The sequence below is a fragment of the Bufo bufo genome, chromosome 1 (genome assembly GCF_905171765.1).
Source record: "Bufo bufo chromosome 1, aBufBuf1.1, whole genome shotgun sequence".
NCBI lineage: Eukaryota > Metazoa > Chordata > Amphibia > Anura > Bufonidae > Bufo > Bufo bufo.
Genome location: NC_053389.1, coordinates 591,773,884 through 591,918,062, shown reverse-complemented (window position 1 = coordinate 591,918,062; position 144,179 = coordinate 591,773,884). Strand labels below are relative to the sequence as shown.

The window sequence follows — 144,179 nt, the reverse complement described above, 5'->3', positions numbered from 1 at the left end:
GGATCAATAGGCGTCTGTGCTGTTTCTGGTATGGCCACACGTAGGGTGGCCAGAGGTCTGGTTTTCTGGTTCCCTGTCCTCTGTCCAGCGCAGGGCCTGGACGGAAACAGGGATTTCCACCATTTCAGTAGCTCTCGTTCAGACAGCAGCACTGCAGCAACTGACTGAGGCTTCGCTCACCCCCAATCAGTCACTAGAGCTGCAGACATGGCTCCCTGTGGCTGACTGAGGGAGAGAGAAGCACACCGGCTGCCCCAGCTCATCTTCCATTCAGTAAGTTCATTCCTCACCTCCCCCTGTTTTTTCCCCGGCCAGCGATGTGGGCATGGCTTCACGAAGGCGGGGGCGTAGCTTCACAGAGATGGACGTGGTCAGTGAGGTCTGGTTTTCTGGGGTGAAGCCAGTGGCCACCCTAGCCACACCCCTTGCCTCAGGTGTTGCTAATATGGTCATTTAACCTTCCTTATTTATAGTTGCTTCTCCCACAATGCTGAGCGGTTTTTAGCTTCAGTTTCAGTTGTGGATTGCTGGTGTGTGGATCTCGGCGGAGTTCCAGGTGCTTCCATAGCCCCTTTGAAGTTAAGTCTTTCCTTTCCCTTCTTGTATTTATTTGGGTTCTGTGTGTTACATTTCCCTATAGTTTGTATTGGCCTGAAGAAGACTCCTGTTCGTCCTTCCTTTTGGAGGAACAGGTAGTCTCGTCCCTGCCATTAGTACCAGGGTCCAATAGAGCTAGATAGGACTCTCGGTATTCCTGCGTATGAACACACCTACCTCTGGGGTCTGTTCATACTGGTAGTCAGTCAGGATTTTGGTTAGCATTTTACTAGGAGGTGTCCATCTTCCTTTCCTTGTTCTCAGGCCTGATTCCCTGTTCCCCTCTTCCCTCTTGCTCGGTGTGGTGTTTCCTTCCCACACCGAAGCATGACACATGTGATCCGTTAGTTTTACAAGGTCTCAGGTGTGAATGGGGAGCAGGTGTGTTAAATTTGTTGTTATCGCTATCACAGTCTCTCACACTGGTCACTGGAAGTTCAACATAGCACCTCATGACAAAGAACTCTCTGAGGATCTGAAAAAAAGAATTGTTGCTCTACATAAAGATGGCCTAGGCTATAAGATGATTGCCAACACCCTGAAACTGAGTTGCAGCATGGTGGCCAAGACCATACAGCAGTTTAACAAGACAGGTTCCTCTCAGAACAGGCCTCGCCATGGTGTCTTTTCAAAATAGATGTATAAGTGCTGCCAGCATTGCTCCAGGGGTTAAAGGAGTGGGGGGTCAGCCTGTCAGTGCTCAGACCATATGCTGCAAACTGCATCAAATTGGTCTGCATGGCTTTCGTCCCAGAAGGAAGCCTTTTCTAAAGATGATGCACAAGAAAAAGCCGCAAACTGTTTGCTGAAGACAAGCAGACTAAGGACAAGTTTTACTGGAACCATGTTCTGTGGTCTGATGAGACCAAGATAAACTTATTTGGTTCAGATGGTGTCAAGTGTGTGTGGCAGCTACCAGGTGAGGAGTACAAAGACAAGTGTGTCTTGCCTATAGTCATGCATGGTGGTGGGAGTGTCACGGTTTGGGGCTGCATCAGTGCTGCTGGCTGTGGGGAGCTACAGTTCATTGAGGGACCATGAATGCCAGCATGTACTGTGACATACATAACTGGGCCGCAGGGCAGTAGTCCAACATGATAACGACCCCAAACACACCTCCAAGACAACCACTGCCTTGCTAAAGAAACTGAGGATAAAGCTGCTGGACTGGCCAAGCATGTCTCCAGACCTAAACCCTATTGAACATCTGTGGGGCATCCTCAAACGGAAGGTGGAGGAGCGCAAGGTCTCTAACATCCACCAGTTCCGTGATGTCGTCATGGAGGAGTGGAAGAGGATACCAGTGGCAACCTGTGAAGCTCAAGAGAGTTAAGGCAGTGCTGGGCATGGAGCTTTACTAATGTGTCTGTGGTGGACCAAAAATCTGTCTAAAAAGTTAATTAGTACAGTAGTACCTCTGGCCATTTGTCAATAATTTCTTTGTTTCACTCAATTTTCACAATTCTGTTGCAGTTGCATGCCTTCACTAAAATTTAATTCTGTACTATGTACTATGTTATCAGTGCATCTGACCAGATGCAAATGTTTTTTTTCTTAGAAGTTGTTTAAAATTTTCTTGACAAAAAATAATGCAAATTGATAAAAATTGTCTTGTCTCCCCCAAAATCTGTTCTCTCCAGAGTGCCTGCATCCCCCCCACAAAAAAAATTAAATGTTCTTGTCTTCCATTATTTCTCAAAAAAAGTTATCTGTGTTTTGTACTCTCATGTAGTGGAAAACATGGGCTGCTCCGTGGAATTGTCGCTGTGAGTCATGGTGCAAACCACTACTGACATGTGGAGCAGCTGTTATGGCCAGGGAAAGTACTTGTCTTTCAGGGCCTACTGGGTCAATATTTTGTGCAGCAGTGGCGACGCAGCACCACAGCAATGGTCCTATTGACACCTCCATGTTTGGGCCACTCTGGTTTCACACCAGTGTCTTATCCAAATCTGCCCTCGACATCCATCTCAATGGGCTTCATCCTGTCCCCAACAGAAACAGGGAGAAGTGTTGCTTCCATTACCGCTCCTTCTTTCATATGTGTAAACTGACGTGTTGCCCTGCCATCTTAGAACTGATAAGCCTGGACAAAGGAAGACACAGGAAGTGGATCCCAGCAAATTTACTACAACTGGGTAAGGTTGTCAGCGACAATGGCATTTGGGAGACATACAATAACACAGGTTGATAGACGACAACACCACAGCAGTGAGCAAGTGCCATTTTAAGCTCAGGCAGTATGGCAGCTCATCAGGGAAGCATTTTGTGTACTCAGACCCTTTAACCCCTTAGGGACACAGCCTTATTTCACCTTAAGGACCAGGCCATTTTTTGCAAATCTGACCAGTGTCACTTTAAGTACTGATAACTTTAAAACGCTTTTACTTACACAGGCCGTTCTGAGATTGTTTTTTCGTCACATATTGTACTTCATGACACTGATAAAAGTGGGTCAAAAAATATAATTTTGTTGCATAAAAAATACCAAATTTACCAAAAATTTGGAAAAATTAGCAAATTTATAAGTTTCAGTTTCTCTACTTCTGTAATACATAGTAATACCCCCAAAAATTGTGATGACTTTACATTCCCCATATGTCTACTTCATGGTTGGATAATTTTGGGAATGATATTTTATTTTTTGGGGATGTTACAAGGCTTAGAAGTTTAGAAGCAAATCTTGAAATTTTTCAGAAATTTTCAAAAACCCAATTTTTAGGGACCAGTACAGGTCTGGAGTCACTTTGCGAGGCTTACATAATAGAAACCACCCACAAATGACCCCATTACAGAAACTACACCCCTCAAGGTATTCTAAACTGATTTTACAAACTTCGTTAACCCTTTAGGTGTTGCACAAGAGTTATTGGCAAATGGGGATGAAATTTGAGAATTTCATTTTTTTGCCAAATTTTCAATTTTAACCCATTTTTTCCACTAACAAAGCAAGGGTTAACAGTCAAACAAGACTGTATCTTTATTGCCCTGACTCTGCCGTTTACAGAAACACCCCATATGTGGTCGTAAACTACTGTACGGCCACACAGTAGGGCGTAGAGGGAAAGGAGCGCCATATGGTTTGTGGAAGGCAGATTTTGCTGGACTGGATTATTTACACCATGTCCCATTTGAAGCCCCCCTGAAATGTTCTGCATGTATTTGAAGTTACCCTAGTGATCTCTACCAGTGATGTTGCCTATTCTTTCCCTACACTGTTGTTTTTAAATTCCATTCCTTTCTCTGCATTTCTAATAAAATGATTGATTAAATATAAGTGCGGTCTGGCAATGTTTATAGGTTTATTTGATTTTTCTGTTTTCTCATAGGCATTCTCTCACTTCAGATACATGGTTATATTTACAGTGTAAGGCCTCATGCACACGGCCGTGAGCGGTCCGTGGTATCCCGGCCTGGCATCCTGCTGAGAGCAGGAGCGCACGGGATCATTGGTTGCTATGACGCCATTCGCTTCCTGCTGCCGCCGCAGTACAGTAATAGACTGGTATCAGTGCCATCTTAAGAGCATTATAGGCCCCCGGGCAATACAGTGCACTGGGGCCCTGTCTACACAATCACGCACTAGAATAAAAATGCAAATTATCAATAAGGCGATATTTATTGGTACTTTCAACAAAATCAGTGTTTAATATAGGAATAATATATAGGGGGGGCACAAAGATACCACAGTCAAAAATGGGGGGGCAAAAACAAAATAAGTATATATAAATAAGATTACAAAATATGAGAGAATTGCGGTATGCAGGGATACATTTATAATAAAACTATTTACTTACAAAAGAAGCTGTTCAATCGTCTGCTGTGCCGTCCTCTGCTTGCTTCCGCGGATTCTTTCCCCTTCTTTCTGTCTCTCGTCAGTGCGCAGGCGCACTGTTATGGTGGATCTGTGGAAGACACACTGTTATGGGGGCATCTGTGGATGACAGTGTTATTATGCCTCTCATTAGCCCCCATATGCTGCCTCTCATCATTAGCCCCCATATGCTGCCTCTCATCATTAGCCCCCATATGCTGCCTCTCATCATTAGCCCCCATATGCCTCATCATTAGCCCCCATATGCCTCATCATTAGCCCCCATATGCCTCTCCATTAGCCCCCATATGCCTCTCCATTAGCCCCCATATGCCTCTCCATTAGCCCCCATATGCCTCTCCATTAGCCCCCATATGCCTCTCCATTAGCCCCCATATGCCTCTCCATTAGCCCCCATATGCCTCTCCATTAGCCCCCATATGCCTCTCCATTAGCCCCCATATGCCTCATTAGCCCCGATATGCCTCATTAGCCCCCATATGCCTCTCCATTAGCCCCCATATGCCTCTCCATTAGCCCCCATATGCCTCATTAGCCCCCATATGCCTCATTAGCCCCCATATGCCTCTCCATTAGCCCCCATATGCCTCTCCATTAGCCCCCATATGCCTCATTAGCCCCCATATGCCTCATTAGCCCCCATATGCCTCTCCATTAGCCCCCATATGCCTCTCCATTAGCCCCCATATGCCTCATTAGCCCCCATATGCCTCATTAGCCCCCATATGCCTCTCCATTAGCCCCCATATGCCTCTCCATTAGCCCCCATATGCCTCTCCATTAGCCCCCATATGCCTCATTAGCCCCCATATGCCTCTCCATTAGCCCCCATATGCCTCTCCATTAGCCCCCCATATGCCTCTCCATTAGCCCCCATATGCCTCTCCATTAGCCCCCATATGCCTCTCCATTAGCCCCCATATGCCTCTCCATTAGCCCCCATATGCCTCTCCATTAGCCCCCATATGCCTCTCCATTAGCCCCCATATGCCTCTCCATTAGCCCCCCATATGCCTCTCTCCATTAGCCCCCCATATGCCTCTCTCCATTAGCCCCCCATATGCCTCTCTCCATTAGCCCCCCATATGCCTCTCTCCATTAGCCCCCCATATGCCTCTCTCCATTAGCCCCCCATATGCCTCTCCATTAGCCCCCTTATGCCCCCAGCAGCCACATTTTCTTATAAAATAAAAAATCACTTACCTCTCCTGCTCCTGGACGCCGCCTGCCTCTCCTCAGTCGACTCTGTGCTCTGAACTGGCGCGCACAGCGTGAGGTCACAGAGCGCCCTCACGCTGTGCGCAGCCCTGCACAGCCGACAGCCGAGGACCAGGAAGTGGTGAGTACAGAGCGTTCACCACTTCCTGGTCTCTCGGTTCTAATGAGCGCTTCCATAATGGAAGCGCTCACTAGTATTCAACTGGGGGATGACGGTTGGGAAGTTGGCTGGTGGGTTCACTGGGCAGGCGGGCCCCCAGGCAAGTGGGGCCCCCGGGCAACTGCCCAGCGTGCCCATTCGGAAAGACGGCCCTGACTGGTATAGATCATACGAGTGAGTGTATTACTGTAGTGTAGCGGCGGCATGAAGCGCACGGCGTCATAGCAACAAATGACGCCGTGCGCTCCTGCTCTCAGCAGGATGCCAGGCCGGGATACCACGGACCGCTCACGGCCGTGTGCATGAGGCCTAACATTGTAAAGCTGCTTGGGTTCAAGTCTGGGGAATTAGGGGGCCAATTTACTTGGAAGTCTTGGTCATGCTCTTTCAACCAATGTCGGAGATTTCTAGCCATGTGACATGTCACATTGTCTTGACTGAAGATTTCATCCACCCCAAGGAAGACACATGATCTGCAAGGATGGATTCATACCCAAACTGGTTGAGAATGTCTTCCACATGGATGATTGGGCCCAGAGAATGCCATGAAAATATTCCCAGACCATAACACTGCCACCACTAGCTTGTGTTCTTCCAGAAATGGTTGCAGGGTGTGTTTTTTTTCTGCTTCATCCGTTTGATGAAGCAGAAAACTTGACTCATCAGAGAAGACAACTATTTACCTATCAGTGGAGGTCCAATTCTGATACTGCCGAGAAAAGACCGTAATTAGACTTACCGGTAATTCTGTTTCCTTGAGTCCACCATGACGGCTCTACTATGAGATTGACCCTTGACCTCTGTAGGGGCAGGAACACACAGAGTTTAAAAGGCCACCACCCACACTCACCCTCAGTGCTTTCCAAATTACCAAGTGGGCGTAGCCTTAACCTAGGCAATATATGAATATATACATATTATTTTTTTTTTATATATATATATATATATATATATTTTTTTTTTTTTTTTTGGAGTATTAATTCATACTTAACCCCTCCTTAAATCTCAGGGGGGGAAATCTGGGCCGTCATGGTGGACTCAAGGAAACAGAATTACCGGTAAGTCTAATTACGGTCTTTCCATTTCGTCCACCATGACGGCTCTACCATGAGAACTACCAGATTATTAAACAGGGTGGGTAACTGCTTGTAGAACCTTCTGACCGAAGGTTAAATCCGCAGAAGCTGACACATTAATCCGGTAATGTTTGATAAAAGTACTTATATTCGACCAGGTGGCTGCTTTACAAATCCTGTCAAGGGAGACACCTCCTCTTTCTGCCCATGAAGACGCCATAGCTCTTGTAGAGTGAGCTTTTATATTCGTGGGGCTATCTAGACCCGACTTCTGGTAGCAGCAAATAATAGTAGATCTGATCCATCTTCCGATCGTGGCTTTGGATGCCTTCTTCCCCCGGTTTGGACCCGCATACTGAACGAAAAGGTTATCATCTTTCCTAAATTCTTTTGTTGACTCTAGGTATTGCATGATAGGGTCCCGGACGTCCAGGAGCTGGAACTGATCTTGTGATGGGTCGTCCTTGGGAAAGGATGGAAGGATGATCTCTTGGTCTCTGTGAAAGTCTGACACCACTTTTGGGAGAAAACCTGGATCTAAACGTAAAACTATTCTGTCCGGGAAGATCGTGAGGTATGGTTCCCTACAGGACAGCGCCTGGATCTCACCCAGACGTCTGACTGAAGTGATAGCCACTAGGAAGGCTGCTTTTAAAGATAGGTGTTTGAGAGATATATCCTGCGTAGGAGAAAAAGGCGGATTCGTAAGATTTTTTAGGACCAAGTTTAGATCCCATTGAGGCGTCCTCGGGTTTAGGGAAGGTCTCAATCTTGAGGCAGCTTTTATGAACCTCCTTATCCACCTGTGACTGGCCAGGTCTGTATCATAACAAGCCCCCAAAGCCGAGATCTGTACTTTGAGAGTACTTGGTCTAAGGCCCAGATCTAACCCTCGTTGGAGGAAGTCTAGCACTTTTTTAATATTGGGAGAAGAGTTTACGGGAGGAGTTTGGCCTAGCCAACTACAATATTTTTTCCATATCTTAAGATATATTGCAGAAGTAACTTCTTTCCTGCTGGACTTAAGGGTGTTTATGACTTTCTCTGATAGCCCTCCGCTTTTTAGGATTTCGCGTTCAGGATCCAGACTGATAGTCTGAAAAGACCTGGATTCTGGTGAAGAATTGGACCCTGAGAAATAATGTCCTCCTGTGGGGGGATTATCCAGGGTTCTTCCAGAGCTAGTTCTTTTAACACTGGGAACCAATTCCTTTTTGTCCAGTACGGGACAACCAGTATTACTGTTACTGGGTCTGATCTTATTTTCTGCAGCACCCTGGGTATTAATGGCCAAGGGGGGAAGGCATAGGCTAGATCCCAAGACCACCTGACTGAAAATGCGTCTGTCGCCCAAGGGTTGTCTCTTGGGTTTAGGGAGCAAAAGGGATGGACCTTTGCGTTCTTTCTTGATGCAAACAGGTCTATCTTGGGGGTCCCCCACCTCCTGGTAATCTGATCGAATACAATTGAGTTTAGGGCCCATTCCCCCGGATCTATGGTTACTCTGCTGAGAAAATCCGCCTGTATGTTTTCTGTACCCTTTAGATGGATAGCAGTGATGGATAGAACGTTCTTTTCCGCCCAGGAAAATATTTTTTCTGCCAATTCCTTTAAGCTTGATGATCGTGTGCCGCCCTGATGTTTCAGGTATGCCACGGCTGTTACGTTGTCCGAGAGGATTTTTAGGTGTTTTCCGGAGACCTTGTCCTGTGATACCTTCAGCACCTCCCAGATTGCCCTCAGGTCTCTGTGGTTTGAGGAACATTTTCTCATGGCGTCCGACCAAGTGCCCTGGTAATTTAGCGAGCCTATTTTTGCTCCCCATTCCGTACCACTTGCATCCGTGTTTATTTGAATCTCCGGATCTTTTACCCAGGGTACACCCTTTTGCAGGTTTTCTTCTTTCGTCCACCATTTTAAATCTGATTTTACCTGATTCGGGATGGGGATTTTTTTCTCTAGAGAGCACTGTCTCTTGTCCCAAATTCTCAGGATCCAAGATTGGAGAATCCTGGTGTGTGCCTGAGACCAAGACACCGCTGTTATGCAGGAGGTCATTGTGCCTAGGAGGCTCATGGCATTGCGAATGGAGCACTGGGATGGACTTCGGAATTTTTGTGTTTTTTCCATAAACGACGTAACTTTTTCCCGAGGGAGGGATGTCACCTGGGAGACTCAGTCCAGTATTACCCCCAGAAATTTCATTTTGGTTGAGGGGACTAAACTTGATTTTTTTCAGGTTTATTACCCACCCCAGGTCTGAAAATCTGTGCATCAGGTCTCTGGTAATGCTGGTTGTCTCCTGCTCCGAGGGTCCTAGGACCAGAAAGTCGTCCAAGTATGGGAAAATTTTTATCCCTTCTGCTCCCAGGGGGGATATCATTTCTACTACTAGTTTTGTGAATACCCTTGGAGCAGATGAGATTCCAAAGGGTAACACAGTGAACTGGAAGTGTCTTACAACTCCTGAGCTGTCCACTAGGGCAAACATGAGGAATTTTTGCGATGATCTGTTTATGGGGACGTGATAGTACGCGTCTTTTAAGTCTATGGACGTCATGAAGTCTTCTGTTCTGATCAGGGGAATGATGGATGTTACGGATTCCATCCTGAATTTCCTGTATGCGACTGCTTTGTTTAATCCTTTTAGATTTATAATAGTGCGGAAGGTACCATCTGGTTTTTGTACCAGAAATAGACTGCAATAATAACCCCTTCCTCTTTCTGTACTTGGGACTTCTGTCACAACGCCTGAGTCTATAAGTTGCAGGATACCCTGCCAGATTTTTTCTATAATTTTTGGGCTGTGAGAGGTTATTTTGAACCTCTTTGGAGGGGCTGAGGAAAATTCTATCCGGTAACCATCCCGAATTATATTTAGGGCCCATGGATTTTTTGTAATGGACTCCCACTGGGACAGAAAATTCCGCAATCTTCCCCCTACTCTGGCGTCATTGTTTATCTGCTTGTTTATTTTGGGGGTTAAGAAGGAAACCTCTGCCTTTTCCCCCCTTCTGGTAACTCCACCTACCCCCCTTTCCTTTGCCCCTATAGGGTCTCGTTTGGGAGTTGGAGGAACGAAAGGGTCTCTTCCGGGAATCCCTTTTTTTTGTCTGCAGCCTTTTCCAGGATAGAGTCTAATACGGGTCCAAAAACGTATTCCCCAGAAAACGCTATGGAGCATAGTTTGGCTTTTGATGCTCTATCCCCTCCCCAGGCTTTCATCCACAAAGCTCTCCTTGCGGAATTGGTGAGGGCCGCATCCTTAGCGGCGAACCTCACCGATTCCACCGAGGCATCCGCCAAGAAGGCCGTGGCTGATCTGAGGAGTGGGATAGAGCTCAATATTTCCTCTCTAGGAGTCTTGTTTTTGATATGTTCTTCTAGTTCGTTAAGCCAAAAACACATAGATCTTGCGACCGATGTTGCGGCTATGTTGGTTTTGACCCCAAACATCGCTGCCTCCCAGGATTTTTTTAGGAGAGAGTCGGCTTTCCTTTCCATTGGGTCCTGTAGTTGTGAAGAGTCCCCAAATGGGAGGGAAGTCTTCTTAACTACTTTCGCCACTTGGATGTCAATTTTGGGGGTTTCGTTAAATAATTTGACGTCCGCTGGATCAAACAACAACCTGTTTCTGAATTCACGAGATACCCCCAGTCTCCTCTCGGGGTCAGTCCACTCGTCTAAGATCATGTCCTTTAAATTTTCATTCATTGGGAAAACTTTTTACTTTTTAGCTCTGAGTCCCCCGAACATCTCGTCTAAGACGGACCTTGGTTTTTTCACCTCCTCAATCCCCATGGTTGTTCTGACAGCTCCCAATAGCTCCTCCATATCCTCGGAAGAAAATAAATATTTTTTACTATCTTCCCTTATCTCCCCCTCTGATAGAACGTCAAGGTCCACATTCTGTCCAGAGGTGGAGGCCTCCTCGTCCATAATCTCCGAAACAGAGGAGGATGGGGCGGATAATCTAGGTTTTTTTGCAGCAGGAGGTGTAGACGGGACTGATCTGAGGGAGGCCAAGGAGGACTTAATTTCGTTCTGAATAAGTGTTTTGACCTCGGACAAAATTGACGGTTGCTCCTCTTTTATAAGATCTTTTATGCAACCTTGGCAGAGCTTCTTTTTATAATTCTCAGGAAGCTTTTTACTACAAGTTGCACATCTTTGAACTTTAGACCTTGTTCTGGGCTCTTTAACTCCCTATAAGAGAGGAGCAGCCAGGTATCAATAGACAAAACAGGCAAGTAAGTCAAAAAAGGATACATTATTTTGTCTTTCCCCACAGGAGAACTCACTGTTGGAGTAGCCGAGGGAGTTTCAGAGTCCATCTGGGCTGCAGGGGCGTCCGGGGCTTCAGGAGCAGACATTAGTGCTGTATGCGCCAGGAGGAAGATCGGTGCCACTGCCTGTTTGAATCTACCGCCACAAGTAGTCAGTCCGGCGTCTGACGTCACCACCGTGCGCCCGATCCAAGCTTCGCCCCTTCCGCCCCAGCCGCCGGGAGCAGAGAGTAATGCTGAGGCTTCTCTGACGTCACCGCCCCAGAGTCGGCGTTCAGCATGCTGCTTCCCTGCGGTCAGCTTCCTCAACATATGGAAGGGGGACCGCACTGTGGGGAGGGATACAGGCTCCTGAAGCAGAAGCGAGATCGGCTCCATATGGATCCCCTGCCCAGCTTTGGACCAGACCGCAGGAGGGCAGGGGACGAGGACAGAATCCTCAGGTATTTATAAAATAATAAACTTTCTTCACCTCCACCAGGAGGGCTCTCTGTGTGGTTGACCCCGTAGGGACAGGAAACACTGAGGGTGAGTGTGGGTGGTGGCCATTTAAACTCTGTGTGTTCCTGCCCCTACAGAGGTCAAGGGTCAATCTCATAGTAGAGCCGTCATGGTGGACGAAATGGAAATTGAAGCTTTTATTGCAGATAAACAACTTCGCTAGTAGAGGTGCATCGTCTGCTTCGGAGCCCCATATGTAGTAGGGTTCACTAAACTGTTGTTTTAGACACACATCTGGTAGCCCCCTGTTTCATTTTGGATGCAAGCTGCTCCTCTGTAGTGTGTCAGTCCACCCACAAGCGCCTTCATAGCCGATGTTCACCCGTCACATCAATGATACGTGGCGCTCCGTGCTTTCGCATTGGTGCCATTTGTCCACTCACAATACACTTTCACCACAACATCACATGAACAGTTGCCAAACTTCACAGCTTCAGAAATACTGTCACCCTTGGCACGAAAGCCAATAATCATTCCTTTTTTTTTAACTTTGATAAATCGCCACACCTTATATACCCAGCGAGCCAGCTCACCACACCTTATATACCCACCGAGCCAGCTCACCACACCTTATATACCCACCGAGCCAGCTCACCACACCTTATATACACACCGAGCCAGCTCATGGCACATGACTTAAAGGGGTTTTACGAGATTTTGATGCTGATGACTTATGCTCAGGATAGGTCATCAGTATCTGATCGGTGGAGGTGTGACATCCGATCAGCTGCTTTGAGAAGGCACCGGTGCTGGTGCCTTCTTTCTGCTTACCAAGCATAGCGCCGTACATTGTATAGCGACTGCTTGGTAAAGCGCTCAGCTCCATAGAAGTGAATAAGGCTGAGCAGGATACAAAGCACAGCCGCTATACAATGTACAGAGCTGTGTTTAGTAAGCTGCGAGAAGGCCGCGGGGCTCACAGGAGGTGCCTTCTCAAAACAGCTGGTCAGCAGGGGTCCCGGGTGTCGGACCTCCACCAGTCCGATACTGATGACCTATCCTGATAGGTCATCAGTATCCAAATTTTGGAAAACCCTTTTAACTGTTCTAACTTCATGAGCTACACACTGCCGACATCAGAAGTAAGGGTGGGTTCACACTAGCATTAGGGATTCCGTTATGGCTTTCCGTTATAACATGGCTATAACGGAAAATAACGGAATGCCCAGACAGAATGCAAAACAGAAGCCTTTAAAAGGCATTCCGTTTGCTTTCCGTCCTAATAGAAGTCTATGGGAAAGCATAACGGATCTGTCTGGGTCCTGTCGACAGGACTTTGTTTTCCGTCTTGCATAACGGGACCCAGACGAGTCCGTTTTGATTCCCATAGACTTATATTAGGACAGAGAGCAAACGGAATGCCTTTTAAAGGCTTCCGTTTTGCATTCCGTCATAATACAAGTCTATGGGCAGAAGAACAAATCCGTCCTTCCGTCTTATGGATTCCGTTATTTTCCGTTATAACCATGTTATAACGGAAAGCCATAACAGAATCCCTAATGCTAGTGTGAACCCACCCTAAGTGGTCATAATGATGCGACTCGACAGTGTATATCAACTCCTGTTCTGTATGATTTTTGTTTAGGTTAAAGAGGTTGTCCAAAAAAAGAAAAATATGTTTTAGTGTGTATGACATCATTGAATTTAATAACGTACGTGTTCAAATTTACAGCAATGCCCCGGTTATACCCATTAGAATTTACTCTTTCATCTTTTCATTTCAGCAACAGACATTATATTCAAGCAATATTACTGATACAGACAATGCTACAGTAGTGCCAGGTAGTAATTGTTAGGACAAGGGCACCATCTAGTGGTTTGTGTGATGTGTTGCACCTGGCTGGTGAATTAAAGTGGGCTGATTATTGCAATACACACAGACCTAGATTTACTAAATCTATAGATGGCATGAATTTGAACAGGCCTTTTAAAGGCTTCCATTTTGCATTCCGTCATAATACAAGTCTATGGGCAGAAGAACAAATCCGTCCTTCCGTCTTATGGATTCCGTTATTTTCCGTTATAACCATGTTATAACGGAAAGCCATAACAGAATCCCTAATGCTAGTGTGAACCCACCCTAAGTGGTCATAATGATGCGACTCGACAGTGTATATCAACTCCTGTTCTGTATGATTTTTGTTTAGGTTAAAGAGGTTGTCCAAAAAAAGAAAAATATGTTTTAGTGTGTATGACATCATTGAATTTAATAACGTACGTGTTCAAATTTACAGCAATGCCCCGGTTATACCCATTAGAATTTACTCTTTCATCTTTTCATTTCAGCAACAGACATTACATTCAAGCAATATTACTGATACAGACAATGCTACAGTAGTGCCAGGTAGTAATTGTTAGGACAAGGGCACCATCTAGTGGTTTGTGTGATGTGTTGCACCTGGCTGGTGAATTAAAGTGGGCTGATTATTGCAATACACACAGACCTAGATTTACTAAATCTATAGATGGCATGAATTTGAACAGGCTGTCTAGAACTGCACAGATTTATCACAGTGGTTCTGGCTGGATAAAAAATGTGGTTCAGGGACAGACACTTTTGTCTAACTTTATACCAACTACTGGTTGGCTTACTTTGAGACAGAATTTTATGCCAGAATTGTGGTGCAAAATGTGGCATCTCAGGCCATGGCCCTTTCCAGTGAGGCCCCACTCCCTTTGGAGCAGGACAGAAAAAGTATAGAAAATGTATTGCGTCAAACTGCACCACTTTTTAGACACAATCTAGGCGCAAACACATTAGTAAATCTGGGCCACAGTGCTTTGAAATGTTTTCAGTGGCATTTTATTCTTTCTTTGGTTTTCACATATTTTTGGCCAAAAACACTGCAGCCAGATGTCAGTTTAAAGTCTATAGCAAAATACAAACATAGACGCACACTAAAGGGGTTGTCCCACCAAAAATATTCTAGTTTTCAAACCAGCACCTGGATTTGAATACTTTTGTAATTGCATGTAATTAAAAATTTTGTATAGCTACTGGGTTATTCAATGCAATGTTTCTGTATAGCGCCACCTGCTGTTTGTTCTTTGTTATTTCTCTGTCCTGCTCACTGAGATGGCCGCACATGCTCAGTTTCATCCTTCAACTGCCTCCTAAGCTGTGATAGGGAGAGCTGAGACACGCCTCCTGAGCTGTGATAGGGAGAGCTGAGACACGCCTCCTGAGCTGCAGCAGAAAAGACACTCCCCTTGAGCTCTCAGCTTGATTTAAATCCAGCAGAGCAATGAATGAGCAGATCTCTGGATCCATGTGAGGTACAGGGCTGGTTCTAGCTGTGTTAAATGAAGATTGTCATGTACTATATGATGTCTGATATTCAATTTCTATGTTAAGCATGGGATAACCCCCTTAATCTACGTATTTGTGGCTGTTTTTGGTTCATTTTCCTGCATAATTATGCTCTATCTGCCGTGCGACATTTATTAATTACCTTCTTTTTTTTTCATTGTGTAATTTCAAGAGCAATTTTTTGTCAATAACTGTATGAGGGCTTTTTTTTTGTGGGATTAAGTTGTAGTTTTCATGTCACTGTTTTGTAGCACACAGTGATTAATTTTATTAACCCTTTCTGAGGAGGAATGGGAAAAAAACAGCGATACTGCCATTTCCTTTTTATGCTGTAAATATTGCAACATTTACTTTGCAGTATAAATAACATGATAACTTTATTCTCTGGGTCAGTACTATTACAACGATACCAAATATATATATATATATGTATATATATACTTATCTATCCATTGCCTCCTCCCAAGAAGCATAACTTTTTTATTTCTGTCGAGCTGTGTGAGGACTGGCTTTTGCGGGACAAATTTAGTTTTCATTGGTATGATTTTGGGCTACATAAGACTTTTTGATCTCTTTTTTTTTTTCAGTCGATTAACTTGGGGCAGACAAGAAAAAAACAGCAATTCTGCCTTTGTTTTTTTGTTTTACGGCGTATACTGTATAGGATAAAATACATGATAATTATATAGCTCAGGTCATTACAGATACAGCAATACTAAATATGTATAGGGGATTTTTTCAGTTTTTTTTCCATCCAAGGTGTGTGTGTGTGTGTGTTTTTAACTTGGGGATTTTTTATTATTATAAAACTTTATTTAATTCTTAAATTTAAAACGTGTTAGTCCCTATGACATGCAACCCTGTGATATCTCACATAGTACTCAACACTACTTATTTAGTATAATGTAATATGCTGTCAGTAGAAACTGACATGCATTCTATTAGGCTACACCTCTGGCCTTCATTGGACTGTGAAGACATCAGTACCCCGCAATCTCATTCGCGGAGGTGCTGATTGGTGACAGATGGAACCTGCTCCGTCTGAAACCACTTAGATGTCGCACTCAATAGGGACCACAGCACCTCTCTGGGCCTTTAGAGCAGGAGCCGGATGCAGCGCTTAGACTAGGTCACCGTAAAAATGAGGAAGCCTAGCCTATGGCCCCTTAGTGACCACTGTAAAAAGACGTATTGATAAGTCACTAAGGGGCCCAAAATTTGAAGGCATTTGTGACATGGACTTCAGTTTGTAAACACAGTGCATTTATATTGCACTCAGACCCCAGCATAGATAAAGTGCTATCATTTTAGCCAGTGTGAATGAGACATATTCAGCAAGGACCATACAGTCATAAATATGTGGAAACATTTGTCAATAAATGAGTCTAGTTTTTAGTTTTTATTTAGACTCAACATTACTGTTGATAAATGCAGGACAAAGCTCTGGTGTTCTAGTAGCACTTTTCGCATCAGTGGCATCTTTATCAAAACATGATATCAGTATGGTGTTTTTGGCAGTTTTTCCCATAAGCTTCTCTATATAATTGGAAAAGTACCAGGAAAGCATAAAAAAGTCACTAAATAGAAAACATCATCAAAAACGCATTTCACCCCTTAAAGTCTCAGAACGTACTATTACATCATGAGTGGGCGGGAGTAACACAAAATGCCATACTATTATAGCATCACAATGCCGTAGGTGTCGACTGCAACATACAGTCGAACCCTGCTGCAACGGCCTGAATCCATCACCCATTTAACCCCTTAAAGGGGTATTCCCATCAAATACAATGGGAGCATATTGCTAGGATATGCCCCATTGTCTGATAGGCGAGTGTCCCACCTCTGGGACCCGCACCTACAAGAAGAACGGAGCGGGGAGAGCTGTGGCTGGAGGACCCCGGGTTTCCCGGGGTCCGTACACCACCAAGCGCTGCTCCCCGCTGCTTCCATACAAGTGAATGGGAGCGCACCGCACATGCGCAGCCCCTGCTCCTATTCATTTCTATGGGGCAGACAGAAATAGCCGAGCCAGCACTCGGCGGCCCCATTGAAATGAATGGAGGGCGGCTGCGCATGCGCAGTGCGCCCTCCAATAATTTCCCCACTCTGTTCTTGTTGTAGGTGCGGGTCCCTATCAGACAATGGGGCCATATCCTAGGGATATGCCCCCATTATATGTGATGGTAAAACCCCTTTAAATACCATGGTCAGTAGTGACCACAGCATTTAAGGAGTTTGACAGAAGCCCTATCCCTCAATCTGCACCATACTAATTAAGGCCCTTACATTAACCATTTTTATACACCCATAGGGTCTCATAGTATACTGTAGTACTGCAGTGTATTATACTAGTGACTAAGCCCCCCAGTGTTCAAGACCCATAGCGGAACGCTTAAAACTCAGTTCTCCGTACACTGCTGTTAGCTCATCGGTGTACGACGTACGGTTTGTAGACACTTTATGAATGGGGCTGCAGCAGCAGTAAGTACAGGCAGGAGCGCATATTGCTGCTCCTGCCTGTGCCCCCCGGAGGTTTACTAACTCCTGGTATAGCACATGGATACCCTGTACCCATGTACTATGCCAGGATTAGGGTACTTTTACACTTGCGTTGTGAGGATCCAGCAGGCAGTTTCGTCACCAGAACTGCCTGCCGGATCCGGAAATCCGTATGCTAACGGATATCATTTGTAGACGGATCTGGATCCGTCTGACAAATGCATTGAAATACCGGATCTGTCTCACCGGTGTCATCCGGAAAAACGGATCCGGTATTTATTATTTTCACATTTTTAAAGGTCTGCGCATTTTTAAAGGTCTATGGATCCATCAATGCGGCAATTTTAATGTACTAATACATTTAAATGGAAATGAATGCTGGATCCGGCATTCCAGCAAGTGTTTCGGAATTTTGGACAGAGAAAATACTGCAGCATGCTGCGGTATTTTCTCCGGCCAAATACCGTAAGAGGTACTGAACTGATGCATCCTAAAGCATACTGAACAGAATGCTCTCCATTCAGAATGCATTACGATTAAACTGATCAGTTTTTTTCCGGTATTGAGCCCCTAGGACGGAAATCAATACCGGAAAAGAATAACGCTAGTGTGAAAGTACCCTTAGCTGAGCGGATCGGGCTCCTGCTTCTGCCTGTTCTGCTAAGGTAAGAGTCCTGCATGTCCGCTCTTAGCTTAGCGGAGCTGTCAGCGGTGTACAGAGAAGTGAGTTTAAAGTGCACAGTGAAAGGTGCGCTTTAGGTAGGAGAAACACTAAGGCCTCTTTCAGACGGCCGTTGCGGCAAAATGTGCGGGTGCGTTGCGGGAACACGCGCGATTTTTCCACGCGAGTGCAAAACATTGTAATGCATTTTGCACTCGCGTGAGAAAAATCGCGCATGTTTGGTACCCAAACCCGAACTTCTTCACAGAAGTTCGGGCTTGGGATCGGTGTTCTGTAGATTGTATTATTTTCCCTTATAACATGGTTATAAGGGAAAATAATAGCATTCTGAATACAGAATGCATAGTACAATAGCGCTGGAGGGGTTAAAAAATAAATAAAAATAATTTAACTCACCTTAGTCCACTTGATCGCGCTGCCGATGGATCATGTGATGACCGGAGTGACGGAGTGATGGATCATGTGATGACCAGTCATGTGATGGATCATGTGATGACCGGAGTGACGTCACCACAGGTCCTGTTCCTACAATCAGCAAAGAAGGAGACAGAAGGAGATGCCGGCAGCACGATCAAGTGGACTAAGGTGAGTTAAATTATTTTTAGTTATTTTTTAACCCCTCCAGCGCTATTTTACTATGCATTCTGTATTCAGAATGCTATTATTTTCCCTTATAACCATGTTATAAGGGGAAATAATAATGATCGGGACTCCATCCCGATCGTCTCCTAGCAACCGTGCGTGAAAATCGCACCGCATCCGCACTTGCTTGCGGATGCTTGCGATTTTCACGCAACCCCATTCCCTTCTATGGGGCCTGCGTTGCGTGAAAAACGCAGAATATAGAGCATGCTGCGATTTTCACACAACGCACAAGTGATGCGTGAAAATCACCGCTCATGTGAATAGCCCCATAGAAATGAATGGGTCGGGATTCAGTGCGGGTGCAATGCGTTCAACTCACGCATCGCATCCACGCGGAATACTCGCCCGTGTGAAAGGGGCCTAAGAAAAATACAAAATTAGTAAAAAAAAGTATATTGGAAAAAGTTTTTTAGGGCATTAGGGATAATATATTAAAATTTCATTCAAAGGTTTATTTACTCTTTAAGAAAACCGACAAGGAGCACAATTTTCCCAATTAAATTAATAATTATGTATGGGGGAAAAAAAAAAAAACACTATAATAGTCGAGACGCTTCACCTATATACATGTGACTTTGCATACTTACATTTGCACTGCGTCCTTCTTGTTCTACTTCATCACTGCGGCATAGTGTCTGAGGAAGGCCTGCGTTCCAAAACGTCACTTGAATACTGCCTTATGTCAAATAAAAATCTCTACTAACAAGATCAAAATCCTGATGCTGTAGTTGTATTTATTACTATTAACGGGGTTGAAACCCTACATACAGCAAATTCTACAGAGTGCGACAAAGAGTTAGTACAAATAATTATTTTATGACAGTAACACCTGCTAAGGGGTGGGATATGGCAGCCTGCAAGTGAACAGCCAGTTCTTCGAGTTGATGTGTTAGAAGCAGTAAAAATGGATAAGCGTAGCAATCATTCTGACACTTAATGATGAGTCTGGCTCTGCATTATTAGAGTTACATCTTAAAGTTTCACCATCTGTAATTAACAGATTAAAACTCAACTATACATTATTCCTCAGACATATCTCACCCCAGTGCTCATGTTTGGGAAGCGTAGATTCAGCAGATTGTAAAGGAGTCACAACCCTGACACATAATTTGGACCAGTTCAACAATTGCAAGATTTTGGGCAGTGGTGATGGATTTTCTATCCACCCTTGTTAGACTAACAATGAAGTCGAAGTCGTGGAATATGTCTTCTTAACCTACTGTCAGAGGAAAAGTTGACATGTCACATGAGACTCTTCCTTCGAGAATCTCTCTTTCTGGCATGCAAGTGCGTGAGGTACAGCACTCCAATACTGCGTATGTAGAATCTAAAAGTTTATCAAATTTTTCTCTTTTAGATAATCCAAGAGATTTCAATGAATATTAAAGGGGTTTTCAGAGACTTTTATACTGATGACCTACCCTCTGGATAGGTCATCAGTATTCGATCGGTGGTGGTCCAACACTCAGGACCCCAGCTGACAGGGGCGGACTGGGAATTTAAAGTGGCCCTGAAAAGAATACTAAAAGTGGCTCCGTTTTGTAGTCGGGTCCAAATTGATGGAAGGCAGAGCCAGCAATAGCATATTGTCAGGGCCGGTTCTAGGTGAAATGGGGCCCTGGGGCGAAAAACAATAAGGGGCCCCCCCATGACACTTGATGACTTTTACAGAAGAAACTGTATATTTTAGGGCACAGTGTAGCGGTATACTGTATATTGTGTGGCACAGTGTAGAGGTATACTGTACATTGTGTGGCACAGTGTAGCGGTATACTGTATATTGTGGGGCACAGTGTAGGCTATATGTGTATAACAAACATAATTCATATGAAAACTTACAGTTACTTGGCTTGGCCCTTGGGGATCTCGGACGCCACTTCCACACTTTGGCCGGGGGCTCGGCGGAGCTGATGTTGCGTTTTATCCTAATGAGAAAGATTTCATAATAAGAATTTGGAGAAGGGGCAGAGCAGAGAGAGGCTGGTGCTGCTACTAGGGGGTCATACCATGTGGGAGTAATAAAGCCCACCATAATGCCCCCCCAGTAGAAATAATTCTCCTTATAATGTGACAAAAAATACCCCCTTGTAATGCCCCCAGTTGAGCTAATGTCCCCATAGTGCTCCCATAATGTGCCAGTATAAAATACCCCTATATAGTGACCCCAGTAAATGCCCCCATAGTGCTCCTCTCCCCCCTAGTGCCCCCCATAATGTACCAGTATAAAATGCCCGATATATAGTGCGCCAGTAGATGCCCTCAGTGTCCCTCATAATTTGTAAGCATAAAATACCCCTTCTCAGTGCCCCCATAGATGACCCCATAGTAGTTCTCTCCCCCCTTCCCCATAGTACCCATCACAATGTGTCCCAGTATAAAATGCCCCTATACAGAGCCCCCATATAAAATAACCGTTCTTTGTGGCCTCAGTAGATGCCCCTATAGTGCCACCAATAATGTGCCAGTAAGAAGTGCCCCCATAGATGTCCCCCAATAATGTGCCAGTAAAATGTGCCCTCATAGATGCCCCCCAATCATGTGCCAGTAGCCTGAGCCCCCCATCAACATGTGCCAGTAGCCATAGGCGCCCCCCTATCATGTGCCAGTAGCCATAGGGCCCCCCTTTCATGTGCCAGTAGCCTGAGCCCCCCATCAACATGTGCCAGTAGCCATAGGCGGCCCCCCCTATCATGTGCCAGTAGCCATAGGTGGCCCCCCTATCATGTGCCACTAGCCATAGGGCCCCCCCTATCATGTGCCACTAGCCATAGGGCCCCCCCATCATGTGCCACTAGCCATAGGGTCCCCCCTATCATGTGCCACTAGCCATAGGGCCCCCCCTATCATTTGCCAGTAGCCACCAGTATTGTACAGAAAAAAAAAAAGAAAAAAAAAGAAAAAAAACACTTATACTTACCTCCTTGGCAGCGATGCGGGCCTTTTCCAGCCTGTGTCCCGCGCTGTGTACGACTCAGGTGGCGCGATGACGTCATCGCGCTGCCTGCCGGCCTCTGATAGGCTTCCGGTCTAGTGCCTGCAGCCTATCAGAGGAAGGGAAAGGGACACACCTCTCCCTCCCCTGCCGCACAGCCATCTGTATAGCTGTCCTGAGGACGGCAATACAGATGACTGGAGATGAGCGCTTCCATAATGGAAGCGCTCATCTCCGTGTGACTGTCCTGCCTAAAGTAGAAATAGTAAGTTGTCCAGCTCACCCGATTTCATCCTGTGACTCTGTGCACGGAGCAGACCCAAGCCAGTCCAGACATCATGAAGTGTAGAAAAATAGAGGCTCCAGCACTCGTGGTAAAGTTTTGTAGGTCCCGATCTTTATTACACCAAAATTGTGTAATCATATACAGTGGGACCCCTCTTCACTCCCCCAGATTTACGCGTTTCGAACTATACAGTTCTTAGTCATAAGAACTGTATAGTTCGAAACGCGTAAATCTGGGGGAGTGAAGAGGGGTGCCACTGTATATGATTATACAATTTTGGTGTAATAAAGATCGGGACCTACAAAACTTTACCACGAGTGCTGGAGCCTCTATTTTTCTACACTTCATGATGTCCTGCCTAAAGTTAGTTGCGGGCCGGCGCGGGGGGGCCCCCTAAGGACTCGGGGGCCCGGGGGCAATTGCCCCCCCTTGCCTCTATGGAAGCGCCGGCCCTGCATATTGTGGCACATTATACCACTTCAACAGAACCAAATACCACAGTCCAGCACAAAATACTGCCAGGAGAACAAAATACATCCCCAAAAACTTCCACTGGTCGGCCATGAGGAGGGCTGAGGCGGTCCCCTGGGCATCAGCACACCGGGACATTTCCCTTTAAGATCTATGGCCAATCCGCTGCTGCCAGCAGATCAGCTATTTGGGAAGGCACTGATGCTCGCCAGTGGCGTAGCTAGAAATTACTGGGCCCCACAGCAAATTTTTGAATGGGGCCCCCCTCCCCCAATTTTTTCACAACTCCTTCCTTTCATGCCGCCCCCATTCCTGTGGCTAGTAAAGATCGCTCTCTCAGACCAGGCCCGGCAGCCGTTCCATCCGTTTTCTACACTGTCTATACTGTCACTGTATATAATTTCCTTGTGGAATACTGTTAAAGGGGCCCTGACAAAATCTTTTAGTCTTCCTCCTCTTGGTTGGGCCCCTTCTGGGTCAGGGCCCCAAAGCAGCGCTTCCCCTGCTTCCCCTATAGCTACGCCCCTGATGCTCTTCTCGCAGCTCACCAAGCACAGTGCCGTACATTGTATAGTGGCTGTGCTTGGTATCGCAGCTCAGCCCAATTCACTTCAATGGGGCTGAGCTGCACCAAGGCCATGTGACCAATAAACATGAGTTCACATGGCCTAGGGGATGTGGGTCTGTGAGAAGACCGCTGTGCTACTGTGATACCCAATGCCTTCTCAAACAGCTGATCGGTGGGGGTCCCGGGTGTCAGACCTCCACTGATCAGATACTGAGGATAGGTCATCAGTATAAAAGTCTCTGAAAACCAAGTAGTAAGTAATTACTTCACTTATACTACTTCCTAGAAAATTACTAGATGCAATTACCTGGCACATATTCCTTCTGTTTGGCACTATGGATAGGTTAAGTACACGGCCTACCTCGCTAGCCTCAATAATGTGCCGTCTCTGCCAGTGTTCCATTTACACCCAGTAAATTTGTTATGATTGTACCTTTGTGTATTTTTACAAATAACCAAGTTAAAGGGGTTTTGCAACTATTTTATACTGATGATCTATCCTCATTATAGGTCATAAATTTCTGATCGTGGCGTTCTGACACCCAGAAACCGATCAGCTGTTTGAGGAGGCCATGGAGCTCCAGTGAGCACCACGGCTTTCTAGCAGCTTACCCTAGGTCACGTGGTCTAGGCACAGCTCAGTGAGCTGTGATACTAAGCACATCTGATATACAATGTATGGCGCTGTGCTTGGACAGAATAAGTCATCAGTATAAAATAGTTGGAAAATCCCATAAAAATGTAAAATGGACAAGCATAAGTGAATCTGACGAGGGCCAAGTTGTTATGGTTAAATGACTGGATCAGAGCATCTCCAAAAAGTCAGGTCTTGTGGGGTATTCCTGGTATTCAGTAGTTAGTACCAAAAGTGGTGCAAGGGAGAGCGACTGATGACAGGATCAGGGGCACCAAAGGCTCATTGCTGCATGTGAGGAGAGAAGGCAATCTTTTAGAAGAGCTACTGTAGCACAAACTGCTGGGAAAGTAACTGCTGGTTATGAAAGGTATCACAGTGCATGTTGCATCATAGCTTGTTGAGTGTGGGACTGTGTAACTGCAAACCAGTCAGGGGACCCATGCTGACCCCTGCCCACTGCCAAAAGCACCTATAATGCTCATGTGAATAACAGAACTAAACAATAGAGCAATCGAAGAAGGTTACCTGGTCTGATGATTAATGTATTATTTTTCATCATGTGGACATCTAGGTGCATATGCATCGCTTACCTGGGGAAAAGACAGCACCAGGATGCACTATAGGAAGAGGGCAAACAAGTGGATGCAATGTGATGCTTTGGGCAATGTCTTCCTGGGAAACCTTAGGTAGTACAAAAATGCCAGGACCCATCTAAACATTGTTGTATATTATGTTCACCCCTTCATGGCAACAGTATTCACTTATGGCACTTACCTTTTTCAGCAGGAAAATGTGTTCTGCCACACTGCAAAAAGATCAAGGTGTTGACTTGGCCTCTGATTTCTCCAGATCTCAATTTACTTAGGCATCATGCGCTGAAAAAAACTATTCTGACCCACGGAGTACTGAATAAAAAAAATCTGCTGCAAACATCTTCAGAGGTCTTGTAGAATTGATGCACAATATGTAGGTAGGTTCTGGCTCTTTCACACCTGCGTTCTTTTCTTCCGGCATAGAGTTCCGTCGTCGGGGCTCTATGCCGGAAGAATCCTGATCAGTTTTATCCTAATGCATTCTGAATGGAGAGAAATCCGTTCAGGATGCATCAGGATGTCTTCAGTTCCGGAACGGAACGTTTTTTTGGCCGGAGAAAATACCGCAGCATGCTACGCTTTTTGCTCCGGCCAAAAATCCTGAAGACTTGCCGCAAGGCCGGATCCGGAATTAATGCCCATTGAAAGGCATTGATCCGGATCCGGCCTTAAGCTAAACGTTGTTTCGGCGCATTTTCTGAATGGTTACCATGGCTGCCAAGACGCTAAAGTCCTGTTTGCCATGGTAAAGTGTAGCGGGGAGCGGGGGAGCAGCATACTTACCACCCGTGCAGCTCCCGGGGCGCTCCAGAGTGACGTCAGGGCGCCCCAAGCGCATGGATCACGTGATCGCATGGCACGTCATCCATGCACATGGGGCGCTCTGACGTCATTCTGGAGCGCCCCGGGGAGCCGCACGGACTGTAAGTATACCGCTCCCCCGCTCCCCGCTCCTACTATGGCAACCAGGACTTTAATAGCGTCCTGGGTGCCATAGTAACACTGAAAGCATTTTGAAGACGGATCCGTCTTCAAATGCTTTCAGTACACTTGCGTTTTTCCGGATCCGGGGTGTAATTCCGGCAAGTGGAGTACACGCCGGATCCGGACAACGCAAGTGTGAAAGAGGCCTTATGATATTATGGCTGAGTGGTGTACATAAATGCTTTAAATTGCAAGATAGGGTCTCCATGGATTGGATATGTTTTTCCAACACAGTCCACAGATAATCAGATCGAGAATTTAGCAATTTGGAGGCCAAGTCAACACCTTGTCATGTTCCTCAAACTATTCCTGAATAATTTTTGCAAGGTGGCAGGTCACATCAGTCTGCTGAAATAGGTTACTGCATCAGGGAAATTGTTGCCATGAAAGACTGTACTTGGTCTGCAAGAATGTTTAGGTTTATAGTAATAACCACATGAACTGCTGATCTTGTTAGCATGAGCCTGGATCTCTATGGATTGTCTCCATCACATTTTTCCATGCTAATAAGAATAAGTGAAAAGGTGGGGCCCTGCCCAGTACTAGAAATTTAACAAAGGGTCACACACATTTTCAGCCCCTGTTAAATATAAGATTTTTATTGGTGGAAGTTATTGTTGTTTAGCCTTTGCTTTAAGGGCTGTTTCACACGAGCAGATGACGTGCGTGACATCCACTGCGTGAATGACAGCCAAGACCCACTGAGGACAGCAAAAGCACGATGACATGATTGATAATGCTCTTTGCCTCTCTCTGATCTTTTTACTACAAAATCACAGTGATAACTTTATCTCACTGTGATTTTGTAGTAAAAAGGTCACAGAGAGGCACGGAGCATTATCAATCATGTTAATGCTCCGTGCTTCTTCTGTCCGCAGCAGGTCTTGGCTCTCATTCATGCAGCCGATGTCACGCACGGCATCCGCTCATGTGAAACAGCCTTAAGACATGTATAACACTTGATGTCTTTAGCATGACAAAAAATATACCGTACCTCTCAGTGGATTCCTTTCCACTGAAGTTAGGACTAGTAAGAGTTAACATATCACATAACCATAGGTGGAAATGAGGCCATGGCTTGTTTTACACTTGAAGCAGTAACAGTAAAGTGGCCTTACAGTGGAAAAAATGGCATTGCTGGAAGAGCGAGCACACAATGTCCTCACGTTGCTGTTCTCCGGAGCTGTATTTATATTTCTGAAAGCAGTGTATCCTAGACACCAGCAATATGAGCCGTGTCGGCATGCCCGGGGGTCAGGGAGAAGAAGTGCTCCTGGGAAGCTGATGTATCCCTGAGAATTAACACAACGGAGACAAGAGATTATTTCCATAATATGTTATTTGGCTGCATACTAAAGCATATCAATTTTAAATTGTGACAGAGAAAAAGAAATGGATTTAAATGGGTATTGATGTTGTGACAATCATCTCATCATGCTGGAAATAAAGTAATATCTGGGCACCAGGGGCAGAATGGGAACTAAGTGGCCCCATGTTGTAGGTAACATAGTAACATAAGGCTGAAAAAAGACATCTGTCCATCCGGTTCGGCCTGTTATCCTGAAAGTTGATCCAGAGGAAGGCAAAAAAACAACAACTGTGAGGTAGAAGCCAATTTTCCTCACTTAAGGGGGAAAAAATTCCTTCCCGACTCCAATCAGGCAATCAGACTAACTCCCTGGATCAACGACCCCTCTCTAGTAGCTATATCCTGTAATATTATTACACTCCAGAAATACATCCAGGCCCCTCTTGAACTCTTTTAGTGAACTCACCATCACCACCTCCTCAGGCAGAGAGTTCCATAGTCTCACTGCTCTTACCGTAAAGAATCCTTTTCTATGTTTGTGTACAAACCTTCTTTCCTCCAGACGCAGAGGATGTCCCCTCGTCACAGTCACAGTCCTGGGGATAAATAGATGATGGGAGAGATCTCTGTACCGACCCCTGATATATTTATACATAGTTATTAGATGGCCCCTAGGTCAACACAAGTAGGCAGGGACAACATATGTAGGTGGGGCCAGCAATACCAAAGAGCAGAACAAAATACCACAGTGCACCACAAAAAATACTGCTGTCCACACTAAAGTATTCAACTGTATTGGCCACTCTATGCATCACGCCACCTGGAACTTTCCCTGCAGGGTCTATGGTCAATCCGTCTCTGCTGAGCACAAAGATTACTAATCTATGTGCTGGATTAAAGGAAGAACACAGTGTTGTATTGGATGCTGGCATAAATTCCTTTAACATATTTACAGTAGGACACCATAAACATCAGGCTATTATCATACTTTTATTGCGTGGTAAGCCTTGTGATTGAAGGGTCATGTCCATTGACTGCAACATATACAAGCTTCTGACCTTACTGGGTGTGCCATTTAGCCTGTATAAAAAAAAGATGTGGCTGGATAACCTTGTGAGCACTACAATAGTTCAGATACATTTATCATAAAATAAATGTTTGTCCTATACCAATCCCAATTCGATCCATCCAAATTCAACAGCATACTGTTCCCATATTATGGCAACTTAATACATGCATCATGGTGCCAACTGGGAGCTACTGAAATTGCTCCCTCCTTCTGTGCAGGAAATGCCACCCAGCTGTTGCAGGTCACCACTGTGACAAGCAATTGGTAAAGCAGTCATTTCCTCCGCATCAAGGAAGCAGAGAGCAGTGAGGGATGGGTAGAGGATCACCTTATTATTTTACACTGTTCAAAGCCTGCTTTAGAAAGTTTTCATTGGCCTGACAACCCTTTTAATAACATACCATAACAGCAATATATGTGCCAACAACAGCGTTGCTTTTATCTTCTCCATAGTCAATGAATGTCCTTAGTGGTGATGTATGTGTAGATGGCACATCACATTTCTGGTCCAGCTGGGAGAAGGGAGCTCGGTGCTGGACCTGGAGCACCGGAGGCAGGTGAGTTTGCACCAATGGCCGGCCCTAACCAAACTTGCACCTTGCCTGGCCACCATACCTTGGAGAACTCTCTTAAGGGGGTTGTCCAGAGTGGAAAGTGTATCCCTGATGGGATACACCCAAAGCTATTAAAAGAGCTCAGCGGTCAACTAGCAAAACCATTAACAGATTTATTTAACCGATGACTGGCAACAGGAGTCGTCCCAGAAGATTGGAAATTAGCAAATGTTGTGCCCATTCACAAGAAAGGTAGTAGGGAGGAATCGGGCAACTATAGAACAGTAAGCCTGACATCAATAGTGGGGAAATTAATGGAAACCATACTTAAGGAGAGGATTGTGGAACATCTAAAATCCCATGGATTGAAAGATGAAAAACAGCATGGGTTTACTTCAGGGAGATCATGTCAAACTAATCTTATTGATTTTTTTGATTGGGTGACTAAAATAATAGATGGAGGAGGTGCAGTAGACATCGATTATCTAGACTTTAGTAAGGCTTTTGATACTGTCCCACATAGAAGGCTTATCAATAAATTGCAGTCTTTGGGCTTGGACTCCCATATTGTTGAATGGATTAGGCAGTGGATGAGGAACAGGCAACAGAGGGTTGTAGTCAATGGAGTATATTCAGACCAAGGTCTTGTTACCAGTGGGGTACCTCAGGGATCTGTTCTGGGACCCATATTGTTTAATATCTTTATCAGCGAAATTGCAGGAGGCCTCGATGGTAAGGTGTGTCTTTTTGCTGATGACACAAAGATTTGTAACAGGGTTGACGTTCCTGGAGGGATACACCAAATGGAAAAGGACTTAGGAAAACTAGAGGAATGGTTAAAAATATGGCAACTAAAATTTAATGTTGATAAGTGCAAGATAATGCACCTGGGACGTAAAAACCCAAGAGCAGAATATAAAATCAGTGATACAGTCCTAACCTCAGTATCTGAGGAAAGGGATTTAGGGGTCATTATTTCAGAAGACGTAAAGGTAGGCAGACAATGTCATAGAGCAGCAGGAAATGCTAGCACAATGCTTGGGTGTATAGGGAGAGGCATTACCAGTAGAAAGAGGGAGGTGCTCATGCCGCTCTACAGAGCACTAGTGAGACCTCATTTGGAGTATTGTGCTCAGTACTGGAGACCATATCTCCAGAAGGATATTGATACTTTGGAGAGAGTTCAGAGAAGAGCTACTAAACTGGTACATGGATTGCAGGATAAAACTTACCAGGAAAGATTAAAGGACCTTAACATGTATAGCTTGGAAGAAAGACGAGACAGAGGGGATATGATAGAAACTTTTAAATACATAAATGGAATCAACAAGGTAAAAGAGGAGAGAATATTTAAAAGAAGAAAAACTGCTACAAGAGGACATAGTATTAAATTAGAGGGGCAAAGGTTTAAAAGTAATATCAGGAAGTATTACTTTACTGAGAGAGTAGTGGATGCATGGAATAGCCTTCCTGCAGAAGTGGTAGCTGCAAATACAGTGGATGGGATAGGCATAAGGCCATCCTTCATATAAGATAGGGCCAGGGGCTATTCATAGTATTCAGTATATTGGGCAGATTAGATGGGCCAAATTGTTCTTATCTGCCGACACATTCTATGTTTCTATTTCCATGGTGCCAGGCAAAACAATAAATAAAAATTACCTGTTCAACGTGTTCCAGGTCCAAGCAGCCATCTCTGGTCTAGCAGAAGTGTGATCTTGCATCAACATGAGCATCACTGTTGCAGAATTGATGCACCAGGAATGGTATGTGAACGCTGAGGCCATTGATTGGCCAGCACAGACTGGAGCTCACTTTGTACAGGTTCATTATATATTTTTTAAATCTTATACTGTGCCCGACACCAATGAAATTACTTTCCACTCTTAGACAACCCTAATGACTTACATGTAAACTGCTAACCAACAGCCATATAAATGTAGCTGTCTCATCGTGTGCCTACATCTACAGTAAAAAGATCACAGGGCATTACAGATCATGTGCTAATTCTGGGAAATTGCCAAGAATCTAGCTCTGGTCTGCATCATAGAGTACTGGACAACTGAAAAGGGATTGCATAGGAGCTACAGGGCCCAAGAGCTGCATGTGTCTATCATTGCATGGCATGTCTAACTCTCCTAAGACTACACTGTTGTTTTTCTTCGTCCATCCAAAGAATGGAACAATTTGATGATACACTAAGGCCACATGCACATGGTACGGAAAATCGACAGCGTAATACAGTACCAGCTAAATAGATGGGATTTTCAAAATCTCATCTATACGGTGTGAAAACTTTCTGCGTGGAAATTGACCTGTGGTGTGGATTTTGAAATCTGCAGCATGTCAATTGTTTGTGCGGACTTATCAGTGCAGATTTCACCCTTTGCAATGCAAGGAGTGAGATCTGGGGCAAACATGCAGCAAAATCCACATGTACTATGCGTGCAGAAACATGGAGAAAACTGCATACAAATCTGCAAAAACTACACTGCCATATGCATGCACCCTTTAATCCACCTCCAACCAAAAATAAAATCTTGCAGCTTTACATGAAGTAACTGTGTGAACTCTTTCGCTTGTAAGCTCAGCTGATTGCCATTCAGACTGTCTACAGTGTCTGACATAATCCACTTCCTTTCAGATATATTAGCATCCATTGGGCTCCCAAACAAAAGTCTAAATTTTTATGTCATTTTTTTTCTCCCCCGGTAGCTAATCACTAGGTAGAGTCCTGGCTGACTTCATCTAGTCTACCGGTGATCGCCCAGGTAAGGACACTATATAATAAACAATACCTGTAGGCTACACTACTAGATCTTTAGAATTCCATCAGAATGCTATATTTGCTATTTTCTAATGATTTTCATAAGTGTCAATATTATTAAGTATTTGCATATCTGACAATTGATATAAGAACGACGACTAGGAAGTGAAAAAGTACTAAAATGTCTGGTGAATTTTAACTGATAAGATTTATTTTTATCATAATCCCCTGTCTGGGGTACCTTTTAAACAGCTCTATCAAGTTGCAATCACATTTGTTGGCTTCAGCATGCCATCCTGTGGTTGGTATACTGCAAGAGTATTTGTAAGCCTAACACTTGGAATAAATAGTTATAAGATTAGGTGCACTACTGTGGTGGATGCAAACAGTAACATCTGGCTAACCCTCACACTGATGTTAAAAATGAGACATTAGCCAGTATATCCTTATATTAAGAACATATCTGAGCCCGCACACCACGCCAGGGTTTCTCAAGTGGCATGGGACCTAACGCAGGGCCGATCCTACACGGGGTGCAGTGGGTGCCCCGCACCCCAGCGCTGTCACCCGAAAGGCGCCGAGCGCAGGGCCACACTGGCCTGCTGGGATAGCGGGAAATTTCCCGGTGGGCCGGCAAGCCTGAGTGCCGCAAGGCCACGGCCCGGGTGACAAGTGGGGGCGGCCGCGGCCGGCGGCAGGGCAAAGCAGGAGATGAGCGCCTCCATTGCGGAAGCGCTCATCTCCATAGTCATCTGTATTGCCGTCCTCAGGACGGCAATACAGATGCCTGTGCTGCGGCAGAGGAGGGAGAGGTGTGTCCCCTCCTGTTCCTCTGATAGGCTGCCGGCTTAGTGCTGGCAGCCTATCAGAGGCCGGTGCAGGCGGCGCGATGACGTCATCGCGTCGCCTGAGCCGTATAGCGAGGGACACAGACGGAAGAGGCGGCCTGCATCGCATCGCATTGCTGGAGGTAAGTATAAGTGTATTATTTTTTTTAATTTTTTTATATAGGTACAATACTGGGCTGGCACATGATAAGGGGGGCTACTGGGCTGGCACATAAGGGGGGCTACTGGGCTGGCACATAAGGGGGGACTACTGGGCTGGGCTGGCACATGATAAGGGGGGACTACTGGGCTGGCACATGATAAGGGGGGACTACTGGGCTGGCACATGATAAGGGGGGACTACTGGGCTGGCACATGATAAGGGGGGACTACTGGGCTGGCACATGATAAGGGGGGCTACTGGGCTGGCACATGATAAGGGGGGACTACTGGGCTGGCACATGATAAGGGGGGACTACTGGGCTGGCACATGATAAGGGGGGACTACTGGGCTGGCACATGATAAGGGGGGACTACTGGGCTGGCACATGATATGGGGGGCTACTGGCACATGATATGGGGGCACTCTGGCTACTGGCACATGATATGGGGGCACTCTGGCTACTGGCACATGATAATGGGGGGGATCTGGCTACTGGCACATGATATGGGGGGGGGGGCTCTGGCTACTGGCACATGATAAGGGGGGGGGCTCTGGCTACTGGCACATGATATGGGGGGCTACTGGCACATGATAAGGGGGGCTACTGGCACATGATATGGGGGGGGGGGCTCTGGCTACTGGCACATGATAAGGGGGGGGCTCTGGCTACTGGCACATGATATGGGGGGCTACTGGCACATGATAAGGGGGGCTACTGGCACATGATAAGGGGGGCTACTGGCACATGATAAGGGGGCTACTGGCACATGATAAGGGGGTCTACTGGCACATAAGGGGGGCTACTGGCACATAGGGGGGCTACTGGCACATAAGGGGGGCTACTGGCACATGATATGGGGGGCTCTGGCTACTGGCACATGATATGGGGGGGCTCTGGCTACTGGCACATGACATTTATTTTGACTTGTCAAAGCCGTTGACTAAGTTATTGTCAAAGCAAATTGGTGGGGCTGAAGTTGGGGGCTGAAGTTGTTGCCATAGAAACATTGTAAAGGGGAGGAGTTAGTAAGATAACCACGCCCATGTGGGGGCGCCAGAAATATTTCTGCACCCAGGCGCCTGTGACCCTAGGATCGGCCCTGACCTAACGCTAAATCTACCTGTACCATATGGGTAGTACCAGGAGCCAGTAGGCAAATTACAGCAGCGTAAGGTCCGAATCACAGAACAGCTCCCAGTTCCCTCTAGTGTGACTAACCACACATACAATGGGAGGAGGGAGGAGGCTTAGAGTCCCACCCATGGCTGGCTGATATGTTGCAGGCCTCACAGGTGCACCTAAATGCTGCCTATGGATGGTAATCAAGGCGCATTTAAATTGGAGTTTATACACCTCCAAATGTAAATATACAATTTAAATGACAAAAATACGTGGTCTCAAAAGGCAGGAAATGCTCGAACCCAAATGCAGTTGTGTATTTATGCTCGGGGGAGCAGATACTGTGCACATTTTCAATTATACAGAAAGGAAGAAAAGGGAAAAACATGAAATGGTACGATATAGCTTATACAGAGTCATTTGGCAGACCATCAAAATGGGAACATACACAATGAACATCGCGTGTAGTAGTACAGGTCCAATAATTATATCTAAAGATGTAGCACGTAAAACTCAGGACTAGAGATAAGACAACTGACAAGACACAAAAGGAAAGGAACAGGAAAGGGAGGAGTAAGAGTGAGGATGGTAGGGTGAGAGGGGAGACCATTAGGGGGATGCCAGGTATGTATCCCAGGGTAGCCATATTGTTTGGAATTGTTCCACAGTGTTGTTAAGGGACGCTGTGAGACATTCCATGGACCTGAAGTCACGGACCCTGGCTATAAGCATGGACTTAGTGGGAGGGGTAGTCTGCTTCCAGAATTTATCGATCAAGGATTTGGCTGCAGTACATAGTGAGAGAAACAGCCTGGAGGAGTGCTTGTTCAACCCCAGAGGTGGCAGGTTAAGTAAGTAGACCTTTGGGTCGTCTAGCGGTACAGGGGATCCAAAAAGGGAAGAAGCCACGTCCCTCACCTCCTGCCAAAATGGGACGATACTGGGGCACGTCCAGAAAATATGATACAAAGAACCCACGTCGCTTGTACTGCGTCTCCTTATGCATGGTGCAAATAGATGACTGGGCTGCCCTATTCCATACAGTCTGCCAGGCACTGCGAGAAAGAGGCGATCCGAGTGTGGTAGCCCATTTTTCCATGTAAGCATGATGTGGGCTTTCGCCCTCCGCAATTGTGGCCAGAAGAGAGATTAGACCTCTTGTCCCTGTGCCCAATCGGCACAAGTGCTCAAATGGGGTAGGGAGTGACACCTTAAGCGAACCAAACGTGGTGCTCACGTTTGACAAACCTGGAGGTAGTGGAGTCCCTCCTTCGCCGGTAATTTCGATTGGTCCTGAAGTTGAGTAAACGACCTCAATTTCAGAGTAGAGGCGTCTACAATGTCCGCCAGATGAAAGAGACCCAACGACGAACAGACCCGGACCATGGGAATAGCTGGGTTGTAGAGAAAGGAGATCATAGAGGAGTTCTGAGAAGCTAAGGCAAACCATCAGTGGAAGGTGTCCCATATGTGTTTGGTAAAGGCCATAGGCCCCAGGAGGGGAGTGTGGGGAGCTACAGGGGCCTGCTGCCATAGCAGGGTGTTTGGATGAACTGGGGCAATCCAGAGTTTTTCTATTTCTACCCATTTGGTGTATGCCTGTTGGGACGCACAAAAAGGAACGACACGCAAATGAGAAGCCTGGTAATAGTGCATGATATTATGGACTGATAGGCCGCCTCTATCTGTGGCCGCAAACATAACCTTACGGTGGATTCGGTGATGTTTATCTTGCCATATAAAGTCGAGAATGGCCTGTTGGAGGAAGCGTAGTTCTGACACAGGGATTCGTACTGGGAGCGTCTCAAAGTAATAAAGCAATTTTGGGAGGAGGGACATCTTCACTGCTGCTATGCGGCCTAGCAATGATATGTATAGGGAATTCCATTTTGTGAGGAGGGACTTAATTTCACGGAAGAGGGGAGGGAAGTTACTGGAGTACAATGAGGCATACGTATGAGTAATATGAACACCTAGGTACTTCAGCGTGGTGTCCGACCATCGATAAGAGAAATTGCTCTGGAGCAATATTAGATCACGGGCGGGTATAAGGATAGGTAGGGCTTCTGACTTAGAAGCATTGAACTTGTATCCCGAAAGGTCGTCGTAGTGAGTTAAGGCTTTTTGGAGGTTTGGTAGTGTAATGTGGGGATTGGTCAGGGTGAGGAGGACATCGTCCGCATAAAGGGAGATCTTAAATTCCCTGTCCCGTACTTTAAGTCCCTGAATGTCGGGGTTCAGTCGTATGTGTGCTGCCAGGGGGTTCTATACACAATGAAAAAATAAGCGGTGAGAGCGAGCAGCCCTGACATGTACTATTAGAAATATTGAACGGAATAGAGAAGCTGAAGGGCAACTTGACAAGCGCCAAAGGGGCAGAGGCTGAGAATGGCTTGCAGAAAGGGTCCTGAAATACCGAAGGTTCGGAGGGTTTCGAATAAGAAGGACCAATCAAGTCAGTCGAAGGCCTTTTCTGTGTCAAGACTCAAAATAACTGTGGGGGTTGAGGTACGCGTCGCCACATCAATCAGGTCAACAACCCGGCGAGCGCAGTCCTGAGGGTCTTTACCCGTCTTGTGGATGACTACAATATGGGATGACAGCATAGACGGTGGGATTGGAGAACCCAGTAGAAATGAGTTGAGTAAGGCCAGGAGATGGGGGGAGAGTTCTGATTCAAACGTTTTGTAGTACAGGTCTGTGAACCCGTCAGGTCCCGGATATATGCCTAGGGGGAGAGTTTTAATCACATCCCTGAGTTCCTCGGCTAATATGGGGCTGTTCAGAGAGGCGACTGCCTACGGAGAGAGCTTGGGCAATTTACAAGAGGCTAAGTAATTCCGTATGCGGGGTAGGGGTGGGTGGGTGCGAGTGTTTGTCGGCAAGATTATACAATTTAGAGTAATAACCACAAAAGCATCGAGCAATCGCGCCAGGGTGGTATTGGGGACAGCCAATACCACCCTGGCGCGATTGCTCCAGGGTGGTATTGGGGACAGCCAGCTGTGTCTTTAAACCCTTGGGGAGCATGTTTGGAGGCAGCATCCCGTCAATAGACGGCCCAAGATTGGGTGGGCTTTATTTCCTTTTTCGTAATATCGCTGCTTGGAGTAAAGCAACATGCGTTTCACAGTATGCATGCAGGCATCTTCTCCCGGAGAAGCGAAAGACTCGGCCTATGGCTTAGTTGGGTTTGTAGCGAAGTAATTTGTGCCATTAGTTACCGAACCCGGAGTGTTCTGTTTTTTTTAAGTCGCAAGGCCAGTGCAATACATTGGCCCCGAACTGCCACCTTATGGGCTTCCCAGAGCACAGCCGGGACGAAACCGAGCAAGTGTTTTCGCTAAAGAATGTGTGGATATATCCCCCAACGTCCGCACGGGTGAGCGGTGATTTCAGTAGGGAATCGTTTAGGCGCCAATGACAAGTGTGTTGTGGTACAGGTTGAGAAAAGAGGGTGAGGGTAACAGAGGGTGGTCTGACCATGAGATAAATCCAATGGTAACATTGCGCATCATCTTCAGAGTCAGAGCATTGCCAAAAAGTAATCTATCCGGGTGTGCAATTTATGACGGGAGGGGGGGTGGGGGATAGAAGGTAAGCATTCTACCCAAGGGGTTATCCAACCTCCATAGGGCGTAGAAGGCAAAATGCCTGATCATGCTACGAAGGTTCCTAGCCAGGCGGCACTGGGACGAGGACAGGGGGGGGTGGGGTTGAGAGAAGGGACAACCAGTCCGCATTCTCAGAAAAAAAGCATATTAAAATCCCCACCCAGGATCAACGCAGCTGGAGGCAGACTCTGGTCAAAGTGGGTCTCCTGAAGAAAGGCCACATCTGCCCGTAGGTTGTCGAGCTCCCGGAGCCAATAACCAGCAAGGTGGATTGTCTGGGGACCGAACCAGTCTCTGGCTTTCATCATGATCACCTCTTTCCGGGGGAAGTCGTAAAAGCAGCAAATAATGTCCCTGGGTTGGGGGGTGGATCCTTTGGGTTGGAGGGCCCTGTCCAGTTTAGTGGTATGAGAGGGGGTCCCCCATAATTTAGTTGAACAGTGCGTCCAGGATTCCCTGTATGTCCTCCTCCCCTGGGGGCTCTGGGAGACCATGGATTCTGATATTATTCCTCCTCTCACGATTGTCTAAGTCCTCTGACGCTGCAACTCGCGGAGCCCTGCGACTTGTGAGGACACTGAGGTATGGAGTTGAGAGACACAGGACCGTGTAACTTCATGATCTCTAGGGTATCCACTCGGGTGGCAATAGAGTGTAGGTCATGCCGAACTGCAGATATTTCAGAGCGGCATGTTGCGGTGACCTCTGTAACCAGAGTCTGGACGTCGCCTTTAGTAGGCAGCTGGGAGAGCATAGAAGCCCAGTCCATGGGGGGGGGGGGGGGGTCAGAGTATGCCGTGGTCAGAGTATGGGGAGTGTGCAGGGGTGGGGGCAGCATACCGCTGCATGGAGGCGGTAGCCCCTATGTCATCCTCAAGTTCCAGAGGAGATGGGGGGCAGAGGACACTGCCACAACATTGGGCACATCTGGGGGTCCCCTTCTGCAGGGAGAGAGAGCCGGGGGGGGGGGGGGAGGATGACTGAGGGGGGTCAGAGGAACACCACTGGGCAATGACCTGAGAGGGGGGCTCCCCCGCTATCTGTAGTTCAGCACATGCAAACACCATCTTGGGATCGAGGGCTTCCTGCTGGGTCCACGTCGGCGGTGGAGAGGCTGGTGGCTGGCAGGTCTCTGTGGTCACGTTAGCCGATGCTGGGGGCTCCTGTGCAGCCGGAGTGCCTGGTGTCTCGCGGTCCCGTCCTTCCCTGCAGCGCTGAGGGAGCGCTTCTGCAGGGGCAGCCAGGTCGGGCGGGAAATATGGCGGCGCGATCTGTCCTGAGCGCAGGACAAAGTCCTGAAGCGTGCCTCAGTAGGGGTGGTCCAGAGGAGGTATGACCCCTTGTGGAGGCTTCTTGGGCAGCTTTTTGCCCATATTGGGGTCTGTGCTGAAGACTCAAGGCCCCTAATGTTACAGCTTGGTTGCGCAGCTCGGCGCTCACGCGTCCTGCTCTATGCACTGCTTGGCCACGCCCTACATCCACACATTTTACCATCTGGTGTAGGACGTCACTTGTGTTCTGCTGCTGGCATCCTCCATTGTATGCATTTCTTGCTGGGGATCGCCCTTAGCAACAGATCACAAGCACAGTATCTGCTCCCCCGAGCATAAATGCACAACTGCATTTGGGGTTGAGCATTTCCTGCCGTTTGAGACCACGTATTTTTGTCATTTAAATTGTATATTTGCATTTGGAGGTGTATAAACTTCAATTTAAATGCGCCTTGATTACCATCCATAGGCAGCATTTAGGTGCACCTGTGAGGCCTGCAACTATTTAGTCTATATATTATTCTACATCCACACATTTTACCATCTGGTGTAGGATGTCTCAGTGGCACTTGTGGTCTGCTGCTGGCAACCTCCATTGTATGCATTTTTTGCGGGGGATCGCCCTTAGCAACAGATCACAAGCACAGTATCTGCTCCCCCGAGCATAAATGCACAACTGCATTTGGGGTTGAGCATTTCCTGCCTTTTGAGACCACGTATTTTTGTCATTTAAAAAGCCTAACATTTGCCATGCAGTTTGGGCACATGGTACACTATTCCTTGGTGTCAGGCACGACAATAATAATCTCAGATCTTCGGCAACATAGCTCAGGCACTAGATGGCAGGTCTCGGCTCTTGCTCAGTTTGAATCTGCACTGCTTGGAGCTCAGCAGGAGAAACACAGTACACGCTGCAAGACCAGATCAGAAGATACAGTTCAGGCAGCAAAATATAGGTCTCAGCGTTTGGAGAGCAGCAGGCACTAGAAGACTAACCCGGTCAATCCAGGGACAGATGGAAGCTGAAGGGGGTGTAACAAACTAGTGCTCCGAGGGCTCTGGCCAGCCCCTCGTTGCTCCAGTTAGGTCATTTTATAAATAAAAAGATGAAAATTACTGTTAACGGTAATTGGATTTTTCATTAGCCTCCACTCCTTAGGGACAGGAAACAACCTGGAGATCAGTGCTTAATAGCCCCCTCTCCTTTACCTGCTCTAGTTAATAACCCAGGACCCAAAGATAGATATGATTAATTCAACAAAAATACTAACAAAATGACCATACAACAAAACAAAGTCGGGAATCCCTAATGCCACTGTGGAGGCTAATGGAAAATCAAATTACGGATAAGAGTAATTTTCATCTTTTCCACATGCCTCCACAATGGCATCACCTGGAGGACTAGAACTATTTCTAGGGTGGGACAGCAGCAGACAAAACTTTATGTCCGAATGCTAAATCTGTATTTGACAAAAACATCTAACTTCTAATGTTTAAAGAAGGTTGAAGGATTCTACCAGGTGGCTGCCCAGCAAATATGTTCTAGGGAAGCTGAGGCCCCCTCTGCCCAGGAAGTAAATATGGCCTTAGTAGAGCAAGCCTTCAAACCCCTCAAGGAAGAAAAGTTATTTTACGTATAGCAGACAATAATGTACAGTCTGATCAAATGTGCAATTGTCATCTTGCTTGCCACATTCAGTGGCCCAAGTACTGAACCACTAATTGGTCAGTTTTTCTGAAGTCTTTAGTTATCTGTAGATATTTGAGGACACATCTCCGCTCATGCTCCAAGCTTGACTGAGAACAAAGAGAGGGAAGAGACACTTCTTGTTGACAATGGAACCTACCTTAGGTAAAAACCTTGGGGAATGTTTTAAGACAATTCTATCATCAATATAGTTAGATATGGTGATATACAGGAGAATGCCTAAATTTTCCCTACTCTTCTTGCTGTTGTTATAGCCAGAAGAAAGGCTGTTTTAAATGATAAAAGCCTAAGTGGAATCTCATTGGTTCAAAGGGAGCTCTCATAAGGATCGAAAGGACCAGAATTAAGTTCCATGTGGGAACAGTGGATCTAAATGAAGGACGAATTCTATTTGCTCCCTTTAAAAAAAATCTCTTAATTAAATCTAGATCTGCCAATTTTATCCCCATGAAGGCACTTAAAGAGTAACTAAAAATGTTTTACAATTTTCAATTAAACTGTGTTCTAAAAAGCCCAAAAATCATTTTAGTAATATGCTTTTTTATTAATCATGTTGTTTTCCTTCTTAAAAAAAGGACCTAAAGTCCTGGATTTGACCAATTCTTAAAATCATCATTGTGGCACAGCACTGGCTTGTCAGCGCTGTACTGGTGTATGGATTTAACTGGCTGCTGTGGAGAACGCTGCACAGGACGGAGCACAGATCGCTCATCTTAAGGCTCTCTATAGCACATCGGTACAAGAGCCTTGAGCTGAGAGGAGCAGGCTTAGGCAGGAGCTCGCTTCGCTCAGCTAAATCCTGGCAGATCACATTGTACAGGGGACAGGGTACCAATGTGCTGTGCCAGAATAAAGCCAAGCTTGTGGGGAGCACAGGCTGGAGCATCGATCTGTGCAGCGTTCTCCATGGCAGCCAGTTAAATCCGTACACCAGTGACAAACCAGCGCTGTACCAAAATGATGAAGAATTGGTCAAATCCAGGAAGGTCCTTTTTTGAGATGGAAAACAGCATAATTAATTGAGTATGTTACAAAAAAGATTTTTGGGCTATTTCGAACACTTTAAAAGAAAATTGTAAAATGGTCTAGTTATTGTTTAATACTGCAATCTGTACTTTTAGTGTACTCACTCTGAGCCCTTTGTCCAGACCTGCCTGCAAGAAATCAAGTATCAACTTTATATTTGGAGGCAGATGGATCCCAGGCAACTGAAACAGATAACATTTAAGTTTCTCAGGATCCGAGGTAGGTTTTTGATGTCACTGGTTTTCTGCTCTGCATCAAAGTATTTATTACAGTATCAGATGGGCCTTTTTCCTTTAAGATGGTTTATTCAACCTCCAGGCCGTCAGGTGAAGCCGAGATACATCTGGGTGTAGCACTGGACCCTGTGAGAGAAGATTTCAAACTAGAGAAAGATTCCAGAAATTTTTCTTCGCCGGTGACATAGAGAGAGGAAAGTAAGTCAGAAGGGCACTATTAGGATCAGTTCCGGTTTTCCTCCATAGCTTTTGGCCTCAGGCACACGACAGTTGTTTTTTGTGTCCGCAAATTGTGCGTCCGTCAAAAAAACTGATGCGGCATCCGTGGGGCAGCAGATCGCGGACCCATTCACTTTAATGTGTTCACGATCCGCCCGTTCCGCAAAAAGATAGCAAATGTATCTTTTTGCGGAATGGAAGTATGGAACGAAACCCCACGGAAGCACTTCGTAGTGGTTCCGTTCTGTGCTTCCATTCCGCATCTCCGGATTTGCGGACCCATTGAAGTCAATGGGTCTGCATCCATGATGCGGAATGCCCATGGAACGGTGCCCGTGTATTGCGGATCCGTAAATGCGCTCCACAATATGGCCACAGAGCGCACACGTTTGTGTGAAAGAGGCCTTACTCAAATAAGTCTATCACTGGGATCCTCCATCTCCTACAAATTTGGTTGAACACTCTCTGATTTAAACTCCAATCTCCTTCTCTTAAGGTCTCTCTGCTGAGGTTGTCAGCTAGGTGATTCTCCTTATCTTTTACATGGACTGCTGATGAAATGTGACTGCTGTGAAGTTAGGAACTTTACTGCTACTTCTCGTTCCCCCTTGTGAAGATTTTTTCAGACAAACATGTCTTGATTGGACTATCCGAGGAAAAAAAAAAACAACTTTAGGGCCTGAAATACTGCTGACAGTTCTCTCATGTTTGATGATGCCTGGCGAAGATCTTCTTTCCATTTTCCAAGTGCGCTCCCCAACCCTGTTTGCTCGCATCCGTTGTTATCACTACTTGTTTGAACCTGCATAATGGCGTTTCAATAAGAAAATCATCCAGATATGGGATTAGGAGAATATTTGACTGATGAAGGAATCCTGATAATTCCACCATTATCTTAATAAAGATTCTCAGGGCTAAGCAGAGCCCGAATGGAAGAACCTGAAAAACTGACAAACTTTTCCTTCCAGAAAAATTGCAATTCTCAGGAATTTCTGATGTTCTATGTGGATCAGCACATGATAATATGCATCTGTCAGATCTACTGTTACCATAAAATAATTTCTGGCTCTGAGGAGGTGGAGTATCCTCCAAGTGATGCCATTGTGGAGGCATGTGACATTCTCCACATGCCTCCACAATGGCATCACATGGGGCCACAGTCATAATAAGGGTATTGTTTTCAGGGCGGCGCCACCCATAAGCAAGGTAGGCCACCGCGTAGAGCGCACTCTTGCTGGGGGCGCCACTCTGGCCGCAATAGAAGTCACAGAGCTCTCCGCTCTGACTCTCCTGCACTACTCTACATCGGCCACGCCGCTCACAGGAGTATACATTTATAAACTGTAATCCGTATCCTGCAGTAACTTGAACTTTAAATCAGCACTCATCTATTTACTACCTTACATTTAGCTCCGGTAACAGGCAGTGCGGGCAGCGCTCACTCACTGATGTCACGCGCCTGCTCCTCCCACTAGGCGGTGCAGGCACGTGACGGCAGTGAGTGAGCGCTGCCGCCCACACTGCCTGTTACTGGAGCTCAGTGTAAGGTAGTAAAGAGATGAATGCTGATTTAAAGTTAAAGTTACTGCAGGATACGGATTACAGTTTATAAATGTATACCCCTGTGAGCGGCAGGGAGCAGTATCTGTGGATGGCACTGTTATGGGGAGGGGGACCTATGGATGACACATATAGCATAAGATGCTATATATGGTATGTGTCATCCTCAGATCCCCCATAACGGTGCCATCCACAAATCCCCCATAACAGTGACTGGAGCTGAAATAAACCTAGGCCACCACCAGGCAAGGTAAAAACTTACAGTTGTCAATAATGTAATGTAGTGTAGGGGGTCATGTAATGTTTTGAGGCCAAAATGGCACAGATGACCACCAAGAATATCTAAAATTAGCTGGTCAAGTAAAATATTGCATGCAACAATCATTAAATAGGTGGCCAACAAAAAAGTAGTCAATGGGCTGAGTCAAGGGGGGCGGAAAAATTAGCTTTCCCCTAGGGTGGCAAAAATCCTTGCACCAGTCCTGATTGTTTTTATCAGCATCATGAACCTTACCAGGCTGTATGCCTGGTTTAATATGGTTGATCATGTTAAAAGATGCTCTTTAAGGCATCTTGCACACAAACGTATTTTCATTCCGTGTCCGTTCTGTTTTTTGCGAACCGTATACGGAACCATTCATTTCAATGGGTCTGCAAAAAAATAAATGGAAGGTAATCCGTGTGCATTCCGTTTCCGTTCCACTAAAATTAGAACATGTCCTATTATTGCCCGCATTACGGACAAGGATAGTACTGTTCTATGAAGGGGCAGGTGTTCCGTTCTACAAAATACGGAATGCACACTGATGTCATCCGTATTTTTTGCAGATCCGTTGTTTTGCGGACCGCTAGAGGCCTAAGAAAAAATTTATTTTTGGTGTGTTTAGCTAACATTTTTGCAAAGCTTTTTGTAACACATTTTTATTTTGTTTTATAATTTACCCAAATTATGTTTGGTTTGGTGAAGGATCTGATATTGATGATGTAAGGATAGGTAAAAATACCTTGGACAACCCCTTTAAGTACAGAAACACTGGGGCAGATTTACTAAGATTTAGATAGTGTAAACTTAGACTAGACAGTTTAAAAATGTGTCGCATTTATTACAGTGGTTGGATGCTGGCTGATAAATTTGGATTATAAATCTTTAGACTGTCTAAGGGTACTTTCACACTTGCGTTGTAAAGATCCGGCAGGCAGTTCCGTCGCCGGAACTGCCTGCCGGATCCGGAAATCCGGGTGCAAATGGATAGCATTTGTAGACGGATGCGGATCTGTCTAACAAATGCATTGAAACATCGGATCAGTCTCTCCAGTGTCATCTGGAAAAACGTATGTGGTATTTATTATTTTTTTTTGCATTTTTAAAAAAGGTCCGGATCCGTTTTGCCGTAACACTTGGTGTTAAGGCATTTCAATGGAAAATAGTGTTCCAGAAAACATGCTGCAGTATTTTCTCTGGCCAAATACCGTAAGAGTAACTGAACTGAAGACATCCTGATACACATTGAACGGATTGCTCTCCATTCAGAATGCATTAGGATAAAACTGATCAGTTTTTTTCCGGTATTGAGAAGTGTGAAAGTACCCTAATCTGGTTATACCACCTTTTAGTTAGTTTACTGTGTACCAGAAATTTACACTAAAATTCTGGTATAAATATCGTGTCTGGCACATTTTCATTAGTTAATAGCTCTTTGCCACAAGATTGGAAGCACACAAGTCTATTAGGCCTCAAGATAGTCATTTCTCTTTCACCAAATGTTACAGTACACATCTGAGCACAAAGCATTTTCCTAGCAACAAGAGTAAATAAATAAACACACCAACTGTTACTAATCCTAAATCCAAGGATGGCATGAGCCAACATCTAGTTATCTCACCATCTGTTTTGCCATGCCAATCTTAACATGACTAATCTTTGGAAGGAAAAACCTCTATACGTTTGTCAACACTGAATTAGGTTAAAAAAAAAAATTAAAAAAAAAGTGTCATAAAAAGACCAATATGGATATTGTTTGAACAACAACCCTGCTTATCTCATACAGGGCGTCTGTCTGCCTAGGGCGACTCACTATCCATGATGGGGGTATAATCATGGCTGCATTTGTGGCAGTTCAGCTTTGGCGCAGGAGCTAGGATGTCATGTGGACTGCCTGTGTCAGAACACGGCAACACAGGCCACACATTAGAAGTACTGTGGTCTGCAGCGCAGATGGCGGCGGGGGAACGGGAGTGAGGTGTGTTATTTTTTTTTTTTAAACTAAGTAGTGGTGTACTGGGGGCACAAAGGACAATTATATACTGGCACTACAGGGGGAGATGGAGGAGCATTACATACTGGTACAAATGGGTGGACAATAGTATATAATGGGGAACGAAGGAGCATTATATACACTGGAACTATCTTGGGAGCAATATGAGAATTATATTATATTATATATATATATATACACACACATACATACATACATACATACATACACACACACACATATACACACACACACACACACAGTCGTGGCCAAAAGTTTTGAGAATTACATAAATATTGGAAATTGGAAAAGTTGCTGCTTAAGTTTTTATAATAGCAATTTGCATATACGCCAGAATGTTATGAAGAGTGATCAGATGAATTGCATAGTCCTTCTTTGCCATGAAAATTAACTTAATCCCAAAAAAAAACTTTCCACTGCATTTCATTGCTGTCATTAAAAGGACCTGCTGAGATCATTTCAGTAATCGTCTTGTTAACTCAGGTGAGAATGTTGACAAGCACAAGGCTGGAGATCATTATGTCAGGCTGATTGGGTTAAAATGGCAGACTTGACATGTTAAAAAGGAGGGTGATGCTTGATATCATTGTTCTTCCATTGTTAACCATGGTGACCTGCAAAGAAACGCGTGCAGCCATCATTGCGTTGCATAAAAATGGCTTCACAGGCAAGGATATTGTGGCTACTAAGATTGCACCTCAATCAACAATTTATAGGATCATCAAGAACTTCAAGGAAAGAGGTTCAATTCTTGTTAAGGAGGCTTCAGGGCATCCAAGAAAGTCCAGCAAGCGCCAGGATCTTCTCCTAATGAGGATTCAGCTGCGGGATCGGAGTGCCACCAGTGCAGAGCTTGCTCAGGAATGGCAGCAGGCAGGTGTGAGCGCATCTGCACGCACAGTGAGGCGAAGACTTTTGGAAGATGGCCTGGTGTCTAGAAGGGCAGCAAAGAAGCCACTTCTCTCCAAAAAAACCCATCAGGGACAGATTGATCTTCTGCAGAAAGTTTGGTGAATGGACTGCTGAGGACTGGGGCAAAGTCATATTCTCCAATGAAGCCTCTTTCCGATTGTTTGGGGCATCTGGAAAAAGGTTTGTCCGAAGAAGAAAAGGTGAGCGCTACCATCAGTCCTGTGTCATACCAACAGTAAAGCATCCTGAGACCATTCATGTGTGGGGTTGCTTCTCATCCAAGGGAGTGGGCTCACTCACAATTTTGCCCAAAAACACAGCCATGAATAAAGAATGGTACCAAAACACCCTCCAACAGCAACTTCTTCCAACAATCCAACAACAGTTTGGTGAAGAACAATGCATTTTCCAGCACGATGGAGCACCGTGCCATAAGGTAAAAGTGATAACTAAGTGGCTCGGGGACCAAAACGTTGACATTTTGGGTCCATGGCCTGGAAACTCCCCAAATCTTAATCCCATTGAGAACTTGTGGTCAATCCTCAAGAGGCGGGTGGACAAACAAAAACCTACTAATTCTGACAAACTCCAAGAAGTGATTATGAAAGAATGGGTTGCTATCAGTCAGGAATTGGCCCAGAAGTTGATTCAGAGCATGCCCAGTCGAATTGCAGAGGTCCTGAAAAAGAAGGGCCAACACTGCAAATACTGACTCTTTGCATAAATGTCATGTAATTGTCGATAAAAGCCTTTGAAACGTATGAAATGCATGTAATTATATTTCACTACATCACAGAAAAAACTGAAACAAAGATCTAAAAGCAGTTTAGCAGCAAACTTTGTGAAAACTAATATTTGTGTCATTCTCAAAACTTTTGGCCACGACTGTACATACATATACACACACACACTACTCAAAACGTTAGAGATATTTGGCTTGTGGGTGAAATTTCAGGATGAACCTAACATGCACTCTGACCTTCACAGGTGAACTTAATGTGACCTTCTCTAAACTTTTGTATGCACATGTCCAACTATTCAGCGTTTCAGTACTTTTTGCACAACTTGCTGTTCTGTTCTTCAACATGGAGCTTAATGGCAAAATTCACAACAGGTGTTTGATCCATGAATTGCCCAAATTTCCTGGTTCAATTAGAATTGGTATTTAAAAAATCCTCATCATGCTGTTCACATTTTGACATCATGAGACCAAGTCGACACCGAACAATTGATCAACAGTACCTCGCCATTGCAAGGCTTCAAGCAGGATGTTCTCAGACTGAAGTGGCCCCTGAGCTTAGAGAGTCATCAGCAGGTTGTATCAGAGATACAGAGAGACCGGAAGAGTCACAGAAAGGCATAGAAGTGGTCGTCCTTTGGCCACATTCTACACTGATGACTGCTTCATTGTGAACAATGCCCTGCGAAACCGGATGATGAATGCCACACAACTCCAGGCATTTTAATGGAGGTGAGAAGCACCCATGTGTCACGTCAGACCATTCAAAACCATTTACTTCAGCGTGGCCTGCGTGCTAGACGACCTGCAAGGGTACCTGACCACAGGCATCTTGCATGGGCCAGGGAGCATCTACATTGGATGAGGGACCAGTGAGCCTCAGTGCTGTTCACTGATGACAGTTGATTCACACAGAGTAGAAATTATGGCCACCAATTATGTTGGAGACGTCAAGGAGAGCGCTATGCATCAGCCACTGTTGTCACAAGACAAGCCTTTGGTGGTGGTGTTACAGAGTGGGCAGGCAGGTCTAGTCAATACAGAACGCCCTACACTGTGAATGGTACAGTGGCAAGCCCATACTACTTGAATAACATCAGTAATCCAGTCATTGTGCCTCTGCATGAACACAGGCCTAATTTCATCTTCATGGACAACAATGTGCCAGCTCATCGTGGTCGCATCACTAGGGAACGGCTGCTGGAGAATGGGGTACCTCAAATGGAGTGGCCTGCACTTTCTCCAGACTTGAATCCCATTGAAGACCTAAGGGATCAGCTGAGTCGCCGTTTGGAGGCTCGTACCTCAATGATCTAAGGGCTGCCTGTCAAGAAGAGTGGGATGCCATGCCTCCGCAGACAATAAGTCGACTTGTGAACAGCAGATGGCGTTGTCAAGCTGTAATTGATGCTCAAGGCCACATGACAAGTTATTGAGACACTGACATTTTTGTGGGGGTATACCCACCACTGGTGTGGACTTTTGTTTCAATAAAATGTTTGAGATGAGGAAATCACTATTGCTGCTTCTACTTACATGTCCTACTTTCATGATAAAATATCACTGTACCGTGAACTTTTTAAATTTTCCATAAATTGCACCCAAAAGTCAAATATCCCTAACTTTTTGCTACATAGTGTGTATAATTATATATATTTATTTTACATACACACACACACACACACACACTACAAGGGAGTTATAAGTGGGGCATTCAAGCTACAAGGGGCACTGCAGGAGGGCATTATGGTTATATTAAAACTACTTAGGGGTAACTGTAGGGGCAGTATTGGGCACAATATGTAGGAATTGCTACTAATGGGGGCACTCTTGGGGAGTTTTATCACTATTGGGGGCACTATTACGATTGAGGGCAGTCTGGGAGCACTCTTAAATGCAGGTACTATCTGGCTCTGTTATTTCTGAGAGTATAGTGTTTGTGGGGATGGGGGCGCACACTAGGTACAGTATTGTGAGGAGCAGCAGGATGACAGTGGTCTGTATAAATTTGGGGGCTGATTTTCAGAATCTTTAACAGTCCTCATCTACCATGTGTCGTATAGTAACACTGGTGTCTTCTTACAGTCAAGTCCATAAATATTGGGACATCGACAATTCTAACATTTTTGGCTCTATACACCACCACAATGGATTTGAAATGAAAATAACAAGATGTGCTTTAACTGCAGACACAGCTTTAATTTGAGGGTATTTACATCCAAATCAGGTGATGGGTGTACGAATTACAACAGTTTGCATATGTCCCACTTGTTAAGGGACCAAAAGTAATGGGACAGAATAATCATCAATCAAACTTTCACTTTTTAATACTTGGTTGCAAATCCTTTGCAGTCAATTACAGCCTGAAGTCTGGAATGCATAGACATCACCAGACGCTGGGTTTCATCCCTGGTGATGCTCTGCCAGGCCTCTACTGCAACTGTCTTCAGTTCCTGCTTGTTCTTGGGGCATTTTCCCTTCAGTTTTGTCTTCAGCAAGTGAAATGCATGCTCAAATCGGATTCAGGTCAGGTGATTGACTTGGCCATTGCATAACATTTCCCTTCTTTCCCTTAAAAAACTCTTTGGTTGCTTTTGCAGTATGCTTTGGGTCATTGTCCATCTGCACTGTGAAGCGCCATCCAATGAGTTCTGAAGCATTTGGCTGAATAGGAGCTGCTAATATTGCCCGAAACACTTCAGAATTCATCCTGCTGCTTTTGTCAGCAGTCACATCATCAATAAATACAAGAGAACGAGTTCCATTGGCAGCCATACATGCCCACGCCATGACACTACCTCCACCATGCTTCACCGATGAGGTGGTATGCTTAGGATCATGAGCAGTTCCTTTCCTTCTCCATACTCTTCTCTTCCCATCACTCTGGTACAAGTTGATCTTGGTCTCATCTGTCCATAGGATGTTGTTCCAGAACTGTGAAGGCTTTTTTTAGATGTCGTTTGGCAAACTCTAATCCTCTAATTCCTGTTTTTGAGGCTCAACAATGCTTTACATCTTGTGGTGAAGTATTCTCTTGATTGTTGACTGACACACATACACCTACCTCCTGGAGAGTGTTCTAGATCTGGCGAATTGTTGTGAAGGGTGTTTTCTTCACCAGGAAAATAATTCTTCAGTCAACCACCACAGTTGCTTTCCGTGGTCTTCCGAATCTTTTGGTGTTGCTGAACGCACCGGTGCGTTCCTTCTTTTTAATAATGTTCCAAACAGTTGTTTTGGCCACACCTAATGTTTTTGCTATGTCTCTCATGGGTTTGTTTTGTTTTTTCAGCCCAATGATGGCTTGCTTCACTGATGGGGACAGCTCTTTGGCTGAGTTCACACGGGCGAGATTTCCACGCGGGTGCAATGCAGGCGGTGAACGCATTGCACCCGCACTGAATCTGGACCCATTCATTTCTATGGGGCTGTGCACATGAGCTGTGATTTTCACACATCACTTATGCGTTGCGTGAAAATCGCAGCATGCTCTATATTGTGTTTATCACGCAACGCAGGCCCCATAGAAGTGAATGAAGCTGAGTGAAAATCGCATGCATCCGCAAGTGCGGATGCAGTGCGATTTTCACGCATGGTTGCTAAGATGACAGTCTATTCACTGTATTATTTTTCCCTTATAACATGGTTATAAGGGAAAAGAATAGCATTCTTTAATACAAAATGCTTAGTAGGTGGTCAATTGAGGGTTAAAAAATAATTAACTCACCTTCTCTTGATCGCATAGCTGCCCATCTCTTCTTACTTCTTTAATCATGAGCTGCCGGCTAAAGGACCTGTGGTGACGTCATATCACATGGTCCAATCACGTGATCCATACACAACCTTGACCCAAACCTGAACTTTAGTGAAGAAGTTCGGGTCTGGGTACCACAGTCAATTTTTTATCACGCGCGTGCAAAACGCATTGCACCCGCGCGATAAAAACGGAACGCAATCGCAGTCAAAACTGACTGCAATTGGGTACCTACTCGCACGGGTTTGCCGCAACGCATCCGGACACGCTCGTGTGAACTCAGCCTCTGGATCTCATCTTGAGAGTTGACAGCAACAGATTCCAAATGCAAATAGCACACTTGAAATGAACTCTGGACCTTTTATCTGCTCATTGTAATTAGAATAATGAGGGAACAACACACACCTGGCCATGGAACAGTTGAGAAGCCAATTGTCCCATTACTTTTGGTCCCTTAACAAGTGGGAGGCACATATGCAAACTGTTGTAATTCCTACACCGTTCAACTGATTTGAATGTAAATACCCTCAAATTAAAGCTGACTGTCTGCAGTTAAAGCACATCTTGTTTGTTTAATTTTAAATTCATTGTGGTGATGTATAGAGCCAAAAATGTTAGAATTGTGTCGATGTCCCAATATTTATGGACTTGACTGTAAGAAGACACCAGTGTTACTATACGGCACATGGTAGATGAGGACTGTTACAGATTCTGAAAATCAGCCCCCAACAGACCTGCTTTTTATTAGAAAATCAATGGCAACATGATAGACATCCTGGCGTCTTTGGCTTTAAGAAAATATACTTTTTTTTTATATTGAAGTAAGCCTGGAAAAAAAACCAAAAAAAAAACAGCCAAGTACCACTGAACATCCACCCCAAACCTAGGGCCAGAACAGTACAAGAACTGGGTCACCAACCACACTTTTAAATATTCTCACATGCAGACAATAGAAAAATTAAACCCCTTCTACCTCGTCAGGTATACAATATCGGTACCATGCATTATTATATTTCTTCCCTTAAGCTCACAACATGTAACAATTTTCATATGAAATGAACAATGCAAATTTCTTCAGATAACTTAATGTAGAAAGCAAAACAAGTATTTATAAAACACAAACAATTCTGTTTTCACCACAAAGTCAGAATCAACAACTAGACTGTTCCATGTGCCTGACAGCAAGATATGATTAAAGAGGTTGTCTGAGAATTAAAAGTCTTGAGCATGTCCCCAAATGGTGTAAAAGGTAGACCACTGGAGGACACAGATTGGCTGCCGCATTTTGTATACGGGCACTGTATAATAAACAAGCAGCAACTTGAGAAACAGGAGCAATAGAAAGTATACCATAATTATTTTACACCATGCGAGGGCCGAGGCATTGCAAGATTTTTAGTATTCTCAGACAATGCCTTTAAAGTACATGCCATATTTGTAGTAATTAGTGAATGCAAGTCATATATTTATTCCACTGGAAGCAATGTTCTCCATTACATTCAGTTTGATAGAACCTCAAAGAAAGCAGGCCGATTATACAAGACCAGTCCTTTTGCTCTGTAGCTTGTGGCACCTGTGTCCTGCCGCTGACAATATGCACACATCCGTAAACGTTTTTTTGCGGTCCGCAAATTTCAGATCCAGAAAACACGGATACCGCCTGTTTGCGTTCCGCATCTTGCGGAATGGGTCTGGTCCATAATAAACCAGTCCTATTCTTGTACGTAATACAGACTAGAATAGGACGGCATCCGATCCGATGTGGACTGAAAATAGTGTTGTGCGCATGAGGCCTAAGCATTACAAACTGAGCCTCTGTGAAATGGCAGAACAAAAATATTCAAATTTTTTTATTTTAATAGAATTTCTTGAGGTATATGAGAAAACCTTGTGTTAGAAGGGAGGCTATTGCCAGCACAAATTCCATGCCTGCATCCTGATACAAATCAGTCACTGCATGAGAACAGGGCTTTCACATGCTCTAGAAAAATCCTTATGAAATAATAAGCGTGCCACAGATTCTACACTCCACAGCATGTTCATCATTCCCACGGATTCCACGTTGCAAATCTGGGGAATGGCATACTGATCGGATGCTATGGGCAACTTGATACAGCTTCATGTTTCAGCTGGCTGTATTAGCTACAAAACACTTGACAGTCCAGCAGCCTTAACCACAGATCACATAATTCTACAGTGATCTACAGGTAGATTTCACTTAGAACTGTGTTACAGCTCTCTACAACAGGCTTTAGGCCTCAGACATCCATAATGTGAGCACATTTTAGAGTCCGTATTACAAATGCCAACCCCAATCACACCACAGGCATCCTGAGTATCTGCTGTAAGTTAATGTTGAATGCATATCACCACTCTTCCCAATGTTGGAAGGACACAAGTATACACAATACCGTTGTATAGGATTTCCCTTCACTGGGCTAAGGCCATACACAGACGAGAGAGTTCAGGGCAAGGTCAGAACGGGACCTCACACTGACACACGCTGCAAGTTGCTCGCACTGAATTGCTGGTCCGAGTCTGGCCTAAAAGCTCCAAACCCATAATTTCGCTTTTACCAACAATCCAGCTGACAACACACTTTCGAGCAAGACACATTTTCCTAGCATCCAAGTTTATACGCAGACAGAAGTTTGGAGAAGATACACCACTACAAACGCCTCCAGCATTCCTGACACAAATTGAAAGTGTGCTTAAAGGGGTTATCAGAGCCCAGAAACCAATTTTCATATGACCATGCAGGATTCAGGGATTAACAAGAAACACGCACCTGACACTGGCACTCCGGTTCAAAGACCAAGCTTCCTTCTCCTCTTCTGGTCCCCGCTAGACTGGAAGAGGGATACGACAGCTACATGGACATGACTGCTGCCTGCCAGTCTGTGGTCTCGGCAGGGATGTGTGAGGGCATGGCATGTAACTGCTGAGGAAATAAACTGGCTGGTAGCAGGGATGTGCATATAGACAGTAGGTCACACTACTGGTCCAGTGGGGACCGGAACTGGAGGAGAACCGTAGAGCCAGCGACAGGCAATACCAATTACCAGTAACATCTTATCAGCTCCCTTCTGTGTCACTGGAATCATCAGCTCAGGAATACTGAGTAAGAAATATTGACCAAAAAAAATAATAATAATAATAATAAGAACAGAAGTTACCCTCTTTCAGCACTAAGGGGTACCATTTTGTGGCCAACAACTTTGAGGTCAATCTGGTTGCTTCAGGATGCTTTTAGGTTTACAATCTTATCGCTTACAGTTGCCACAGGGAAGTGACAAGCTCTTCAGTATGACCCATGCTATTGCTAATGTTTTTCAATGAAGATAGAGTGACAGCATGCCTCATTTTCTGCCTCGGTTGATAAAGGTATTACAGTTTCTGCAATCAAAAATTATTCTTTGTATAATGGAAAGTTATACAATTTTCTAATGTACCTTCTGTATCAATTCCTCAGTTATCAAGATCTCTGCTTGCTTCACCGTGATGGGCACTCAGGTGCTTAGCTTACTCAGCGACACAGGGGACATACATACCCTGTAAAAAGCCACATACTTGTGTGTCCCTTAGATCTTGATACTAGGAGGAACTTTTTTCCTCCACTGTTTTTAACGTTTTCTGTGTCGAGGCCCCCAATGCAGATATGAACAAAGTCTTCAGCTGTTAATGAGCAGGACCCTGAATCTGCCCATGCCATGAACAGGCCAAGATTTTAGCTATAATTTGAGCCCAGTCTGCACCACGAATCTCTTGCCAAACACCCACCCAGTTAAAGAAGCAAAAGGATTAAAAAATAAAAATAAATAATTATTGCATTAATCCGAGGATTATTTTTTTTCAATGCCCCAACTGTGGTGCAAATGTAATCAGGCTAGGGCTACATGATGAAAGTTGTTGCACAAGTCAATGGTGTCGCTCTGCATCATGCGGCAAAACAGTTGCACAAAAATCCATCCAAGTTGTATTTTTGTGCGACTATTGCATCGCAGTATATTGCAGCGCGACACCATTGACTATCATTACCAAAATGTTACGTGACATTTCACATGTCAGTGTAGTTTTACCCTATTGTTGTGCAACAAATGTCATCATATAGACATACCCTAAATGTCTCCCAAAGTGTTCAACTGCACCTCTTCAGAATTTCAAGTCATGTGTGGAGATTGTTGGTGAAAGTCTATTAAGGCTGGGGCTACACAGAATCCTTTAGTAGCACTGCTGAATTACTTTGGCGTAGCATAGATCACTCAATATCACTTAAAGGGCATCTATCAGCAGATTTGTACCTATGAGACTGGCTGACCTGTTACATGTGCACTTGACAGCTGAAGGCATCTGTGTTGGTCCCATGTACATATGTGTCCCCTTTGCTGAGAAAAATGAAGTTTTAATACATGCAAATGATCCTCTAGGAGCAATGGTAACAAAAGCTTACAAAGTGACCAGGACTGAGCTACATCTCCAGGAGACATCTGCAGCAAAAAAATGGTATGCGAGTTTTAAGAGCACTTTGTACTTTCACAGGAGACAGGACTGGTTTCTTCCTAGTGACAGCGATGGAGAACAGACAGCTGTAAAGCAGCCCATGTAGAAAATCCTAGTTGAAAGTCTACTATAGTTGGAAAAATGTCATGTATTTAGGTATTTTAGCATACATTTCTTAATTAAGGGCTTAACTGAATGATAGACCTTAAAATTGAACCCTTCTGAATAATGAGTAGATCTTAAAAGGACACGACTGTAAAAAATCCTGTTGTGATACCAACACCCCCGTGAGCTGAAAAACCGGGAATAATATCACACATATTTGAAGTTGTCTCTATATTTGAAAGTAAATTAGGTCATACAATTCACCACCCTCTTTTCTCTAAAGGGAAACAACAGCAATGGGTCACTTCACCACTGGTTCCGCACACCCCCAACACCATCTCCAAATGAATCAACTCCTACAAGATGGAACACATCACCATATTATCAAATGAAACATTGTCATACTCTCAGCCCTCTTGGCTTTAAAGAAGGGTGATAAATCAACATTAAAAATGAAAAAACTGTAATTAAAAACGGACAACAGGCATGTATGAAACCCATTCATAGGGGCCATTTTAAGTCTTTTTTTTTTTTTTAACTAAATTTGTATTAAAACAAAAAAAGGGGCTGGGAAGGGACAAGAGCAACACCAACTAGTGCCCCAAAAAGCACACATTCCATGGAAGTTTGTTTTCCTCGTGCACAATTTGCCTCAATGTACACCATATGGGTTTAGAGAACGTACTACTCCAGCAGAGTCCGAGGCATGATCCACTTGGCAGGGTGTTGGTAAAGAGGACAATACTACTTGAAAACTATGTATCACAGCAGTCAGAATTGTTATTTGTGGTCTTTTTCCTCAGTTCAAGTAGCGTACAACGTTGGACTGCTGAACTCATGCACACAGCTACCAAAATGGAATGTGGGGGGGGGGGGCGGGCAAGGGGCATACGCTATGAACATTGGGTTGCAAAATGATCAGGAAAATCAAGACCTAAAGGGTGATGATATATCAATGCTATTATTCATAAAAACCTTGTTTAGTAATAAAAAAATTGCTTTGTTTAAATATGAATATTATAGTCTGCTTTTCTGGGTTAGGAAATAAGTCTTTGTATTTGTTTTTCGCTTCCGAAAAGCAGATTGTATCTACTACAACTCCATGTCCTGGGCTTCATCTTCCGAGAAGTCAGACATTGAGCTTTCAGATGAGCTATCTCCTGTGCGCTCTTCTTGTTCTTTAAGCGCCTCTTCTGTTGCATATTTCTGGATGTACTCTAGACAAGGAAAAAAAAAAAGGAAAAAAAAAAAAAGGACAGATTAAATCTGGAGCTCGCTTGCATTATAAAAAAAAAAAAGTTTATAATTTTTTAATTTCAATAAAAACACATCAAAAGGGTAAGGAAGGAACTTGTCACAAATTATGTGAATCCCAAATAGAATACTAGAGGAATGCAGTGCAAAGAAACCCCCCACGAGCAACTTCTACTTAAATCCCAGAACAAAGTGGCGTGGTCATTTCAGTATCCCCAATAAGGAGATAACAAAAATAGTTCAGTGCCACAAAATGCGACAAAAACTAAGCTTTTATGTTCACAACCATAAGCTCTATATTTGGAGAGAAATGAAGGCATGTAGGTAGATCTCTGCTGCTTGGGAGAGCCAAAATTGATGGCAGGATAAAGTCAACATTTTACCAGAAAATAATGAAGGAGAATTTGCATTCATTAGCCAGGACAATGTGCATGGGCCATACTTGGACTTTCCAACATGACAAATGATCCAACAAACACAAGTCTAAGTAGACTAGACCGTGGCCGTAGCAGAAGTAAAGGTTGTACACTGGCCCTGACCCCAGCCTCGTTGAGCCACTCTGGAGAGAACTCAAACATGCAGTTCATGCTATCAAACAATGTCCAGTATTTAAAGGTTTTCTCCCAAAAGGAATGGACAGCTTGAGCATATGAGAAAATAAGTTTAATTATTTTAAATAGCAGACACCCATGGGTAATGTATGCAGTCAACAAAAATGTTGATCACACATTTTTAACCCCTCAAACCGGAAGTGCGTGCTCCCAGCCATGCACCGGTATCCCCTAGCGAGGATCAAGGGAGCAAAAGGGCGAGTGTGGAGCACCCAGCCCCCCCCCCCCCCGCTTCCCACTACACTTTATGCAACCATAAAGGGAGCCATTAGAAAGATGGGAAGGCAGTGAGTAAAGAATGAAAATGCAAAAATGGAAAAAAGCCTGGTCCTAAAAGGGTTAAGAACTAAGGGTATGGGGAGAATTTATCAATCCGAACACTTCTGGCTTCAATTATAGGGTACTGTGACTTTTTGGGCCTAATTGTGCAAAAAATGTTGCTACAATTACAAATTTTACACCACTCACTCCAGTTTTGAGAAGAGTGTGGGCAAGTGGGCTTGTTCAACCTGTCAAGCTGATTAACCCCTTAAGGACCCTGGGATTTTCCATTTTTGCTTTTGTTTTTCACTCCCCACCTTCGCATAGTCCAAACGTTTTAATATTTTTCCATTCACATAGCCTTATGAGGGCTTATTTTTTGCGGGACAAGTTGTACTTTCTAATGGCACCATTTACGTTTCATACCATGTAGTAGGAAGCAGGAAAAAAAAAATCCAAATGGGGTAGAATTTGGAAAAAATGCAATTCTGATAAAGGTTTATTTTTTTTTACACTGTACACTATGCGGTAAAATTGACCTGTTATCTTCATTCTCCAGGTCAGTACAGTTACAACGATACCATACTTGTATAATTTTTCTCTCTTGCGTTTTAATACTGAAAAAAAAAAAAACTAAACCTTTGGAGGGAAAAATTATTATTTTTATAACCATATTCTGACCCCTATAACTTTTTTGTAGTTATGTCTACGGGGCTGTGTGAGGGCTCATTTTTTGCGAGACAATCTGTTCTTTTCAGTGATACCAATTTGAAGTGTGTGCGACTTTTTGATCACTTTTTATAAAATTATTGGGTAGTTGAAGTGACAAAAAAAAAAATTCAAATTGTCTGTTTTTATTTTTTTCCCGTTACGTCATTTGCCATTAATATTGTTATATTTTAATAGTATGGGCATTTTCGCATGCGGCGATGCTCATGATGTTTATTTTTTTTATTGTTTAAGTATTTTTATTTTAAGGAAAGGGGGGTGATTTGAACTTTTATTTTGCAAAACCTTTTTTTTTTTTACTCTTTACCTTGGGTGACAATTGGCAATCATTAGATTGCCTATTGTGTTCATTGATGTCTATATAGACACCATTGAACACCATTTGCACTATACACATACAATGCTGCCACCTAGTGGCCTGTATTGGTATAGTCATATAATAGAAAGTTGTTTCAAATCATATATCGTTCTAGTAGACTGGATGTCTGACAGTAGTAAGCCTAAATGCCATTCTTATCTATATTTATAACATGATCCTAGATTTAGGTCAGAGGTTATCTTTTACAAAATTAGAAGAAAATTTAAGATTTGATTTGTAATTACACCAACTCTTACATAGAACGCTAGTGCCCTCTGGTGGTGGTAATGAGTAAGAAACAGTATTGAAAAAAAATACAGATAATATCAATGGTCACATGAAAATTCAGGTCAAGCCCCCTTCTAGGGGGGGGGATAAATGTAGAAGCCAGAAAAGGGGAACATCACATGAGATCGCATCATCACATCAGATCGATCCATCCATCAGATCAATCCAGGAAAGCCACAAACTTGAACTTGAACATTGATGCCGATTTCTTCCAGACAGATTCTCTGGCATAGTATACATTTTTGACTGTATATTAGGCAACTGATTGCCATATACCCATATATATATTTAAATAGACCATATTGTTCGCTGTAGGATCTAGATTGATTAGAGATAATTGTACCTGCAGCATCAATGGTGTCTTTTCAATCTAGGGAGATTAATCTATATAATTGATATATATACAATTGTGTGATCTCCAGAGAACTGATTGTAGTTCTAGTCAGATGGTCTAATTGAATTGATATATATTATATAACATAGTGAAAGCCTAACTTTCAAACCGGAAAATCTGTTCGCTGTGAGAAATCAAGTGTCAATCTCAAGTTTTCTTTTGTGTTAGTTATTACCAAGATACCAGATTGATTATATCTATACCCTATAGGTTATTTTGTCTTCTTGATTGCATATTATTGATTATTCTTTAATTGCCACCAATTTTATCTCGAATATAAATATATATTTTTTTATTTTTTATTTTACTGAAATATTAATACATATATTTTGCATACAACTGTCTTCCTTTTGTCATCAACTTAGCACAAATCACAAGCTCTTGTTATCTTTTTATTTGTGGAAAACAAGTTGGAATCTCCCCCATTATAGATCCTAACTTGTTTACATAAATAAATTAAACTGCTTATCAGAGCAGTATAAATATTCTGACATGCTTTCCGCATCAGTGTCTGTTCTGCAAAAAATATGTTATATACTTGTCTGCAAAATGTGGACCACGGACCACAATCAACAGCTCCGCAAAAAATACAGATACAACATGAATAGTATCCATATTTTGAAACAAGGTTTGGGCGTCACTCAATATCAGGCAGTGCACCTATTCCACTAGTAATCAGTGAGAGAGCCACCAAACTTGGATATACAGTATCCATATTTTGTGGATCTGCAATTCGCATGGTCATGTGCCTAGAGGCCTAAATGGGTTTTCCGGTAATAGTGATTTTTAACCACCTCCGGACCGCCTAACGCAGGATTGCGTTCCGGAGGTGGCAGCGCTGCGCAGAGTCACGCATATACGCGTCATCTCGCGAGACGCGAGATTTCGCTCCAAGCCAGCCCGCGCATGCGCATCGCGGGCCGGCAAAATTCAAAGAACAAGTTCGTCACCAGCCTGCCAGCAACGATCATTGGCTGGCAGGCTGGCGATTTTCAAAAAATCCAATCCAAAGTCATATAACAGATCATATTAGTAAATATGATCTGTTATATGGCTTGTCTGCTCCTGTGCTGGTCCTTTTCGTCGGTTGGATCCAGCACAGGAGCAGACTGAACTGTGAGTACACCAACACTACACCTTAGCCCCAGATCACCCACCTGCACCCCAATTAACCCTTTGATCACCCCTTTGATCGCCCCTGTCAATCACTAGTGAAAGGAAAAAAAGTGATCAGTGTAAACTGTCACTTTTTTTTTTTCACTGGTATTGGCTGTTAGGTTTTAGGGATAGTTTAGGCCCCTTGGTTAGGTAGTTAGCGTCAGTTAGCGCCCACCCCACCGCAGTCACTTTTATTCGCTGTTTAGCGTATCGCTAATCAGCATTTGTACTTTTATAGTATCTGTAAGTGATCAAAACTGATCACGGTCAGATCTATAATAGTATTAGTGTCACCTTAGCTCGCCCTCCACCCAAAACGCAGTGTTTGCCCGATCAGGCCTGATCGGTCGCCCACACGTGCGTTCACCCACGCCCGCCCCACCGCAGTGACAAAAAATTATTATTTTTTGATCACTGCACATTCATTTTACACGCACTGCGGCGATAAAAAAATCAGTTTTGATATTTTTTATCAACCGCAGCAGCCTCCGGTACTTCGCTAGCCTCCCCTTTGTAAGACAGGTTTGCTTTTTTTCTTGGGTAGTCTCAGGGAATACCCCTAAATTTAGTAGTCCAAAATGTCAAACAGGGGGTATTCTTCTGAAGAGGCCTACAGGATTCTGACCCAGTCGGATGAGGAGTGGGAACCCTCATCTGACGAATCTAGCGGGTCAGAATATGAACCTGTGGAAAGCAGTGGCTCTCTGACCCAAAGTTCGGACGAGGAGGTGGAGGTCCCTGGCAGCACCAGGCGTACCCGGCCCCATGTCGCTAGACCACAGGTTACGCAGGATCCGCTTCAAGAGCAGCAGAGTGGGGCTGTCGCTGCCGGATCACGTGGTGAGGCATACACCAGCAGCGCAGCCCTTCCTGGACCTAGTACCAGCACTGCCGTACAACCTGGTGAAGTAGCGAGCACCAGAAGGGCAGTTGAAGCTGGTACGGTGGCACGTGCAATAGTTACCCCGTCGCAGCCACCGCAAAGACGGGCCCGTAGAGCCCCTAGAGTCCCTGAGGTGCTGGCAAATCCTGATTGGCAGTCACCAACTTCAGCCGCACCAGTAGTTCCCCCTTTCACCGCCCAGTCTGGAGTTCGGGTTGAGACGGCTCAAATCGGTTCGGCCCTGGGATTTTTTGAGCTGTTCTTGACTGCGGAGCTCTTGGACTTAGTCGTGGCAGAGACCAACCAGTATGCCACACAATTTATAACCGCTAACCCGGGAAGCTATTATGCCCAGCCTTTCCGGTGGAAACCAGTCCAAGTTTCCGAGCTTAAAATTTTTTTGGGCCTTCTCCTCAACATGGGCCTGACAAAAAAGCATGAATTGCGGTCATATTGGTCAACGCACCCAATTCATCACATGCCCATGTTCTCTGCTGCTATGTCCAGGACACGATTTGAGACCATCCTACGTTTTCTGCATTTTAGCGACAATACCACCTCCCGTCCCAGAGGCCACCCTGCTTTTGACCGGCTCCACAAAATTCGGCCCCTCATAGACCATTTCAACCTGAAATTTGCAGATTTGTATACCCCTGAGCAAAACATCTGCGTAGACGAGTCCCTAATACATTTTACCGGGCGCCTTGGCTTCAAACAATACATCCCAAGCAAGCGTGCCCGGTATGGGGTCAAATTGTATAAGCTCTGTGAAAGGGCCACAGGCTATACCCACAAATTTCGGATCTATGAGGGAAAAGATCAGACCCTGGAGCCGGTCGGTTGCCCTGACTACCTGGGGAGCAGTGGGAAGACAGTCTGGGACTTGGTGTCACCCTTATTCGGCAAGGGGTACCATCTTTATGTGGACAATTTCTACACAAGTGTGGCCCTCTTTAGGCATTTGTTTCTAGAACGGATTTGCGCCTGTGGCACCATGCGAACTAGTCGCGTGGGCTTCCCCCAACGGCTTGTAACCACCCGTCTTGCAAGGGGGCAGAGGGCTGCCTTGTGTAACGAAGAACTGCTCGCGGTGAAATGGAGAGACAAGCGTGACGTTTACATGCTCTCCTCCATTCACGCAGACACGACAATCCAAATTGAGCGAGCAACCCGTGTCATTGAAAAGCCCCTCTGTGTCCACGACTATAATGCGCTCATGGGAGGGGTGGACTTCAATGACCAGATGTTGTCTCCGTATTTAGTTTCCCGCAGAACCAGACGCTGGTATAAGAAGGTGTCTGTATATTTAATTCAATTGGCGCTCTACAATAGTTTTGTTCTCTACAGTAAGGCTGGGAGAACAGGATCCTTCCTCAAATTCCAGGAAGAGATCATCGAGAACCTCCTTTACCCAGGAGGTTCCGTGGCCCCATCCACCAGTGTAGTTAGCCGTCTACACGAGCGACATTTCCCCAGTGTCGTTCCTGGTACCTCAACCCAACCGTCACCCCGAAAAAGATGTCGTGTCTGTAGCAGGAGTGGAATAAGGCGTGACACCCGCTATTTCTGTCCTGACTGTGCTGACCACCCTGCCCTATGCTATGGAGAGTGTTTCCGGAAGTACCACACACAGGTACACTTAGCATAGGGATCACATCTCACCAGGACAGGCACACAGGGCTATTAGGGCCCATTCACTCACAGCTGCTGCAAACCTCTCCTTTCACCTGGGATAAAGTGCATAATGTACTTCGCCGCATCTTTGGGCGATTTGCGCTTTGCACATTGTCCCATGGGGAAGGAGAGGTTTGTTCTATAAAAGGTAAAAAAAACTAAACAAAAAAAAAAATACCGGTAAGTAAAAAAGTTAAATGTTCAGTTAAAAAAGTTTAAAAAAAGTTTCTATGTTCTGTTCAACAGTTAATAAAGTTATTGCTTTGCGGCCTGGTTTTTTCTTTTTTGTTTTGTTTTTTTTACCTTTCAGGTGGACCAACCGATCGACTAGCTGCAGCACTGATGTGCATTCGGACAGAAGCATTGCGCTGCTGTCAGATTACACGCAAGTCGGTGTATGCGGCGCTGCAAGACGAGATTTCTCCTCTGCAGTAAAAGATACGTTTGCCGAGGCATATGAGCTGAGGAGGTGGCGGTGTTCATATACTTTGGCAAACACTTTGTATATATAAAAAAAAAAATCCCGGCAATGATTTATTCATCCACATCGATTGATGTGAATGGAGAAATCTGGTTTGCCAGGGCATACGAGCTGAAGTGGGTATGGATGTTGGGCGGAGCTCCTATGTCCTGGCAGACGCCTTTCCCCTCCTTTTTCTTTTTTTGGCAGAGATTTTTTCATCCACATTGATCGATGCGAATGAAGAAATCTGTGCCGTTCATTTTTTTCTTTCAGCCCAGAGGCTGAACGGAAAAAAAAAATCTCATTACCCGTATGCTCAATATAAGGAGAATAGCAGAAACTCCTAATGCTGGGCATACATGTAATGATTGCGGAGACCCTCAAATGCCAGGGCAGTACAAACACCCCACAAATAACACCATTTTGGAAAGAAGACACCCCAAGGTATTCGCTGAGGGGCATATTGAGTCCATGAAAGATTGAAATTTTTGTCCCAAGTTAGCGGAAAGGGAGACTTTGTGAGAACAAAATCAAAAAAAATCAATTTTTTATTTTTTGTCACAAGTTAGTGGAATATGAGACTTTGTATGAAAAAAAAAAAAAAAAAAAAAAATCATAATTTTCCACTAACTTGTGACAAAAAATAAAAAATTCTAGGAACTCGCCATGCCCCTCACGGAATACCTTGGGGTGTCTTCTTTCCAAAATGGGGTCACTTGTGGGGTAGTTATACTGCCCTGTCATTCTAGGGGCCCAAATGTGTGGTAAGGAGTTTGAAATCAAATTCTGAAAAAAATGACCTGTCAAATCCGAAAGGTGCTCTTTGGAATGTGGGCCCCTTTGCCCACCTAGGCTGCAAAAAAGTGTCACACATCTGGTATCTCCGTACTCAGGAGAAGGTGGGGAATGTGTTTTGGGGTGTCATTTTATATATACCCATGCTGGGTGAGATAAATATCTTGGTCAAATGCCAACTTTGTATAAAAAAATGGGAAAAGTTGTCTTTTGCCAAGATATTTCTCTCACCCAGCATGGGTATATATAAAATGACACCCCAAAACACATTCCCCACCTTCTCCTGAGTACGGAGATACCAGATGTGTGACACTTTTTTGCAGCCTAGGTGGGCAAAGGGGCCCATATTCCAAAGAGCACCTTTCGGATTTGACAGGTCATTTTTTTCAGAATTTGATTTCAAACTCCTTACCACACATTTGGGCCCCTAGAATGCCAGGGCAGTATAACTACCCCACAAGTGACCCCATTTTGGAAAGAAGAGACCCCAAGGTATTTCGTTATGGGCATAGTGAGTTCATAGACGTTTTTATTTTTTGTCACAAGTTAGTGGAATATGAGACTTTGTAAGAAAAAAAAAAAAAAAAAAAAAAAAAATCATCATTTTCCGCTAACTTGTGACAAAAAATAAAAAGTTCTATGAACTCACTATGCCCATCAGCGAATACCTTAGGGTGTGTACTTTCCGAAATGGGGTCATTTGTGGGGTGTTTGTACTGTCTGGCCATTGTAGATCCTCAGGAAACATGACAGGTGCTCAGAAAGTCAGAGCTGCTTCAAAAAGCGGAAATTCACATTTTTGTACCATAGTTTGTAAACGCTATAACTTTTACCCAAACCATTTTTTTTTTACCCAAACATTTTTTTTTTATCAAAGACATGTAGAACTATAAATTTAGAGCAAAATTTCTATATGGATCTCGTTTTTTTTGCAAAATTTTACAACTGAAAGTGAAAAATGTCATTTTTTTGCAAAAAAATCGTTAAATTTCGATTAATAACAAAAAAAGTAAAAATGTCAGCAGCAATGAAATACCACCAAATGAAAGCTCTATTAGTGAGAAGAAAAGGAGGTAAAATTGATTTGGGTGGTAAGTTGCATGACCGAGCAATAAACGGTGAAAGTAGTGTAGGTCAGAAGTGTAAAAAGTGGCCTGGTCTTTCAGGGTGTTTAAGCACTGGGGGCTGAGGTGGTTAAAGGGAACCTGTCCCCGGGATTGTGTATAGAGCTGAGGACATGGGTTGCTAGATGGCCGCTAGCACATCCGCAATAGCTCTGTGTGCTTTTATTGTGTAAAAAAAACGATTTAATACATATGCAAATTAACCTGAGATGAGTCAGGGACAGGACCCCTGCACCAAGCCTTACCAGACCATTATATCAGGGCTCTGCGACTGTGCGGGGACTTAGAATGTGGCTGGGGCGCCTCTCTCAGTGCGCCTGCGTGTGTACTTAAAGGGAAAAAAAAGTACACACGCAGGCGCACTATGAGAGAGGCGCCCCAGCCACATTCTAAGTCCCGCGCAGTCGCAGAGCCCTGATATAATGGTCTGGTAAGGTAAGGCTTGGTGCAGGGGGCGAAAAATACAGCACATGTGGCATCATTGCAATCATACTGACCCAGAGAATGAAGGGAACAGGTTAGTTTTATCACATAGGGAACGCTGTAGAGACAGAACCTGCAAAACTGTGGCAAAATTGCATTTTTCTCCCAGTTCCAGCCCATTTGGATCCCCCCCCCCCCCTATATCATGTGCAATATTAAGTGGTACTATTAGAACGTAAAACTTGTCCCACAAAAGATAATCCCTCTTACGGCTATGTGAATAGAAAGAAAAAATAAAGTTATGGCTCTGAGAAGGCAGGGAGGAAAAATGAAATCGCAAAAACAAAAAATTCTCTGGGACTCTAAGGTTATACAAATGTTTGAATAGAAGCATTTTATTATTTTCTTTATTGCTACGGTTTGTTTAATGATCATGCCATTCAGTGTATACAGCTCCCATACAGAATTGCATGCACTAGGTTAATACAACTGCAGCCACATATTAACAGACTACAAACCAACCTGTGTGTGATATGATACTTCTTACTTCCCTACATCTGAGCACTGTGGTCACTGCAGGTTAGTGCTAGTGAGGGTGCTGCCACACAGAGTTCTGTGTTTTTAGGAGTTTGTGGCCAAACAGCATGAGTTTCTTAATTATTCTCTCCCCCCCCAAGCCCTGTGTTTTTTTTTATAAAGGAAATGATGTACCCCCCTCCTGTAGAGCAGTATGAAAAAAAAAAATACATTGGTTAAAAAAACTCCATACAAAAATGCAACACACGTCTACTATAGGTCAAAATGCCAGAAAACAAGGGGGGAAAAATGTCAAAACATGCTACAATTTTTAAAAAAAGCATAAAAAAAACCTGCATTTAAAGGTTCGCTGTTTTCAGAAAGCCTTAATATGTTAAATGACATGAATTTTTTTTATTTTTTAACAGCAGAGGTCATACTCCCACTGATCTATACAACGTGTGGAGAGAAATGCACGCTAGGCTCGTTCTCTCCCCTTGCTGCCGGATACGAGATGGACTTAATAGAAAGTTTATGAGCCCGTTGTGCTTTCGTCTGGTGCTCTAAGCATTGCATGTCAAAGCACCGAGAGAAGGGAGGGAAGGGAGGGAAAGAGCAGGCATGCTATATAAGGGCCAAGCTCTGAACATGCTGCTGCATAAGCATGCACGTCAAATAAGAGGCTTTGAAGATATAAGCCGCCACCAACATGAGGCTAAAATGTGGATACCGGCCATGTGCATCCTGCACTGTCCGTGGGCCTCAGTCAAAATGTCTAGCCTTGTCTGCAAAATGGACAAGAGGACAAGTTCTATCATTTGCGGCACAGCCACACAGATGCTGTCAGCACATGGATGATATCCATGTGATGTCAGCATTTTTTTGAGCCCCCTAGAAATGAATGAGTCTGCGAGTTCTCTGCAAAAAAAATAAAATAAAATGCAGAGCAGATGTGGACTGAAAATACAGTTGTGTGAATGAGGCCTAAAGTGAACCTCCCAAAGTGCATAGATGAAGGTTTTTTTTTGGGCAAATTGGATATAGATACTTGGGTAAGGGTGGGTTCGCATCACGTTTTATGCCTCCGTTTAACGTTAGAAAACCACGTTCTTGTTTCCTGCAGAGTCCGGTAAAAAAAAAAAAAAAATTTAGGCTGGGTTCACATCACGTTTTTTCCTATCCGTTTAACATACACAAGCCTCAGACTGATCATCCGTTCATCATAAAGTTCCATTGTAAAAAAAGAAAACAAAAACACTTTTTACTGGAAGTGGCGACCACCATACCAATCCATCAGCAACCAAGATGATTGCACGCATTAGGTTAACTGCTTAAACTGTCCAACCAGTTTAACCATTTTGATGCCAGTTACAATTTACCACAGAGGTTCTAACAGGGTTAAACGGCCAGGATCAAAACAGTGCAGCAGTTGAAGTGGAAGCCAAGCTGTATATTTCAGCTGGTTCTCAATAAAGATGACAGCACTTTGGCTAAACCACCCTTCCTATTGGGTTGTCACGATACCATAAAAAAAGTATTCCAATACTCGATAACATGCGAAAAAAATTAAATACCAAAAAAGCTGCGTGCATTCATAGGTTCCGTCCAGCCCATAATCAAATAGTCCTATCCTATCCTTTTTGTAGGAACAAGGTGACAAAAAAAAAAAAAAAAAAGGGAATCATGCAGTTTTATATATATTTTTTTTCTGTTACACCGTTCGCTGCATAGGATTTTTTTATATTTAATAGTTTTTGGACTTTTCAGACGTGGCGATATGTAATATGTTTATTTATATATCTTATATGTAAAATTGGGAAAGGGGGTGTTTTATACTTAATATTTTTTATTTATTTTTTTACTTTTTATTAACTTTTATTTAATAAATTTCCCCCCTTAGGAGTTAGAGCCTGGGATCTTTTAATCCCTTGACCTATTCACCCTAATAGAGCTCTATTAGGGTGAATAGGACTTTGCACAGGGCAGCAGGGACCGTGTATAGTACACACAGCAGCCGGGAGCTTACCATGGGAACAGATCGGAGCCCAGTGACTTCACTGCTGGGGTTCCAATCACAACTGCCACTACACCACCAATGAAGAGGGCGGAGGGGACCCTGTGGCCGCTGCCACCAATGATTATAATATTGGGGGAGTTGGGCAGGTAGCACTGCACCACCAATGTTTTTAATACTGGAGGGGGGGGGGGGGGGGCACACCAGTGAAGATAATTAACGTTTAATACAGATATACAGATACAGGAGGCGGGTGCCGGCAGCAGAATCACATAGCCGACACCCGACCTCTATGACAGGGAGCTGTGATTGGCAGCAGTTAACCCCTCAGTTGTGGCATCTGTGGGGTTAACTGCCGCTGATTGCAGCTCCCTGTCAGAGGTCGGGTGCCAGCTATGTGATTCTGCCACCAGTACGAAAGTATCGAGTGGGTATCGATAATTCGATACGCGATGCAACCCTACTTCCTACTACGCTATAAAATCACACAGGATTGGATGGTGTTATAAAGATGAAATGAGCTTGTCCCACCTAACATATGTGAAGAACAGAAGATTTCTAGGTCAAATACAGAAAGATGTAGGATCACTGGCCCTAGTGTATAAATTACCCAAGTAAGGGCTCATATGTTCCCAAATTCTGAGAACCATAATGTTTTTATTTTTGGTACAGTACAACTTCAAGTTGCACAAAGCTGTAATATGCCTCCCATAGAACTCTTTGGGGCTCTACGGTATCTCCATGTATCTGAATCCATCAAAAAAAAAAAAAAAGTTACTAACTCGCCATATGCTTAATTACAGGGGTTCTCCCCAAACAGTATTACAGATCCCATACTCAAACCAGAACTTCATTTACCAACTGTTTCTCGATTCTGGGTAGCGTCATTTACAGCTTCGCTGGCCATCATTTTGGGCCTTGACGCTTCTCAGCAGGCTGGTTACTACTGACTGTGGTGAGAGATGCAATGTGGGTGGCAAATATCTCTCCCGAGACCCCTATAGCAATGCTGCTGCATATAGAAAACTACCGTATTTTTCGCTTTATAAGACGTACCTGATAAGACGCACCTAGGTTTTTGTGGAGGAAATTAAGAAAATAAAATATTTTGAACCAAATGGTGTGCTTTTCGTGGGTTTTGAACTAATGGGAGGTCTGTGGATGGCGGACTGTTATGGGGGATCTGTGGGCAGTGTTAGAGGGATTTGTGGAGGACACTTATTGGGGGATCTGTAGATGACTGTTATGGGGGGGGGGGATTTGACCCCATTACATTGGGCCCCAGTTATAGTAGTCCAGCCATCACAAATAAAGTGTATGCAGCAGTCCCTAGCAGTGCTGCTTTGCTAAACTAGCAGTAATCGCTTATCTGCAGTACTCACTATGCATATAATATGTCATATTAAAATAGGATACCATGATGAAATAGAGATTGACTGGGGATGGGAAATCTATAATAAGAAATATATAGGCCCTTAGTTCGAGGTGTAGGATCGAGTTTGTGCAGTCGTAAACCTCCGAGCAGACGCTACACTTTAGCCCTGCGATTGCGAACCTCTTATCAGACACTACACTTTAGCTCTGGGAGGTTCCCATGGAGATGGGGAAGCCTGTCAGAGGAGAGTGTGATCTGGGTGTATGTAGGCGGCTCGGTGAGACTGGAGCGAGCCCTGGGAGGATTGTAACTGCAGATGTCCCGGGGCTAGGAGCAGACACACGGCACAGCAGCCGGGGGGCAGAGACAGAAGCAAGCCGCCGTCCAGGCATCGTAAGCGGCACAGACCCGCGGACAAACAGGAGAGGTGGACGGGTAGGGTGGAGAGCGCGGCACAGCCCTGTTCACGTTATGCCGCCACACTCGCCTATTAGGTCTATTCGCTTTATAAGACGCACGGCTACTTTCCCCCACTTTTTTTTTGGGGGGGGGGGGGGAAGAGTACGTCTTATAAAGCGAGAAAAACTGTCTTTTTTACCCTTCTCCATATGGATTAGAGATGGACCGTTGAGCGTTATGTTGGCAATACTTTTTGCTTCTGAATGATACTTCCATTACTTCTAAATGGAAACTCACCTTTAATTTTTTGTTTGTACTCCTCTGGTCGATGTAAGTACATAGCTGCAGCATCTCCATTAAGTGGATCTATTGGATTTGGGTAGGCCAACAGCTGGGGCAAAAAGGACTCAAATATATTGGTAAGATCTGCAATAAGATAAAGAAGTTTTCCAAAGTTAAATTTAGCTAAAACCAATCATTTGTAAAAATCAACAATTTCAACAGTGATTTGCATCAGTCGTTGCTTTGGAGATTTTTCCTGGCAGTCTTTTGAAGGACAATTTGAAGTCGCCTTTAAAAGGAACAACACACTATAAAAAGGTACTGAACAATGTATACACACACTTGTTTTATAGTGCATGGGGCTAGCCAGTGTTTGGCAGCCCACCCCCTTCTTCGGACCAGGACATCATGTGTATGGGGTAGTCGGTGATTATACTGTTATTTTTAATTATTATACCAACTTAAAGTTTTTGTCCAACTTACTTCAAAAACATCCCCCAGACCGCAATTGTGATATAAAGAATGTAAACTTTCCCATTTCATCCTCTGTTGCTCCAGCTGTGAATACATTTTAATGACTGCAGAAATTACTTGCCCATATACACCAGACCCACAGCGCTATATGCCGCATGACCACTGAGGCCAGTGACTGGCAGCAGCATTCATGTGGAGTATATAGGCAAGTCATCTCTGCTGCAGGCAAACAAACCACCCAACTGGTAGAAGTGGAGTGCCAGAGCTGGGAGGGAGGGGTGAAAATGGGTAAGCATACATTCTAATTATTACTAATTATCTATAACTGTTAGCATTTCCTATTTTTTATAGAAGTGTGAGCGGGCTGAAAACATACTGTATAACGCACAAAATGTTGCTTTAGCTTACACAATGGGTTACACAAAGAAACTCACCATACAGAGCTGTCCAGGTTTGATTGATGACATCTAGACACACTGTACCTGATCTGTGGAGAGACAAGGATTTATGACCAAATACATTCTTGTGCATGTTATGTAGTATTCTACACCTACTGAAATGTGTATAAACATACAGCGCTTTACTACAGAACCAGTAGCTTGGATAGCCCTCTGCTATCGCTAAGGGTACTTTCACACTAGCGGCAGAGGAGTCCGGCAGGCTGTTCGGGCGGGTGAACAGCCTGTCGGATCCGTCCTGCCACTGGTTCACGTGTGCCCCCGGACTGCCGCTCCATCCCCATTGACTATAATGGGGGCGGAGTTCCGGCGGCAGCACAAGGCGAGAGGCAGCCGGACTAAAACTATGACATGCAGTACTTTTAGTCCGGCTGCCTCTCGCCGTTCTGCCGCCGGAACTCTGCCCCCGCCCCCGGTATAGTCAATGGGGACGTAGCGGCAGTCCGGGGGCACACGTTAACTAGCGGCAGGACGGATCCGACAGGCTGTTCACCTGCCGAAACAGCCTGCCTGAGTCCCCTGCCGCTAGTGTGAAACTAGCCTAAAAGCCACACCACAAAAACAGATTAACATGTGCAATTCTTTCAACTACAACTATATAGTAGGGGAAGGAATAAGGCGACCACAAAATAGCAAGTCCGTTAATACGGTTGAAAAAAAAAACAAAAAAAAAAAAAACACAACACACATAAGAACAAAACAACCAAGCTCAAGTTTACGTATTTGGATTTTTTCCTATCACGCTGTACACAGCACAGGAATTTTTTTAAAATATTTTAATAGCTGAGATTTTTCAGATGTGGGGATACCCGTTAGGTCTATTTTTTTTATAGTTTGTATTTTTATACATAAAATTGGGGAAGGGGGGTGATTTAATCTTTTGATCCCTTAACATAGAAACATAGAATGTGTTGGCAGATAAGAACCATTTGGCCCATCTAGTCTGCCCAATATACTGAATACTATGGATAGCCCCTGGCCCTATCTTATATGAAGGATGGCCTTATGCCTATCCCATGCATGCTTAAACCCCTTCACTGTATTTGCAGCTACCACTTCTGCAGGAAGGCTATTCCATGCATCCACTACTCTCTCAGTAAAGTAATACTTCCTGATATTACTTTTAAACCTTTGCCCCTCTAATTTAAAACTGTGTCCTCTTGTAGCAGTTTTTCTTCTTTTAAATATTCTCTCCTCTTTTACCTTGTTGATTCCCTTTATGTATTTAAAAGTTTCTATCATATCCCCTCTGTCTCGTCTTTCTTCCAAGCTATACATGTTAAGGTCCTTTAATCTTTCCTGGTAAGTTTTATCCTGCAATCCATGTACCAGTTTAGTAGCTCTTCTCTGAACTCTCTCCAAAGTATCAATATCCTTCTGGAGATGGTCTCCAGTACTGCGCACAATACTCCAAATGAGGTCTCACTAGTGCTCTGTAGAGCGGCATGAGCGGTCTTGTCCCACTCACCCCAATAAAAATCTATTAGGGTGAATGGCATTCCTTGTGCACAGCTTGGCAGGAAGCTTACCATGACAGGACTGGGGGGCTCCAATTGAAAGGCATAGGGAGCAGCTTCCCTCTGCCTAAACCTCACTGGTCTAGGAAAAGCTGCGAGAAGGCTGCAGCGCTCACAGGAGCGCCAGTGCCTTCTCATACAGCCGATTGGTGGGGGGCCCTGGTGTTGGACCCCCACTGATTAGATGCTGATTACCTATTCAAAGGATAGGTCAGTTTTAAAATCTCAGAAAACCCCCTTTAAGTCACATACAAACCCAGTTAAAAAGTGCCAGAATATGTGTTACACTGCAAAAAGCTTTTCATATAAACTACCGTACATTTTTTATTTTTTTTGCAAATATTGTGTCAGAATGTATTTAAAAAAATATATAAAATAAAAACTTTTCCAAAGGTAACTTACGCTTCATCGATGTTTGGGTGAAATATTTTGTTCATAAATCCTGAAAAGAAAGGTGAAATGTTCAAGCTTAGATTTGGTAAAAATAGGTATATAACACTTTCACTGCTAGGAACATAATACAGTATGACTTTCTATTCTGAAGGGTTACAGTTTAGTATTGAGCACCAACTCTGTACATTTTTTTGTTTTATAGTCCCCCCCCCAAGTGTGAAAGGCTAAAAGGTGTCATCTATGAACACTAAAGGCTGCTTATCCTTAGGATAAGTAATAAGTAATGTGCAGAATCACAGGCATAGCAGTTCATGCATTTGAACCCCCACCAAACATCCGTGGCCTATCCTAGGTCAGAAATGTTACCGCCCAGGACACCCCCTTTAATCGATTATTAGCACTTATTTTCCTATAGGGCCAGTTTGATAGTACGTGTTATATCACAGGAGACTGTCCAGGCACTAGTCAATCTAGTACCGTATTTATAAAGCAAAGCATAAGTCTGGTAAATGACTCAATTGTACATAAGCTCTTGCAGAGTGCTGCCACATCTTTGTACCTTATTCTTCACAATGTGCCTGCAATATCTGTCCGATGTTTCCGTCAGGAGGATTTCCTGACTGAAACACAGATGTATGCATTTAACAGATGCCAGTGAGTGGCATCCATCCCATGTGTTAAGGAGCACAATATACTTTTATTACTGGATGCCTCTGTATGGAACTGTACAGGCTGTTGCACTTCACACAAAAAAATTAATAAATAAGGCAACCATAGTGTACACGTTTAAAAATATTAATGGCAATTAAATATACATAGGAAACTGTCTGACCTGTTACATGTGCACTTGGCAGCTGAAGACATCTATGTTGGTCCCATGTACATATGTGCCCGCATTGCTGAGAAAAATGAGGTTTTACTATATGCAAATGATCCTCTAGGAGCAATGGGGGCGTTACTGTTACACCTAGATGCCCCGCTTTCTCTGCACTTTGACAGGGCCAGACAGAGGATCATTTGCACATATTAAAAATCATTTTTCTCAGCAATGAGGGCACATAGGAATATGGGACCAACACAGATGTCTTCAGCTGCCAAGTGCACATGGAACAAAAAAAATAAAAAAATTAAAATCTGTACATGGATGATGATGAGTGGGGTCAAAAGCTTGTGTATGGCGTGAGAGAAACATGCAAAGGTAAGATGGAGTCCTTGTTTGTGGCACTATATCAATGTCATTTTGCAATGAGCTCATATGTGGCTTCTTTATAAATGGGAGAACTAGGATACATTTGGGGGTAAAATATTATTCATTTTACAACTACCATAAAACAATCTAAATCTGACGATTAATAATGGCAAATATATATTACTAAATTAATATCAGCTTCAATTTTAAATAAAGTTCAGTTTTTACAACCAAAAAATGGGGGTAGAAAAATAAATAAATATAATAATAATCACTTAGGCCTCATGCACAAGGCTGTTGCCCATATTGCGGTCCACAATATGCGGGCACCGGCCGTGTGCTCACCGCATCACGGACAAGGACCCATTCACTTGAATGTGTCCGCAATCCGGAAGGTGCGGTGCAGAACAGAGGCACTGAACCCCACGGAAGCACTAGGGAGCTCTTCCATGGGGTTCCTCTCTGTGCCTCCGCACCACAAAAAAATGTTTTTTGCAGTGCGGATAGATCACAGGCCCATTCAAGTTAGGTTACTTTCACACTGCCGTTTCTGGGTCCGCCTGTGAGATCCGTTTCAAGGCTCTCACAAGCGGCCCCAAACGGATCAGTTTAGCCCCAATGCATTTTGAATGTATAAGGATCTGTTCAGAAGGCATCAGTTTGGCTCCATTCCGCTCTGCACCAAAACGCTGCTTGACCTACACTTAGATTTTTTATTTTTTTACTAAGTGATGCAGACGGATTCGTACTGAACAGATATCATAGTTTGCATTTATAGGTGCGGATCAGTCTGTGCAGATACCAGACGGATCCACACCCAACGCAAGTGTGAAAGTAACTTTAAATGGGTCTGGATCCATCGCAGCAGCCACACGGTCAGTGCCTGTGCATCGGGGACCGCAAATTCCCAATGCACGGAACAGAGGTGTGCAAGAGGCCTTAGAATGCATCATTCTTAAAAGGTGAAAACCTGCTCTCGGAATGAATCTCCAAAACATGTGTTCATGAAAGAGTTAAAAAAAAAATTTCAATTAAAGCAGTACCTACCTATAGAAGGAGACTTGAAAGGATATTTATCAGGAAGGTCAACTCTAACTTTCCACACTCCACCTTCATATGGTGCTGCCATAAAAATAGAGTACATGACTAAAGCTTCCCATACCCATCATAAAGCAGCAAAGGAAATGATGTGGCGCATGAGCAAGTTAATACACAGTCTGTATATGAGGTCAGATAAAGAACAGTCAAAAGTATATCCAACATTTCCAAGCTCATTCAGCAGGGATACTATGAGCAAACAGTTCTCAGGAACTGGAACTACAGAGCTCCATTCATGTATACTCGATGGAGTACTGCTGCTCCCATTCACTTCAATTGTGCTGAAGATCCTCAACACTGATTTTTGCAAAACAATTGGGTCAGTTCAAAAAAGTGATTCATGCTTTTGATCAGGGTCTCTTGTCACTACTTAGGGCTACAAAAAATAAATAAAAAATAGTGACAGATTCTCGAGAGATTATATATATATATATATATATATATTTTTTTTTTTTTATTTAAAAAAAAAAAAGTTAAGCAAGGTCTTATACATATTTTTTATGCATAGAAGGCATATTAAAAAGCATACTGAAGATTCAAAAATTCAGCAAAAATTTACTGTACAATACATGTATATAGAGTGTTCATAATTTCATCTACGTGCAGCGGAACCATTTCAGGGCATGCTGAGGATTTTCATACCAGTACTAGGTCAATTGTTTCAGGTTGTCTTTGTGGATTTCACCTTTTGTAATGGGTGAATCCAGACTAAAAAGTAATAACGAAAAATATGTATAAAAGAAAACAAAAAACAAACTTTAACCATTGTTCTTGGTTGGAAATACTCAATAAGGGCTCATTCTCACGACTGTAAGCCGTCCATGCCCGTATTGTGGACTGCAAACAGCGATTCTGGTACATACGGACACCATGTGAATTCCATATCACAGATGTGGACCCATTGACTTGACTCGGTCCGCAATCTGCAAGACACGTAGCGCATTCGGAAACACTTCTGTGGGCTTTTGGGCCCCGTGCCTCTGCAACGCAAAAGACATGACATGTTCTATCTTTTGCCGTATATTGCAATACGGTATTTACATGGCCGGTGTCCTACATTGTGGACTGCTATTTGCGGTCTGCAGCACGGGCGGTTTACGGTCATGTGAATGAATGTCCACAGACTGAAACACAGGCATCATGTAAGCTGTTAATAAATAAATAAACAAACAAATGAAAATCAACACTTCATAAATGTAAATCTGTGTATTGCAAAATGTATTCTAAAAAAAACTTAAATTTTACATTTTTAGTAATGACCAAGAAACCTTTTAGTGTGGCAGGTTTTTCCAAGCTTACTTTACAGAAATCCAGTCCCACTGGCAATCCATTAAAGCTACCACCACATAGTAACTGCAAAACTGATCAATACAGACAATTGTGTGTTTTGACCCCAGAAAACTTTTTTGGACTTTAGAATCCAGATCGCAGAAATCTTCTGTTTTTCTACCTTAGTAGTGACTCAGTAGTCACATGAAACATTCATTGTAAACATAAAGACGACCGGTCATCGGGGTTTGTGCTACACATTAGCTTTCTGTAAGTACTGACCACTGGTAAATATCTGCAGACCGTACTGGAGTCTATGGCCATGGAATAGAAAAGGACACTTCAATAGCTGCAGGTAACCATAAATACAAAGATATGGCGTGTATGTAACCTCCATGGACTGCTGAGCATGTGCAGTGACTGACTACAACACCACAGGACTAATATTAAAGGATTATACTATTTTTGACATGGGGGAAGTGCAATTAAACAATAGTGTTAATAGCATGTTTGGAGCCATTCTCTTAAGCCTGTATTTAGAGTGCCCGATTTTTAGGCAGATAAAGCACTAACAAGCATTGGAATGAATGCTTGTTTACAATCATCTGCCGCCGATTGCCCGATGGAGCAAAAACATTTTTTTTAAAAAGGTTAAAAAGTTATCATTTGCAGGCGGCAGATTGTAGCGTCTAATAACGATCTGCTGCCAGCAAACCACTATACAACAAAGGGGTGAGCAATGGCATGGTGATCACTACTCCCCCATGCTGCTGAGGAGATCGCTGTATGTAACAGCATCGGTCTCCTCCGCTAATGAGCAGGGGATTGCTAGGAAGGAGCACTTCCCTCCAAACAATCGCCTGCCACATTGGACTGAGTAATACAGGCTTTGCTTGCAGACACAATATTGTGCCAGAAAGGGGCACATCTATAATACATTTAGTATGTTATGACTTGTTAAAAGGGTTTCTCCAAGACCAGGAACTCATTTTTCACATAGGTAAGCAGGGTGTGGGAGTTTTGGGGAGAATTTTTTTTTTTTTTATAAAAAAACCCTCAGTCTCTGGAGCTCTGGTTCTAGTGCAAAGCTCCATCCCTCTTCTACTTCCGAACCCTGCTAGAACGGAAGTGTGAAATGCTGTCTACATGCAAGTCTCCGCTGCTGGCCAATCAGTGTCTCAGCGATGGCAGCAGTCATGTGCCATGCCCGCACAAGTCACCGCTGAGGACACCAAAGCACAGTGAAACTGAAGCGCTAATGACAGGCAAGTTTTTTTTTTGCTTAAACATTGAATGCCCATATCAAGAGGTTCCCGATCTCTGAGAACCCCTTTAACAGAAAACGGTCAAGATAGGTTTAAAAGTATCTAAAAGCACATATTTGGCAGACACACACACTGTGTACACTCCAGATTTTGATTTGAGCATTAAAAGCAACAAGTGATCATGGTGGCCAGTTGCCGCTGTGGCTTCATTACAAACAAGACATCTATTATCATTTTGATGGACTTTTCCCCAATTCAGATCGTACCTCCATATATAAAAAAAAAAACAAAACCAAAAAAAAAAAAAAACACACACACCATGGGAACATGGCCTAGGGCTGGGATCAGTTGGTTTTCCAGAACCAGTTGTTAATAACCAGTTTGCAGAAACAGGGAGATGCATGAAGCAGACCCAGTTACATCCTGCGTTAATTGTACGCAACTACCCGTCATTGTGTGGTGTGGATGACGCAATAATACAGTAGCGACAGCACCACAACCAAATCTTACTCTTAGTCTGTTGTTCGGCCGTGCCCGTATTGCGGCCTGCAATGGGTCCACAATCCAGAAGGAGCAGTGCCTCCGCACCGCAAAAGAATAGAACATGAGGTGCGGATGGATCATGGACCCATTCAAGTTGAATGGGTCTAGATCAGTGGCGGAAGCTGCACAGATTGTGCTTGTGCATTGGGGACCGCAAATTGCAGCCCCCAATGCATGGAATGGCCGAACAACAGCCATGTGAATGAGCCCTTAGCGTCACAGTTTTTGGTGCATTTTTATATTTTTTCTGCCAAAGCTAATAAATGGCATGAAAAGAATACTTCTACCTGCTACTGGTGGCACAAATACTTTCATGGGCACTATGTGGTGTACGATTATTTTCAGCACAGATATTTGCAGAGGGCACTATGGTGTTCATATTATTCCATATTAATATACATTGTGAATTTAGAATATTTCCAATATTGTGTTTTCTTTAAAGAAGAAATCATTTCTGTGGTGTTACACTGCGAGATCTTTGCCAAATCTTCTAAAACTTTAATCCCACATGTGCTTTGTTGTATCATGAAATGGCATCACATCACTAACCGACATCAGCATGAAGTCACAAGCCAAGATGACATCTGGAAGGCAGGTGTTAATCCCAATAGTAATACTTACTTCCTTGTGGTCCATAAAATTTCACTATAAATTCATTTAGGCCTCCTAGGATAGTAACTTCATGTTTGCTTTCGATACTACAGTAGAAAGTTAAGGCACCCAACACTTAAGTGAATGATCGCATCCTACAGTCACAGTGGTACACAAAGACACTACACTAAAACGAAAATTGCAGCTTTGATCGCAGAAGGTTTCTTTTTGCCTAGGCTATTATGCAGAACAATCTAGAGGCTCTTGAGTATGCCTTAGTTATACCCGTTGTAGATGAAATGCCATTTATAGGCCGTCTGCCATCTTGGATTCTTCTTCCACTTGGCTATGGTTTCCTTAATCCGGGTTTGTAGAGATGGAGGGTGGAGCCTCCTCAAACTGCACTCGCTCGGAGTCTTATCTAAAGGAGCCAGTGATGGGTCAGTGCCGAATTTCTGCACCCAAAGGCCAGTTTCCGACAAGCATGTTCAATGCATGAAACGCGCTCTGTGTGGGAACAGGAATTCCTGGAGTGAACTCTGCTCCTTTTTACCGGTCCGCATGGCATTATAATGATTCCTAATGCTGTGTGTCACTGCCGAGACACACAGAATTATAAATCATTACAATGCTCAGTGAATGAGGGATAGCACACAGAACCATTTTAATCAGCTGCTTGAAAACGCAGAGGCGCTGGCAGTAGCACTGCGGCCTTCTCGTTTCTTGCAGGCCCAGTGACGTCACGACTAGCATCACTGGCCTGGGCGCGGCTAAGCCCCGTTCACTTCAATGGGGCTAATGAGTTCTCTAGGTCCAGAGGATGGACAGTCATGTGGATGGTTTTATCTCAGGGTAGAGGTTTCTCTATTACAAGTGGCAGGATGGTTCTCTATGAGCTGTCACCAGCATAATAAGGCCTTATTCACATGACCGTCACACGGCTGTTTTCAGAACAATGACATGTTTTTTTTCTTCTTTAACGGATCCTAAATACCAGCTATCAAAAAATAGGACACGTTCTGTTTTCTCATGGCCCGACAGCCCTCTGATTCATATAGCATTACCCTTGTTATAACCGTAAACTGTCCCAAAAGTTTACTCCAACATACATGAATCAGAAAGCCAGGCACATTCGGACCCTCTCTGTTCCACGAATCTGCACTGCTGGCATTACACGACAGCCTGTATTCTCTGCTAGAAGACCTACAACATCAGCTAAAAATACAGCGACATGACAGAGCATTAACCCCATACACCGCAGTCATATGCCCATATATACCAAGTCATCAGCCTCATATATAAGACAGGTTATAGAATCAGACCTCCCTGTCCAGTTCATTTGTGGAAGAATCAGAGCATTAAAAGCTGCAATCTTCAGATATACAATAGAATTAAGATAACATTCTGAATGAGCTTTGTGGAACTTCGAAGAAAGCAGCCATTTTTAGCTAGCATTGTACTTGTGTGTGTTACACCCATCTCTTAGGTGACTGCATCAGCGAACCCAGTGAATGAACGCTTGTTCATCAGCAGCGCCTTTACACACCCTCCTTCCTGATATCTGCCCCCATTACTGGGGTCTTTGACACGAGCGTTATGACTAGGGCAGATTTTCACCCTCTAAATACACACTAGACTGAAACACTGCAGATTATCTGCGGAAGAAAACCTGCAGCATTTCTGCTGGAAATTCACAGCATTTTTTTTGTTATGGTGAAATCCTCAATGAAAATCCACAGCATAAACAGACGCTGCACCACAGGTCCATTTCCACTGTGGATTTTTACAAAGTGTGCGGATGAGAATTGCAAATCCTGCTTTTCTGGTACTGTATAATGCTGCAGTGACAAATCCACAGCATTTCAGCCACGTGTGGACGTACCCTACAAGTATACAGCAAAGCTCCCATTCCTTGGTTACAAGCAAAAGAGCCTGAAAACAGAATATCCCAACAGGGTATATACACAGGCATTTTGACTAGGTTCACATCTGGGACTTTTCTGGTTTTGTATACGAACAAAAATAAATAAAATAACTAAGAGCTTGGCTCATTTATTAAAGGGCTCATGCATATGGCGGTAGTCGTTTTTGCGGTCTGCAAAACATGGATTCCAGCCGCATGCATCCGCATTTTGCAGAATGGAATGCCCGGCCCATAATAGAACAGTCCTACATTTGTCCGCAATACGGACAAAAATAGGACATGTTCTATTTTTTTTTTTGGATCCAATCCTACATTTGACTGTGAGAAGAGAAGTTGTGAATCTAGTCTTCAAGAAGACGGGCAGACATTCTGTCACAAGGACATACTGCACCCCGTGTATTCATGAAATTGGAACCTTACGATTATAAGCTCTGCATGCCTGCACATAAAAGGCAATGTAATGAGGCGTTTCAGTATACTGTAGACTGCATGCACCTGCGGGTAATGCAATCCTGAAAAAGCCTGCAGATTTAAGATTATGCCACATTGTATACATATAATCAATCTCTCTTTTTCATATTTAATATCCATCCACACACATGGGAGGAGCGTGGGCCAATTTTTCACTTTTGAAAATGGAAAATAGATTACCTCATGTATGCAATGTATAAGGTCAGCAAAACCAACAGTGAACTGCGACGTTCAGCATAAGGGTCTTCTGTAGGTCAGTGCTGACAACCAAGAGCCTGAAAGCTTTGACAAGTAAATAGAGAACAGATGAGAGCTGCCCTCAGAGGTTTCTAAACCTACAACATTACAAGAATAGCAGTGGTAACAAAACGTATGCCTAGAATGAGCGCAATGCCAACGCAACAATTAGGTGCCAAGATTTAAAGCGTAAATTTTGTTGGACAAAAATGCAGTAATGGGATGAAAAGAAAAATTAAAAAGGGTTTTCAGATACCCTCAAAAATTTGTTTAAGGCTACTTTTACACTAGCGTTTATTTTCCGGTATTGAGATCCATCATAGACCATTATCAGACCTGCACTGAGGCTGTACAGCGCAGTATTATGCTGTACAGCCTCTCTGGGGGGTGGATTGCCCCTGCAACTGGGGCTACTATGTCAGCCCCAGTTACAGAAATCAATAGTTTAAAAAAATTTAATAAAATTATGTTAAATGTCCCGCAGAGGTCTTATATGACCTTATGAGGGACAAAAAGTGTAAAAGAAAAAAATAAAGTGTTTTGAAAAAAAAATAAAGTTTCACATAAAATAAAATAATTTCCCCCCAAATCTGTTATTTAAAAAAAAAAGAAAAAAAGAAAAGAGACCTATTTGGTATCACCGCGTCCGCAACGACTGGCTCTATAATATCATATGAACTACCCCAGGGATGCTCAACCTGTGGCCCCCACAACTCCCATCATGCCTGGCTGTAGGACGATAGCTGTAGTCTGTCCGGGAATACTAGGAGTTGTAGTTTTGCAACATCTGGAGGGCCGCAGGTTGGGCATCCCTGATCTACCCCCATCAGGGGAACGCCGTAAAAAAATAAAATAAACATTGCGCTAAAACAGATATTTTTTTTTAGTTAGCTCACCTCCCAAAAAACAATGTTAATTAATCAAAAAGTCGTATGTACCCCATAATGGTAGCAATAAAAACTTCACCTCATACCACAAAAAAATGAGCCCCCACACAAGACCATAGCCAGAAAATTGCAACATAAAAAACAAGATTGTTTTTCTAAAATCCTCTTATTGTGTAAAATGTAAAAAAAAACAAAAAAAAAACAATAGACATATTTGGTATCGCCGCATCCGTAACGATTGGTTCTACAAAAATAATCACATGATCTACCCCATCAAGTGAACGGTGTAAAAAAAAAAAAAAAAAAAAAAAAAAAAAAAAAAGCTTTTTTTAGTCACCTCACAAAAAACTAATATCAAAAAAGTCAAATGTACCCCAAAATGGTAGCAATATAAAAGTCACCTCGTCCAGCAAAAAAACAAGCCCTCACACAAGACTATAGCCAGAAAAATGAAAAAAATATGGCTAAGAAAATGTCCACACAAAAACACGATTTTTCTTTTCTAAAAATGTTTATTGCGCAAAACGTTAAAAAAAAAATTCCTTGGGTGGTGTCGTTTACAAAATGTGGTCACTTTTTGGGGGTTTTCACCTCTATTTTGCTTTAAAGGGGATATCCCAACTTAGACAATGAGGGCATATTGCTAGGATATGCCCCCATTGTCTGATAGGTGCGGGTCCCACCTCTGGGATCCGCACCTACAAAGAGAACAGAGCGGAGAAAGTTGAGGACAGTGCACCGCGCATGCGCAGCCGCCCTCCATTCATTTCTGAAGTCACTTTGTGAGGCTTACATAATGGAAACCACCCAAAAATGGGCCCATTTTAGAAACTACTCCCCTCAAGGCATTCAAAACTGATTTTACTAACTTTCTTAACCCTTTAGGTGTTCCACAAGAATTAAAGGAAAATGTAGATGAAATTTCAGAATTTCACGTTTTTGGCAGATTTTCCATTTTAATCAATTTTTTCCAGTAACTAAGCAAGGGTTAACAGCCAAACAAAACTCAATATTTATTACTTGATTCTGTAGTTTACAGAAACACCCCATATGTGGTCGTAAACTGCTGTATGGCCACACGGCAGAGCGCAGAAGGAAAGGAACGCCATATGGTTTTTGGATGGCAGATTTCACTGGGATAATTTTAAATTGCCATGTCACATTTGAAGACCCCTTGATGCACCCCTAGAGTAAACTCCCCCCAACAAAATTACCCAATTTTGGAAACTACGGTATAAGGTGGCAGTTTTGTTGGTACTATTATAGGGTACATATGATTTTTGGTTGCTCTATATTACACTTTTTGTGAGGCAAGGTAACAAAAAAAAAAGCGCCGTTTTGGCACAGTTTTTATTTTTTATTTACAATGTTCATCTGACAGGTTAGGTCATGTGGTATTTTTATAGAGCAGGTGGTTACGGACGCGACAATACCAAATATGAATACTTTTTTTGGTTGTTTGTTTCAGTTTTACATAAAGCATTTTTGAAAAGAATTTTTTTTTTTTACTGTCTCCATATTCTGAAAACCATATTTTTTTTTGGCGACTGTTTTATGTAGGGGATTTTTTTCGGTATGAGATGACTGATTTGTACTATTTTGGGGTGCATATAATTTTTTGATCACTTGGTATTACACTCTGATGTAAGGTGACAAAAAAATAGCTTTTTTGACAGTTTTTATTTAATCTTTTTTTACGGTGCTCACCTAAAGGGGTTAAGTCATGTGGTATTTTTATAGAGCAGGTTGTTACGGACCTGGCGATACCTAATATTTCTACTTTTTTTTCACATTTAACACAAAAGCCTTTTTTAAAAAACAAAACAAAAAAAAAAAAAAACATGTTTTAGTGACTCCATAGTTTATTTTTTGGGCGATGGTCTTAGGTAGGGGCAAATTTTTTTGCGGGATGAGGGAACGGTTAGATTAGTTCTATTTTGGGGGGCATACGTCTTTTTGATAGCTTGGTGTTGCACTTTTAGTGATGTAAGGTGACAGTTTTTATTTTTTATTGTGTTCATCTGAGGGGTTAGGTCATGTGATATTTTTCTAGAGCCAGTCGATACGGACGCGGCAATACCGAATGTCTACTTTTCTTTTTTTCCCTATTTTTTTTTACAATTTTTTTGGGAAAAGGATTTTTTTTTTTTTTACTTCAAACTTTTTGGTAAAATTTTATTGTAACTTTATTTTTCACTTTATTTTTTGTCCCACTCTGGGAATTCTACTTTTGGGGGTCTGATCCCCTTTACTTCTGTATTGTAATGCATTGGCTGTAAGTGTATTACACACTGTAATACACTTTAGTCTGCTTGCCTGTGAGATCCAGGGGGCTGGATCTCACAGGCTGTCACGGAAGGCATCAGGCTGCCTTCCCTGCCATCGGGTGCCAGTCACAGCAGTGCGGGGACCCGATGGCCACCCAGCATGATCCCGCACACTGACCGTGGCAGTGCGAAGGTTAATGCACCGGCATCCATGTGTTCACCGATGCCAGCGCATACAGCAGGGGTCTGGATATCAGTGACTGCCAGACCGCTGCCGCTGATCGGGTGGGCGCAGCTCCTGCACCCGCCCGATCAGCCAGCCGTACATGGCGCTGGTCCTTATCGGGTTAAAGAGGACTTGTCACTGTCCGCTACTCTATGTTGTTCTGCTATTCCTGCTAGAAGTTTATGGAGATAGGTACAGATGGCTGTTACCAGTTGGGGGATCTCCCTGCACAGTTTGACACTATCCAAGCATTGCTGCAGGGTCAGAACAATGAATAATGATGAGAATAATAAAAAACCTATTCACTGTTACTATTATCATTCACTATGCCCAGACCTCATCCCCACTGAACTTATTTGGGTTCATTTGGAACGCGGACTGCAAATCTTCTTATCAGTTATTGATCTCACAAATGCTCTTTCAGCTCAAAAGGACACAAATTCCTACAAACACCCATCAAAATCCTGTGAAAAGACTTTCCAGAAGAGCAAAATCGGCTATAGCTGCAAAAGGGTTTCCAACACATTAAGGCCTCTTTCACACTACTGTATGGCTATTTCAGTGTTTTGCGGTCCGTTTTTCACGGATCTGTTGTTCCATTTTTTGTTTCAGTTTCATTTTTCCATATGGCATATACAGTATACAGTAATTACATAGAACAAATTGGGCTGGGCATAACATTTTCAATAGATGCTTCCGCAAAAAACGGAATGGATACATTTCCGTATGCATGCCTTTTTCTGCGGACCCATTGACTTTAATGGAGCCACGGAACGTGATTTGCGGCCAAATATAGGACATGTTCTATCTTTGCACGGAACGGAGATACGGAAACGGAATGCATACGGAGTACATTCCTTTTTTTTGCGGACCCATTGAAATGAATGGTTCCGTATACGGAAAAAAAAACTGCCCTCAAAACGGAAAAAAAAACGGTAGTGTGAAAGAGGCCTAATGGTCATGGCTATAGAATGGGATGCCCAACAAACTTATATAGGTGTGATGGTCAGGTGTCCACACACTCAACACAGGCCCAGATTTACTAATCTAGTGGACGGCAAACGCTTACACAGGCTTAGGGTTTATACACACGGCCGTGTGCACCCATTCACTTGAATAGGTCCGCAATCCTGAAGCTCGGTGCAGACAGATCACTGAATTATTCAAGTTGAATGGGTCGGATCCGCTGAGGCAGACTTTTGGTGCAGATAAATTAGTTAACCTGGGCCATAGTGTGCCATATGGTGTAACCAACAGCAACGTATTATGGAGATATATCCCCCAAGAAACAATGCTTCTAAGGAACAATATATGGGTAATAAAGTATCAAATGAAACGCAGTTTTTTCTGATAAAAATAAAAACTTGCATAGTAAATATGGTGGTGTCCAAAAATCTTACTAAGGCTACTTTCAAAACTGGCGTTTTGGCTTTCCGTGTGCGAGATCAGTCATGGGCTCTCACAAGCGGTCCAAAACGGATCAGTTTTGCCCTAATGCATTCTGAATAAAAAATTCTGCTCAGAATGCATCAGTTTACCTCTGTTCAGTCACCATTACGCTCTGGAGGCGGACACCAAAATGCTGCCTGCCGCGTTTTGCTGTCCGCCTGACAAAGCTGAGCCAAACTGAAGCGTCCTGGCACAATAGAAAACAGATAGTCTCCCATTGACTTTTAATGGTGTTCAAGATGGATCAGTCATGGCTATAGAAGGCATAATACAACCGGATCCGTTCATGACTGATGCATGTAGTTGTATTATTGTAACGGAAGAGTTTTTGTAGATCCATGACTGATCCGCAAAAAACGCTAGTGTGAAAGTAGCCTAAGGCCTCATGCCCACAGCCGTATTTTGTATCTGTGTCAGATCTGCATTTTTTGCAGATTGCACACGGACTCATTCATTTCTATAGATCCGCCAAAAAGAATCGTAACATGTCCTATTCTTGGCCGCAAAACCCGGACACATTGAAATCAATGGGTCCGCCAAAAAACGAAACAAATGCAATGCGGACATCATCTGTGTTTTGCGGGCTGGTCGTGTACATAACGCCTAAGGTTTAAATCTGTGGCCAGATTCCGGTAGAATTGCCGTCACCAGACGGATCCCATTCACTGTAATTAGGTCTGCCATAGATGTGAGCCTAGCCTTATAAAAATACTACACGGAAAATATTGCTCTAAAAATGTGTTTTTTTGTTTTTTAAGGGTGAATGGTAACTCCGATCTGGCTACAGCTGTATACTATTAAGGCCTCATGCACACGACCGTTGTTGTGTTCCATTCCGCAAAATGGGGTTCCGTTGTTCCGTGATCCGTTTCCGTGTGTCTTCCTTTATTTTTGAAGGATCACCAGACATGAAGGAAAGTAAAAAAAAAGTCTAAGTCAAGTTTGCCATGCAAATGATAGGAAAAAAAACGGACGCAGACGACAATCTTGTGTGCCTCCGCGTTTTTTCACGGTCCCATTGACTTGAATGGGTCCGCGAACCGTTTTCCGTGAAAAAAATAGGACAGGTTATATTTTTTTGATGGACTGGAACCACGGATGACAAACGGTGCATTAGCTGAGTTTTCAGCGGACCCATTGAAAGTCAATGGGTCCGCAGAAAATCACGGAAAACGGAACAACGGATACAGAATAAAAACAACGCTCGTGTGCATGAGGCCTAAGCCTCATTCAAACGTCAGTGATTTCCATCAGTAATTGTGAGCCAAAACCAGGTACAGCTCTAAACCTAGAACAGGGGCAGATCTTTCCCTTATACCTCATGTCTGTGGAGGCTCCAATTCTGGTTTTGGCTCACAATCACTGATTGAAATTACTGACCAAAACACTGACGTGTGAATGAGGCTTTAAACGGTGGACCTGCTGCGCCAGCACCTATATTTGGAAGCATTACTCCCCTGATATCTGTAAAGCATAAATCAAGGCAACTGGACGTACTGTAGATTTCTTGAAAACATTTTCACTCGTTCTTCCAACGAGCTCTCAATTCTGAGTGGCTGTAGAAGAAATCTACAGTACGTCCAGTTGCCTTGATTTATTCTTTACAGACATACCATGACCTGGATAAATGAGAACCTTCACAGAGATTACTCCCCTGAGTCCTAGCCTTATTGGCCCAGGGAACAGGTTTGTTCTCATTTTGTACACATTGGTGCGTGGACCATTGGAGAGGAACACATTTGACCTGGGCAAGTTCAGGGGGCAAATGACTGACAAACAGGTGTCTGAGTTCCTGAACTAACCCCTGGCAAATTTCAGAGTAAGCCCTCGAAAGAGATAGTAGTAAAGATATAAATGGTATGAATTTTGTGGATAAAAAAAAAAAAAAAAAAAAAAAAAAAAAAAAAAACACACAAACATTTAGTCAATGGTTTTCCAGGAGTCTGACATGACAGCACCACTGGAGGATGTCCTACTGATCTCTGTAGGGACAGGAAGAGAGATTAAAAGGCTCCTCCCCGCCCCCACTCTCCAGTGTTTTCCAAATTACTACACCAGATAGAATCCAACTTATTTATTTGAACTCACAATATTTAACATCACATTGATCCATAAAGTCAGAACAAAAAAAAAACAACGGGGAAATACCAGGTGCTGTCATGTCGGACTCCTGGAAAACCATCTAGCGGTAAAATCTTAGTTTCCAGGACATCCCTCCATGACAGCACCACTGGAGAACTATCAAGTTAGACAGAACTAAGGGGGGGGGGGGGGGGGGGGGGGGGGGGGGGGGGGGGACCACTGCGTGGAGGACTTTCCATCCAAAGGTCAGGTCTTGGTTGGCTAGTACATCTAGCCTATAATGTTTAGCGAATGCAAGAAAACTAGACCAAGTAGCTGCCTTGCAAATTTGGTCAACAGAGGCCTCGGCTTTCTCTTCCCACGAGGCGGCCATGGCCCTGGTCGAATGGGCTCTCACAGTCAAAAGGCAGGATACAACGTGAAGTCTGTAGGATTCCATGATTGTCCCTTTTATTCATCTAGCCAAGGTCTGTTTTAAGGCCTTGCTGCTTCTGTTCCTTCCACCAAAGGGAATGAAAAGATTAGCCGATTTTCTCCAGGATTCTGTTCTCTGAAGATATGCCAGGATTGTCGTCTAGACAATGGAAACGCTCCTCCTGCACCTTTTTGGGGAGGCACAAAAAGGAAGAATTATTTCCTGTTCTCTAGGAAAAGGAGAGACCACCTTTTCCGCCAATGGAGTATACAGAAAACAGGCTAATGCCAAAATCTGAACTTTTAGGGTACTAGGTTTTAGCCCCATATCGAATCCCATCTGAAGAAAATCCAGAATGTTACCTATTGAGAGGAAAGCATTATCTGGATGATTAAGAGACAACCATGATTTAAACTTCTTCCATATCTTGTAGTATATGGCCGAAGTTATTGGTTTTTAACTGTTCTGTAAAGTCGATATTACCTTGTCTGAGATGCCTGCCTCTCAGGATCCAGGCTGTCAGATTCAGCTTATCGAAGTCTGGGTGTTTTAAAAAGGACCTTGTCTCTTTGAAAGGGATATTGGATCTGCAATAGACATGTCCTTCAGAATTGGGAACCAACACCTCTTGGGCCAAGCTGGAGCTATCAAAATTAGAGTTGTTGAACCTGCTCTTAATTTCCTCAATACCGCAGGGATTAGTGGTAAAGGTGGGAACGCATATCCCAGTGGTAGTGGTAGATTCTTTTGATTACGATTGCAAATCTCAGGTATTGTTGGTGCGGTTAATGAATGGGGATGTGATAGTTGTCATCCTTTAAGTCTATGGTGAACAAGAATGCTCCCGGAGTTATAAGTGGAGTTGTAGATCTTATTGACTCCATCTTGAATTTGTGGTATATAATCCATTTGTTCAGGAGCTTAACATTTATTATCGTCTGGCTTTTTTTAATTTTTATAAAGAACAGTTTTGAATAATGTCCCTTGAATTCCTGTGGATAAGGCACCAGGATTATTGCTCCTAGACTGGCAAGTTTCTGTATGTCTGCTAGAAGCTGCTCCTGTAGAGACGTGGTTGGAAATTCCATAATTTGTAAATCATGGGGAGGAGGACAACTGAATTCTAGTCTGAACCCCTCACGGACAGAATCTAGAATCCAATGGTTGTGCGCAATTCGCAGCCACCTCTGCAAGAAGTAACAAAGCCTTCCCCCCACTGGCCTGGCATCATTGTTTTCCTGGATTATTGGAATTTGGATTGAGGAGAAATCCTCTTCCTCCTTTAGGATAGCTCCATCTTCCCGTCTTGCCTTTACCTCTAGGTGTTGTATTTTGAAACGATCTAGAGGGTTTCCGAAATGGCTGCAGTTTCCTTGATTTCTCCTCCAGAAAGCCTTTCTTCTTATCCGCTGCTCTTTCTAGAATAGTATCCAGGACTGGTCCAAACAGATAAGACCCGGAGAAGGTGATTGTACATAATTTATTCTTGGAAGCCATGTCCCCTGACCATGACTTAAGCCAAAGAGCCCACCTTGCCATATTTGTTAATGTCTCATTCCGAGCTGAAAAACGAATAGACTCAGCTGAAGCATCTGCCATGAAAGCTGTAGCCATCTTCAACAGTGGTAGAGATTCCAATATCTCCTCTCTAGAGGTTTTTAATTGGAGATGGTTTTCAAGCTGATCTAGCCAAATATTCATTGCTCTGCTACTGACATGGCAGCAATATTTGTGTTGATAGACACAGCCGAAGTTTCCCACACTCTTTAATAATACATCATCTGAGATGAGTCTTCAAAAGGGAATCTTAGTTTTCTTTGCCACCTTTGCTACTTGAATTTCGACTTTTAGGGATTTCTTCCCATAATTTTGTCTCTTCTGGATTGAATAGAAGTCTGCATTTAAATTCAAGAGGTAAAGCCGGAATTAGACTTAACGGTAATTCATTTTCCACTAATCCACCATGACGGCCCAGAGAGATTGACCCCTGACCTCCGTAGGGGCAGGAACAGAGATAGGTTAAAAGGACCCCTCCCACCACCATTCACCAGTGAGTTCCAGATTATAGTGCCACAACCACCGGTTAAGAAGTGAAACAACTCAAAAGTAGTTTTTTTTGGGGGTATTAACTCATACCAAGTCATTATAATAATTTCTAGGGTGGGATATCATGCAGTCATGGTGGATTCGTGGAAAATGAATTACCGGTAAGTCTAATTCCGGCTTTCCACTTCACCACCACGACGGCCCAGAGAGACATAACAGATCATATACGTCTTAGGGTGGGGCAACGGCCTGTAGGACCTTGTGACCGAAGGCCAGGTCGGAAGACCTGGATAAGTCGAGTCTATAATGTTTAATGAAAGAGTTTACACTGGACCAGGTTGCGGCCTGGCATATTTGATCTAGGGAAGCTCCTGCTTTTTCAGTAAATGAGGCAGATATGGCTCTCGTGGAGTGAGCCCGAATGACGTCTGGACAACTGATGCCTTCGATCTTGTAGCAGTCTGTAATAGCCTGTTTTACCCATCGGGCAATGGTAGATTGGAAAGCTGCCTTCCCTTTATTTTTACCACAGAAGAGTACTAGTAAATTGTCCACCTTTCTTAGGTCCCTAGTGACCTCTAGGTATTTTAGTACTGTTAGTTTGATGTCCAGGGTATGGAATCGTTCCTCCTCAGAATTTTTAGGATTCTCACAAAAAGAGGGAAGAACGATCTCCTGGTTTCTATGGAAGTCTGTTACTACTTTTGGTAAAAACGCCGGGTCTAGCCTCAAGGTAATTCGATCTTCCTTGATTGTGAGGTATGGTTGTTTTATTGACAATGCCTGGTTATCACACAGTCTTTTTGCTGATTTTATAGCTACAAGAAAGGCCACCTTCTGAGAAAGATGCTTTAGGGAACCAGAGTCCAAGGGTTCGTAAGGCGGACCTGTGAGTCCCCTAAGGACAATGTTTAAGTCCCTGGTAGGCCCCCCTTATTTGAGAGATGGTCTTAGTCTGGCTGCAGACCTCAGGAATCTTTGGATCCATCTATGGCTGGCTAATTCAGAATCGAAAAAGGCGCTAAGCGCTGAGACCTTGACTCTAAGGGTAGAAGGACTAAATCCTGACTCTAGTCCTTTTTGCAGGAAGTCCAGAATCCTCTATAAATTTGGTTTAGTTTGGTCTGGGGCTTCTTCACCTGACCAGGTGCAGAATCTTCTCCAGATTTTTTAATAGATGGAGTTAGTCACCTTCTTTCTGCTGGCCTTCAAGGTAGATATCACACCCTCTGAGAGACCTCTGCGTCTCAGAAGATCGGACTCAGGATCCAAGCTGAAAAGGTTGAAGATTTCCAGATGTGGATGGAGAACCGGCCCCTGGATCAGGATATATCTTTCCTCCTTGGGAGAATTAATCCTTCCTGTGGGGAGAGGTTGGTTAGGATCGAGAACCAGCTCCTCTTGGGCAAGTACGGGGTGACCAGGATTATTCTGGCCTTGTCCCTGATGATTTTTTGGAGAATTCTTGGGATTAACGGGAACGGAGGGAAGGCATATGCAAGATCCCAGTTCCAGTGCAGGGAGAATGCGTCGATCGCTAGAGGCCTGTCCCTCGGGTTTAGGGAGCAAAAGGTTGATACCTTTGCGTTCTTCCTTGAAGCGAATAGATCTACCAGAGGGAGGCCCCATCTCTGGACATATAGATTGAAGATGTCGATGCTTAGAGACCATTCCCCCTGGTCTATAGTGGTCCTGCTGAGGAAGTCTGCAGAGCTGTTTAGGCTTCCTTTTAAATGAATTGCAGATATAGATTTTACATTTTTTCCCCCCAAAAGGAAGATTCTTCTGGACAGACTTTCTAGTTTTTGAGACCGTGTGCCCCCCGGATGTTTGAGGCAAGACACAGTCGTTACATTGTCTGAATAGATTTTTATATGTTGGTTCTTTAGTTTTGGAGCAGCTGCTCGTATTGTCTCCCAAACTGCCCTGAGCTCCCTGTAATTTGAGGACTGAGCTGCAATTTTCGGACACCAGTCTCCCTGGTAGGAGGTCGGAGTATATTTTTGCGCCCCATCCTTTTACGCTGGCATCTGTCTGAACATGCACTGCTGGGGTCTTGAGCCAGACCATGCCCTTTTTTAGATTTTTTGTTTGAAGCCACCACCGGACTGAAGATTTTATGTGGGCCGGGATCAGGATCTTCTTGTCCAGAGAGGACAGATGTTTGTCCCATCTTAGAAGCCAGGACTGAATGGCCCTGTAATGGACCTGGCAACAAGGGACTGCTACCATACAGGCTGTCATTTGACCTAAAAGGCTCATCGTTTCTCTGAAAGAGAAGGAGCGACGTCCTAGGAAGGCCCTGATTGATGTCTGAAGGTTCTGAATTCTTTCTGCTGGAAGAAAGGTTGTCTGTTTTACCGAATGCAGCAATACCCCTAGGAATTTTACCCTGTTATCCGGAACTAGGGATGACTTTTTTAGGTTTATCACCCAACCTAGAGCTGTCAGAAGAGTACAGAAGGTCTTTCGATCCGCTATAGCCTGATCCACCCTGTCTGAAATCAGCAAAAAGTCTAGGTAAGGAACGACAGACCTCAGGGAGGCGACCATCTCTACCACCAGTTTTGTGAAAATCCTTGGGGCTGAGGCCAGCCCGAAGGGGAGAGCCACGAACTGGAAATGGTGAACAGAGCCCCTGTGATCCTTCAATGCAAAACGCAGGAGCCTCTGAGACTGGATGTGAATAGGAACATGATATGTGTCCTTCAGATCGACTGTACAAAGGAACGCGTCTTTTTGAATTAAAGGAATGGTAGAGTTTAGGGATTCCATCTTGAACCTTTTGTAAACTACGAATTTTTTTTAACCTTTTGAGATTTATAATCATGCGGAAGGAACCCCCTGGCTTTTTTACTAAGAAAAGGTTGGAGTAGAATCCCTGCCCCCGTTGAAGCTCGGGAACAGGAACCACTACTCCTAAGTCCAGAAGATTGTGGACCTCCTTCCAAATTTGGTTCTGCTGAAATGGGGAAGAGTGGTGAGATATCAGAAATACATTCGGAGGGGGGGGGGGGGGGGACTATCCTGTAGCCGTTCTTGATAAGTTTTTGCGCCCAGGGGTTGGGAGAAGTCTGCTGCCACTGGGCAAAATATTGGGATAGTCTTCCCCCTATCCTGGCGTCACTGTTTCTCATCGCCCTTGTTCTGGGGATTAAGGAGGTACCCTCTACCTTTCCCCCCCTCTTGGGTAACTCCAACGACCGGATTTACCTTTTCAACGAAAGGAGCTATTTTGGGAGTATTGATTACGAAAGGAGGGTTTCTTTTTAGGGGTTTTCTCTTCAGGGAACCCTTTCTTTTTATCAGTAGCCTTCTCGAAGATCTTGTCCAATACAGGACCGAACACGTATTCGCCCGAGAAGGCTATAGAGCACAGCTTCATTTTGGAAGAGATGTCGCCTGACCAAGATTTCATCCAAAGTGCCCTCCTGGCAGCATTGGACAAAGCCGCGTCCTTGGCCGAGAATCTAATGGTCTCGGCGGAGGCATCCGCTAGGAACCCAGTGGCGGATTTTAAGGGAATAGAGTCTAGAATTTGTTCCCTGGACGTCTTGGTAATTAGATGATTTTCTAACTCATTGAGCCACAGGTACATAGACCTGGCGACTGAAGTAGCGGCTATGTTTGTCTGAACACTAAACATAGCTGCCTCCCAGGATTTTTTTTAATAGACTGTCTGCCTTCCTTTCCATGGTGTCCTTTAACTGACAGGAGCCCTCGAATAGTAGCAAGGTTTTTTTTATTAACTTTGGCCACCTGAACGTCAATTCTGGGAACCTCGTCAAAGATCTTAGGCGGTTCCTGAATTCTTTGGAAATCCCTAGTTTCTTTTCTGGATGGGCCCATTCGTCCATCACCATCTCTTTAATGTTTTCATTTATGGGGAATACACGGGAGCGTCTGAGCTTCAATCCCCCAAACATCTCTTCCTGAACTGTATGGGGTCGCTGGATGTCCTCCACCCCCATTGTATCCCTGACCGCCTTTAGAAGGTCACTCCTCTCGCTAGGAGTGAAGAAGAATTTTTTTTTGAGTCCTCGACGATCTCGCCCTCTGATAGGGGGTACTCGTCGTCCTCCTTTTTGGAGGATGAGGCCTCGCCCTGCAAATCCTCAGAGTCTGAGGAGGAGATGTCCACCATTCTGGGCCGTTTGGGTGGGCGAGCCCCCAGGGTATCCTCACGATGCGGTCACCCAGGTACAGAAAAATAATAAAAAGAGGTCCTTAACCACTTCACCTCCCTGAAAGCCAGAGAGGACTTCTCTGTCCTGGCCACTATAGGGGAAGGAACACACTGGTGAATGGCGGTGGGAGGGGTCCTTTTAACCCATGTCTGTTCCTGCCCCTACAGAAGTCAGGGGTCAATCTCTCTGGGCCGTCATGGTGGTGAAGTGGAAATACAGTTTCTTTTCCGCATCTTCCCACTCCTTTATTAATTCTTTCAAATTTGAGTTTACTGGAAAGAGTTTTTTCTTTTTCGCTCTAAGGTCCCCGAACATCTCATCCTGAATAGTTCGGGCCTATTCCTCATCTTCTACGGCCATAGTTTGTCCTACTGTGGTTAGAAGGGGGATGTAGATTCTCGCAGGAAAAGAGGTACCTCATCGATTCTTCTGAAAAGAAGGAAGGGAACGCTGATCATCTTCCTCCAATTCTCCCTCTGAATAATATAAGCCATCGTCTTCAGAGTCAGAACCCATTTAACCCTGGGTCTCAGACTGTGGCAGAGAGGGGACTGGGGATGGAACCAGGTTAGACACAGACGCCTGAACTTCCTTTTATCAAAACTCTCAAGTCCGACAAAAGAAGGCTGCTCCTCTTTTTTGTAAGGCAGAAGTCTTTTAGAACAGGTCGCACACTTTCTAGCCTTTTTTGTTTCTATATGGGTCTTCTGTCCTATCTATTTCTCAACCTAAAGGGGAGGGAGAGGGAGACAGAGAGACAGAGACAGAGAGACAGATTCCTCTAGTCCATACATTATGCTGGACAAACAGGACAGGGAAAGTAACTTGCATAACCCCGGGGCAGAGGAATCTGTACTAGGTTCCTGCTTTCCAGATACCTGGACCTCCATGAAGCACAGACTCAACCCGTCAGCTGCCACCATATTAATGGACTTGCCCAATTAGGTCCACCCGCCGCCGCACCGCTCCCCCTCCTCCTCCTCCTCTTCCTGGGGGACTCATTCCATGGAAGAGTCAACCCACATGCGAGGCCTCCAGCATGCAACGACGGGCGCCATCTTCTCCAGCGCACGTGCCCGCACTTCTGGCCACGTGACCTGATCGCCAATCGCGCGCACAGACGCACGCCCAGGAACCGCAGCCAAGCCCAGAGCTCCCACAGGAGAAGCGGCATCGGCTTTCCCCAATACCGCTGCTTCCTCCACAGAGATGATGCAGGAGTTTTGGATCGGACCCTTCACCAAGCTCCCTACAGGCATCAGGGAAGAGCTAGGGGACCCATTCCCAGAGGGGTGCTAGCTTAGGCTACCGGAGACTGAGGAGAGGCATAAACCCCTCGACCCAGCCTTGGCCTTCTTTTCCTCTTCATCCCTAAGCAGGGACTCCTTCTCTGCTTCCCTATCCCTGTAGGGACAGGAAGAACACTTGAGAGTGGGGGCGGGAAGGGGCCTCATCTCTCTCACTACCTGTCCCTACAGAGATCAATAGGACATCCTCCAGTGGTGCTGTCATGGAGGGACGTCTTGGAAAAAACATGCATATAACTGCATCTGCAGAATGTGTACAGTTCGTTTCACTTCATGTCAGCCAGGGTAATACATATACTTCTTTCCATACACTATACATCTCTCCCCTCAATCATTTCACTCCCTTCGCTACCAGCAAAACATTTCACTCCCACTTGCAAGAAGCAGACCTCTTATCAAGCCTATTCATTTCAATAGTATTTTACATTTCCAATGAAGGTTGCATTAATACTTTTAATATGCATTTTTGCTCTACTGAAAGAGTTTATTCTCAGCCAGCAATGGATACATAAGGCTATTGTTTGGAGCCAAGCTGACGCAGGCCGACCTTGGGATCTGTAAGCGAAGTTACTAAATGGTCTTCACATCTGAAAAGCCTTAGGCCTTTTTCACACGTCAACATTTGGTAAGGCCTTATTCCCCAGTCACTGATTTACAGACGTGTGCGGTCCGTGTTCCCCAGACCGTACACGCACCCCTTCATTTTAATGTGTGTATTCACACATCCATGTAGTAGCATGGTCCGTGGGTCCATGGTTTTAGCACAGAAGCATGCCCTATTTTTGCCACGTTTACTGATACTTCGCCCATTATAGTCTATGGGTCCATGAAAACATATATTTATAGGAGATGCTCAGAAAATTGTTAGCTGTGCAAGGTCAACGAAACTCGGATGACACACGGAGAGCAAAAAATGATCACATAAAACTAACATTGCTTGTTCATGGAAATTTTCACTGATTAATCACTGACCATCTTGTCACAGATTTCATTACCGACATGGACGTGTGAATAAGTGATTTCAAAATTAGGTTTATGCTCTGCTCCAAGGTATGGCTACACAGCGGCAAGTGTCACAAAAATATGTGCAACCTGCTGGCGCACAACTATTTTAGAGCTGGGATTTAGCTGTGAAAACACAGTTGGGTTGCGTGTTATGTGCCACTTACATTTAAGCCTATGGGTGAGAAGTTGTATGTGACTTGGGGCACAAAATCCAGCTTGTATATTTTGCAACTGTTGCATCGCAGTATGTGGTGTGTCATATAGTGACACCATAGACACAAATTATATCAAATGTCACACAACTTTCTAGTCGTGGGTAGCCATACCCTAACTCAAGCAACACTGACCATGTAAATAAGTCCTCAGGCCTCTTTCACACATCAGTGGTTCCCCTGGTTCCATGGTGTCTGTGGTGACACCATGGGAGTACCCACTATTTTTGTCTCTGATCCCTCCCGCACATTATTGTCTATGGGTCAGTGAAAACAACTAACACAATACGGATATCATCCATGTTTGGTCCGTGGTTTTCATAGATCATTGCTGGGAGATTGAAACCAATGTTCAGCCTAACAGTGCATGTGAAATACAAAGGACACATGAAGGGCAAAAAAAAAGGGACACATGGACCAAACTTGGATTCTTCACGTACATCTTCAAGGATGAACCACTTCATGAGGGACACAGACGTGTGAAAGTGGCCTTACTCCTCAAAAGATTTTAACCCCATTTACAATACAAAACTTCCAAAAGGACTAGTTTATGCAGCATCCGATTTGGGAGATCCAGGTTTTAACAGCTGATCGGCAGGGGTGCCGAGTGCCAGGACTAGAGTTGAGCGAACCTGTAGCAGGTTCGAGTTTGGATTTTAAGTGAATTACATGATGGAGAGATCCGTTCTGCTGGCCATACACTTGTATTATGACGGCATGCAAAACGGAACGCCTCTAAAGTAACTCCATTTAGCATGCTGGCATTGAGAACGGAATCCATTATGAAATTCACTTACAACACGAACCTGCCAAAAGGAAGAATTCGCTCAACTCTAGTCAGGTCCTACATCAATCTTAGGCCTCATGTACACGAAGGTATGTATTTTGCGGTCCGCTAAAAACGGATCCGCAAAAAATATGGATGACGTCCGTGTGCATTCTGTATTTCGTGGAACGGAAAAGCTGGCCCTTAATAGTACTATCCTTGTCCTTCATTCGGACAATAATAGGACATTCTATTTTTTTGCAGAACGGACATACGGAAACGGAATCCACACGGAGAAACTTCAGTTTTTTTTGCAAACCTATTTAAATGAATGGTTCCACATACAGTCCGCAAAAATACCCCAATGGACAATGAAAAAAAAAAGACATTTGTGTGCATGAGCCCCAACACTGATGGCCGGTCCTAAAGACCTGGATAATCCCTTTAAAGGGATTGCCGAGCTTTTTTAAATGATGGCCTGTTCTCAGGATAGGTTATCACTAGCTAATTGGTGGGGGGCCAACAACCTGCCCCCCCATGATCAGCTATTCAGGTGTGGCTGCCTCGCCAGGAGTCAGCTCCGGAACTGCACACAACTGTCAACATTGCAGTGGACAGTGCTAGTCACTGCAGCGCTGCTCCCACTGACGCCAACAGTAACATCACATTTTTAGTAACATGGAAATGAATCCCAAATTAAAGTTCTCGCTTAGGCCAGTTTCAGACAAGTGTGTTCATTGCATACATGTTACATATGGGAGCGTGAATTCCCATAATAAACACGCTCATCTGAAACAGAGTTTAGTGAAGCAGATTTCAACTTTTGTGCAACATAAGGCTAAAAATCTATTTTCGTGCAAGTCTTCATCCTCCTCTTTTTTTAGCCAAAGGCCCGGCCTCTTATCAGCTAAGGGACCGCAACAGGAACAATTGAGAGACAAACTACAGGTAATCAACCTTTCTGACCATAGTCTGACTCCTGCCGAGACGACCCTCCTACAGAAGGGATTATCATTTGTGCCCACGACAAGGCATGATACTTTTACGTGGGTGAAGGATCTTAATCTTTTTGGGAGAAAGCTTAAAGCGAACCTGTCACCATGATTTTACGCAGAGAGCTGGGGACATGGGCTGCTAGATGGCCACTAGCACATCTGCAGTACCCAGGTCCCACAGCTCTCTGTGCTTTTATTATGTTAAAAAACCGTTTTGAGTGATATGCAAATTACCTGATATGAGTCCTGTAGCCGGAGATGAGTCAAGCTTCAAGGAGCCCAGCACCGCCCCGCGTCCTCCGAATCTCCTCCTTGCCGGCTGACGTCACAGAGCTGGAGCGCCGAAATCTCGCGATGCGCGAGCTAGCGCATGCGCAGTGTCTGCATCATGTTCATTCCCTGTGCTGGCATCAGCACAGGGAACGAACTACGCATGCGCTAGCTCGCGCATCGCGAGATTTCGGCGCTCCAGCTCTGTGACGTCAGCCGGCAAGGAGGAGATTCGGAGGACGCGGGGCGGTGCTGGGCTCCTTGAAGCTTGACTCATCTCCGGCTACAGGACTCATATCAGGTAATTTGCATATCACTCAAAACGGTTTTTTAACACAATAAAAGCGCAGAGAGCTATGGGACCTGGGTATTGCAGATGTGCTAGTGGCCATCTAGCAGCCCATGTCCCCAGCTCTATGCGCAAAATCATGGTGACAGGTTTCCTTTAAGTGGCACAAATTTTTCCAGAGTTGTAATAAAAAAACGTGTCTGGGCCTGGGAATTAATCCTGAGGACTTCCCCGATTTCCAAAATCTCATGGAACTCTGGGAAGAGGGCACTAGAACACCTGGAAAAGGTCCCTTTACGGAACTACGATCTCGGAGTACCAGATTGCCACCATCAGTGCTCCAGACTAAAAAAAATACCTAGTAGCCATTGGCTCCTGAACTGAAAAATTTAGGAGCCAAATCAAATTTTTAGTCGCCAAATCGAAACTGAATCAAAATTTTGCTATCGTGACAACGGTACGCTGATTAGATCGGCGTAGGGTTGTTTTGAAACCAAAATTTTGATTCGCTTTCGTCACCATAAAAAAGTATTTTGATACTCAATACCGCGCCAAAAAAAAAAAAAAAAAAAAAAAGCTGCGTGCATTTAGCATTTTATGAAACGTTCGGCCCATAATAGAACAGTCCTATGCTATTTTTTGGGGTGACAAGGTGACTAAAAAATGGCGAATGCTCACCGCATAGGAGATATTTTTTAATAATTTAATAGTTTGGACTTTTCGGACGCAGCGCTATGTAATAGGTTTATTTATTTATTGTTTATATATTTTATATGTAAAATTGGGAAAGGGGGGGGATTTAAACTTAATATTTTAGGGTACTTTCACACTAGCGTTTTTCTTTTCCGGCACTGAGTTCCGTCACAGGGGCTCTATACCGGAAAAGAACTGATCGGGCATATCCCCATGCATTCTGAATGGAGAGTAATCCGTTCAGGATGCATCAGGACGTCTTCAGTTCAGTCATTTTGACTGATCAGGCAAAAGATAAAACCACAGCATGCTACGGTTTTATCTCCGGCGAAAAAAACTGAAGACTTGCCTGAAAGCCGGATCCAGCATTTTTCCCCATAGGAATGTATTAGTGCCGGATCCGGCATTCAGAATACCGGAATGCACCCGCACTAAATCCGGACCCATTCACTTCTATGGGGCTGTGCACATAAGCGGTGATTTTCACACATCACTTGTGCTTTGCGTGAGAATCGCAGCATGCTCTATATTCTGCGTTTTTCACGCAACGCAGGCCCCATAGAAGTTAATGGGGCTGCGTGAAAATCGCAAGCAAGTGCGGATGCGGTGCGATTTTCACGCACGGTTGCTAGGTGACAATCGGGATGGAGACCCGATGATTATTATTTTCCCTTATAACATGGTTATAAGGGGAAATAATAGCATTCTGAATACAGACTGCATAGTAGAAGGTCAATATAATAAACATTGGTGGCGCAGTGCGCCCCCCCCATCACGCCAATATAATAAACATTGGCGCAGTGCGCCCCCCCATATAATAAACATTGGTGGCGCAGTGCGCCCCCCCCATCACCCCAATATAATAAACATTGGCGCAGTGCGCCCCCCCCATATAATAAACATTGGTGGCGCAGTGTGCCCCCCATCAACCCAATATAATAAACATTGGTGGCGCAGTGCGCCCCCCCTCAATATAATAAACATTGGTGGCGCAGTGCGCCCCCCCATATAATAAACATTGGTGGCGCAGTGCGCCCCCCTCAATATAATAAACATTGGTGGCGCAGTGCGCCCCCCCATATAATAAACATTGGTGGCGCAGTGCGCCCCCCCATCACCCCAATATAATAAACATTGGCGCAGTGCGCCCCCCCATATAATAAACATTGGTGGCGCAGTGTGCCCCCCCCATCACCCCAATATAATAAACATTGGTGGTGCAGTGTGCCCCCCCATCACCCCAATATAATAAACATTGGTGGCTCAGTGGGAAGTGCCAATGAGGGTTAAAAATAATAAAAGAAAATTTACTCACCTCCTCCAGTTGATCCGTAGCTGCCGGTCTCCTGTACTTACTTCTTTCTTCAGGACCTGTGGTGACATCACTGTGCTCATCACATGATCCATCACCATGGCAATGGGCCATGTGATGAGCTCAGTGACGTCACCACAGGTCCTGAAGAAAGAAGTACAGGAGACCGGCAGCTACGGATCAACTGGAGGAGGTGAGTAAATTTTCTTTTATTATTTTTAACCCTCATTGGCACTTCCCACTGAGCCACCAATGTTTATTATATTGGGGGGGGGGGGCACTGTGCCACCAACGTTTCTTATACTGGGGAAGGGGGGGGGGGGCGCACTGTGCCACCAACGTTTCTTATACAAATACAGGAGGCGGGTGCCGGTATCAAATAGCCGGCACCCGACCTTTGTGACAGGGGGCTGCGATCAGCTACAATTAACCCCTCAGGTACCGCACCTGAAGGGTTAACTCAACTGCAGCTGATCGCAGCTCCCTGTCATAGAGGTCGGGTGTCGGCTATTTGATTCCGGCACCCGCCTCCTGCATTTGTATTACAGGTCAGTTTTCTTCATTGGTGGCGCAGTGGCCACAGCCCCTCCCCTCCTCCTCCCGTCTCTTCTTATTGGTGGAGGCGGCGGCAGCAGCAGCACAGGGGAGAGGGAGAGACTCCTCCTGCGCTGCTGAGAACGATCATCAGCTCCTGTGCCGCCGCTGTATTGAGCAGAGCTGCGGCGGCGGGTCTAGTCGCAAATGGCGACAAGACTAAAAAGTCTTGTCGCCATTTGTAAATTCTAAGTCGCATTGGCGACCATTTTGGTCGCCATCTGGAGCCCTGACCATTGGTCAACACTGAGCATATCGACATCTTTCTGCGCCTGGTGACTTCTGAGATTGAACAGTTACCAACTAATGATCTCCATTACTCTAAATTTATCTGGGCCAGAGTTCAAGGCACTAAGAAACTTGGAGAACAATAAAAACTTGATCATTAAACAATCTGACAAGGGTGGAAAATCTGGTACTGCTCGATCATGACAAGTATCAAAAAATGTGCCTCACATTACTAAATGATAAAAAAAGCTATGAAAAAATCCCTTCAGACCCCACTGAGATTTTTCTGTATCTTGGTCCAGGGTTTGCAACAAGGTATTGTGAACAAAACCGAATTCGATTTCTTACTTCCTAAAGCCCCCCCAAACAGCAACATTTTATTGCCTACCAAAAATACATAAGAGGGTACACCCCTTTAGGGGACGGCCTATTGTATCAGGTATTGATTCCCTAACACATCACACTGGAATCTACCTTGACAAGGTACTCCGTGACTTTGTACTGACCTTACCATCGTTTACTAGGGATTCAATGGATTTTCTCCGTAAAATCAAAACGCTAACTGTCAATCCTAATCGTATTCTGGCAAGTATAGACGTGGAATCGCTTTACACGTCTATTCCACACGACCAAGGAATTGGGGCTGTTACCTATTTCCTCAACACCAGAGGGACCCAGTTTAGCCAACATAATGATTTCGTTCTACGGCTCTTGGAATACACCTTAACCCATAATTTTTTCTTGTTTAATGGTTCCTTTTACCACCAACTCAGGGGGATGGCAATGGGGAATTCCTGTGCCCCGACATATGCCAACCTCCTCCTGGGTTGGTGGGAGGACCAATATGTCTTCCCAGATCAGCACCGTTGGTGGAGAGAGAATATCACCTTTTGGACACGCTACATCGATGATGTGTTTCTGATCTGGGAGGGTAGCATGCCCGCATTCCACAAGTTCATCAATACTCTAAACCAAAACGATATTGGTTTGAGCTTTACCTACGAGACCCAGTTGGAGCAGATTATGTTCCTCGATATAGTAGTGAAAAAAACTGAGGGGACCCTTAGTACATCGGTTTATCGAAAACCGACGGCAACCAATAGCATCTTTCACTGGGATAGCCACCACCCACCTGCTGTGAAGAGGGGGATCCCTAGGGGACAGTACCTGCGGGTTCGCAGGAACTGTTCCTCAGGAAGAAATTTATACTGTGAATCACAAAAATTAAAAAACAGACTACTACAGAGAGGTTATCCTTTGCCCCTTTTAAGAGAGTCCTTCCAATATGCAGAGTCGAAGAGAAGGGAGGACCTATTGATGCCAAAGCATAAAGATAGTTTGGACGAGGGTCTGATTCGCCTTATTTCCACCTTCGACTCTGGTAATAAAGAAATAATCTCCATATTGAGAAAACATTGGCCAATACCAACAATGGATCCAGACCTAACGCAGGTGATCAGGGATTATCCCCAAGTGACCTATCGGAAAGGAAGGAGTCTGCGGGACAGTGACATGTTCCGTTACACAACTCTCCTATGCCATCCGGGACTTCGCTAATTTCAGGACCAAAGGCGTTGTATACATTTGCCAATGTAATTGTCCTATGGACTACATTGGCAAGACCAAGAGAGAATTCAGAAGAAGGAATTGCGAGCATATAAACGACATAAAAAAACTGAAAGACACACCCGTGGCCAACCATTATAATAACTGCCATAGGGGCGATGTGGCCTCTGCTCGTTTCTCTGTACTCGAGGTACTCCCCTTACCTGAGAGAAAAGGTGACTGGGACAAAAGGATCCTTAGAAAAGAGGCCTCTTGGATAGATCGTTTCCAGTCCCAGTCCCCATTAGGTCTGACCAAAGACTAAATTTTACATGTTTCATCTAAAATCCCCTGTTCGTCTAATATGTACTTCTCTTCAGGAATAACTTGTTTATATTTTGGTATGTTGCCCTTTAACTAGACTAATCGATGCGAAAAGCATCCTGCTGCCTAGGTGATGTTAGTATCAGATCACCTCATCTTTACTAAGCTTTGTGTCCTTCCCCCTTTTTTTCTCCATTATTTGGGGGTCGACATAAGCGACTACTATCCCCTTCTTTTGATTAACTTATACTTTATTATTAAGAAAAACTTTTATGTTTGTACAAGGTCCCCTCTGTTTTTGTCCTTGGCTGGCTGGTTATGGGCAGTTACAGACTAGGAATATTCTTAACAAAGATCTAATCAGACGATCCCATGTATTGGGGCTCTTATTCCTGGTCTTAAAACGTATGGAACCATCGTGGGAATACCTTGCCCAACGATGCGTCCCACTGTTGCGTTCCACTATACGCCAGGAACTGACGTCCTAGCACTTCCGGTTTCCGCATTAAGCCTTATGCGGTTCACCATGCGTGCCACGATACCGGAAGTGACATTGATAGGATGATCTGCGCTCCAGAATGCGGTCCGAACGTCGGAAGGCGTTTTCTGGCGTCCGGAAATTGCATCTGGACAAGCGCAGGTTTAAATAGGTGGCGCCACCACGGCCAGGGTTAGCTCTGGGCCCTAACAACTTGGCGTTTTTTGTGGGGAATCCACCATCCTCCCGCTTGTAAGTAGGAACAGGCTATTGTCTTTTATGTTTAATTTGTTTGCTCAGACTGAGTTGTTCATCCTGTATGTAAAGCCTGTGGGCCTCCTACTGATATGCCTCTATGTATATACTTGTTTCTAGGCATCTTTAGCGGGATAGAGTTTTCTCTCTTCTTTCCTTTGGTGACCTACAAAAATACCCTGTGGTTTGACATCTGGCTGCAAAGCTAAGTATCGTAATTGCATCATACTATATGTGTCTATCCTGATGAACCTGACAAATGTTAGGCGAAACGCGTCAGGGCTGTGTGTGTTTTCTTTTGGTCTAGAGCAGCGGTTCTCAACCTAGGGGTCGCGACCCCTTTGGGGGTCAATCGGCCCTTTCCAGGGGGTCGCCTGAAGCTTCCTATTGTGGGTCGCCCGCACAATGGCAGCGGCCCCTTATCCTCGTCCTATCACTGCCTGTGCTTGAAGGAGCCTGACGTCTGGACGGGTAAGTCGGGCCGCCTGTCTGCTGAGGTCCGAGTTTTTTCGTTAATGACACCGCCGCTGAGCACCACTGCCACCAATGATTTAATTGAGCCTGGCTGAGCCTGGCTAATTTTATTTTAATTATTTGGCTGAGCAAGGCTTCATTTATTTGGGGGGACATGAAGCACCGCTGATTTATTTATTTGGGGGGGGGGGGGGGGAGACCTGAAGCCCCACTGATTTATTTATTTGGGGGACCCTGAGCAACATTGATTTATTTATTTGGGGGAAACCTGATGCACCACCGATTTATTTATTTGGGGGTACCCTGAGCACCGCTGATTTATTTATTTGGGGGAGACCTGAAGCCCTGCTGATTTATTTATTTGGGGGACCCTGAGCACCACTGATTAATTTTTTTTTTTTTTGGGGGGGGGGGGGGGGTACTGTGAGCACCACTGAGTTATTTATTTGAGGGGTACTGTGCGCACCACTGATTTATTTTTTAGGGGGTATTTGTTGTTTATTATTTATTTTAAAGTTATTTATTTGGTTTACAAATATTTTGTATTTATGCTAAAGTTCTGTGGTTATGAATGAATACTTGTGTATTTGAATTAACATTTGGTGTATTGGTGTCTGTGCGTGTTTTTGGTGGGTCATCATAACAGTAGCAAAATTAGTTATGACGTAGCAAGGAAAAAAATTTAATGGTTGGGGGTCACCACAACATGAGGAACTGTATTAAGGGGTCACGGCTTTAGAAAGGTTGAGAACCACTGGTCTAGAGAGTGGTGGTGATGTCCATCCAATAGGACAACCAGCCACTCGCTACCACATTATTGTTAATATCTTCCCTGTTGAGGGTTTTCTAGGGACCGGGTAGCATTAGGTTCGGGGACAGGGAACCTCCACCATCAGGGGGTCACCCTGGGCTCAGCAGTCTTCTAGGGCCTCTAGGGTAAGGTTTTGTCGGCCCTGCCATCTTTTTGGGCTAGACTTACATCCCTCCACCCGAACCCGACCGTGAATGTTTTTCTTTTTGGGGGCCACTACTCCCCTACTTAGAAATCTTGTTAACTGTAGTACACCACTGTTGGTATATACATACCTATACCCGCTTGAATATTAAATAAAGGTATTTTTAAAAGTCAAATTTTTTCATATATGCTATTTACTTCTAAAAACTGTTGTGACAAAGCATCATCTCAAAACTTTAATGCTGACAAGAATTTTTTCAAGTCGCATGTAAGTGTTACAAATGTGACTCAACTCATTCAACAGGTGTCACACAGCTGAACACACTATGCAGTCGCAGACTAAAACCGTCAGCGGGCCCTGCATGTCGGAGCTGGTAACAAAGCTTGTAATGCTTACAGCAGCAACAGCATATTGGGACTTGTGGACTTTATGCTCATTTTCTACCCACAAAACAAGCTTTAGATTAATTGTCACTGGGGGTTATTTCTCAAAAAACTGTGTTTTTCCTGTGCAGCCTTGTCAAAAATTAGGGGCATCCTCAGGCGGTCTGTGCATCTTACTGGAGTAGATTTCTACGCCTGGAAAAAGGGTAAATGTGAAGTGGCAGGGCCGATAGCCTGGTCACCGCCAATCCCAAGTTGATGGCATAAAAATGCCTGTGCTACAAAATTTTGATGCATGGGAGAATAAAGTCACAAAACAGGGTCTTGCAACTTTTTCACGGCAAAAACTGACACAAACCGTCTTGATAAATGACCCCCACTGAGTTTCAATTAAATTTAAAAAAAGAACGAACGTTCTCCTACTACTGAAGTAGAGCAAAGTAATATATACAAATATCACATAGGTGAGAAATGCTATTTTATTGCAACGTGCAAAATCCCAATTATTATTTTTTTAACTAAAAGCTTACAATTCTATAAAATCTAGTGAGTAAGGCTAGGGCTACACAGCAACACGTGTCATATAGGGTACAATTACAAGGCAACATGTGTCACAGTAATGTCACGTGACATTTTATAATGCTAGTCTATATGGTGCCGCACTGCGTTCTTGGATGGTTTTTGTGACTGTCGTGTCGCATGTTGCAGTGCGACACCATAGACTAGTATTATAAAATATGTTGCGCAACATTTGTCGTTGTGTAGTCCTAGCCTAATACTCACCTTACCAATCCCCTGCCATTCTACTTGCCAGGTTCCCCACTTGTCATCTGGCCTCCAGTGATGACAGGTGACCTGTCCATATCAAAACATCATTGCTGGAGGCCACAATACAGAGACAGGGGCGACCGAGGATACAGTGGCAGAGCTGGTTTTTGTCCGTCCCCCCTCACACTGCCAGAGGATTTCCCTTACTTATGACAAGGCATGTCTTTTGCGCCATTGTTGTACGGGCCTTTAAAAAGTTATGAAAAAATGAATACATAGAGGTAAGTAACCCAAGGGGGAAGAGGGGGGGGGGGGGTTTGGATCGCAACTCAATCTATTGTATTCTTTGCGTGGGATAAAAAGCCCCCTAATGGGTACTGCCGCAAAAATGTTCGTAAAGGCCCACCAATGGGTATGTGAGCAGTCTGTGCGCAGCACATGTCCATTATTCACCGATGTGTGAACTAGGCCTAAATTAGAATAAAACATGCTGTGTCGCTGTTTGTCTCCTTCCCCCCCCCCCCAGTCAAATATAAATGCCGAACCCCCCCGTGCATCTTATGAAGAGGTTGGGAATCATAACTGGACTATACAATCACAAGACCCTAGCATCACCATATGATCACAGACTAGTCCTATAAAGAAAAGCACCCCAACCCTCAATTTAAATCTCATACAATATGGTCGTGGAAATACATGGCTTCAGTACAATCAGAAAACGTGCATGCGAGCGTGTAATCGCAGCAAGTAATGCCATGCAATCTGTCTCTCGCAGCCGATATGTCTCCACACTGTACGGCAAGTGTTAACTTCAGGTCATCGCTTGGCAGGTATGTCCACACATCCTGCAGACACCGAGGAGCTTCCTTTGTCAGGCGATCAGCTGTTTGCTTGGCTCGTCCTCTCTCCCTGCTTCCGGGTAGTAACAGAGCAGCCAATAATATGACAGCGAGCTGACAAAACAAGGCGCTCAGCACTGCTCTAGGAATATGCAACAGTTTCACAAGCAAGTTACAGAAGGGGGTAGGGGGCCGCCTCCAGGATACCCTACATGGGGCCGAGCCACCCAGGCTGCACTTGGAGACACTTTGCTCAGTTACTACAAGTCCTCTTTCCTGCCAACTAAATCACAACATAAAACAAAGGAGTCCAAAGTATAAAACAAACATATGGACAAAGTATCAAACACAATGCCACATCTATGGGGAGAAGAAGTCCAGAAGTAGCAGGGCCAGCCGCAGGGAGGGGGGCGAACACCTCCCCATGACTCAGAACTTCTACAGGCTAGTTGTCATTACCAAGCCCTAAACATTTCCACCTTAGAGCCACTGCTCAAAAGAAACAATGGAAGGTAGCCACACATTAACCCTCTCCTGGGACACCTGAAAACCCCACTTCCCATAATACAACAGTGACTGAATGTAGGCCAGAGTTAAAATCCGATGGCTTGAGGAGACTCAAGGGTCACACATTCCTCCTCTGCTCCACCATGTATCTTTAACAAGACCTCCTTTCACTGAAAACCCACCACCACAAAACTATAGTGTCCTCTCCCACTTAATACTCTTGGGCACAAGGACTTCTAGCAAAATAGAAGGGTGGAGAGGAATAACATTCGTACAAAACAGCTTCTGAGCCAAGAGCCCCCCTCCCTAAGCCCTAGCACAGCCCCTTTAAAGCCATTGGTGCCAGGCAGACCCCTAGGAAGCATACAAGGTCTGCAATCTGGACACTAAAGTTAACTTTGCACACCAGAGCGTCCGGGGTGAGGGGGGCCGGGGACAAGCTTCTCAGTCTAGGCCCAATACAGTCTAATCAAGTGGGCATTTCTCAACTCCATTACTAACATACACCTTGAGCTGTCAGAGGCAGGGGACCCTCTCTTTCCAGGAGGGTCCTGCATTGCAGACCTCAAAAGTCCAATCGGATTCTTTGTGTTCCTTTAATGAAATGACACTTTCAGAAACCTGTGTCTGAGGCTACAGAGGAACAAAGAGGCAGCCACGTATTTAAAGCCTCTCGTCCAAACTGTACGTGAACACACTGTGTACCCTGTGGTTAGCAATCTAATTTAAGCTCTAGGGTGAGGTACCTGCACACATCGCGCTTCATTAGTCTACACAGACTGGGAAAACGGGTCAGCAATGGGGGCCTGCCTTACCCCGAATACAACTGCCTGCTCAGGGATAAAACAGAAATAAGGCGAGCACACCAAGACACAACCATGACTGATACCGCAGAGTATTAATACACTACATGACATAATGCAGCTGGCAGGGCAGACCAACAAGTAGGGCTCGACAGAGCAAAGCACTAGATAGACAGACAGACGGACGATAGGTAGAGAAATAGATAGAGGTGAAATATATCACTAGAGAGATCATAGTAGATATAGATCAATAGACAGAGCGCAGCATATAGAAACAGAGAGACAGATCTACAGATGAAAAGAACTCCACAGCAGCTCCAGGTCTACCACCCCCTCCCAGTATAATGGGCCCCACAGCCATGTCAGCCTTGGGACTCAGCAACTACTTAGAAACAGGATCCCAGGAGAATGACAAGACCCTATGTGTGTGTACATAGATAGTATATACTTCTATGAGGTGGTCACCTCCAGCACCGCTGGATACTATGTGTGTGATATATAGATACTATATACATAGTATATAGTGGTCACTTCCAGCACCGCTGGATATTATGTGTGATTATATGAAGTGGTCACCGCCAGCACCCCCAGATAGTGTATACATAGATACTATATACTTCTAGGAGGTGGTCACCCCCAGATAGTGTATACATAGATACTATATACTTCTAGGAGGTGGTCACCTCCAGATAGTGTATACATAGATACTATATACTTCTAGGAGGTGGTCACCCCCAGATAGTGTATACATAGATACTATATACTTCTATGAGGTGGTCACCTCCAGATAGTGTATACATAGATACTATATACTTCTAGGAGGTGGTCACCCCCAGATAGTGTATACATAGATACTATATACTTCTATGAGGTGGTCACCTCCAGATAGTGTATACATAGATACTATATACTTCTATGAGGTGGTCACCTCCAGATAGTGTATACATAGATACTATATACTTCTAGGAGGTGGTCACCCCCAGATAGTGTATACATAGATACTATATACTTCTAGGAGGTGGTCACCCCCAGATAGTGTATACATAGATACTATATACTTCTAGGAGGTGGTCACCTCCAGATAGTGTATACATAGATACTATATACTTCTAGGAGGTGGTCACCCCCAGATAGTGTATACATAGATACTATATACTTCTAGGAGGTGGTCACCCCCAGATAGTGTATACATAGATACTATATACTTCTAGGAGGTGGTCACCCCCAGATAGTGTATACATAGATACTATATACTTCTAGGAGGTGGTCACCCCCAGATAGTGTATACATAGATACTATATACTTCTAGGAGGTGGTCACCCCCAGATAGTGTATACATAGATACTATATACTTCTAGGAGGTGGTCACCTCCAGATAGTGTATACATAGATACTATATACTTCTAGTAGGTGGTCACCCCCAGATAGTGTATACATAGATACTATATACTTCTAGGAGGTGGTCACCTCCAGCAGCAGTATGAGGCAGGACGTCCCCATCCCCCACTATAAGCTCCTTATGGAGTACACAGCACCGAGGCCACCCCGGGGTTACAGAAGATTCTCGCTTCTCACCCCACTCCTGTGGTGGCCACCAGCCATGACAGGGTAAAATGGCAGACACAATGAAGGCTTTCCACACGCAGTTCCTGCAGCCAGCGTACACTACCTGACGTTCCACCGCCCCCACACCCCGTTAACGGCACCCCGAGAAGGATACAGTTTGACAACATCCGTGTCCATCCGCCTCTTGCCCGGGCTGGGAGATGACATGGCTTCAGCTCCCCCCCGGGGTCTCCCACTCCGTTGGTTGCAGTGCTGAGGGCTGTAAAATACGGTGGTCGTTGACAGAGAACGCTGGACTTATTTTTTTTTTCTCCCCGGGGGCTCAGCTAACCGGGGCTTCAGTCTCGATCGGTGTTTATATATGTGACTGAGGGGCTGGGCCTCAGCGTCGCTTCCCCCTTAGGCTCCGCTGTCGGTGCTGTCACTGCCGCCACCGGTGTCTTCGCTCGTTGGGGACTCCTCTTGAACACATAAATAATACTACCGACTACGAGCACCGCTGTCACGTGACCTCGCCAAATAGTGACGCGTCGGTCGCGGAGGAAGACTTAAAAACAGAGACGAGGGAGGAGGGGCCTGACTAGATGGGGCGGAGTGATCTATGTGCTTCCCAAGCCTCGCACCCGAGAGCGTGTACCTGTTCTTCTTGTTTGCTTTTCTGTGAGGAAATTAGGCAGCCTTTATCGAAGATGGCGTTATGGAGACAGCCACGGAGCCTTCTGGGAGTTGTAGTCTGGTTGTTTGTGACAAAGTGTTACAGCGTATTGCAGTGAGCAGGTGCAGAGGTTCTCCATTGGACCCTCCTACCTATAGTGCAAGCATTGAATTTCAGTCATAAGCTTTGGTGTAAGCAAAGCCTTATAGGGTGTGTGCTTTATTAAAAGATATAGGTGTGTGACCCTCAAATGTTATGGGGAGCAATGTATATGTGTGAACATTGTTAGATATGTGTCTTCTGTACTTTTCAAGATCTATACTTATGAAATGCAGGTCCAGCCTCAACCCCTTAGGGACCGGTGTCACTTTAAGTGCTGATAACTTTAAAAGGCTTTGACTTATCCAGGCCATTCTGAGATTGTTTTTTCGTCACATATTGTACTTCATGACACTGGTAAAATGGAGTAAAAAAAAAAAATGTAATTTTTATTTATAAAAAAAATATCAAATTTGCCAAAAATGTGAAAAAATTTGCAAATTTCCAAGTTTCAATTTCTCTACTTCTATAATACACAGTAATACCTACAAAAAGAGTTATTACTTTACATTCCCCATATGTCTACTTCATATTTGGATCATTTTGGTAATGACACGTTATTTTTTGGGGACGTTACAAGGCTTAGAAGTTTAGAAGCAAATCTTGAAATTTTTCAGAAATTTTCAAAAACACACTTTTTAGGGACCAGTTCAGGTCTGAAGTCACTTTGCGAGGCTTACATAATAGAAACCACCCAAAAATGACCCCATTCTATAAACTACACCCCACAAGGTATTCAAAACTGATTTTACAAACTTTGTTAACCCTTTAGGTGTTCCACAAGAATTAATGGAAAATAGAGATACAATTTCAAAATTTCACTTTTTTGGCAGATTTTCCATTTTAATAACTTTTTTTCCAGTTACAAAGCAAGGGTTAACAGCCAAACAAAACTCAATATTTATGGCCCTGATTCTGTAGTTTACAGAAACACCCCATATGTGGTCGTAAACCGCTGTACGGGCACACGGCAGGGCGCAGAAGGAAAGGAATGCCATACGGTTTTTGGAAGGCAGGTTTTACTGGACTGTTTTTTTGACACCATGTCCCATTTGAAGCCCCCCTGATGCACCCCTAGAGTAGAAACTCAAAAAAAAGTGACCCCATTTTAGAAACTACGGGATAGGGTGGCAGTTTTGTTGGTACTAGTTTAGGGTACATATGATTTTTGGTTGCTCTATATTATACTTTTTGTGAGGCAAGGTAACAAGAAATAGCTGTTCTGGCACCGTTTTTATTTTTTGTTATTTACAACATTCATCTGACAGGTTAGATCATGTGGTATTTTTATAGACCAGGTTGTCACGGACGCGGCGATACCTAATGTGTATACTTTTTTTTAATTTATGTGAGTTTTACACAATGATTTCATTTTTGAAAAAAAACAAAACATGTTTTAGTGTTTCCATAGTCTGAGAGCCATCGTTTTTTCTATTTTTAGGCGATTATGGCTACTTTCACACTAGCGTTCAGAGAGGATCCGTCTGGTGTCTGCACAGACGGATCCTCTCCTATAATGCAGACTTTTGGATCCGTTCAGAACGGATCCGTCTGCATTATAGTTTAGAAAAAATTCTAAGGCCTAGTTCACACGAACGTATGGCTTTTATAGTTTTTTGCGGTCCGTTTTTCACGGATCCGTTGTTCCGTTTTTGAGTTCCGTTGTGTTTCCGTTTCCTCTCCGTTTTTACGTTCCGTTTTTCCGTATGGCATATACAGTATACAGTAATTACATAGAAAAAATTGGGCTGGGCATAACATTTTCAATAGATGGTTCAGAAAAAACGGAACGGATACGGAAGACATACGGATGCATTTCCGTATGTGTTCTGTTTTTTTTTGCGGACCCATTGACTTTAATGGAGCCACGGAACGTGATTTGCAGACAAATATAGGACATGTTCTATCTTTCAACGGAACGGAAATACGGAAACGAAATGTATATGGAACACATTCCGTTTTTTTTGCGGAACCATTGAAATGAATGGTTCCGTATACGGACAGTATACGGAACACAAAAAAATGGCCCGTACACCCGCAAAAAAAAACGTTCGTGTGAACTAGGCCTAAGTCTGAAAGTTGTTCAGACGGATCCGTCCAGACTTTACATTGAAAGCTGCAAGCAGCGTTCGGGTGTCCGCCTGCTGAGCGGAGCGGAGGCTGAACGCTGCCAGACTGATGCATTCTGAGCGGATCCGCATCCACTCAGAATGCATTGGTAGCTGGACGGATGCGTTCGGGGCCGCTTGTAAGACCCTTCAAACGGAGCTCACAAGCGGAGCCCCGACGCTAGTGTGAAAGTAGGGTAGGGTCTAATTTTTTGCGGGATGAGATGACTGTTTGATTGGCACTATTTTGGGGTGCATATGACTTTTTGATCGCTTGTTATTACACTTTTTATGATGTAAGGTGACAAAAAATTGTTTATTTAGCACAGTTTTTATTTTTTACGGTGTTCATCTGAGGGGTTAGGTCATGTGATATTTTTATAGAGCCGGTCGATACGGATGCGGCGATTAATATGTATACTTATTTTTTTATTTATGTAAGTTTTACACAATAACAGCTTTTTTAAAACCAAAAAAAATAATGTTTTAGTGTCTCCATTTTCTGAGCAATATTTTTTTTGGGCGATTGTCTCAGGTGGGGGCTCGTTGTTTGCGGGATGAGGTGACGGTTAGATTGGTACTATTTTGGTGGGCATACGCCTTTTTGATCGCTTTCTGTTGTACTTTTTGTGATGTAAGGTGACAAAAAAATGGTTTATTTAGCACAGTTTTTATTTTTTACGGTGTTCATCTGAGGGGTTAGGTCATGTGATATATTTATATAGCCGGTCGATACGGACGCGGCGATACCTAATATGTCTACTCCCCCCCCCCCCCCCCCCTATTTTTTACCAATTTTTTTTTAACTTAAGGGTACTTTCACACTTGCGGCAGGACGGATCCGACAAGCTGTTCACCCTGTCGGATCCGTCCTTCCGCTATTTCGCCGGACCGCCCTCCGTCCCCATTGACTATAATGGGGACGGGGGCGGAGCTCCGGCGCAGTACAGCAGTTCGCGGTTAGAGGCCGCCGGACTAAAAAGTCGGACATGCAGGACTTTTAGTCTGGCGGACTTTCGCCGTGCACTACCGTGCTGCGCCGGAGCTCCGCCCCCGTCTCCATTATAGTCAATGGGGACGGAGCGGCGGCACGGCAAAATAGCGGAAGGACGTATCTGACAGGGTGAACAGCTTGTCGGATACGTCCTGCCGCAAGTGTGAAAGTACCCTTATTTGGGGAAAATGAAGTTTTTGTTTATTTTTACTTGAAACTTAAATTTTTTGGGGGGGGGGGGAACTTAATTTTTTCAACTTTGTTTTCACCTTATTTTTTGTCCCACTTTGGGACTTCAACTTTTGGGGGTCTAATCCTTTACAATGCATTCCAATACTTCTGTATTGGAATGCATTGGCTGTATGAGTAATACAGTGAGTATTACTCATACAGCATCCGGCCTGTGAGATCCAGGGGGCTGGATCTCACAGGCACGCCACAGGAAGGCACGTCACAGCATCGCTCTGCCTTCCATGCCATCGGGTCCCCCCTACAGTCCCACAGGGACCCGATGGCATGGAAGGCAGAGCGATGCTGGGACCCGATGGCACCTGCGCCCGCCGCAACTTAGAAAAGCTGCAAACCGCAGGTCTGAATTGACCTGCGGTTTGCGGCGATCACTGACACGGGGGGTCACGGGACCCCCACGCGCATTTAGCCAAGGTGCCTGCTCAATGATTTAAGCAGGCACCTTGTTCCGATCACCGCCTGCCGCGAGGCGGTGATCGGAAATACACAGGACGTACGGCCTGGCTATGAGCTGAGCGCTGCGATTGCCCAGCGCTACAGCATAGGAGAAAGAGACGCCGGCAGGTTCCCCTGGGTGGAGCCTAACTATGAACATACCGGAGGCTATAACCGGAGAACGGAGCGGCGCCCGGGGATAACAGTAAGTGCAGGGGGATCCCTGGGCGCCGCTCTACACGTCTGTATAGTCAGTTTAGATACTTTATTCTGGTGAAAGGTCCTCTTTAAGTACCAGGACATCGAGGCGTACCTGTACGCTCTGTGTCCTTAAGAGGTTAAAGGTGTTGTCTCACCTCAGCAAGTGTGTCACAACTAGACAGCTGAGAAGCTCTGACAGGAGCTTTCCAGATCCTCCTCCTTGAGTTTCTTTGTTTTGGTTAAGTTCCTCATCTCGTTAGTCTATCTCAGCTGTCATGCAGTTGGACTGATTGCTTCCCTTTAAGTTCCTCCCCATGATGCATTAGGTTGCGGCTTATACAACTTCCTGGAGTGTGTGGGCATGCTGTTTCTATTCCTCAGTCCTCTGCAAGATAAGTGCTGCTCCTTTATTTGTGATTTTTCTGTCTGCTGGATTTTCAGGTGACCCTGACTTCCTCCGTGTCTTGTGTAGGGAGCCGGTGGTCGTGTCCCCTCACTATTGTAGGGTCTTCAGATATTAGATAGCCGAGGTATGTGGATATGCGCCCATCCACCTTTGGGGTGTTCGCATAGGCTGAGCAATTAGGGAGAGTGGCAGGTCTCATGTAGGGGTCTCCCTTTTGTTCCTTAGTTGTGGATCCAGTGAGTCATTAATTGTATTGCATTGTCTTGTTTCCTGTACACCATCCGTGACATTATAAGCCGCCAAAACCGTCTCAAGCATGGATCCGGTTTCACTTTTGGCTGAGCGCTTCCAGGGTCTTTCATTGGAGGTAGCTGATCTCCGTAAGACTTTTTCTCAGTTTCAAGTGACCGGTTCAGCTTGCGTTCATGGAGTTTGCGCTGAGCCTAAGATCTCGCTCCCGGATACGTTCTCCGGGGGTAGTAAGTATTTTGTGCGTTTTAGAGAGGCTTGCAAACTCCATTTTCGCCTTCTTCCCCATTCCTCTGGTGATGAAGAACGGAGGGTGGGGATCATTATATCGCTGCTCAGGGGTAACGCTTAGGGATCGACCGATTATCGGTTTGGCCGATATTGAGGATTTTGAACGTTATCGGTATCGGCATCAATTTTGCCGTATGGGGAACACAGAACGCGCTGCTGTCAGCGCTCTCTGTGTTCCCTCCGCAGCACAGGGGAGAAGGAAGCAGTGTCTCCTCCCCCTGTGCTGCTGCTGCCGCTGCCGCCAATGAGGGGATGGAACATAAGAGGAGGGGAGGGGCTGTGGCCGCTGCGCCACCAATGAAGATAAGCCTCTCATTCATTCATATACAGGAGGCGGGAGCTGGCTGCAGAATCACATAGCCGGCTCCCGACCTCTATGAGCAATAGCTGCGGTCCGCGGTAGTTAACTCCTCAGGTGCCGCGGATCGCAGCTACCGCTGATAGAGGTCGGGAGCCGGCTATGTGATTCTGCAGCCAGCTCCCGCCTCCTGTATATGAATGATCGAGAGACTTATCTTCATTGGTGGCGCAGTGCGCCCCCCCAAGCCCCCCAGTATTAATCATTGGTGGCGCAGTGCGCCCCCCACCCCCATCCCAATCCCGGCCAATAGTAAAAACATTGGTGGCGCAGTGCGCCCCCTCCCCCCCCCACCCAGTATTAATCATTGGTGGCAGTGGCCACAGGGTCTCCTGCTCCTCCGATCGGAGCCCCAGCTGTGTAAGCCTGGGGCTCCGATCGGTTACCATGGCAGCCAGGACGCTATTGAAGCCCTGGCTGCCATGTTCAGCTCCATGCTGCTGTGTGCACTATGCACAGAGCAGCAGGGACAGTGTGAGATCCTATTCACCCTGATAGAGATCTATCAGGGTGAATAGGACAAAGGTTCTAGTCCCTAAGGGGGTTAAAAGTTAGTAAAAAAAAAACACAAAAATATTAAGTATAAATGAAAAAGATTTATAAAAAAAAAATACACATTAACAATAAACAAAAAAAATACACATTAACAATAAACATATTAATTTTCAGCAGATTTGTGTAGGAATTTTTTTTTTTCTCAAAAATGAAAATTCCCAGAATATCGGTATAAATTATCGGCTATCGGCCTGAAAGTTCACAAATTATCGGTATCGGCCCTAAAAAATCAATATCGGTCGATCCCTAGTAACGCTCAATCCTGGGCCTTTTCGCTGCCGGAGGGGGCACGGCCCCTCCGTTCAGTGGATGAATTCTTTTTAGCCCTGGGTCAGATATATGATGATCCGGATCGTATTGCTCTGGCTGAGTCTAGACTATGTCTGTTATGCCAGGGTAAACAATCCGCAGAGATATACTGCTCAGAATTTCGGAGATGGGCAGCTGATACTGGTTGGAATGATGCTGCACTCCGAAGTCAATTTTGCCATGGTCTTTCAGAGGGATTGAAAGATGCATTTGCCTTTCATGAGAGACCTACCTCCTTGGATTCTGCTATGTCTCAGGCCGTTCGTATTGACAGGCGTCTTAGAGAGAGAGGAGAGATCTCTCCTTCCTGTCATACTCAGTCCCGGGACAGTGCAGCGGTCTCTTTCTGTGCGCAGGGGTCTCAGTCGCTGTCAGCCCCTTCTGAGCAGGAGCCCATGCAGCTGGGGTTGATTGCCTCTGACAATAGAAGATTCAGCCCGCATGGCAGGGTTTGTTTTTGTTGTGGAGGTATAAATCATTTGGCAAATGTTTGTCCCTCTAGGAGATTCAGGCAGTCTTCTGGGAGTAATAAAGAAACAAAAAGGAAAAAATCTTTTAAAAATGTTCCGTCTGTTACTATTGGCAGGGTTGAGGCGGAAATTGAAGGTTTTCCGTTTGCTTGTAGTTCCCGTTTTGTCCTGCCTGCTAGGGTGGCGCTAGAGAGCAAGAGCATTTTTTGTGAGATTTTTGTGGATAGTGGAGCAGCTGTCAATCTCATTGATAATCAATTTGCAATAACTCATGGTTTCCAGGTATGCACTTTGGGAAAGGATATTCCTGTTTTTGCTATTGATTCCGCTCCACTTTCTCAGAAATCATTAAAGGGCATAGTTCACAATATTCGTTTAATTGTGAGTGATGCTCATGTTGAGGATGTGTCATGTTTCGTCCTTAGCGGTTTGCCTACTCCTCTAGTGTTGGGGCTACCCTGGCTCACTAAACATAACCCCACCATTGATTGGCAAGCGAGACAAATAAATGGTTGGAGTGACTTTTGCAGAGAGAATTGCCTCATGACATCTGTTTCTGAGGTTTCTACTAAGACTGTACCACCTTTCCTCTCTGAATTTTCGGATGTCTTCTCTGAGAGTGGAGTTCAGGATTTGCCCCCGCACAGGGAGTACGATTGCCCTATTAATCTCATCCCAGGCGCCAAACTGCCTAAATCTCGTTTATACAATCTTTCCCAACCTGAGAGGGTCGCTATGCGTGCTTATATCTCTGAGAGTCTGAGAAAAGGACACATACGACCCTCGAAGTCACCTGTTGCCGCTGTTTTTTTTTTGTTAAGAAAAAAGATGGTTCTTTAAGACCTTGTCTGGATTTCAGGGAGCTGAATAGTATCACTATTCGTGACCCTTATCTGCTTCCTCTGATCCCGGACCTGTTTAACCAGGTTGTTGGGGCTAAAGTCTTTTCCAAATTAGACCTAAGAGGGGCATACAACCTGGTCAGGGTCAGAGAAGGAGACGAATGGAAGACGGCTTTCAATACCCCTGAGGGCCATTTTGAGAATTTGGTTATGCCTTTTGGTTTGATGAATGCCCCAGCCGTTTTTCAGCATTTCGTCAACAGCATTTTTTATCATTTAATGGGAAAATTTGTATTAGTGTATTTGGATGACATTTTGATTTTTTCTCCTGATTTCAAGACTCATAAGGAACACTTACGTCAGGTCTTGCTCATCCTGCGGGAGAATAAATTATACGCGAAACTGGAGAAATGTGTGTTTGCGGTTCCAGAAATTCAATTTCTGGGGTTTCTTCTCTCCGCTTCCGGTTTTCGCATGGACCCCGAGAAGGTCCGCGCTGTGCTTGAGTGGGAGCTTCCTGAGAATCAGAAGGCGCTGATGCGTTTTTTGGGCTTTGCCAATTATTACAGGAAATTTATTTTGAATTATTCCTCTGTTGTTAAACCACTCACTGATATGACCAGAAAGGGGGTAGATTTTTCTTCCTGGTCGGTAGAGGCGCGTAAGGCCTTTTCTAATATCAAGGAGAGTTTTGCTTCCGCTCCCATCCTGGTACAACCTGATATTTCGTTACCCTTCATAGTTGAGGTTGATGCTTCTGAGGTAGGGGTGGGTGCGGTCTTGTCTCAGGGTTCCTCTCCTGCCAAATGCCAAACATGTGCCTTTTTCTCGAAGAAACTCTCCTCCGCAGAGAGAAATTATGATGTGGGAGATAGGGAATTGTTGGCTATCAAGTTGGCTTTTGAGGAATGGCGCCATTGGCTAGAGGGAGCCAGACACCCTATTACTGTGTTTACTGACCATAAAAATCTCGCCTACTTGGAGTCAGCCAAGCGTCTGAACCCGAGACAGGCCAGATGGTCTTTGTTCTTTTCAAGGTTTAATTTTGTTGTCACGTTCCGCCCTGGGGTTAAGAATGTGAAGGCAGATGCCCTGTCACATTGTTTTCCGGGAGGTGGGAATTTTGAAGACCCGGGTCCCATTTTGGCTGAAGGTGTGGTGGTCTCTGCTCTTTTTCCTGAATTGGAGGCAGAGGTGCAGGCAGCCCAGTCAGAGGCTCCTGATCTTTGTCCTCCTGGGAGGTTGTTTGTGCCTCTCGCTTTGAGACACAAGATTTTTAAGGAACACCACGATACGGTCCTTGCTGGGCACCCGGGGGCAAGAGCCACACTGGATCTCATCGCTCGGAGATTCTGGTGGCCTGCGCTTCGTAAGTCGGTTGAGGGTTTAGTGGCAGCTTGCGAGACTTGCGCTCGTGCCAAAGTCCCTCATTCACGGCCATCAGGTCCTCTCCTTCCCTTACCCATTCCTTCCCGTCCTTGGACACATCTGTCCATGGACTTCATAACGGACTTGCCTCGTTCCTCGGGGAAGACTGTGATTCTGGTGGTGGTGGACCGTTTTAGCAAAATGGTGCATTTCATCCCTTTTCCTGGTTTGCCCAATGCTAAGACGCTGGCGCAGGCATTTATTGACCACATTGTCAAATTGCATGGTATTCCTTCAGACATAGTCTCTGATAGGGGCACGCAGTTTGTTTCCAGATTCTGGAAGGCTTTCTGTTCTCGATTGGGGGTTCGGTTGTCATTCTCTTCTGCTTTCCACCCGCAGTCGAATGGCCAGACAGAGCGCGTCAATCAGAATCTGGAGACATATCTGCGCTGTTTTGTGGCGGAGAATCAGGAGGATTGGTGTTCTTTTTTGCCCCTTGCTGAGTTTGCTTTAAATAACCGTCGTCAGGAGTCCTCTGATAAGTCACCATTTTTTGGTGCATATGGGTTTCATCCGCAGTTTGGGACTTTCTCGGGAGAGGGGTCTTCTGGTTTACCTGATGAGGACAGATTCTCCTCGTCTTTGTCATCTATTTGGCAAAAGATTCAGGATAATCTAAAGAGCATGAGTGAGAGATATAAGCGTGTGGCAGATAAGAGACGTGTGCCTGGTCCGGACCTGAATGTTGGTGATCTGGTGTGGTTGTCTACCAAGAATATCAAATTGAAGGTTCCCTCCTGGAAGTTGGGTCCTAGGTTTATTGGGCCTTACAAGATCCTGTCTGTCATCAATCCTGTTGCCTACCGTCTTGATCTTCCTCAGACTTGGAAGATCCAAAATGTTTTTCATAAGTCCTTATTGAAACCTTATGTTTAACCTATTGTACCCTCGCCTTTGCCTCCTCCTCCGATTATGGTTGATGGAAATCTTGAATTTCAGGTCTCTAGGATTGTGGATTCTCGTCTTGTCCGCGGTTCCCTCCAGTACCTCGTTCATTGGGAGGGTTATGGTCCTAAGGAGAGGATGTGGGTCCCAGTGACGGACATTAAGGCCACTCGTCTCATCAGGGCTTTCCATAGGTCCCATCCTGAGAAGGTGGGCCCTGAGTGTCCGGAGTCCACTCGTAGAGGGAGGGGTACTGTCACAACTAGACAGCTGAGAAGCTCTGACAGGAGCTTTCCAGATCCTCCTCCTTGAGTTTCTTTGTTTTGGTTAAGTTCCTCATCTCGTTAGTCTATCTCAGCTGTCATGCAGTTGGACTGATTGCTTCCCTTTAAGTTCCTCCCCATGATGCATTAGGTTGCGGCTTATACAACTTCCTGGAGTGTGTGTGCATGCTGTTTCTATTCCTCAGTCCTCTGCAAGATAAATGCTGCTCCTTTATTTGTGATTTTCTGTCTGCTGGATTTTCAGGTGACCCTGACTTCCTCCGTGTCTTGTGTAGGGAGCCGGTGGTCGTGTCCCCTCACTATTGTAGGGTCTTCAGGTATTAGATAGCCGAGGTACGTGGATATGCGCCCATCCACCTTTGGGGTGTTCGCATAGGCTGAGCAATTAGGGAGAGTGGCAGGTCTCATGTAGGGGTCTCCCTTTTGTTCCTTAGTTGTGGATCCAGTGAGTCATTAATTGTATTGCATTGTCTTGTTTCCTGTACACCATCCGTGACAAAGTGGCATTTATCATGTAGAGAAAGTTACTATAAGCCACTTACTAATGTACAGTCGTGGCAAAAAGTTTTGAGAATTACATAAATATTGGAAATTGGAAAAGTTGCTGCTTAAGTTTTTATAATGGCAATTTGCATATACTCCAGAATGTTATGGAGTGATCAGATGAATTGCATAGTCCTTCTTAATCCCAAAAAAAACTTTCCACTGCATTTCATTGCTGTCATTAAAGGACCTGCTGAGATCATTTCAGTAATCGTCTTGTTAACTCAGGTAAGAATGTTGACGGGCACAAGGCTGGAGATCATTATGTCAGGCTGATTGGGTTAAAATGGCAGACTTGACATGTTAAAAGGAGGGTGATGCTTGAAATCATTGTTCTTCCATTGTTAACCATGGTGACCTGCAAAGAAACGCATGCAGCCATCATTGCATTGCGTAAAAATGGCTTCACAGGCAAGGATATTGTGGCTACTAAGATTGCATCTCAATCAACAATTTATAGGATCATCAAGAACTTCAAGGAAAGAGGTTCAATTCTTGTTAAGAAGGCTTCAGGGCATCCAAGAAAGTCCAGAAAGCGCCAGGATCGTCTCCTAAAGAGGATTCAGTTGCGGGATCAGAGTGCCACCAGTGCAGAGCTTGCTCAGGAATGGCAACAGGCAGGTGTGAACGCATCTGCACGCACAGTGAGGCGAAGACTTTTGGAAGATGACCTGGTGTCAAGAAGGGCAGCAAAGAAGCCACTTCTCTCCAAAAAAAACATCAGGGACAGATTGATCTTCTGCAGAAAGTATGGTGAATGGACTGCTGAGGACTGGGGCAAAGTCATATTCTCCGATGAAGCCTCTTTCCGATTGTTTGGGGCATCTGGAAAAAGGCTTGTCCGGAGAAGAAAAGGTGAGTGCTACCATCAGTCCTGTGTCATGCCAACAGTAAAGCATCCTGAGACCATTCATGTGTGGGGTTGCTTCTCTTCCAAGGGAGTGGGCTCACTCACAATTTTGCCCAAAAACACAACCATGAATAAAGAATGGTACCAAAACACCCTCCAACAGCAACTTCTTCCAACAATCCAACAACAGTTTGGTGAAGAACAATGCATTTTCCAGCACGATGGAGCACCGTGCCATAAGGCAAAAGTGATAACTAAGTGGCTCGGGGACAAAAACGTTGACATTTTGGGTCCATGGCCTGGAAACTCCCCAGATCTTAATCCCATTGAGAACTTGTGGTCAATCCTCAAGAGGCGGGTGGACAAACAAAAACCCACTAATTCTGACAAACTCCAAGAAGTGATTATGAAAGAATGGGTTGCTATCAGTCAGGAATTGGCCCAGAAGTTGATTGAGAGCATGCCCAGTCGAATTGCAGAGGTCCTGAAAAAGAAGGGCCAACACTGCAAATACTGACTCTTTGCATATATGTCATGTAATTGTCGATAAAAGCCTTTGAAACGTATGAAGTGCGTGTAATTATATTTCACTACATCACAGAAACAACTGAAACAAAGATCTAAAAGCAGTTTAGCAGCAAACTTTGTGAAAACTAATATTTGTGTCATTCTCAAAACTTTTGGCCACGACTGTACTGTGATTTGTCCATATTGCCTCCTTTGCTGGCTGGATTCATTTTTCCATTATATTATACACTGCTCATTTCCATGGTTACAGACCACCCTCCAATTCAGCTGTGGTAGTCGTGCTTGTACACTCTTGGAAAAAGTGCTGGCCTTTCTGGGGGGGGGTGGGACTGCACATAGGCTGGCGCTTTGTCCTATAGTGTGCAAGCACGACCACCATTGATGGATTGCTGTCACTACCAGAGCTTTGAGACGTTCTCACAGCTCTGTTTCTCCACCCCTGTGATGATGTCACTACTAGAGCTTGGAGGAGTTCTCTCTGCTCTGTTTCTCCGCCCCTGTGATGAGGTCTTTACTTCCTCCCAGCTGTTCCTCCTGCGTTTGATTTCTCTGCCTTTAAATCACCCCTCCTCCTTTGTAGGGTGCGGATTATATTTCTCATTTGAGTTGTATCTCTAGCTTGAGTATCTTCACTTGTGTGCTATCATTTCACTGGACCTGTGTTCTGCTGCAGCAAGTACTCCGGATATTGCCAGCTGTCTTTGGATCTGTCTTCACTGCTGCTGCAGCTCCTTCAGTTAAGTGTGCAGACATTGTAGGGTTTCTGTTTGTTTTCTGACTGGATCCGAGGCGACCCCGGTTCCGTCCATATACTGAGCAGGGCACCGGTGGCCGTGCCCCTTCCACTATTGTAGGGGTTACAGTGGTCATCAGTCTTAGGTACGCGGGCATGCCTCATTCGACCATTTGGATCCGGGCATGTGCTTAGCAGCATAGGGAGAGCTTTGAGGGTCTGACAGGGGTCACCCTTTATCATCCCTAGTTTGGGTCCGGTCAGTATCTCTATTTACTGTGTATGCTCTTGTTGCTCACATACAGCCGTGACAATTGCAGGATGGTCGTAACCACGGAAATGAGCAGTGTATAATATAATGGAAAAATGAATCCAGACAGCAAAGGAAGCAATATGGACAATCACAATACATTAGTAAGTGTCTTGTATTAACTTTCTCCACATGATAAAATCTATTTGCTAAAGTGAGACAACCCCTTTAATGGGCCTTCCCTCAATGAGGTGGGCTTCTTCAGTGGGGGTCCTCCAGCTGCTGTGGAGGTATTTTTTTTTTTTTTACATAAATTATTATTCATGTTTGTACCAATCTGTAGTTTAGCCACATAAATGACTAGGTTTGTTCAAATGTTCTGGTTTTAAAGGGGTTGTGCCAAGTTTTGAAGATATCCCCTACCCACAGTGGTGGGGCCTCCACCGATCCTGTGAGTGGGGGTCCTGTTCTCCAGTCTGATGGACAGGCAAGTTGGGCATGCATCCTGCTGCTCCATTCATTCGCTATGGGACCGCAGAGTGCAGTACTCAGCTATCTCTGGTGGTCCCATAGAGAATGAATGGAACTGCAGGGCACATGCCTGACCTGCCGCTCCATCAGAACGGGACCCCTCCTTCTCAGGATCGGTTTGGGTACCAGCTGTCAGACCCCCACTTATCACTTAAGAGGAAATTGCAGTTTTTAAAGGGGGTCTTTCACCACATTGTATTGTACGTCATAAATTGACATACTGCAGATTTCAAGTCCGCACTGCAGGTCAATTTATGCTGCAGTTTTTGTATGCCAGGTGTGGATGAGATTTCTTGCTGGTACTGTACAGCACTGCGGATTTGCCGCATAAAAATGCACTGCACCAAATCCATAGCTAGTCCTAGGATATATGGACATTTTATAGAGGGTCTGATTGGGTACCTTTCTATCTGGCTTGGCCTTGTCTTAAGACATAGCTCCCCAGTGTTGATAAATCACAATGGGCCAGATTTATCATTAGCTCAGGTCAGAATAATGGAGTGGAAAAGTCCCAAACGCTAAAACTGCGCACAAATTTGCGACTTTTTTCTGCTCTGCACTATGGTTGCCAGTTTTCTGAAAGTGGGCGTGTTTTCTTATGTAAATTAATCTCTAGACAGATTTACTATTGGGACTATTTAAAAAGTCGCAATTTCACTCCAGTGAGGACCATGCTTATCTTATGAGACTTTTTAATAGAACATGCGACTTTTTCATAAAAACGTGCAACTTTTTCGTAAAGATGTGCGACTTTTGTAAAGCTGCTTACTGACGGATAAACTGCTACCGTCAAACCACATTTATTACAGTCTTAAAGGGCCGATCATAAATCTGACTTGGCTAAAACTGACTTTAGCCATATGTTAAAGTGGAGTGAGCTGTCAGAGTAATGATAAATTTGGCCCTATGTTTCTTGGATTCCCTTTTCTACCGATGTCTGTTTGAATGAAATTTGTCTTTGCTCTCACGAAGCCTTACAGCTGGCGGTTATATTTTCAAGCACACACTACTGGCGTTTTCCTTTTCCGGTGTTGAGTTCTGTCACGGTGTTGAGTTCTTTGAGGGTCTGACAGGGGTCACCCTTTATCATCCCTAGTTTGGGTCCGGTCAGTAGCTCTATTTACTGTGTATGCTCTTGTTGCTCACATACAGCCGTGACAATTGCAGGATGGTCGTAACCACGGAAATGAGCAGTGTATAATATAATGGAAAAATGAATCCAGACAGCAAAGGAAGCAATATGGACAATCACAATACATTAGTAAGTGTCTTGTATTAACTTTCTCCACATGATAAAATCTATTTGCTAAAGTGAGACAACCCCTTTAATGGGCCTTCCCTCAATGAGGTGGGCTTCTTCAGTGGGGGTCCTCCAGCTGCTTACTGACGGATAAACTGCTACCGTCAAACCACATTTATTACAGTCTTAAAGGGCCGATCATAAATCTGACTTGGCTAAAACTGACTTTAGCCATATGTTAAAGTGGAGTGAGCTGTCAGAGTAATGATAAATTTGGCCCTATGTTTCTTGGATTCCCTTTTCTACCGATGTCTGTTTGAATGAAATTTGTCTTTGCTCTCACGAAGCCTTACAGCTGGCGGTTATATTTTCAAGCACACACTACTGGCGTTTTCCTTTTCCGGTGTTGAGTTCTGTCACGTCTAATCAGTTTCCAGGGGGAGGGGCCTCGTTTTTTTTCAACCCATTGACTCCCTGTAATGCGATGCGATTTTGGGGTGCCAATGGTTGCTATGGCAGCCCAAGACTTTACGAAGGCCAGCTATGGATGCCTTTGAGGCCCAGCCATAGGCACACTGTCAGTATTAAATTGACAATCATGGATTGTAAAAGTGATTATATCATCACAAGTTGAAGTCCCCTGGTGGGACCAAAAAAAAAGTACAAAAATAAATGTGTTTTTATAAAAAATAAAACTATGAAATAAAAAGAAGTGCCCCTTTCCCCCCTTCAAGCTGTTTACTATTGTAAAAAGTAGACATAATATCACATGGTCTACCCCATCGGGTTAATGCAGTAAAAAAAAACGTCAGAACATACATTTTTTGATGTTTAGGACCCAAAAAATCATAATATCATGCAATCAAAAAGTGGTGTGTACCCAAAAATAGTACCAATGAAAATATCAGCACATCATGCAAAAACGTGCCCTCACACAAGACCGTATTCAAAACAATAAAATAAACTATGGCTCTCAGAAAATGGCGACACAAAAGCAGGATTTTTTTCAATTATACTCGTATTGTGTAATACTGAAAAAAAATGTAAAAAATAGATATACTGAGTATCACCGTGTCCGTAATGACCAGCTCTAAAAAATAAATTCACATGATCTACCCTGTTAGGGGAATGCTATAAAAGATATAAAGTATGGCAGAACAGCCATTTTTTGTTACGCTGGCCTCCAAAAAACATAACATCAAGCAATAAAAAAAATCTTATGTACCCCAAAATGGTACTAATGAAAACGTCTACTCTTCCTGCATAAAAAAAGCCCTCAAAATCTGTGCTTCAAAAACCATCTGAACCCTGCAGCCTACTTAGAAAGCAGTTTCCATCCACATTTATGCCATTTCAGTACCCAGTAGAATCCACCTCTAGGGCTCATGCACAGGCACCATCTGTGCGGCTGCCACGACGGATCCAGACCCTTTCAACTTGAATGGATCCATGATCCGTCCACACCGCAAATAGAGCGAGAAACCCGTAGTGCTTCCGTGGGGTTCCGTGCCTTTGTTCCGCACCTTCAAGTGAATGGGTCCGCATCTGTGATGCGGTGAGCACACGGCCGGTGCCCACATATTGCGGATCCGCTGTTTGCAGGCTGCAATACAGGCACGGCCAGGCAATGACCGCATGCATGAGCCCTTATTCAGATGTCAGGGAATCACAGACGTGTTGCCCATGTTCTCCACGTACAGCACACGATGATTTTAATGTGTGTATTTCCACATCTGTGATTTACCAGGGGTTCGGGGTTACACCAGAGATGCACGCCCTATTTTTGTACATCTTGCTCTTTATAATGTATGAGCCCATGAAAAACACAGACACAATACGGATGGCGTCTGTGTTTCACAGAACGTTGTTAGGAGATGTTCTTGAAATACATTTTTAACGTAGTATTGTCCATGGAATAGGGGTGACTCATGGAGGATGAAAAATGGACAACCAAACACGGACATCTTCACGGATGAACCACTGACCATCTTGTCACAGATGTTATCATAGATGTGTTAATAAGGCCTTATAATTTAAGGGGTATGGTAAATCTCAGATGGCACAAGCTGGACACAACATATTGGGCACTAAAGTGCCATATCCTTAAAAAACATCTTTTCATTTTGCACCAAGATAAATTCCACTCATAGTTTTCCATTTTTACTTAACCCCTTAAGGACCTGCGCCGTACATGTACGGCACAGATGTCCGTGACTTGAGTACCAGCGCCGTACATGTATCTGCAGCAGGGGTCCGGCAGTCACTGATAGCCGGACCTCTGCTGCATGCGCCGGCATTGGTGAAATCACTGATGTCGACGCATTAACCCTTGATGTGCCACGTTCAGCGCTGACCGCGGCATGTGCGATGTGTGGAGGGAAGGAAATAGCAGCCATCGGGTCCCCGCGCTGCTGTGATGGGGACCCGATGGCAGGGAAGGGAGCCCGATGCCTTCCTTAGGCATCGTGGCTGCCTTCCGGGAGACCCTGTGGGATCTCACAGGCAAGCAGGCTGTAAGTGTATTACATTCAGTATTGTAATGCATTGTAAAGGGGATCAGACCCCCAAAAGCTGAAGTCCCAGAGTGGGACAAAAAATAAAGTGTAAAAAAAAGTTTAAAAAAATAGAGTTTTACAAAAATAAAAATTTAAAGTTTCAAGTAAAAAAAAAAGCGCCCTTTTCCCAAAGTAAAGTAAAAAAAAATCTGTATAAAATGGGGAAAAAAAGAAAAGTAGACATATTAGGTATTGCCATGTCTGTACCGGCTCTATATAAATATCACATGACTTAACCCCTCAGATGAACACCGTAAAAAAATTTAAATAAAAACTGTGCTAATAAAAAAAAAAATTGTCACCTTACATAACTGAAAGTGCAACACCAAGCGATCAAAAAGGCGTATGCCCCCCAAAATATTACCAATCTAACTGTCACCTCATCCCGCAAAAAATTAGCAAAGACAATAGCCCAAAAAATAAAGAAAACTATGGCTCTCAGACAGAGACACTAAAACATTTTCTTGATTTAAAAAATGCTGTTATTGTGTAAAAGTAAATAAAATAAAAAAGTATACATATTAGGTATCGTCGCGTCCGTAACAACCTGCTCTATAAAAATACCACATGACCTAACCCCTCAGGTGAACACAAAAAAAATATATATAAACGGTGTAAAAAAAGCCATTTACTGTCACCTTACATCACAAAAAGTGTAATAGAAAGCAATCAAAAAGTCATAGGCACCCCAAAATAGTGCCAATCAAACCGTCAAAAATGATACTCTACCTAAGACAATCACCCAAAAACTGAAAAAACTATGGCTCTCAGAATATGGAGACACTAAAACATGATTATTTTTTTCTAAAATTATATTATTGTGTAAAACTTATATAAATTAAAACAAAGTAGACATATTAGGTATTGCCATGTCCGTAACGACCGGCTCTATAAAAATATCACATGACCTAACCCCTCAGGTGAACACTTTTTTGTCACCTTACATAACTAAAAGTGCAATACCAAGCGATCAAAAAGGCGTATGCCCCCCAAAATAGTACCAATCTAACCTTCACGTTATTCACGTTAATGCTTTATTATGTAAAATTGAACCAAACAACGGCAAAAAAAGTAGTCACATTTGGTATTGTCGCGTTCGTAACAACCTGCTCTTTAGAAATATCACATGATCTAACCTGTCAGATGAACGTTGTAAATAACAAAAAATTTAAACGGTGCCAAAACAGCTATTGTTTGTTACCTTGCATCATAAAAAGTGTAATATAGAGCAACCAAAAATCATATGTACCCTAGAATAGTACCAACAAAACTGCCACCTAATACCGTAGTTTCCAAAATGGGATCACATTTTTGGAGTTTCTACTCTAGGGGTGCATCAGGGGGTCTTCAAATGGGACATGGTGTCAAAAAACCAGTCCAGCAAAATCTGCCTTCCAAAAACCATATGGCGTTCCTTTCCTTCTGTGCCCTGCCGTGTGCCCATACAGCAGTTTACGACCACATATAGGGTGTTTCTGTAAACTACAGATTCAGGGCGATAAATATTTAGTTTTGTTTGGCTGTTAATCCTTGCTTTGTTACTGCAAAAAATGGATAAAAAAAAAAGTGAAATTCTGAAATTTCATCCCTATTTTCCATTAATTCTTGTGGAACACCTAAAGGGTTAACAAAGTTTGTAAAATCAGTTTTGAATACCTTGAGGGGTGTAGTTTCTATAATGGGGTCACTTTTTTGGAGTTTCTACGCTAGGGGTGCATCAGGGGGCCTCAAATGGGACATGGTGTAAATAAACCAGTCCAGCAAAATCTGCCTTCCAAAAATCATATGGCGTTCCTTTCCTTCTGCGCCCCGGCCGTGTGCCTATACACCAGTTTACGACCACATATGGGGTGTTTCTGTAAAGTACAGAATCAGGGCAATAAATATGGAGTTTTGTTTGGCTGTTAACCCTTGCTTTGTCAGCGTAAAAAAATTGATTAAAATGGAAAATCTGCCCAAAAAGTGAAATTCTGAAATTTCATCTCCATTTTCCATAAAGTTTTGTGCAACACCTAAAGGGTTAACAAAGTTTATAAAATCAGTTTTGAATACCTTGAGGGGTGTAGTTTCTAAAATGAGGTCACTTTTTCAGAGTTTCTACTCTAGGGGTGCATCAAGGGGTCTTCAAATGTGACATGGCAACTTAAAATTATCTGCCTTCCAAAAACCATATGGCGCTCCTTTCCTTCTGTGCCCTGCCGTGTGCCCGTACAGCAGTTTATGACCACATATGGGGTCTTTCTGTAAACTACAGAATCAGGGCCATAAATATTGAGTTTTGTTTGGCTGTTAATCCTTGCTTTCTTACTGAAAAAATGGCTTAAAATGGAAAATCTGCCAAAAAAGTGAAATTCTCCATTTTCCATTAATTCTTATGGAAGACCTAAAGGGTTAACAAAGGTTGTAAAATCTGTTTTGAATACCTTGGGTGTAGTTTGTAAAATGGGGTCATTTTGGGTGGTTTCTATTATGTAAGCCCTACAAAGTGAGTTCAGACCTGAACTGGTCCTTGAAAAGTGGGTTTTGGAAATATTCTGAAAAATTTCTAGATTTGCTTCTAAACTTCTAAGCCTTCTAACGTCCCCCAAAAATAAAATAACATTCACAAAATGATCCAAACATGAAGTAGACATATTGGGAATGTAAAGTAATAACTATTTTTGGAGGTATAACTATCTATTATGAAAGTGCAGAAATTGAAATTTGGAAATGTGGTAATTTTAAAAAAATTTCCATAAATTTGGTAATTTTTCATAAATAAAAATGAAATTTTTGGACTTAATTTTACCACTGTCATGAAGTACAATATGTGACCAGAAAACAATCTCAGAATGGCTTGGATAAGTAAAAGCGTTTTAAAGTTATCACCACATAAAGTGACACATGTCATATTTGCAAAAAATGGCCTGGTCCTTAAGGTGAAATATAGCAGGGTCCTTAAGGGGTTAAAGGAAGCACAGTCAAGTGTGTGATATTTGAATATGATACAATAAAGGGAGGTATAGTAAGAGGCCTCTTAGGCTGAGTTCACACGGGCGAGTATTCCGCGCAGGTGCAATGCGGGAGGTGAACGCATTGCACCCGCACTAAATACCGACCCATTCATTTCTATGGGGCTGTGCACATGAGCTGTGATTTTCACGCATCACTTATGCGTTGCGTGAAAATCGCAGCATGCTCTATATTGTGCGTTTTCCACACAACGCAGGCCCCATAGAAGTGAATGGGGCTGCGTGAAAATCGCAAGCATCCGCAAGCAAGTGCGGATGCGGTGCGATTTTCACGCACGGTTGCTAGGAGACGATCGGGATGGAGACCTGATCATTATAATTTTCCCTTATAAGAATGCATAGTAAAATAGCGCTGGAGGGGTTAAAAAAAATAAAAATAATTAAACTCACCTTAATCCACTTGCTCACGCAGCCCGGCATCTCTTCTGTCTTCATCTTAGCTGTGTGCAGGAAAAGGACCTGTGGTGACGTCACTCCGGTTATCACATGATCCATCACCATGGTAAAAGATCATGTGACGGACCATGTGATGACCGGAGTGACGTCACCACAGGTCCTTTTCCTGCACACAGCTAAGATGAAGACAGAAGAGATGCCGGGCTGCGCAAGCAAGTGGATTAAGGTGAGTTAAATTTTTTTTATTTTTTTTAACCCCTCCAGCGCTATTTTACTATGCATTCTGTATTCAGAATGCTATTATTTTCCCTTATAACCATGTTATAAGGTAAAATAATACAATCTACAGAACACCGATCCCAAGCCTGAACTTCTGTGAAGAAGTTCGGGTTTGGGTACCAAACATGCGCGATTTTTCTCACGCGAGTGCAAAACGCATTACAATGTTTTGCACTCGCGCAGAAAAATTGCGCATGTTCCCGCAACGCCCGTGTGAACTCAGCCTTACACTACCTAATGCTTGGGCACATCGATAGTTGCTTTTAGCCAGGCGGATGCATAGTGTATATATCGGGGAGGAACGATTGCCACCGCAGTCTTTCTTCCTTTATTTCTACTTATCATTGGCAGCACATCCCTGATTACACAGGAAGATGTGCTGCAAATAAGAGCATCTATCATTACTATATATGGGCCAGTTATTGAGAATGAATGTTCCTATAAATACTTTTTCCCAATATTTGGACCGAAAATTGCTCAGTAGAATAGAACCTTAAAGAGGTTTTCTAATACCAAATGGAAATAAATAAAAAAAAGTCACTAGTCAACTAGTTTAGGTAAGCCAATTTGTTTGTTTTGTTTTTTCCTATCTGTGTCCATATCTGTAACGTGAACAATGCCCTGAGCTTTGTTTTCTTCCAGGCTCCAGCACTTCCTGTCGCTGCAGCCCACCTATACAATGATCCCTTGTGCAGTTCTGTCTGCCAGAACCTAGTTCTGCTCATTATTACTACCCACTGTTCTTGTTATGCAGACAGATCCCCATTACAACACACACTCCTACTGTGTCCCACCCAATATACCTCATAGCACTAGCCTTTCTTATTGCCTTCCTCATATCAATGTTTCTCAGCCCTATACAGATCGAGCTCTAATGACAACTATGTATGCACCAGTGAGTGCAGGGGAATGAATGACAGAGGATATGTCTACACCACACTCCCATGCAAATTAGCTGGGATCTAACACATAGGCAACAAGCAGCACGCAGAAGTTGCAGAGAGAAACTAATTGATGTGAAGATGGAAGTTGCAGGAGTGTCTCTAGACAGAGCACGTAATAAGCGTCTAAAGTGAGAGATAGAATCCACAGATGCAATAAAATTATGTTATTGAAAAGCATGAGCCCAGGAGTAAAGGTGAATGGGCAAAAGTTGTAAAATCCTGGAATAACTCTTTAAGGCCTCATGCACACGACCGTTGTGTGCATCCGCCTCCGTTCCGTCATTTTTCACAGTTTAGTGGAGGTCCCATTCATTTCTATGGAGCTGTGAAAAAAAAATGATAGTCCTCCGTTTTTTCTCCGTGTCCGTGATCTGTGATTCCAGTCCGTCAAAAAAATATAACCTGTCCTATTCTTGTCAGTGGAAAACGGAGGACGGACCCATTCAAGTCAATAGGTCCGTCAAAAAAAACGGATGCACAACTGGTATGTCATCCGTGTCCGTGTCCGTTTTTTTTTCTACAAGACCTTTTGTGCAATAAAATTTCACTTTTCATTAACCTTCCTTTTTTTTCCCCTGTCAGACAAAAAAAAAGGAAGACACAAGGAAACACAACTGAAGCAAAATCGGACACGGACCACTGAAGCCAAATCACTGACAGTGAAAAAACACTGTCGTGTGCATGAGGCCTAAGTCTGGAAATTGGACAACATATGCATAGGTGCAAAGTTTAATGATTGACATGACAGTGGCATGGTAAGAGCTGGGGTGAAGAGCTCTAACAAACCACCTACCAGTATTCTAACTCATAGAACCCACAGAGGATCTTATATGAAAGGAACAATCTTGTGGTCAAGTTCCAGAAAAAGAACAGGATTTGAGATCAATTCTAAGTGGACTCCAACTGAAATTTTAGCAAAGAGTCTGGATGCTAGCAGAACAGGTTTTGTTCATTCTAGCATTCTGTGTGAGGAAAACGCCTCTAAAGACACTCTTTAGGGCTTCTAGTTTTATAGTGGGGTCCGTGCTCAGATACTATATCAGAGATGGCTTTTTTATATTATCTACACAAGTGTGAGTTTTTAGCAAGGTCCTCATTGAAACAACGCTTGTAAACAGGGTGATTGAGAGCAGTGGAAGAAACACTACCAAAGACAAATCATACAATCAAACCAATATCCGACCCTGTTGGAAATTCCAAGCAAGTTTGTGATGTGAAAAAGAGGTCTATGCAGCCATAGGACAAAGGTGTAAGGCCTCTTTCACACGGCATTGCGGGAAAAGGTGCGGGTGCGTTGCGGGAACATGCACGATTTTTCCGCACGAGTGCAAAACATTGTAATGCGTTTTACACTCGCGTGAGAAAAATCGGCATGTTTGGTACCCAAACCCGAACTTCTTCACAGAAGTTCGGGCTTGGGATCGGTGTTCTGTAGATTGTATTATTTTCCGTTATAACATGGTTATAAGGGAAAATAATAGCATTCTGAATACAGAATGCATAGTAAAATAAGGCTGGAGGGGTTAAAAATAAATAAAAAATATTTAAACTCACCTTAATCCACTTGTTCGCGCAGCCGGCATCTCTTCTGTCTTCATCTGTGAGCAATAGGACCTTTGATGACGTCACTGCGTGAATCACATGGTCCATCACATGATCCATCACCATGGTGATGGATCATGTGATGAGCGTAGTGACGTCATCAAAGGTCCTATTGCTCACAGCACAGATGAAGACAGAAGAGATGCCGGCTGCGCGAACAAGTGGATTAAGGTGAGTAAATTTTATTTTTATTTTTTTAACCCCTCCAGCCCTATTGTACTATGCATTCTGTATTCAGAATGCTATAATTTTCCTTATAACCATGTTATAAGGGAAAATAATAATGATCGGGTCCCCATCCCGATCGTCACCTAGCAACCGTGTGTGAAAATCGCACCGCATCCGCACTTGCTTGCGGATGCTTGGGATTTTCACGCAACCCCATTCATTTCTATGGGGCCTGCGTTACGTGAAAAACGCACAAAGAGGAGCATGCTGCGATTTTCACGCAACGCACAAGTGATGCGTGAAAATCACTGCTCGTGTGCACAGCCCCATAGAAATGAATGGGTCATGATTCAGTGCGGGTGCAATGCATTCAACTCACGCATCGCATCCGCGCGGAATACTCGCCCGTGTGAAAGAGGGCTAAAAGCTGTAATCTTTTGAGTGTGCAAATAATACTTTTAGGGTGCTTTAAGACAAGCAATGTTCACGTCTGTGTGTAGTGTAGACTGCTTAGAGTGGACAGCACTGGACTAAACAGACTCTTTATAGTCAATGGACCATTTACATGTGTGCTTTTCCCCACAGATCATTGGTCCGTTTAAAAAAAATAAAAAATTCCAGCAAGATGTGCCCATTTGAGTGAATGGGTGTGCCAGAATGGGTGTGCCCATTTGAGTGAATGGGTGTGCCATGTATGAACATGCATGCTTTATAACCCATTGGTGCCACAGGCAGATTTCCATCTATTCACGGTCATGTGTTCTTTTGCTACAATTCTCAGCCATGGTGTTTTTGGAGTGATTTTAGAAAATCGTGGCAAAGACTGCTTTTTACAAGTGGCTGATTTCACATTTAACTAAAAGCTAACATACTGTATGCTTAACATCCAGCAAACGTCCAGCAGAGATGTGAAGTCATATGACCATCCATCAATCAGATGGCCAGCTGTACTCACTTGCCCTGTCCAACTTCTCATGTTATATTTTGTCAACAGCTGACAGTATGAAACCAATTACATGCTATATATATATATATACAGTCAGGTCCATAAATATTGGGACACCGACACAATTCTAACATTTTTGGCTCTATACACCACAACAGTGGATTTGAAATGAAATGAACAAGATGTGCTTTAACTGCAGACTGTCAGCTTTAATTCAAGGGTATTTACATCCAAATCAGGTGAACGGTGTAGGAATTACAACAGTTTGCATATGTGCCTCCCACTTGTTAAGGGACCAAAAGTAAACGGACATAATAATAATAATCATAAATCAAACTTTCACTTTTTAATACTTGGTTGCAAATCCTTTACAGTCAATTACAGCCTGAAGTCTGGAACGCATAGACATCACCAGACGCTGGGTTTCATCGCTGGTGATGCTCTGCCAGGCCTCTACTGCAACTGTCTTCATTTCCTGCTTGTTCTTGGGGCATTTTCCCTTCAGTTGTGTCTTCAGCAAGTGAAATGCATGCTCAATCGGATTCAGGTCAAGTGATTGACTTGGCCTTTGCATAACATTCCACTTCTTTCCCTTAAAAAACTCTTTGGTTGCTTTTGCAGTATGCTTTGGGTCATTGTCCACCTGCACTGTGAAGCGCCATCCAATGAGTTCTGAAGCATTTGGCTAAATATTAGCAGATAATATTGCCCGAAACACTTCAGAATTCATCCTGCTGCTTTTGTCAGCAGTCACATCATCAATAAATACAAGAGAACCAGTTCCATTGGCAGCCATACATGCACACGCCATGACACTACAACCACCATGCTTCACTGATGAGGTGGTATGCTTAGGATCATGAGCAGTTCCTTTCCTTCTCCATACTCTTCTCTTCCCATCACTCTGGTACAAGTTGATCTTGGTCTCATCTGTCCATAGGATGTTGTTCCAGAACTCTGAAGGCTTTTTTAGACGTCATTTGGCAAACTCTAATCTGGCCTTCCTGTTTTTGAGGCTCACCAATGGTTAACATCTTGTGGTGAACCCTCTGTATTCACTCTGGTGAAGTCTTCTCTTGATTGTTCACTTTGACAAACATACACCTACCTCCTGGAAAGTGTTCTTGATTTGGCCAACTGTTGTGAAGGGTGTTTTCTTCACCAGGGAAAGAATTCTTCGGTCATCCACCACAGTTGTTTTTCGTGGTCTTCCGGGTCTTTTGATGTTGCTGAGTTCACCGGTGCGTTCCTTCTTTTTAAAAATGTTTCAAACTGTTGTTTTGGCCACGCCTAATGTTTTTGCTATCTCTCTGATGGGTTTGTTTTGTTTTTTCAGCCTAATAATGTCTTGCTTCACTGATAGTGACAGCTCTTTGGATCTCATCTTGAGAGTTGACAGCAACAGATTCCAAATGCAAATAGCACACTTGAAATGAACTCTGGACCTTTTATCTGCTCATTGTAATTGGGATAATGAGGGAATAACACACACCTGGCCATTAAAAAGCTGTCACGAGGGTGTCAAGAGCCACACCTGACTCCGTTATACCTGGGGTCAGGAAGTCGCAGCGGGTGGCTGCGCGCTCTATGTCTAAAGACAGTGCTGTTTATTAATGGTAGCTTTCTGGGTTTGCCTTGCAATCCTTTTTGGCTCACTCAGGGATCCGTAGCTTCTCCTCCTCAGCGGTTTCTTGTCCAGCAATCCCAACCTCCTTATATTCGCATCTCTCACTTCTCTGGTTGCCAGATATAGAGCTTCCTGCCTGGACTTCTATACTGACCCACTGGAGCTGTGTAGCTGTGTTCCCTGGTTGTTGTTCCAGAACGTTACCCTCCGGATCCCTGTTGGGCCTTGGTGGTCTGCTGTTGTCGCCCACCTGGGATTATATGTTTGTCTGTATTGTCTGTCCTCTCCTTGGTGTTTTCCTCTTAGTGTCAGTGGTGCGGACTAGTGATCCCACCGCCCCGTTCACTACATAGGGCTCATCTTAGGGAAAGCCAGGGTTTAGGCACGTGATCGGCGTACGGGTGAGGAACCCGTCTAGGGACGTCAGGGCAGTCAGGTGCCAGCCGCAAGGTGAGTCAGGGGTCACCATCTTTCCCTCTCCCTTGGACAGGGCCTTCCCATTTCCCTCCCTTTGCGTGACGCCGGTCATTACATTATATCTGGCCCTTATTTTGTGTAGGTAAAAAAAAAAAAAAACTTTTTCTTTCTACCTACTTAGAATCCAGTATGGATCCAATTGCTGCTTTGTCAAAGCAACTTCAAGGCCTGTCTTTGGAGGTGGCAGGATTGAAGGCATCGGTCCTCCAGCAACAGCAGCAATTGCTACAGACCGCAAGCCCAGCGGTTGCTACAGGTAACCAGGTTGTTGCGGAACCCAAGGTTGCTCTTCCTGACAGATTTTCTGGGGGAAGGGACAAATTTGTGACGTTCTGTGAGGCCTGTAAATTATATTTTAAACTGCGCCCTTACTCCTCTGGTAATGAAGAACAGCGGGTGGGGGTTGTTATTTCCCTGCTTCAGGGGGACCCGCAATCCTGGGCGTTCTCTTTACCCACTGATTCCCAGGCTCTCCGGTCAGTGGATGAATTTTTTGGGGCCTTGGGTCTCATATATGATGACCCTGACCGAATCGCACTGGCTGAATCAAAGTTACGGAGACTCCTACAGGGAGAGCGGCCAGTAGAGGAGTATTGCTCAGAGTTCCGTAGGTGGGCTACGGATACCCAGGGGAACGACCCGGCTCTCAGGAGTCAGTTCTGCTCTGGGTTATCCGAAAGGATTAAGGATGCGCTTGCGCTGTATGAGACTCCCTTTTCCCTTGATGCGGTTATGTCCCTTTTAGAGTTGAGCGAACACCTGGATGTTCGGGTTCGACGAGTTCGGCCGAACTTTCGAAAAATGTTCGGGTTCGGGATCCGAACTCGACCCGAACTTCATCCCGAACCCGAACCCCATAGAAGTCAATGGGGACCCGAACTTTTGGGCACTAAAAAGGCTGTAAAACACACCCGGAAAGGGCTAGAGGGCTGCAAAAGGCAGCAAAATGTAGTTAAATCCCCTGCAAACAAATGTAGATAGGGAAATGATGAGTTAACATAAAATAAATAAAAATTAAACAATATTAATTGGAGTGAGGTCCCATAGCACAGAATCAGGCTTCAAGTCACCCACCAATGGAGAAGGTCACTTACTATTATTTTGACCACAGCACCCAGACAAAGGAGAGAGGTCCCACAGCAGAGAACCAGGCATCATATCACCCACCACAGGAGTAGGCCACCATTTAGTTACTTTGACCCCTACACCCAGACGGAGGAGAGAGGTTACACAGCAGAGAATCAGGCATTTAGATCACCCACCACAGGAGTAGGCCACCATTGAATCAGACCCCGGCAACCATGTCAGATGGCACAACCATCAGCTTCATATCAATCAGCACAGGAGAAGGCGACTTTGAAAGACTTTGACCCCTACACCCAGACGGAGGAGAGAGGTTTCACAGCAGAGAATCAGGCATTTAGATCACCCACCACAGGAGTAGGCCCCCATTGAATCAGACCCTGGCAACCATGTCAGATGGCACAACCATCAGCTTTATATCAATCAGCACAGGAGAAGGCGACTTTGAAAGACTTTGACCCCTACACCCAGATGGAGGAGAGAGGTTTCACAGCAGAGAATCAGGCATCATATCAACCACCACAGGAGAAGCCACCATTTAGTTACTTTGACCCCTGCACCCAGGAAGAGGAGAGAGGCACCACAGCACATATTCTGGCATCATATCAGCCACCACAGGAGAAGCCACCATTGAGTTACTTTGACCCCCGCACCCAGGAAGAGGAGAGAGGCACCACAGCACATATTCTGGCATCATATCAGCCACCACAGGAGAAGCCACCATTGAGTTACTTTGACCCCCGCACCCAGGAAGAGGAGAGAGGCACCACAGCACATATTCTGGCATCATATCAGCCACCACAGGAGAAGCCACCATTGAGTTACTTTGACCCCTGCACCCAGGAAGAGGAGAGAGGCCCCACAGCACATATTCTGGCATCATATCAGCCACCACAGGAGAAGCCACCATTTAGTTACTTTGACCCCTTCACCCAAACAGAGGAGAGAGGTTCCACATCAGAGAATCAGGCATCATATCAACCACCACAGGAGTAGGCCACAATTTAATGGGACCCCGGCAACCATGTCAGATGGCACAACCATCAGCTTCATATCAATCAGCACAGGAGACGGCGACTTTGAAAGACTTTGACCCCTACACCCAGACGGAGGAGAGAGGTTTCACAGCAGAGAATCAGGCATTTAGATCACCCACCACAGGAGTAGGCCCCCATTGAATCAGACCCTGGCAACCATGTCAGATGGCACAACCATCAGCTTTATATCAATCAGCACAGGAGAAGCCACCATTGAGTTACTTTGACCCCTGCACCCAGGAAGAGGAGAGAGGCCCCACAGCACATATTCTGGCATCATATCAGCCACCACAGGAGAAGCCACCATTGAGTTACTTTGACCCCCGCACCCAGGAAGAGGAGAGAGGCACCACAGCACATATTCTGGCATCATATCAGCCACCACAGGAGAAGCCACCATTGAGTTACTTTGACCCCTGCACCCAGGAAGAGGAGAGAGGCCCCACAGCACATATTCTGGCATCATACTAACCACCACAGGAGAAGCCACCATTGAGTTACTTTGACCCCTGCACCCAGGAAGAGGAGAGAGGCCCCACAGCACATATTCTGGCATCATATCAGCCACCACAGGAGAAGCCACCATTGAGTTACTTTGACCCCCGCACCCAGGAAGAGGAGAGAGGCCCCACAGCACATATTCTGGCATCATATCAGCCACCACAGGAGAAGCCACCATTGAGTTACTTTGACCCCCGCACCCAGGAAGAGGAGAGAGGCACCACAGCACATATTCAGGCATCATATCACACACCACAGGAGAAGGCCTCTTTCAGTGATTTAGGCCTTTGGACCCAGACAGAGGAGAGAGGCACCACAGCACATATTCTGGCATCATATCAGCCACCACAGGAGAAGCCACCATTGAGTTACTTTGACCCCTGCACCCAGGAAGAGGAGAGAGGCCCCACAGCACATATTCTGGCATCATATCAGCCACCACAGGAGAAGCCACCATTGAGTTACTTTGACCCCTGCACCCAGGAAGAGGAGAGAGGCCCCACAGCACATATTCTGGCATCATACTAACCACCACAGGAGAAGCCACCATTGAGTTACTTTGACCCCTGCACCCAGGAAGAGGAGAGAGGCCCCACAGCACATATTCTGGCATCATATCAGCCACCACAGGAGAAGCCACCATTGAGTTACTTTGACCCCCGCACCCAGGAAGAGGAGAGAGGCACCACAGCACATATTCAGGCATCATATCACACACCACAGGAGAAGGCCTCTTTCAGTGATTTAGGCCTTTGGACCCAGACAGAGGAGAGAGGCACCACAGCACATATTCTGGCATCATATCAGCCACCACAGGAGAAGCCACCATTGAGTTACTTTGACTCCTGCACCCAGGAAGAGGAGAGAGGCCCCACAGCACATATTCTGGCATCATATCAGCCACCACAGGAGAAGCCACCATTTAGTTACTTTGACCCCTGCACCCAGGAAGAGGAGAGAGGCACCACAGCACATATTCTGGCATCATATCAGCCACCACAGGAGAAGCCACCATTTAGTTACTTTGACCCCTGCACCCAGGAAGAGGAGAGAGGCACCACAGCACATATTCTGGCATCATATCAGCCACCACAGGAGTAGGCCACAATTTAGTTTATTTGACCCCTGCACCCAGGAAGAGGAGAGAGGCCCCACAGCACATATTCTGGCATCATATCACACACCACAGGAGAAGGCCTCTTTCAGTGATTTAGGCCTTTGGACCCAGACAGAGGAGAGAGGTCAGAGATTAGCTTCATATCCCCCAGCACAGCAGAAGACCGCTTTATTTGACTTAGGCCTCAGCACCCAGACAGAAGACAGAGGTAGCATGGCAGAGGTTATGGCTTCATGTCACCCGTTAGTTTAACCGGCCACTTTCATCTGGTTAGGCCCCGGCGCCCAGACAGAGAAGAGTTTCATTCAACTGTGGGTTTCATAAAATTTGTATCAAATAAAGAAGTGGCCCGTAGCACAACAAGACATGTTTTAGGCAGTTAATAAGGACTACTCTGCACAAGGGAGGGACAGGTCCTGTGGGATCCATGCCTGGTTCATCTTTATGAAGGTCAGCTTGTCCACGTTGGCTGTGGACAGGCGGCTGCGCTTGTCAGTAATGACGCCCCCTGCCGTGCTGAATACGCGTTCAGATAAAACGCTGGCCGCCAGGCAGGAAAGCACCTCCAAGGCATAACATGCTAACTCTGGCCACGTGGACAATTTCGAAACCCAGTAGTTGAATGGGGCCGAACCATCCGTCAGGATGTGGAGGGGTGTGCAGACATACTGTTCAACCATGTTAGTGAAATGCTGCCTCCTGCTAACACGTTCCGTATCAGGTGTCGGTGCAGATAGCTGTGGCGTGGAGACAAAACTTTTCCACATTTCTGCCATGCTAACCCTGCCCTCAGATGAGCTGGCCGTGACACAGCTGCGTTGGCGACCTCTTGCCACTCCTCTGCCTTCACCTTCCACCTGTTCCCCTGTGACATGTGGGAATGCTCTCAAGAGCGCCTCTATCAGCGTGCGCTTGTACTCGCGCATCTTACGGTCGCGCTCCAGTTCAGGAATTAAAGTGGGCACATTGTCTTTATACCGGGGATCCAGCAGGGTGGCCACCCAGTAGTCTGCACACGTTAAAACGTGAGCAACTCTGCTGTCGTTGCGCAGGCATTGGAGCATATATTCGCTCATGTGGGCCAGGCTACCCATGGGTAAGGACAAGCTGTCCTCTGTGGGAGGCGTATCGTCATCGTCCACCGTATCCCCCCAGCCACGCACCAGTGATGGGCCTGGGCTGCCACCCCGCTGTGAACTTGCGTCATCCTCGTCCCCCTCCACCTCCTCCTCCTCATCCTCCAGTACAGTGCCTTGGCTGGCGACTTGTGAACCTGTCCTCTGCTGCTTAAACAAACCTCCCTCTGAGCCACTTCGAACAGACTGGCCCGAAAGTGTTAGAAACGAGCCCTCATCCTCCTCCTCCTCCTC

General features: G+C 44.4%; 1 protein-coding gene across 1 annotated transcript; it reads right to left on the bottom strand.

Moving 5' to 3' along the window:
- Positions 1 to 55,232: 55,232 nt before the first annotated feature.
- On the bottom strand, positions 55,233 to 112,144 carry UBE2H (ubiquitin conjugating enzyme E2 H). The gene is made up of 7 exons (XM_040413440.1): positions 111,725 to 112,144; positions 78,841 to 78,917; positions 75,092 to 75,166; positions 72,865 to 72,904; positions 70,922 to 70,974; positions 70,029 to 70,157; positions 55,233 to 56,229 (listed from the first exon to the last, which is right to left on the bottom strand). The coding sequence occupies exons 1-7, from the start codon at positions 111,775 to 111,777 to the stop codon at positions 56,105 to 56,107; spliced, it is 552 nt and encodes a 183-aa protein (XP_040269374.1). The 5' UTR covers positions 111,778 to 112,144; the 3' UTR covers positions 55,233 to 56,104.
- Between the last annotated feature and the right edge of the window lie 32,035 nt (positions 112,145 to 144,179).

Coding starts and splice junctions, on each gene's coding strand:
- UBE2H (XM_040413440.1), bottom strand. CDS start 111,777: ATGTCATCTCCCAGCCCGGGCAAGAGGCGGATGGACACGGATGTTGTC. Junction 78,918..111,724: donor GACACGGATGTTGTCAAACT/GTATCCTTCTCG, acceptor TTTCTACTGTAG/TATCGAAAGCAAACATGAAG. Junction 72,905..75,091: donor TTTCAAGTCTCCTTCTATAG/GTAGGTACTGCT, acceptor CTTTCTTTTCAG/GATTTATGAACAAAATATTT.